A 144,179-nucleotide genomic window follows, 5' to 3' on the forward strand; every position below is an offset into this window, starting at 1 on the left:
ATTTTACTAATATCTAAGCATAACAGTGGATTTAGTTGAATGGATTGCAGGAGTCCTTTAAACCTGGATTCTTTCTAATGGTCAGTAGTGGTATACATCAGTCTTTACAAATTACAATTACATAGAAGTCAGTGGAAAACGACCCTTCGGCTCATGGTTCAGTTTTCCACTTCATTATTTTGTGCATCCTTCCATAAAGCTTTGTATTAGTTTGGCTTAGGTCATGAAAAATAATCTATAACAGTAAACTCTGTCCCCAAAAGATGTTGTACTCATTACACTCTGAATAATTTCACTAACGCTATCACCACCAGTGGGCATGCATTTCCTGGCTAAATAGCTCATTACACCACCTAGTGGTACAAACTGATATTTGACAAAAGTACAGCCCAGCCCTGCTTAAGCTTCAGCTGATATCACTTCAACAAAGTACTGCACACAGATGTTTTTGGAAATAAAAAACTGAAGTTTTTTTCTTGACATTTTCTTAAGAAATGTAAAGAAAGCTTTTTAAAATAGGAATTTGCAATAAGTAACTTTAACAATCGTGTATGAGTCAAGGATATCTATCTTAGGCAACAAACCAGTGCTCTCAGTTTAAGCCGCAGACCCAATCTTAGCTTTTCCATAAAGTGTCAACATTTTAAATTTTTAACTTTTACCCTGTGGCACTTCCGTGTTTTTTGTAGTGCCACTGATCACCAGTGTTTTTGCTGTCAAAGTGAAAGATTTAGCATGCGTTTGAGAATGCAAAAAAAAGGCATGCATCCATCCATAACTGCCTCTTTAAAAATGTACTACAGTTCTCCCAGCAGCGTCACATCACTTGTCCTCCATGCTGACAGCGAGGACGGCAGTAAAGCTTCTAATCTCTTGATCCCCCTGTCCTGTTCAACCTGATGGATTCATCCACAATCACTGCATGTCAAAATACAGCAGCCTTGAGACACACAACAATCACAACAGCATATGGCGGTGCTTCTGCTGTTGCAGAGGGATATTCACACAGGGGTCTATGCATGGTGGAAGGTTATCAGTCTGCTCCTCATTTTACACCAAATATCACATGAGTTTCTAGCTCAAGTCAAGTCATCATCATAATAATGATGAAGATGAAAAAATCCTTCACTGTCATTCCGTCTTAATTCATGAAAGCCTGCAGACCTTTGTGGTGACGTGCCATTATGAAGTCTCCCTGGTCTTCATTAGTTTTTATTCCAAACTTTTGTTACAGAGTAAGAACGAAAGAGAAAAGGGAATAAAGGAAGAGGAAATAGAGTTGGGAGCAAAGGAAGAGAGAGGTAGGGAGACGGCAGAGATATCAAAAAACATTTGCACTTTAAATGTATTTCTGCCATTCTCTTCAACTATCAGTTTAAGAGCAATGTATCCAGCTGGAATGCAGAAAAACTGGAGCCTTTGGGTAAATGCAGTGAAGCGTAATATCTAAATATGCATAAACCTGCAGTGTATAATTACAGATGCAGACTGAAGTGCTGATGACAGAGAAATGGTCTCAGGGTCACGGCTCCTCTAAAGATGTAAAGTGGAAGATGTTTGACATATTCTTCCAATAATAAAAAAGGTACTGCCATCTAAAAAAGAGAAAAAAAACAACCTTCTTTTCAATTTGTTCGACGTCAATAACACCGTGTGCTCCCAGAGAAATAAAACCGATCGAGTGAAATTGCACTGGAAACCGTATTGGCGATGATTCATGTTCGTGCGAGGGCTCGTTGTGTAAGCGGCCGCTTGTCTGGGTCCTTTAAAGGTGATCAGTGGGAAAAGGATCAGAGAAACAACTCACTATTGTTAACCTCGTGCATTTTTAATGCACATCCCTTCAATATTTGATGGGCCCAGAGACTTTGCAGATATTGTGGTGTCAACTGACACACGTCGGCTTTCGCAAATCTGGCTCCGAAGTTTAAATCTCAATTCTGTGAAAAAGAAAAGAGGCCACGCTTTCTGTGAGCTGTGCTTATTTTTTTCTTCTCCTGCATCAAGAAAGAAGGGAACATTAGCAGCATGTGTGAAATTAGGGCTCTGGTTTGGTTTTGTAAGCTGCTTTTCTTTTTTTTTATTGTGCTGACCTGATTTTCAAAGCCAACTGAGCATCAAGCTTGAACACTGACATGTTATTGTGACATATTATTATGACAGACCTGTTATTGTTACCTTTAAAAAAAGAAAAGTAAATCTATTAGAAAACAGTAGTTTCACTTATCCAGAACAAACAAATGCATGTGAGGATATACAGCACAACTAAAACCTGAATGACTACGACCCCAACCCTGCCCCTGGAAACCTAATCACTCAGTGGTTTGTTGTGCCAACAGCTCCGTGTTTGCCGTCCTCAGGTGATATTGACTGAATGATTACCTGCAATGAAACAAAGACTGTATTGCAGTCCCTTATCTCGCTATCAGATGACTTTTACATGTTGAGCACATATCATTTATGTCAAGGTGCGGTTTGTCTCCGTCATGAACGAAGGTTTACCCACGTGTCCCCTGTAGATCATTAACAACTTGGGTCCTTAAAATCAGTCATATCTAAATAAAATAAATGCTAAGAACAGTTACCACCTGAACCCTCAGACTCAACTTCTTTTTCTTATCCCCACCAAATTATATTTTTATATTTTGAAAACTGTGAACTACTGTGCAAACAGTAAGACAAGTGGAACTGATTGCATAATTATTACATAATAATAATAATAATGTGTTTGTGTGTTTAACAGGTGTTTGTTTGAGTTTGGGAAATAAAACTAGTTGGGACCCGGAAACGGCTAATGATATCAGACTTAAGAGGCGGATCCTGGTAATCTATGGCAAATAATGACCCAGTCTCTTTATTTTATGAATCATCTGGGTAACTAGTGGATGTTTTGTTTTTTGTTTGGAGTTTTTTGGTTTTTTTTAGCATAACACCAGACCAACAGTGCAGGTGTACATAAGTTGTAATTGCAACTTCAGCATCTAGCTAGCGCGACAAAGGATAAAGAGAGAACATAAAGAGAGTGACTTTTTAAGTGGCAGGTAATTTTAAATGCAGCGTTTCTATGAGCTCAACAAACATCAGCAAATACACAAACTGTGTGCAGTTTGTCTCACAGTGTGTTGCTAGCTAAAGGTCCAGCTAACTTCACTCAGAGATGGAAAAAGATAAGAAAGAGGGCAGGAGAGGAAGAAAAGAGGTTAGATGTAACGGTAATGACTGCTCAGTGGGATTTAAGAAATGGGAATGTAAAGCTTACATCTAAGTCTTTATGTTTTTAAAGCAGATATTGGGTCTGTACATTTAACATTATGGGTTTTTTTTATATTGTGAAACATGCTGTAGACTAACTGAGGTAGACTAACTGTGTTATTTAAAGACTGCATGAAAATCCTCTGCAGGATAAACAGCTCAGTTTGCTGTACTGTGATGGATTTAAAGTAAAGAACAGTGTGTGACTGGTGCACAGCAGCTGTGGTGCTCATGGTCAAGAGTTAGGTTACATCAAGTGTCGCAGAGATTAATCTGAATTTAAGCTGATGCTGAGTTTATTCACTGACTTCCACCTTTATACCAGCTGTACAGTGTCTAATATAAAGACAGAATAAACTGTGTACTGTCAGTGTAGAGGATGGAAATCAGCCAGGACAACTCATTAAACATCTGCTGACATCTGGTTAAATTCAGGTGTGTAAATCCACAAAAAACAGTGAACCTCAGAGCAGCTAAACTATTTCCTCACTTGTGACTTCACCGTATCCTACACCTAATTTGCTTGAGATACACCCATGAGTTAGGGCAACATCCAAAATTGAAAGCTTAAAAGTTTAAGCTTCCCGTAGAGAGCAGTGCTGTTGATTTGCTTGAGGCGTGTGAGTGTTTCCTGCCTCAGCTGCTCGTGTGTGTCTGACTTTTTACCTTTTTTATGGGCGTTTCAAGGACAGCTGGTATCAGAACATAATTTTGCAGTACTTTTTGTCACTGAGCCGGATGTCTTTCGGTTTTTGCTGGATTTTCCTCTCCATTCATGCCCATTTGATGTATCCCAGGAGTTTATGCATGAGATGTCTAATGTTTTCTTGTTGTCTTATAAAGTGGAAGGATGATAGATCCAGTGGAAGGATGGATCTATCAAAAATGCACGTGACTAAGGTCCGAGCTCTCATTACTTAGACTAATTTATAAAACAGGCCACAAGGCTTTAAAAATCCAGCAAATTCATCTACAGCGCATCAGAGGTTCAGAATAAAAGCCTCAGCATGAAACAAACTTTGATGCTCTTCACCAGTGGGTTTTCCACAGTCACCAGAGAGGAAGAAACAAACGGAAAACTCTATGAATGAGTGGGAGGTTAAGAGAAAGGACCCAGAAAAGAACACAATCGTGACACAGATGCAGGAAAATGGGTGATGATGATTGATCTGTGTTCATGTGATGACCTGCGTGCATGTATGCATGTGTGCTGACTTTTTCACACCGGCTACATGGAGTTTAGTTTTTAAGAGTAGTTCATTCAGTCTTCAGGCTGTTGACAGACTTGCAGGAAACAAGAACAAGAAAGATGAAGAGACATGCTGAATGAATAAATAAAAGTATTATATTGACAGCAGCACCTGTTTATGCATGGCTGACTTCAAGGGGGTTGATTTAACAAACAAGAGGAGTGGGGGGGAAATCACAAATTGGCTGGGTGAATTATTAAAAAACAGACAAATTGTTAAATTAAGCCAGTCTCTGGAGAGACTGAGCTTATCTGGAAGCAAGACATAGACCAAAAAACAAGTGAATAGATGAATATTTATACTGAAAATGTAAAGATGTTTTATGTTTTAGCAGGAAGCCTGTGTCTTTTCCTTTGCGTCCTGCTGTGAGTTCAAATGTGGGGACCTCAAAACTGCAGCTGCTTGGAAAAACTTTCTGTATTACTGTCCACAAGCCAGTGCATGAAATGCAATTGGGCAGTTTCACTCATTGTGGCCAACTTGTACATGAAAGGAGTGGAAAAGAGGGCTCTGTTATCCTACCCTGGAACACCAAGTCATCAGTTCAGGTATGTGGATGACACCTGGGTGAAAATCAAATCTCAGGATGTACCACAGTTCACTGATCACAGTAACTCGGTGGACCAACACATTCACCACGGACGACATAAAAAAGGACAGGTTAGACTTCTTAGACTGTGAGATTTCTATCAGTAATGGGGGACATCTAAAAGCTAAACAATCGCCTCGGGAAACCAAACAACTGTTGGGGAGGCGGATGGCACAACACAAAAGAGCTAACTCGTCAGGCCAGGACTCCGCAGTCTTTTTACACCTACAGGCCAGTGGACACTCTTTGAGGCATGAGGATGTACACATCCTGGACAGGGAGGAACGCTGGTTTGAGCGCAGAGTCAAGGAGGTCATTTACGTGAAAAGGGAAAGACAATCGAGGAGGGGGCTGATGTTTACCTTCAGGGGACCGTCATATGAATTTTTCGGTCACTTGGATTCTGACACCACATGAACAAACTTTTAAACACTTCAGTTTTGAGATTCTCATATGACATCATGCACACATTAGAGTTGTCCGCCATATTGAATGTGATGCAACCACCAGTTGCTAGGGAAACATTTGCTTTTGGAGGCGGTTCCTGGAGGCTGGTGGTGGACCAAAAAACCTTGTGGTCATTGCTTTGGTCGCTAGCAGAACAGTCGCCTGTAATTTTTCCTTTCAGGGCAAGCAGGGCTTACCTAGTCATATCTAAAAACAGTCACCAATTATCAATTAAAAAGTGAAAGTGATATTTCCCATCCTCTTATAAAGCTTCTTGCCTATTTGCTTCCATTCTTTGCATCGCTGCCATCTTGTGACCGCAGTTCGCTTGTGTCTCTGAAAGTTGTTCTCGCCTTGGATCCTGCTGAAAACTGTAGCATGTCTCCATTTCACAGGTGCGGTAACAATGCCTGGTGCTCTCCGAGCTAACAGTTTAGCAGTTTTTCTGTTTGTTTGCACATGCACATTATGGATAAGCCTGTGGTGTTTGACACAAACTAATGGGAGGCGCGCAATGAAAGCTGCCTCTGGCTCTACTTTTACTGCTCTGAGATCAGTTACAAGTTGCACTTTGGAAACAGAAAGCATTTCCTGGTAAACAACCTTCTATGATTTGTCATCATGACATGGGTTTCTTCTCGCCAACCACCTTGGCAAACATCTTTGATGTAGAAAAGATGGAGTGTGAAAAGGTTATTAGTAACTACTTTAGCATTTTAGCAAGGAAACTTCGACGATCAAGAGGAGACATCAAATTTGAAAAAAACAAAAACAAAACAGGCGTGCTGAATAGGTCAAACCTCAGCTAGCACTTTCAGCATCTCTGCGTAATCACTCAAGTTAAAACAACTGTTTTGCCAACACAGAGATATAGATTTAGAGATATGTGGTCCTCACAGGAGAGTCACACAAACATTATTTTATAGAATATGATGTACTATAGTAGATTATACAGTTTAGTTTGTGTGTTTCAGTAGTAGTATTAATCCATATAACACTGATTTGGAACATATTCCTGCAGAATCATGTTTTTATTCTTACATTTATGTACAACACAGATCTGTGTGTGGTGAGGTTTAACAGGATTTAGATATATTTTCATTCCTATGCTTCCTCTGTGACTTTACTGCTCATGAACACAAATGAAAGAAGCCTAATCTCTGGAAAGGAGGGGGTTACATCTGTGAAGGAAAGTCAGTCATCCAAAGTCAGTCTCCTTGTGCTAAGAGGGTACGTGGGATGGATGGACAGGTAATTTGCACCGGAGAATAACTGTGCCCAGAACAGCAGGGGTCAGTGGGCTCCAACATGACTCTATGTTGCACCGGTCACTTCATGTGGTTGTCAGTGCACTGCTTTCTATGAAGGCTTGCTCAAGTGTGTGTGTGTGTGTGTGTGTGTGTGTGTGTGTGTGTGTGTGTGTGTGTGTGTGTGTGTGTGTGTGTGTGTGTGTGTGTGTGTGTGTGTGTGTGTGTCTTATAAACAGCTGTGATGCACGATGACCACGTAGAGAAGTGGTCAGCCTAGGCAAACTTTGAGGTTACAAGGCTGCTGTGAGTCTGTATTGATTTATGTCCCGCCTCACATTACTCACATTGTGTCTGACAATGGTGCAATTGTGGAGTTGCCATGACTCCCTGACAGGATGGGAGAAAGATGAAGATGTCATGATGAAATCAACATGGGAAGAAATAAAGTTCATTGTATACGTCTATAACTTACCCTATGGCTCCAGCTGCTACAGCAGCACAGTGTCTTCCACACGGCTCTATCCCATCTTCTGAAAAGAGGGGTTACCAAAAAAAAACCCCAAACTACCAGGAAGGAAAATGAGCGAAAGCATGACTCAACATGTCACTTCAATCTTCCTCACTAGAAAAGGGGGCATGAACTTCTTAGGTTAGCATTCATTGAGTATTGTTGTCATCTGTGTAGAAGAGTTGGGTGAGCAAGTGTGCTCAGGATGTATGAGAGTGGGTTTGTGTGTGAGAGTGAAACTCATGGACTGTCCTGAAAATGGGTCTTTGCTTCCGTTAAGAAGGTTAGCTTGTATACATGAAATATTTCAGAGGTGATCCAGTGCCAGTGAGTACTGACACTGTATTTAAAAGATATGAAGTCTCAAGTTTGGCATTATGGCCATCTTTGTTTTTTGGAGGGGGGAGTGAGTACATTTGGAAGAAAAGATGTCAGTTATGAACTAAGACTAGCAAGCTCGATTGGGAGTCTGTAGCAAAACTTTCTTGAATGCCTTGTGGCAATATTAACCACACAGCGAGCCCTGTTATCACATATTTGAATTAAAAACACAAATAGTCTTGAGAGATCTTAAGAGTCTTAAGTGTGGGTGACAGCAGACTGTAAGCACTTTCCTCGTAATCCAGGCAGCTAGCAGCCTCTAACAATGCAATAATGCTAAGCCACAATACTAATAAGAGCTAGCTCAAGCAGGCTTGGAGACCAGTTGCAGACCTGCTGGCAATCTGATTGCAAAGGAAAAATGTATGTTCCCCAACTGTTTGGCAAGTAGTTACTGGGGGTCGTTGGGTGAAATTAGTTAGAATAAGGGCCAAAAACCTCCTTGGGATTGCTATGGTTGCTAGCTATTTGCCAGTGTCACCTTTACTTTGTATGGAAATTGCAGATTTGTTCGCAAACAATCATAAACTAACCACTGAATTGTAAATGGATTGGTTCTTATGTAGTGCTTTTCTACTCTACCCGAGCACTCAAAGCACTTCATACAGCATGCCTCATTTACCAATTCATACAAGCTATTTTATCTGTGCTTGCTTTCTAACATTCACACAGATGGACAAGGATATTTAGCATGCAGACTGGAGCAGGTAGGGATCAAACCGTCAATTTTCTGTAGTAGATGATCTGCTCTACCTCCTGACTTGCAGGCACCCCACTGGGATTGAAACTCTGTTTCCAAAACTGGAAAAGGTGAACATTCAGCATTGTGTAACCGAGGACTGGCAATCAACTTTAATGTCAGCAACCAATCACAAAGGGCTTAAAACTTTTTGGGTATTTCAAAAATTGAGTCTTTGGGGGACTTACTCACTTTTGGAGCCAGACTCAAGTGGTTACTCAGTGAATGACAGTTTTTGATGTTTTAGCTTCCTTTTTTAAACTGCTTGTTCCTTATAGATGAGGTGGATGAGGTAAAGTCTTGGCCTGACACAAACGGTCCCAGAAGCAACCACAGAGAACTAACAGTTGCTGCATCTGGACATAAGGATGACTTTAACACCTTATTTTTAGCTCCCTGCTGAGCAAAATCTGTCTGTGCATTTCTGTCCACAGCTCTGTTCAGCAGGCATGAAAAGAGCCAACAGAGAAAAATCCAACTGCACACATTACATGACACCGCGCACAGTAAAAGATGGAGCAGACATTAGCAACTTAAGACAACGCATGAGAGCTAAATGAAAAATAAAATGGGGGGAAATGCATAAAATGTTTTTATGTCAGTCCGGTCAGGAGAAGTTTTTTGATTTTTTTTGTTTTTCCCTGCCTTCACTGTGTGTGTCTTGTTATCTGTCTGAGTGGAAAGCCTCATTATCTCATGGGCAGGCTTGTTTTCTGGTTGTCTCTGTGATGAGGCGGAGCGTAAACATTTCTTGGCTGTGAGTTGGGGTCAATGTGCTTGAAAAGTCTTTGAAGACTGTGAAATACAAGACAAAATCGATGTGCATCTCTCTCTCTCTGTGGTTTCCTCTCCCTGCCACTCGTGCCACACATCTGCCCCCTCTTTACCGCCTTCCTGACACCACCTCAACTCAGAGGCTTCAATTGGATGTGAAGGCACATAAAGGGTGGGGGGGGAGGGTGGAAGGGATGGTCACATTCCTCTGGAGCCTCGAGGACGTCACGCCCGTCATCGCCTCAACGTCAAGACTGCGTCAGCTGCCAGCTCCGCTCCGTACGAATGGGGTCGGCCAAATCCGCCCACGCCTCGGAGTATCAGGTGAAAAATCAGGTCCCTCCAAGAAGAAAGAAAGAAACTTCTTAACTCATTCACAGCAAACGTAGCAGCGCATAGATGACTCAAAATGACTTTTTACCCAGTAAAGTGTATTGGAGTTATGATGCACTTTCTTCCCTTCTCCTTCCCTTTTGCCCCCACTTGAGATCATCATGACTGAGATTTGATCTGATTTGACACTGCAATATACATGCAATGTGTCTCTGAGGGTAGCCCTATGAAGCTATATAAACTTGCAGTATTGCACAGCACTACTGTGTAGTGCTGTAATGCTCACCCTCGCCCAGCCATGTGACAGAAACTGCTCATTTCAGAAAACAGAAACCAGGGTTTCCTAAAGTAGGTGTCAGAGGGGGAAAGGGTTAAAAAGAATCATTTTTAATGGGACCGTAATGGGAATGTGCTGTTGAACCCCACGTTAAACCTCCATTTTTAACTTGTTAGTGGTTTTAATGGAGCTAGCTAGCTATCTGAAAGGTCCTCATGCATTTTAATCATTACTTCAATTTCTTCATGATTTCTTGATTCGGTTATTTTTCATTTTTTCCCTCTTATTAACTACTAAAAACTGTGAAACTATCTTTCAGCTCTTTGGTGGCTAAAGGTGACTGAAGCTTTCGGCGGATTCTGGCAGAACAGTCGAGTTTGTGCCGCCACCAAGGCGAAGCAGTCTGGATCTCGGTGCTCTGCGGGGCCTTCTCAGTCTGCTGCAGCTAATTGGCTCCTCTGAGAGCCGTGTACAGTCACTCATAAACACAGTGGATGCAGAAATCCACACGAAAAACACTGACACACCAACTCAGGACCTCCCAGCCATCTGCTGGGGGCTCGCACATACAGGTGCTCCTGTTTTCCCAACTCTGAGCTCAGGAGACGCTCGGGGTCCCAGCAGCCTGCTGTTGTGTTTGATCAGTGACGCCGCGCCGCTCCTTGTCATTGTGATTCTGCAAACCTGCGGTTCACAACTCATGTCTGTCCAAACAGCTGTTTCTTTTGTAAGAATCCCCCTCTCTCTGCTCGAGGACCAGAAGAGGACTTTACACAACAAGAGAGCTCATCATCATCATCATCACTTTTATGGCCCACAGAAGACCTGCATTTCACACAGCTTGCAAACCTCATCTTGATCAGAGCGCAGTCACTGCATCAACACGGTATCATACCACAAATCCACTGTGTCATAATTAACCCACAGTGGAGCACTCAGGGAGTGAGGTGTAGCACTGCTGACATCAAGTTGTAGAGAAAGGGAACTGCATTCGACTGCATTGGATGCACTTTTTTCCATCCTCGAGGGGGAGAGAGTGGCAGTCAGAAAAACTTTAGAAGATAAGAGCCGCTCAATACAGACGTCAAAACACAATCAGATTTAGAAATGGAAAAACTTGAGAGGATTAAAATACCCTCCATTATACAGCTCACATTTAAAACAGCTGCCTTCAGGTTCAGTGGTTCCACCCTCCCAGTGCTGCACAGTGGACCTCCATGTCTATTTTTGATTGATCTACAATCAAATCAAATCAAATCACTTTTATTGTCACATCACATGTGCAGGCACACTGGCACAGCACATGCGAGTGAAATTCTTGTGTGCGAGCCCCACAAGCAACAGAGATGTGCAAACACAACAACACAAACGAGCAAAATACAAGAATGGCCAACCTGAAACTAATAAATATATGTACAATATATAATAGTATATGCATTTCTGGATGTGTATACTAAATATTTTCCTACGTGTGTGTGTGTGTGTGTGTGTGTGTGTGTGTGTGTATACACATTTTTACAAATTAAATAGTAAAAAAAAAAAAAAAAAAAAAAAAATAATAATAATAATAATAATAATAATAATAAAATATATAAAATATACAGAGTTGAATATGTGCAAAACAAGTGGCATTTATATACAGTGTGGAGTGCATAATGTTAAAGTTCCAGTAGTGAAGCTGAGGTGTCTATGACGTGTTCAGCAGTCTGATGGCCTGATGGAAAAAGCTGTCTCTCAGTCTGCTGGTACGGGACCGGATGCTGAAGAACCTCCTTCCTGATGGAAGTAGTCTGAACAGTTTATGGCTGGGGTGACTGGAGTCCTTGATGATCCTCCCCGCTTTCCTCAGGCACCGCTTCCTGTAGATGTCTTGGAGGGAGGGAAGCTCACCTCCAATTATCCGTTCAGAGCACCGCACTACTCGCTGGAGAGCTTTGCAGTTGTAGGCGGTGCTGTTGCCATACCAGGTGGTGATGCATCCAGTGAGGATGCTCTCAATGGCACAGTGATAGAAGGTCCTGAGGATGCGGGGGCTCATGCCGAATCTAATCTGCACCATCGTTGATCAATTTTGCTTTCAGAGAAACGGCCAAAAAAAGTTTAATGCTATTGTCAGACGAAGATTTTAGGCAGTTTTGTACTTAATTATACTAATAGGTTTGCTTTCCTTGCTTTTATCAGTAGTCGGGAAATTTTATCAGGTATAGTAATGTTAGGGTTTCGTTTTTTAAGGCCACAGAATAGGATCCCAGATCCAAGAAATGAAAACGAGCCTTGTCCAAAGGATGGCTGGGCTACTCTTAGTGATAAGAGGCAGGGGTGCCACCAGGAATCAGAAATATAACACTGTGCAGACATGGATCAATATTCTGCTTAGATAAATAATTTTTTTGATTAGATTGATGAGAGATGTGAAGCCATTTTTCTTCATTTTAATGTTGTTAATGAAATTATCAACATTATCAGGGTTTGTTTGTTTTGTTTTTAACATTGATTGGTTCCTTACACCAAAATAAACATTAACTTTTTGGAATGAAGTAAATAAAATAATAATTATAATAATAATTCAATAAAATTGTGTAAAATTGTTTAAAGATTTTAATTTATAATATTTAGTATTGGTAAATATAACCTAAATAATCTTGGAGAGAAAAGTTTCTGGACCCTTTTAGGTTTCTTGAAGACGTTTCACCTTTCATCCGAGAAGCTTTTTCAGTTTTAAGAGCAATTGGTGGAGAGTCCCAGATTTTGACTTTGGTGACCCACACCCGTTTTTACACCTTGGCTCATGTCGTGTGATTAGGTAGATCAATAGGGATTTGAAGGCCCTTCAGATATCAGTGGGCCTGGTTAAGGGTCAGGAGTGTGGGGAGATGGGAGTGGGACTGAGCCTGAGCCAGAGGGTTGATCGGTTTAGCCGGGCAGCAGGTCGGCAGATTAGTTATTTAACACTCAAATGTCCAAAGTGTCTGCGTGCTGGCTAAAATAACACAAACGTTATCTTCTGTTAGGAATGAAGCTAACTAATAAGCAGTTTCTTTCATGTGGACTTCTCTAGGAGTTTATTTTCCACCTGTCTCTCTTTTCTTTTTTGAAGCCCAACGAGCCGAGTGCGTGCACCTGGACCAAACCAAATCATGAAATAAGGAGGGGGTGTTAGCAGCTAACTGAATTTTATTATTTGTTGCCAAAAAAGAAAATAAAGCTAATGATAGCAAAAAAACAAACAAACACCTTTATAAGTTGAGACAGTTTTTAACGCCGTCAATTTAATGGTTCTCAAATGTAACTTGATATCTGAGTCTTCCTTGTCTAATGTCCGCCCTCCCCCTGTTTACTCAACTAAGAAATGAGTCACCAGCAACATACCTAGATAAACAAGCTTGCTAGCCGTTTGCTGTCAGCGCTCCACTGTCACCCAAATATGCTTTCCATTTCTTTCTAATGAAAAAACAAACAACAAACAACAACAAACAAAAATAGCGGCTGCCAAATTGGGCTATGTATGGGCAGTCTATGCATGCATCACCCAACCCTGGATTACCTTAGTACCTAAAGGTTTTCTTAATGACTCCTTTTCTCTAAAACAGTGATTGTTTTTTGTGTACAGTCCTTTCAAAGCCTTTTGATATATTTTACTTAAATTCACGAAACCCCATCTGCTGTTTTTGGAGATAGGAGTCCAGCAGAGAGGATGTGAAGGTGTGGACTATTACATTAAAGACTAATCTAAATCTGCTTTAAGGTCTTTAATTCAAATAGACTCTAAAATGTAGTCATCTTTAGGTTTCCCCTGAGAGCCCTTAAACACAAATATAGACCATCAGCACCCTGGAGAATATGCTTAACCAGCTTATACCAGCTTTCTAAATTATTAATTTCATTTTTCTTGCTATGTGATAAAGAAAACTAAATGAGACACCCACTTGATGCACATAGGAGCTCTGTAAGAAGTAATGATGTAGCGAGACGTTTCACTGAAAAGCAACATTAGAGAGAAGCTTTTTGCATTACTGATGTTTAATGTAAACTTCCAGTGGGGTGAATGAGGTTTTCGCTCTACATTATGCAATTTTGCATTAGTTTAAATGATGTATCTCAAGGAGATGGTGATTTTAGTACCATATCTTGTTGCTATTCTGACACTTCAGCTGTGAGGTCTTTTACAAAATAAAAATAATCATTGTGTGTAGATGGGGCTGCGGTCTCAGTAGATGCAGTTTTCAAAATTCCACACAACACCTTAAAAAGTTCATTATGAGTTTTCCCTAGACTCTTCTTCTTTTAGCCTATTGCACATGTTTTGTAGCTATAGCTGACTGATTTAAAAGTCAGAGGCGAGTGCTTTTTGCTGTATAAAATCCAGAAACATGTTGGGAGTGTTGGTCTGTGCACGACAAAATTACTAAGATGTGGTTACTAAGAAGGTTTAAATGTTTACAACCTACCCCAGCAGTAGGCCAGGTTGTAACAAAGGATATAGTCGAACAGGTTAAAAACTTTGCAGTGCACAAATAGTCTGTGAAGTGCTGACACGATCATCGCCGGTCTGGAGTTCAGTCCTGCATGTGAGCTTGTCTCGTGATCTTGTAACTTTGAACAAAGATTTTTACCCATCGTGTCCACTAGATGGCGATGACAGCCCAGAATGCGCTAATCAAGGACCATCAACATGAGTTCCATGAGACTTTTATAACTTAATGCACAATTTTAATCAAACAATACTGCTCCATTTCTTCACATATTTTTAAACTTCTCATTGTTTCCTTACAGTGGGGACTGTAAAGCTGTTAGCAAAGAAAGGATGATTGCCTAATAGGATGAAGTGCTTGCTTCCCTCCCCCAGTGAAACCAGTGTCTGTCCAATCCAGTTAAATAGTAAGCTTGGGTGGGGCCGGGGGGGGGGGGGGGGGGGGGAATCCAGCCTAGGGCAGGTTTACCCGTTTACTCAGTTATTCCTGGAATCTTTAACTGAAACTTAAGAAACTTAACACAGACCCTTACATTCAGTTATTTAGGCTCTAAATGTCTGCTTTAATACACAGTATTATGTTGTTTACCAGCTAAAGATTTTCCAGTTTCATGACCCAGCTCGGGACAGCGACCCCAAACAAATCAAGGTGCAACAGTGGTTCAAAGTCCAGACCTCAATCTGACTGATAAACCACAAATATCAACACTGTAAAGAAGAGAGGGCCAAAACTCATCCACAACAATGTGATGGACAGATAAAGTCATGCAGAAGATTAGTTGATGTTATTGCTGATAAAGTGGTGCTACAAGCTACTGAATTGTTGGGTGTGCTTAGTTTTTCCACTGGACTGCATACACTGTAAATACCAATATACTGTCTGGGGAAGTAAGCCAGGATTGGTCGACAAAAGGCTCAGTGGACGTCTGAGCCACACCGTTTGAGAACTGCACAGAACTGGGCATGAATATTGTGTTTTTTCATTAGGAAGCAGTTGTTAGCTGTAGTGTTATCAGAGTGAGGTCTCGGTTGCAGTACTAACAGTGGTTGTGTCAAGGTTTCACTGATTATTGAATGTGTAGTGTCAAGCTTTGAAAATGGGTGGCTCACTAAACAAAAACCAAAAATCTCAAAAGGAAAAAAAATTATTTTAAAAGAATTTCATCGGGCCGGCCCACATGTGATGAAACAGGGCTGTGTGAAGCAATCCTCAAGTGTTTTAGCGTGGCCTAAGAGCAAAAAAAACAAAACAAAAAACCACTCACAGGAGATTTAAGTCAAAGAAACACAACTTTATTTAAGTGTAAACAAAGAAAACCCCCCAAAAAAAACTGCATAGGAAATGTTTAAAGTCCACAGAGTGCAGAGAGAGCAGCACGTGGCCGTTATCTTATAGTCTCCGATGCCTTATTTAGACTGAAGACCTGACATTTGCACTTCCATCCATTACAACGTGCATGTGTGTGCACACATGTGTAAAAACACACACACTGAGATTGAACTGATAACAACACACACTGCAGCGTGGATGAGAAAGCACCAGCAGCACCCATCTAAACTCAGCTGGCCACGCTGGCTCACCCCAGCTCTTGGACTGCGAGGAGGATACATTCAGTGGATTTCTGCACAGACGACACAGATGCAGCGCAAACACGCAGACACACGCACATGGCGCCCACTTGACACGCAACAACCAGCTGCTGGAAGAACAGGATACAGCTGACAGGACGAGACGGCTCCCACCTCGGCCGGTGGTAACACAGATTTTCTGTGGTCTCTGCCGTGTCGTGTATCTGCCACCAGCAGATGGCGCCGGCGAGTGAGCAGCAAGATGCCATTTAAGCCTTTTCTTCACAAAATACATTCTAAAAGGGCCAATGAGCATCAAGTGGTGTGAATAGTTGTACTTTTTGTTAAAGATAAAAATAAACAAACCAAAACTTGAACCAGAGGGGAAAGAAAAATAAAATCAGGGTACAAATTGAAAGCATTATTTTCAAATTGAGAAATTATTTGTTTTATATATGCAAGTGGACACACAAAAAGAATCAGACTAGTACAGAGATCATAACAGTGGGGGGTGGGGAGAAAAAAGTCACTACATTATCACTACACGATTCAATGAGACACCTGCAGCACAGCGCTGCTGAGAACTACCTGAGTTTTGTCTTTTTCCTTTCTAAACACATCCCAACCCCTTTTTTTCCCCCTCGTTCTTTTCTTAAGCGTATACAATCATTTAAAAGCAGGTCTATGACCTCGCACACCTGGCTTTGCTTTGTTCTCTCCTGTTAAATTGTGGGAGGCCAGAAATAAAATGGTAGCACAAAGAAACAAAAAAACAAAACAAAAAGCAACGCAGAGCAGGGCCACAGTCGACTGATCATGTGCTCAGCGGCCATCCCTGCACGCTGTCGGGTTCGAATTCAAGAAGGGGAGGCGATTTTTTTTAGTTTGTGCTGTTCCTCACACCTACTAAAAGGATTTCTCATCTTAAATTTGAGCAGGGAAGGTTTTTACATCACTTCAGCATGAAAGGACAGCATTCCTATATGCCCGCTCATATAAAGCATTTTAGAGGGAGTTGAGGAAAATTCATTACTAACGGTCGAGGGTCACGCTAGTCAAAACTCTGCCGGTTGTTTCTGTGGATTCAAAGTATGGCTACCCAAACAGTGGGTGCTTTGCAGAGCCTCTAGAGAACAGGAAATACAATCACAAAAGTCAACGGTTAATTCCATCCAACGCAATCCTAACACACACTCGCGCGCTCAAACACACACGCATTTTTGGGTATCCATTTTGGAAACACCACCCCAATAATCAGCTACCCACTCCATCTCAGTTTATCATCTATCTAAAGAGACATCAGTATAATACATAGACTTTTTAAAGCATGCAACAAAATTAAAAAAAAAAAAAGGTTTAAAATACATTTTTTTCCTCTTTAAGAGTGAAGACCTAAGGATCTTAAAGATAGAATTCTGTAATCTTAATTAAAAAATAAAACCCGATGCAACATGAACAAACATGTCAAAGAGTAATACTGAGAAGAAGAGGAAAAAAAATGTTCTACTTTACTGGTTGAAACTGGGTGTTGTAGTCAAAGCAGCAGTGGTTAAATGTGCTAATAGCTACATCCACAATCCTGTCATGCATTTGTTTAAACCAGTGATTCCAACCTATTTCACGATGTTCCCGCCATTCATTCGCTACCTGTAGCTATTACTACTACTATTACTACTACTACATTTTAATTTTTTTGACATTCCATCTGGCTATTTTAACTATTCAATCCAAGCTATTAGCTAACAATTTATCTGCTACCTGTACTTTTAGTCAAATAACAGATGTTTTATAAAAATTGGAAAAATAATTTTAGCTAGCAGTTTAAGGTGTCCTTTACATCCTTTGTTTACCCATTCAGTTTTATTTGTTTATCCATACTGCCATTCAACTGTTTGGCTATGGTTTTGGCAAACAATTTAACAGTTCATCCATCATGTACTACAGCCTGGTCTCGCACCAAACCAGAAACTGTCAAAGAAAAATCCCAAAAAACATAGCGGCTAATTTTTGTCTTCTTGATCGATTGTGTTTTTTACATTTTTATTCATAGACATGAATTGTGACCGAGCGCAAATTTGTGAGTCATTTGTCAGAAGCAGAATTTTCACCACAGAGTATAATGAAACATGGACGTAGCTTTTGAATGGAAAAACGAAGCAGATACGTCAGTGCCTTAAACCTGCATTCTATCCAAAGGCCACTAGATGGCGATAGCTATAGTTCTAAAAAAGGCTTCTGGTCCTTCAGAAATATGTGAGGAAATGGCTGTCTTGTCTTTCCTCCTAAGTTTGTGCTCAGCCACCTGTCTCAAGTCATACTAAAGTCCATTTTATAAATCTTGTACATACCATGTTTTTAAATGGAGGCCTATCCGTGGTACGCTCATTGGCTAATGATTTATGATTAACTACTCGTTAGCCAAATAGTAAGATTCACAATCTGACCTGCCCCTCATCAAAAATGTGGTTTTTGCGAGATTCACATAACAGTGGATGCCATCATGTTAGCCAAGTCTGTCTTTTGTATACAGTCTACGATTTTATCCAGAGAAAGTGGGTACGTGTCACCATGGAAACCAAGAAAACAAAGATTTAAAAAGGAGGTGACAACTGTGATATTGTAACCCAAATTAAATGAAATCCCATCTTGAAATGATACAAATGATGTTGAAAATCTGAAATGCAAGACTGTCTCTGGTGACTCCACCATTGATTCCTCAGAATATCCTCAGATATTTTACCCCCCCCCCCATCACCACCACCACCACCACCACCTTTTAAAAAGTGGGGAAAAAAAAAAAAATCTATTTCATACAAAAATTAGTACAAGGGTAGTGAACAGTTTAAATGTGATTTTCAGGGACATCATATAACATTTAAATTATAAGTATTCATTTAAATTTGTGTAGAAACAACAGATTAAAGTTGTAACTACATTGCATGCCATTGGCCTACCATCAAGCTTTCCAACCATTTTCTCACTTTGATACTAGTTAATCATTTTGCAGCTTTTTCCGGATTTATTTTTTGTTAACTTTACACCTCACATTTCTTCATCTTCACTCGATCTTTATTGGGGAACAGGTTTTGCTCAGTTGGGAATCACTGCTTTAAACCACCAGTCTGAAAGGATACTCCCAGAGGCTACTTCTCTGGAAGAGCCAGCACCAAGCATCCTGAAAATCCACGCGGCAATATTGTGCTGAAATAAGAGGTAATTCATGTGCAGTCAAAAAAGGCGGACATGTGATGGTAACGCTTTAAAAGAGGACATTTCCTCTTGCCCTCACCCCCGGCTCACTAGAACAACTTACAAGTGGAATGGACATGTCCATTATCATCATGAGGTAAAGGTAAACGGGGCCCAGCCCTCTCAAGTGCATCCAGTCAGAGGAAGAGGATTTATCCTCAGGTGCTCTGATTTAACATTTGTATCTTTGATAATAGTCCAGTGACATTAGTCGCCTACAAAGGCATGGTCCAAAAAATTTTAACTCTGCTTGGCACAGAACTATCACAAATCATTTTGGCACAATGCTTTCGTCTGAATCATTTGGTTTCTTGGTGAGAAAAAGCATAAACATACCCCGACATTTACAGTAGATGCAACAAACCAAGGGCTGTTCAGGTTTACGAGCATGGAGCGATGACCATAAAGCGCATTTCATTCAAACTTTGAACAGTACCGTGGATCTTTGGTCCTAGAACTATGGGGCATGTACTGTATTGTGCGGTATGTGAATGAGGTATAAATATCCTAGGAGGTATGCATAAATAAAAGAGTAAACATGATCTATTCAGAATGAATAACAAAAGTAGAGGTATTTGAAGGTTTACATGCACAGTAGCAACGAGTGACAAACTTGAGGTATTTTTTAAGAGTTGAGGTATATGAAACAGTTCTGAGGTAAAGGAAATGTGAGATGAGAGGATGGAAATCCTGATCACGTGCAGACAGACCTCACCTCAGAGGTGAGAGCCAGTCAGCCAATATTTAATAGTTCAAGAACTTTGCAAGGCTAAGGAAGTGGTTAACAAAACTGCAATAGTCTGGTGTTTGTGGTGAGAGGTAGATTGAAGGACAAGGGGATTCCCATAGTGCTTTCACCACAAATGAGTCTCCATCACTTTATGGGAATCTGGATATGTGCGAGGATGACCAAAGACGCTACTTTGAGCCTATGGTAAAACTGTGGCACTGCTCGATGAGCTGGGGGTGATAAATGTGAGGGGGGAGGGAGAATTTCTCTTTGGTGCAAGTATCTCCTGTACTCTATGACAAGGATCTAATTTAAAAATGCACTCACACAGGCAGTGCCTGTGTCTTAGTGGGAAGTGGAAGTACTTGTGCACCCAAGCACGTGTTCTTCTTCAAAACCCACAACTCATTTCAATGAGTGTTATCAACTTTTAGACTTCTCAACAACAATGATTATTTGAGAAATGTTTTACAATTGAGATTCTGATTTGCTTTAAAATCGCCAAATCTTCCGTTGGCCATTGTGCAGGATTTCTAACTTTGGTTGACTCTAGTAGTTATTCTGTAGACCTCCATCTTTAGAGGAATTGATCTACTAGCGTTCAGTCTGGAGGCGTCTCAACTCCAAGCATCAATAAGTAGGGCCGGGCTTTGGAGGTCGTCCTCTCTCATTGGACAGGACTGAATACTTGGCCCCTGGAGCCAAAGAAAGTGGCTTTGAACCACAATGTGAATGCAGAGGATTGTAATGTTAGGCCTTTAATCTGATGTCATTAATGTCATCTGAATGGCCAAATGAGGTGTCCATTTCCGAGGCTTTCGTCACACAGCACGCCTCATCATAAGGGTGTCATTCGATTACTTAAATAACCATTTTAATTTATTTTCTTAATTAAACGTTCAGACAAATCTATTAGGTACAGATCTTGGAAGATTCAATTCTAAAATCCTTTATCTAGTCCTCCTATTGGGAGACCACACAAAGGATGCTGCTTTCCTTGCATATTACTCTCTCTTTAACTGACTGGGTAGTAATTACTAATCCAGTCAGTGGGTTAGAGGTGAGGCCGGGGTTTATGGGGTATTATTCAAAGAATTCATATCATTAGAGGGGCTATGTAAAATCTGACCTCCTGAACTTTATATTTCTACACATCAGTAAATTCATCATAAAAGCCTTAGCCAGTAAAGCTAGAGGGAGAGCCTGAGGTTACAGTTAATTAATGACCTGAGCTCATTTTAAGTCTATCAAGTTTGGCATTGCTTCACACAGACTTCTTAGGCTATCATGACACTAACACCACCACAGAGCCACACAAAGACAACGTTAAATGCGAGAGCAAAAAAAAAAAAAAAAGAAACAAAAACAAAACAAAAAAAAAAGCAAAACTACAAACATCAAAAGACGCTATTCTACGAGTTTCCTCTCAGCCAAGCCTTCTAATTAGGGCGAATCATGCAACCTCTACAGCGGTCTGAGTATTGTCTCAGCAACAACATTCAGGAGGTTTACTCAAATTTCCAAATGCACAGAAAGAATTCTATTAATCCTGTGCAAATATTAAATGTAGAGTCTATTGTTTTTTTGTCTCTCTTAAATAACAAAGTATAGAGGTAGACTTTTCTTCTTTGTAAAACTTCACGGACAAAAACCTCTGCTTGGAGACTGTGTACATTCATAAGGTAAATGAGGTAGGTACGGAGCAGAGAGTACAAGATTTGAACAAGTGAGAAATTCCCTGAGATGTTTCCTTAAGGAGAGCCGACAGAGAATTCGGAACAGCTGAGGCAGAGGAAGGGAAATATGGCTCTTTTTCTATTGATTATCAATTTTTAGAGGTCCCCCTTTGATGTATATATCACAGGTATCAGATTTTTTTTAAAGAATAGAAATGAAAATGACAAAAATAATCTATAGTTTCAATTTCCCTTCTTTTCAGCATGCTCCCAATCATCTTTGAGCTCTCCTCCTTTCTGCCGATCCATTCTCTCTCCACCGTTTCCTTCATCGGAAAAAAAAAAAAAAAAAAAAAAAGGCAAAGGTAGGGAGAGAATACAAAAAAAGGTCGTTTTTTTCCTTTTAGAACTTGAGGATGCGATTATTTCCAAAGTCAACGACCACAATGGCTCCATCGGGCGACACGGCCACACCGGAGGGGCGATCCATCTGTCCGAAGCTGCTCCCCTGCGATCCGAATTTGCATAAGAAGTTTCCGTTGGGCTCGAATATTTGGATTCGGTGGTTGCGGGAGTCGGCCACGATGATGCGGTTCTCTTGGTCCACGGCGACGCCCTGGGGACGCAGAAACTGTCCGTTCCCGGTGCCCTCGGAGCCCAGGAAGCGAGCAGACTGGCAATCTGGTCGAATAACCAAGAGGCGGTGGTTGTTGAAGTCGGTCACCACCAGGTGGTCTTCGTGGTTAAAGGCTACACCTCTGGGAGAGTCGAAGTGTTTCCACAGGGCCCCTTCAAACCCGTACTTGTTGAGGAAAGAACCGTCAGGGGCAAAGAGCTGCACACGATGGTTTCGGGTGTCTGAGACCAGGATCTTACCCTCAGAGTTGACAGCCACATCCCAGGGATAATTAAACTGCCCATTCTTGGTACCCTTTTCCCCAAACTTCAGCAGGAACTGGCCTTCGAAAGTAAACACCTGTCAGAGAGAGCAAACATTTTAGAGCCTCTTATGTTTACATGAGGAGTAGACAGAAAGTAAGCGTGAGGAGCTATGTTTTATCAAAAGCTGACTTTTTAAAGGGCTTTACCCTCCCACCTAATTTTTCTGTGAATAATGGAAAGTCAAAGGCAATTCCAGCTGTGTTGATCATCTCTAACGGGGCTTTCATACCTGCACACGGTGATTGTCCTTATCAGCCACAACAATTCGCCTCTGAGAGTCACATGCAACCCCAGCCGGACGATCAAACTGACCAGGTCGAGAACCCAGAGAGCCAAACTTATGGTGGAAGGCACCGCAAGGCTTGAATATCTGGAGAGAAAACACCGCTTTATTACTCTTTAAAAGTTTCACAGCGCTCCATACTGCAAGACTCATTCATGCACTCACGCTAATGTAAACACAGCTAATGCTTTCATGCTAAGCATCACTCAAACACCTCAAACCAAGCTGTTCCTTGTATTTTATATCTAAAATTCATGCTCACTCTTTAATTCAATAAAGTGCTATTTCTAAGTCTTTCCGTTAGTGATGACATCACAATAACAAACCTACCTGAATACGGTTGTTGCTGCGATCAGCCACCACCACGTATCCCTCCTTGTCCACACAGATGCCCCAGGGTCGACAAAGTTGACCGTCTCCCTCGCCCTCACAGCCAAAGGATGACACTTGGGTGCCGAGTGACCCATAGCTCCGCCCAGACTTCACAATCACCTTGAAGGGGCTGCCCTGGATGTGCTGGTTGCACACCAGCACGGACAGGAGATGCTCCCCCTCACATTTTGGCAGGTAGCCGACGGTGTACGAGCCGTTCTGGTGATCCGTTACATCAGCTGTGGACACGTTACCATCTGTAACCGACATGACTATTGCAGACAGCGCGTCCCCACCTGAAAGACGTGGCTCGCCATCGTGATCGTATCCAACCACAGTGAAGGAGGTAGGCTTACTGCGAAGGGCACTTTTCAGACCCTCACCGTGGGCTTTGGTCACGGGGGCAAAAGCCCCACTGCTAATCAGGCCCATGGACTGGATGGCAATGTAGAGAGCCTGCAGGGACCATTGATGCAGTTAATTGAGCTTCTGTGTTATAACATTTATTTGTAAATGTGAAAATACTGAACAGTGAAATGAGGTAAGCTAAGACTGGCTTGCGATCATTCTAATGCTGACCTGGTCTGGAGGAGTGAACATGAAGCGGTCGTCCTCTTGTGGCTGCAGCAAGCCTCTGAGGGCCTTGAGTTCATGGATCTGAGTGAGCATTCGCTCCCTCGCCAGCAACACATCCAGGTGGTGGCCCTCATCCAACACCTGGCTTACAGCAGCAATGGTGCTGTCCAGCTTGGTGAGACTCTGGTGGAGTTTCTCCACCTGCAGGTACAGAGACTTGGCCTTCACCTGGCGGATCTTCTCCACCTGCAAGGAGTTGGTACGGGTGATTAGGAAGACAGCTACAGTGAATGTTTACCCACATTCAAGAGCATCCTGTTCGACAAGATTCAACTCATTAGAAATGCACTTTGACTCACAATAGCAAAGTAGAGTCTTGCAAAAATAAATGCACCCATCAACACACACAGTTAGCAGACTTATTTTGTTTCATGGTGTCACCCCCTCTTGTTCAAAAGAACTTAAAGGCTGAAAATGAAAAAGATCATTAAGAGAAATTTTCATTTTCACCCAAAGTCCTGCCGCTCACTCGATATTTTCCCCTTTTTCAGACCGTTCCCTGTGAACTCCAGAGCTGTTTCTGTGGGAAATTCCCAGAACATCAGCAGCTTCTGAAATACTCCAAAGACCATCAACCATGCCACGTTAAGTCACTTAAATCACCTTCCTTCCCCATTCCTATGCCATTTGATCTGCAGCAGATCATCCTGACCATGTCTACTAAATAGCACTGCATAACTGCCATGTGATTGATTGATTAGATGTGTGTTTTAACAAGCAGTTAGCGAGCCTAATGATGTGCCTAATGAAGTGGCCGGTGAATAGTTTCTGCCATGTGGATCAGGTCACACACCAATAATGTCTATAAATACTAAACCACTAAGTTTAATGAAGGCTAGTAATGTTACTGTTATAAGTTACTTTCAATAATTTTATCAAACTGCTAAAACTACGACTAGAAGGAAACAGATTACGCACCTTCTTACTTTCTATCATATACATACGCAGTGAAAATATCAGGTCAGTGTACGTTTTACCCTGAACCAAAAAGCTCAGTCATCAAATGCTCTAAATGTGCCGTTTCAGACAGTTTTTTCTACTGTTAGCCCTGTATGTCAGATAGGATATATAACCGTCTCAGGTACGCATCATCAGCTGTGACCAAAGAACAGTCATCTGCCTTTTAAATTTTCCATTTGTGAAGGCCAGTCAATCCAAAGAAAGTTGGCCTTAAGTCAGAGCAGCTAAACAGCTCGTTTCAAGAGCATGAACTGAGCCCCAGCATAACATACAAGATGATTATTCTGAACTGTCAAGCAAAGAGAAAACAGTCTCCTCTTTTATGAACTGAAAAACATTTTCTTTATCCAAGTAATAAAATCATGATGTAGCACATATTCTTAATACCTTTTTAGAAGACCTTTGCAAGTGAAAAACACTGATAAAGATTTGTTTAAATGTTCTAAATAGTTGCTTATATATTTCTGTTATATTTTAAATACAACATTCACAAAACATCATCATCTATGCAAAAAGACGACTCTAGTCAAGATTTCCTAACCAATGTCCAGAGACCTTTTTCCTTTGTTGAACAACAGAACACAATAAAGTGCGTAACACTGTATCAAAGACACCAGGACTGGAGATGAAAAGCTGAGAGGGGAAGAACCAAAATGATTTATTAGTTTAAAAAAAATGGTGTGGTTTTTTCCACCTCTTTTTAAGTACTTTGACTCTCGTTTAACTGTAACACTGCTCCTGTTAGAAGTCATATTAGGTTCCATTAGAGTCAGAGAGTATAAAGCATTAAAGAGGGTGGTATAACCTGAGAAGCACCGACTGGGCTCTTACTTACTGCAACCCAACAAAAAAGAAAAAAAAAAAAAAAAGAAGTAAAACACAATAGCCCGACTGCCTCTGTGGTTAGAAGGACTTCTGATAGCGGGGAGGGACCCAAAAGAAACAAAGACTCCAGAAGAGAGGGATTCTTTGTTAACCCGTGGCATAGGTGAAACTGTAATTTGCATCTGTGAGACTAGAGTTACACTTAAGAGTCGCCGAGGACAAAGACTCAAGTTGGGCTTTCTGATGAACAGACAACTAGTTTTAGTCCCTCGGCTGAATGTGGTGAAGAGAGGAATGGCTGAGGTGGTGTGCATTTCAACGAGACAGAGCAAAGCAGGACCAGCTCCTGTCCTAGTTATTCAAGCGCACACCGACTCAGTCACGTATGCAGCATGTTTACCCTCAACTCAGAATCATGAAACTGTCCACTTTCAGATATACAGTGCTGGGTGACTGAAGAGCACCTGACTGGAGACTGTTTCCTTTATTCTAGCACCACTGGGCCGGGCCCACCAGTAACCCTCACAGTGGCCGGCAGAAGACAGCATCCCTGTCCTGTTTTACGTGTGGTACGACCGGTCTGTTGGCGAATCATCCTTATGCTCAAGTTGGTTGTCGGAGCATTTGGAGAGATGTGCAACTGGTATATTGGAAGACAGCACAGGAGCCCGTTTGCATTGGTTTAAAATGCAGTAAGTCAAACATGAGGAGCTGCTCAGTGCACCCAGCAAGTTCCCCATAGTATGAGAGCAAAGTCCGGAAACAGTCCTCATAGATAACACTGGTTACATTGTTACACTGCATTTAGGTTGATGCTCATCGTGTTTTACTCCAATTAGCCATTATAAAAACCTCTTTAAATTGTGTTTTTACTGAAAAATAGTTACAAATAACCCAAATACCATTTTGTTTAAATTAACAGACACATAATGGAACAAAACTAGCTTGCAAAACTCATAGCACATCAATATTATGCTAAGGACTTCCAAAGTGTTGTGAGGATGAAAGGCTGCTATTACTGTGGTGAGGATTCAAAAAGAGAAAAATGAAAAACCACAAGAATGACTAAAACAATAGAAGAGTTTGGAGGAGCACTGTGTCACGCTCCATCAGGTCAAAATATCAGACTTAGTCATATTTCCTAAACTCGCGACATACGGACTATTTTCATGTGATTCAAATAATGATACGCATGTTGGAGAATTGGAAGCAGAGTTATCCCAGGGTGATGGATCTTCCTGTAAACCTGGGTGGCCCTGCGTCTTCTGTAGGCTTTAGGCCAAACTGTCAGCGTAACAGCTGATTTTGTTTAATTAACCAATCTCGACATGTATGCTTTCAAGCACTGCGTATTCCCCTTAACTATGATTTACAGCCCCGTGTTTAATCCCCACGGAGACTCCGCCCCAATGGGTGCTATCATTTGCATTTTCACTCCTGCACTGGTGTGCGTGAACGCTAAAGCTGAGATGATTACATTGGATATGAACCACTTAAATAACAGTTATTTTACTGAAAGGTAAAAGGAAAGGAGAAAGAAAATGGATGGAGCAAACCAGATTTAAAAAAAAAAAAAAAAAAACCTCCATCCTGAAGTCCTTTAAAGACTGGATGTCTAAAGTGATTGTGAATATGTCCTGTGTTAAAATATTTCTGGACTATTTTTGAACCAAGCTCCATTTTTCACATGCAAATAAACAGGTCCAGCCAATCACATTACTGCATTTCCCAACAAATGCACTCACAGCTCAAGACATGCACAGATGCTGGATATATAATGATATAGAAATGGTAACAACCTGAAATATGTAAGCGGTCATGATACAGCTTCAACTTGAAAATGGATTAATCCAGAATCTCTGTTTCTGTTTAGAAACGTCAGGACCAGCTCATCGTCACTTGATGCTGACTTCAGTGCATTTTTGAGGAAATTTTTTTATACGTTTTGTTTATACATTACAACAAGTTTGAATCCAAAAAAATCCTGAAGTGTGGGGTGTTTTTCTTCTGTGTGTAATGTCCTTTATCCTTGTTGCTGTGGTGTTGTTGCTACAACATGACCTGTAGTTGCTTTTCCTATAGGAAGGTGTAACTCTGCGACACTGGAGGCAACATCTGAGTCTAGTTTGCTTTGTTTAAGTCCCACTTTCACAGGAAAAAAAAAACAAAAAAAAAAAAACATACACTCCACACAGAAAGACCCAAGCCGGTCAGTAGATTAAAACCCAGGATGTTCTTAATGTGAGGACAGTGCTAACTAGTGGTGCAACAGATCAAAAAATCTCACGGTTCGGATCGGATCACGGTTTTAAGTCACGGATGGGATCAATTTTCGGATCAGCAAAAAAAGACAAAAATTTAACATTTACTTCTTGAGGTATTTTTTGCCTGTTAAAAACATTTAACTCTAGACTCATTCCACGCAATTAAAAAAAACCCCAATATGGTACAATATAGTTCAGTACAGTCTTTGTATCTACCACTCAATTCAATTTTATTTATAAAGTGCCAAATCACAACAACAGTCGCCTCAAGGCGCTTTATATTGTAAGGTAGACCCTAGAATAATACATATCGCTCATTATATCGCACTCTGCTGTGATATAATGAGCTGTCACGGTCACGTAGCTTTACGTTGCCCTGGAGGTCCACCCATTTGTAGTAGTTAGGGCAACAGAAGATGCCTGGGACAGTTCAGCCACAACTTAAATCTTTTCCTGCTCATACAGTGGGGCAAAAAAGTATTTAGTCAGCCACCGATTGTGCAAGTTCCCCCACTTAAAATGATGACAGAGGTCAGTAATTTGCACCAGAGGTACACTTCAACTGTGAGAGACAGAATGTGAAAAAAAAATCCATGAATCCACATGGTAGGATTTGTAAAGAATTTATTCGTAAATCAGGGTGGAAAATAAGTATTTGGTCACCTCAAACAAGGAAAATCTCTGGCTCTCACAGACCTGTAACGTCTTCTGTAAGAAGCTTTTCTGTCCCCCACTCGTTACCTGTATGAATGGCACCTGTTTGAACTCATCATCTGTATAAAAGACACCTGTCCACAGCCTCAAACAGTCAGACTCCAAACTCCGCCATGGCCAAGACCAAAGAGAAGGACACCAGGAAAAGTATTGTAGACCTGCACCAGACTGGGAAGAGTGAATCTACAATAGGCAAGCAGCTTGGTGTGAAAAAATCAACTGTGGGAGCAATCATCAGAAAATGGAAGACATACAAGACCACTGATAATCTCCCTCGATCTGGGGCTCCACGCAAGATCTCATCCCGTGGGGTCAAAATGATCATGAGAACGGTGAGCAAAGATCCCAGAACCACACGGGGGGACCTGGTGAATGACCTGCAGAGAGCTGGGACCAAAGTAACAAAGGTCACCATCAGTAACACACTACAACGGCAGGGAATCAAATCCCGCAGTGCCAGACGTGTTCCGCTGCTGAAGCCAGTGCATGTCCAGGCCCGTCTGAAGTTTGCCAGAGAGCACATGGATGATACAGCAGAGGATTGGGAGAATGTCATGTGGTCAGATGAAACCAAAGTAGAACTTTTTGGTATAAACTCAACTCGTCGTGTTTGGAGGAAGAAGAATACCGAGTTGCATCCCAAGAACACCATACCTACTGTGAAGCATGGGGGTGGAAACATCATGCTATGGGGCTGTTTTTCTGCCAAGGGGACAGGACGACTGATCCGTGTTAAGGACAGAATGAATGGGGCCATGTATCGTGAGATTTTGAGCCAAAACCTCCTTCCATCAGTGAGAACTTTGAAGATGAAACGAGGCTGGGTCTTCCAACATGACAATGATCCAAAACACACCGCCCGGGCAACAAAGGAGTGGCTCCGTAAGAAGCATTTGAAAGTCCTGGAGTGGCCTAGCCAGTCTCCAGACCTCAACCCCATAGAAAATCTGTGGTGGGAGTTGAAAGTCCGTGTTGCTCGGCGACTGCCCCAAAACATCACTGCTCTCGAGAAGATCTGCATGGAGGAATGGGCCAAAATACCAGCTACTGTGTGTGCAAACCTAGTAAAGACCTATAGTAAACCTTTGACCTCTGTTATTGCCAACAAAGGTTATGTTACAAAGTATTGAGTTGTATTTTTGTTATTGACCAAATACTTATTTTCCACCCTGATTTATGAATAAATTCTTTACAAATCCTACCATGTGAATTCATGGATTTTTTTTTCACATTCTGTCTCTCACAGTTGAAGTGTACCTCTGGTGCAAATTACTGACCTCTGTCATCATTTTAGGTGGGGGAACTTGCACAATCGGTGGCTGACTAAATACTTTTTTGCCCCACTGTACATGCTTGGAACGATCTTGCCACTAAAGTGGACGCGAACGGGATATCATAGCGTGGCTCAAGCACGTTCATCATAGTTTAAACCCCTTGTTTTGCACAACAGAATACGGCCTCCCGTCTGCAGCTAAACACCCTAGCAGCTTTTGTAATAGCTTTAGTCCGGTCGGACTGGGCAGCAAAGGGCTGCTTAAATACTGTAAACTCCTCTGCTCCTCCACTTGGACCGCTAGCGCTGGCCATAACTATCGCTGGCCATAACTATCGCTGGCCATAACTATCGCTTGACAGACCCACCACACGCACCATACACACACTTTTTTTTTTCTCCCCTCGTTTTTAAATCTTCGGATCACGTGCCAAACCGTGGAGTGGGATCGGTTTGGATTACGGATCAACTGTGATCCGTTGCCCCACTAGTGCTAACCCACCACACCACCATGCTGACCATGAACAGTGACCAGTAGTATACCTTTTAGACATCCAATATTTAGTAAAGAAGTGTTATCAGTCAAACGTAGTGACATTTGGACTAATATTTCAGCTATAATAAGACAATGCACTACCGCCAATCCATTTAAAACTCAATGGCTAAAGAGGAATCAGATCTGTGAGCATTCATTTTGGACTGATTTGTTATCTTTGATGGTGTGTGTTTTTAAAGGACTTTAAAGGACTACAGATAAAAAGGTAGCCGTTTGGCTAACTCTGGCACATTGACACTAATATGTCCCTTTTGAATAAAATGAGTTCAAAGTCAGGTGTAAAAATGTTTCACTAAAGGCTGATAAATACACAAAGTAGCAGCTCACCTTCCATAGAAGCTCACACTCCCTCTCCTCCAGCGCTTTCTTGTGTCTCAGGACAAGAGCCTTCACTTCTGTTTGCACCACTTTAGCCTTGATCTCCACCTGCTCGGACATGGCCTGGACCTTGTCCATGCTTAGCTAGAGACACACAACACAAAATTGTAAGATGTGACATAGAAATGCTGTCAACTTTGGAGACAATCAGAACAGAAAAGAAAACCCAGGCTGCTATTTAAAAATTAAAAATTAAAAAATAAAATAAAAAAAATAAAAAAATACCACTAGCAATGGAAAGGCACAAAGAGAGGACTATAATGTGCAAATGTAGCTGTCACTCTGTAGTGTGACAAAGGGCGGGAACGTATAAAGACTGGCCTGTTTTATTAGCCATATGGGACCCAGAAACAGGACGCAGAGGATCAGGAAACATAAAAGGACACTGTATGTGACATCCAAATCAGTGCACGAGCACCTGCAGAGATTTTGTGATCTATTCTTTTGTCACATTTGGTGGTACTTTTAGAAGGGAAGAGGAAACATGAGCCAGGAATAGGAAGTCACTTCACACTGCCCAAAAATGATGCAACTTCCTACTAGAAGGGACAGACTTTGGGGAAGAAAAAAAAAAAAAAAAAAAAAAAATCACATGAAGATCATGTTTGACGTGGATTTCTCCATTTGTTGAGACACTGAGGATTTAAAGTCCACAGAATGGATACTGAAAAGTATTGGAAGATGCCATTGCATGGTTAGACTGGTTAGATTAGACTAAAGTATTTACAATGTGAATCTCTGTGAACTTAAAAGCAGTCTCATTTTACAGTCGGGCTCAACAGAAAGAGCACGTTTATAACCTGGACCAATACAAGCACTGAAAAGCAATAGCACCAAACAAAAGGTCTTAGCTTTTACAACACTGAGTTTCCCTTTGCCTCCCCCCGCCTCTCAGTTTTATCTGGCCTTTCCTCTGGCAGTTTCTGGGGGGTCAGAGGGTGATCAGGACCTCACAGGGACGAAGGGGAGGAGGGTTTAAGTCTTCCTTTGTGATATCGGCCGCAAGGATCAAAGGTCAGCTAAACCACCGCTCGCGCTCTGCAGCCCCGGTCTTAAGACACATAACACCCCCAATGCATCCCTGCAGCAATAAAGCCTGGCAGCAGGGCTCTTTTCTCTTTGGCCTGGCTATTTGAAACAGCCAGCTAAAGGGACAACTAAATCAGGCCCCCAGAGAAGAAACAGCAGGACGGGAATTCTGAAGGAATCAGAGGGGCCGACTGTTGTCAAAGTTAATAAGGAGCCACGTTGAAATTAAAATGCTACCACCTTTTTCTCACCATCTGTACATTTCTACAAGATTGATTTTTTGATACTGATAGGAAATCTATTTAACGATTTCTTTCACCCTCTCCTCTCTTAACCATCTCTGTTTCCCTCCCTGTGATTTTTTTTTTTGCATCTCCTGCTTCCACCCCTCCATCTCTCTCTCTCTCTCCCTCGCAGTCTCTGTGTCGCCATCATCTTCCGCATTTCTCTTCACATTCCCAGAGGAGCACAGCTTGCAGCACAAAGAGAGTCAAACTAACCAATCAAACCTTCTGAGGCATAGAGCTCCGGCCAACCAGGAGGTCACAAGTCCAGGGTTAGGGGTCAACGAAGATAATGGGTATAGAGTGGGCGGAAATTTCCTACCTCAGGGGACAGCAGAGTGTGTGCGTGTGTGTTGCCTATGCCTACGTTTCTGTTTGCACATTATCTGGCGTCAGTATTTACTCCCGCGGTGACCTGGACAAAAGTGGACAGACACACAAACACACACACAAAGCCCAAGGTGCTGCCAGACGACAGGTGGTGTATCTTATGACTCAGCTACTCGTACCCCAGTGCTTCTCATGAAACCAAGTGTGTGGTGTTTGTTGTTGTTGATGATAATGATGATCCCAGTGTGTGCTGTGGGACATGACTTTTATTTCTGGCCAGGAGTTTGGCAATCTATGTGGTGACATTTCTGAATTTGTTGACATAAGCGCTGCTCACGCACCAATAAATCAGCCAAGCAGCACAAAGATACAGAGAGTGTGACAAAGGCCAAGGGTTAAAACAAACAACAAAACGAACACACGAAAAAGCCACATTTGTTAACTTGCTATTTTAAACACTGGTATCGGCTGAGAATTTCACAATCAGTGCATCCCTACAACTACCCATCCATTAAGGTACAAAGCAAGGCGCGGTCACACAGAGGTTAAGCTGGGAAATGGATAGGCGAGGCACATGCTCTACTGAATAGATAGTACGTGCCAGCAAGTCGTGTGACCTCAGCGCAATGAGCTAGTGTTTCATGTTTTGGGTGAGTGTTTACCAAAGTCACAACCACCACCCCGCCTTTGAGGCAACTTAGATAACACTCGTGTGTCTGACGTATCCCTGTGAGCCAGTTACCATTTCAAACTAACAACTAATCCATTACCCGACTTTACGATTGGCTGAGTGTTTGACCACAAGGCATTCAAAAAGGAATTTATAAACTTTCTTTTTTTTTCTTTTTTTTTTAAACTGCTCATTGCAATTTATCCATTCTTCCCCCTACCTTAATCAAAATTTAGACTGACATGTGAATAACTGAAGATTCCACTATTACTCACAGAAAATCCTTCTGCTCATTGTTTGGAATTTTTAATGTGACAAAAAAACAAAACAAAACAAAAAAAACAAAGAACACAAAAACCCAAAACATGACCAGGCAGACTAAAGTGTTAATAAAACTCACATTTTTTCCTCCAACTTATTCATGTGTCACTGTATAAGCAGGAATTTCGGTTGGGGGTGGGGGGGCTTAGGAAGCTGCCACCCAATCTATAATTATGTAAATGAAGAGAGGTGTTGTGTGTTTGTGTGGGAGTGGGAGAAAGAGGTGGAGGGGGAGCGAGTGAATACAGGGGGGCAAAGTGCTGCACTTCTGTGAAAGAAGAGGGGAGTTTTCCTTTCTCTGAAATCCTTTAAATACCTCATCTACCCTCCCCCATACTCCTTTCCACTCCTCCTCCCCTTTGACCTTCAGCCTTATCCCCCCCACCCTCACCCCCACTCAAAAGAACTCATTCCATACAGCCCCACCCCCCCCTTCTTTTAGGGCCAGCTGGAGACCTCTAACCCCTAAGGCTTCCCAGCACCAGGGACTGGTCACTCTCAAACATATTGAAGCTGATTGTCTCCCATAGGTGGTCACTCTGTCCTGAAGGGGGAGGGGGGGGCACGCACAGCTGCTCTCTAGTTTCCACTCAGCCTCATTAGGCAGTGATAAAGGTTCATTTGGATATTTTAATCTTGGCAAGAACCTTGTTTTTGTCAGAAGTAGGACAACCTTACCTGTAAGTCCTTGAATTGTTTGGGTTTGTTGAGTTAGCACTCAAATCACGTTCTTCTGATTCTTCTCCAACACAGTGTGTTGAGTCACCTCACCAGCACCAACATACAAACAACAGAATTTATCATCAGTGAGGTTGCGGTCCTACCTGCACCGCCTGTCGTCCCTGCTGTGCATCTGCCAGCAGCTGGATGGTGATGGCCCGGCAGTCCTGAACGGCGTCTTGCAGGTAAACGAAAGTGTGGCCCATGTGACGGCCCATGCTGCACTCTCTGCAGATAGGCACCGTGCAGGTTTCACAGAAGAACAGAAACACCTGAGAAAACAGGTAGCACACGCATCGTTTCAGCTGTGCGTTCAGACATCAACATCAAGCTCAAAGGGGCCAAAGTCTGGGTGCTGACCACAGCAACTCCAGTCTCAGAGGCATGCATCAGAGTTTGAATGTGTGTGAATGTTAGATAGCTATATAGCACTTACATAAAAAAGGAAAAAAAAAAAAAGTGCTTATATGAATGGGTGAGTGAGGCATATTGTACAAAGCGCTTTGAGTACTTGGGTAGAGTAGAAAAGTGCTATATAAGAACAGTTTAACATAGGGCTTAATGCTACACACATGCTGACACATGAACCTCATCTCCAAATAATAAAATCAAGTCTTCTCTTTCGGATACTGCTAATATGGTTGTGTCTGGCAAAGAAAGCCCCACCCATCTGCTTCTCGAACCGTCGGTTTATGTGGAGCAACCAAACAGAAGAAAGCTGGCTTAAAGGGAGGGCGGGACCTAAAGCAGCTCGTTTTAGAGAGTGGATACAATGAGGGCGATGCACTGAGGTCCAGCGTAAGATAAACGAGTCTGGTTTGACTGGATGACTTCCATCTATGCTGTATTTTGTTTTTTTGCATTTTAAATCGCTACTAGCACGAGCAGCAAATGTTCAGGTTAGAGCTGGGCGATATATCGAGTTTTTAAAACATATCGATATATTTTTATACGAGATATAAGATGTGACAATATCCTTTATATCGATATAGTCTATGTTACGTTATAATTATAGTTGTGGAGCCGCAAGTTTGCCTCTCTTTCGTCCACTTTTGTCTCTACGCAACGTTACTCCGCCTCGCCTTCACTGAAGACAACTCCCCCTCCTCCCCCATCGCTTCACGTGCAGGCAGCGACAAGACGGACACGGCAAATCTCCGTTAACGAGTTACTGCGCATCGCCCCATGCATGGGGCTGGACGGCGTCAACCTGCTAACGAGCTAAACATGCTAACGAGCTAACAGCGCTAACCCTAAAATCCTTTCATTCTCTCAAAAGTTGATAGCGCGCCTTATGTATGAATTCTGGTTGTGCTTGATGGCCGCGAACCGATTTTATACAGCAATCTGTCAAAAATGTTTGAGTACGACTTTGGTAAGCTACGGAGCTGCACCGCTTGATAGATTGTCGGCGCATTACGGCTACCGAGGAGCTTCGCGGAGTGATACGTACTGTGCATCAACGTAATATTACCGTATTGTGTGTGTATAAGGACCATAAATGGCACCTGTAAGAGACGTGGTTATGAAGCGGATTTCAAACTCCAGGCTGTCAGTCACGCAGTAAAACTTGGGAACAGAGCAGCTGTGAAATCTGTCTGTCTTTGTTATTACGCTCAGCGTCTTTTAGTTTACATTTTGACTGCACAATTGTGAGCTCTTTGTTTAGCACAAAAACAACCTTGTTTTCTTTTATTTATGGAGCATTATTATTTAATGAATTCTCATAATTTAATTTTGAGTAATTTTTCATGTACATCTGTGCTGTATGTTAATAAAAGTGCCTGTGTGACATCTGGGACACAGCTTTGACTAAGAACTCTCTTTTTGTTCTTACTTTATGGCTTAAAAAAAAAAAAATCGAGATATATATCTTATATCGCCATCCAGCTAAAAAATATCGAGATATGAATTTTGGGTCATATCACCCAGCCCTAGTTCAGGTGATATGCGTTTTCACGCCTGTTACTGATGGATGTTATTTCTGAAACGGTGCCCGACTCCTCATCTCAACTATAATCTGGATGCAGCGTCGGCGTTGTGTTTTGCTGCTGTGAGTCAACAAAAGGTCGACGGTAAAATGAGACAAGCAGCATGAATAAATTAAGCACCACAATAAGAGTTAGTCACACACACACACACACACCTAATTTAAGAGAAAAGGCTTTGAATGATAAAGAAGTTATCCATATGCATGTCCTAGCAGGGAGGCTCAAACAGAGCTCAAAACCCCTGAGCGCACTTCTCTTCTTAAACATGGCGGCCAAGAGGCCACCAAAACTCAATCAATACTCAATCTGGAAAGAAGTCTTGGGCTTGTTGAGATTTTAACACAAATATTGCTAATATGCTCCCATGTTTATCAGGATGCACCACATACAGGAGATGAGGTAAAAGCTGCACTGATCATCGTGGACAAAAATGTCCCTCAGGACAGAAATGGAAGATGTCATTTAACCTTTGCTGCTAAACGCTGAGCTTTGCTTTAAACCCTCCTGCTTGAATACCGATCGCTTGTAATGGAGGGCTAATTAAATATGCACAGGGCGTCATATCCCAAAGAGACACCAGATCAGTGGCACCCAATAGCAGGAGACCTGAGTGGATGGGGAGGGGCCTGCAATCAATTCATCAATATTGGCTGTTCCCCTGGGGAGCAGGATAATCTAATAGGACGCACACCTCCCCCTTTATCAGACTTCCTCCTCTTTCTGCCTCTGGCTGTTGTATCCTTTTCTTCTTGTGCTTTTCTTACAATCTCTCCTTCTGTTAACGTCAGTGCTTCACTTCGATCTCGGCACCACTTTGTCACTCAGTGCCTTCCTCTTCCCGGCTTTCCTGTCCCATCCCTCCCCCGATGACTTCTCACAAATTCCAGGAGCACAGGACACACAACAGCGAGGAATGCAGCTGGTTTGGAGAGGAGGGGGTGAGGAGGATGAGGAAGGTGATGTGGGGTGGGGTGGGGTTGAGCGATTGACGAATAGCTGCAAATCAGCAGTACAGGGATCAAACGCAACTCCTCCAAGTGACTACTGCATGACCAGTTATTTAATGAAATCCATGTTTAAGGCGGGTGGGAAAATAATTTTAGATGAAGACTCTTCTTATAATCATTTAGGGTGACAAATAGAGGGAATCAATTCCACTGAACACCTCTATCATCACTAAAGTTTAATATGGGTCATTCAGAAACCAATACCTCAAAGCTGTGTTATTTCAGGCTGCCATTTGTGCATGCTGTAACATGGCCAAGAGAAAAACAACAGGAGTCTTCTTTCACGGTAGCAGATCTTCGCTGCAAGGCCCTTCACACATTTTTAATCCTATCTGCTCCACACATGTCATCAACGGTCCTTGAGGTGAATCATACTCTCTCATACACACAGTGTTGGAGATTACATAACAACACCAGGCCTCTAGGAGCAAGGATCGATATTATTGACTTGCACAGAATACAGTCTCTTTAAGGCAGTGCTCTCTCTCAGCCTGCCTCTGTCTTCAGTACCTCTTTCAGTCTGAGGCAGGTTCTTTCTAGGAGATCGGTTGAAGTGGATTTGCAAGTTTTAAACTGTATAAGGACTGTGTTTTTATTAGAAATAGGAGAATCATGCCTGAGAGTTGTGGCTTTAAGTTAGGACCACAGATTGTACATGAAAGAGAGACACTGCCATCCTGTTGTTGCCCAGAGGTTAAATGCTAACATTTAATGAAACAGTGATGTGTCAAGTTATTTGCAAAGGACGGGGGTATTACACAGTCACTGATTTTAAAATTTAAAGGGGGAAAAAAAAAATGTCAAAAATTGAATCTGCCCGAGTCCTTTTACTGCTTGTCTTCCCCCTGCTGTCTCACATTTTTCATGTCTTCTCTCTAATACCCTATATTAATAAAGGTTCAAAATTCGTCCCCTGGAGCTGTTATGGAGGAAACCAGTTTTTGTAAAAGACTATTTACTTTCTTTTTAAAAAGGAGTTTAGTTAAAAAAAAAAAAAAAATATTTACAGATGCAGCCCACAGGCTTTTGGACAGTGAGACACTCTGTAATTGTGTTTATGTACCACCACAACTTTGCATTACCTGTTTAGGACTTATGGTCATTTTTAAGTAAACAGTGCCCCAATTTCAGAGGCTCAAAAGTAACTGGCCAATTTATTGATGAGCAGTGTCATGGTCAGGTGAAGCCTGTTCCCTGGTCACCCCATTACAAATTACATAAATATTCTGAGATGACTACAGGTGTTGGACTTGTATTTGAAAGCGTCTGACTAGAACTTCAATTGCCAAATCAAAATAACATTTGCCTCGAGGCGCTTTATAACTGTAAGATAAAGGTTCTACAATAATACAGCAACCTCCAAATAGCAGACACCCCCCTATCAGCAAGCACTTGGCAACAGTGGGAAGGAAAAAACATGCTTTTAACGGGAAGAAACCTCTGGTAGAGCCAGGCTAAGAGAGAGGCCATCACTAGGATGGAAAACAAAAAACAAAGCTATCAAAGAGATAGCAAAGCTTTAACAGTCTGCAGACTTTGAAAGACCCAACTGTAACATTCACTTTTCAAACTTAACATGTGCACTGGTGTTGAAAATTGTTAATAGTTGACGCGTCGTTTGAAGCTTTGTAAGATCCCAAAACATGCAGGAATAAGTAGTAGGAATTAAGCGTGTAATAACGGACTGAAACAGAAGATGGCAGCACTGCATGTACAAGGATGCCAGCTGCCGTTAAACCCCGAAAAAGAAGAAGCAGTGTCCGGTATCGTAGCTGTGTCCAAATTCAGGAACCGCATCCTCCTGTGCCCACTTTTGTAGGCCGATTACGTTACAGCGACACGACGAAGACTGTCCAAATTTGAAGACTCCGACAAATGCGCCCTTCATTTTCCGGCTCACCAGAGCCGGTGAGAACACCGGACTCCCGGCAAATAATTTTCAAACCCACCTCCGTCTTTCGCTACTCAGGTTAAACATGATAAAAGTTACTTAGATAACTTAAAAATGTTATTGTTTGGCTTTTTTCAGTATTTTATTTGTTCCTGAGTAAAGCGGTTTGTCTGAGATTAAAGTTATAGTTTTTACACAGCTGAATAAACGTCAAGCAGGCAACTGATTATCAGAAGTGTGAGATGCTCGAGAATATACTCCGGTGTCCTGTTATATTTTAGATAGCAAGGAGCACACGGCTGAGTTTATTAAATTCCACCGAAACAATCTGCAAATGTCATTAAAATTTAATAAACTACCATCTTGTCTTTATTTTTAGTTAGCACATACCTTAAACACTTAAAGCTGTAAGCTAATGATAGTTATATAAGAGCAGATGCTGCTGGCGCAATAAGCTGTACGTTTTACGTCCAATGGATGCACGATCTGATTAGTCGACTAATCGCAAAAATAATCAATGACTAGTCGACTATCAAAATAATCGTTTGTGGCAGCCCTAGAGACAATTCTGACATGTCCAAAATATTGTAGATGTCACATCAGGCAGCACCATGTGCTTGCCATGAAGAAATGAGAACAACATGAAAAGATGTGAAATGTGGGTAATGCCATCAAAGTTGTAAATTCCACAGAGAACAGCCTGGAGGGGAGGCCTCGAGGCAGAGCAGACTCACCAACATTATTTATTACACACTAATGCGTGGCACGAGCAAAGGCTTCAGGCAGAGGGACATTCTGCTCGTCTACATCCAAAAGGCATGGTGACACAGAGGGTCAAGTACCAATCACGTCCAGACTGCTGGATCTTTGCACACTTTTATTGCTTGAATGTTATTTTGCTCCTATACCTTCTTGGTTCTTCTGCATTCGGCTCCACAGTTCACAAAAGCCTTGTGCTGTAATGAGAATGTTAAATGAAATGACGATTTCATGAAAATGGTAAACACCTTAGCTAACACATCATAAATACTATTATTGGGTAATTCATAATAGCAAAAGGACTAACATCAATACGCGTTAATATTAGCCATTTAATCATTAAACAACTTTAACTTTTTAACATTTATGATAACCTATGTTTACCACTTTAATGTTGTTCAAACAGGAGGTCTGACCCCTGAAATTTGCCCCAAAATCATTGTTCAGTGTTGTGAACTTCAATTTTAGCTGTTAGTATTGCTAACAGCAACAGAGGCAATCGTGGCTCAAAGAGTTGGCAGTTCGTCTTGTAACCGGAAGGTTGCCGGTTCGAGCTCGGACAGTCTCGGTCGTTGTGTCCTTGGGCAAGACACTTCACCTGCCGCCTACTGGTGTTGGCCAGAGGGGCCGATGGCGCAATATGGCAGCCTCGCCTCTGTCAGTCTGCCCCAGGGCAGCTGTGGCTACACCTGTAGCTTGCCTCCACCAGTGTGTGAATGTGAGAGTGAATGAATAGTGGCATTGTAAAGCGCTTTTCGAGACCCTCAAAGCGCTATATAAATGCAATCCATTATTATTATTATTATTATTATTATTATTATTATTACTACTGTATGAAATGTAGGCATCCTAAATCTTAAAATTATAAAACTAAAAACAAAGAGGAGAAGTTGGAGAGGAAGAGGAGTAAACAGAAACTGATTCAATGACAAAAATAAATACATAAAAAAAATTTAGTGTTGATCTTTGTAACCTCAAAATCATGAATTGATTAATACACTGATGAGTTAGGGTGTGCATTTTCACCCGAATCTGACGTTGTGTTGCATTTTTGTCTTTTTAAATAAATGCCAATAGTTTCACGCCGCAGCACCGTCACAAAGCAAAAAGGTTAACTCCTGAGGGAAATAACAGCGATGCACAATGGCTGCAAGTTCCCCGTATTTGTATTCACACAGCAGCAGGATCAATCCCGTTTCCCCTTTCCCACCATGCAATGCACTGGGAAGGGGGGGGGGGCACAAACTTCAATAGCCAATTTAAAAAAAAAAAAAAAAAAAAAAAAAAAAAAAAAATCACTGCATGCAGCATGCATGCGCTCCCTGCGTGCACAGCCGAGTGGGGGGAAGGGACGAGGGCCATGTAATGTCACACAGTGGTGCCACAGAAACAGGGCTGCTTGGGAAACTGAAAACAAGTTTGCTCAAAAAACAAAACAAAAAACTAATCGCGCACGCATTGCAGCAGTGAATTTCTACAGCTGCCCACTGGTACCAGACAATGAATAGACGTTAACCTGCTGGATTACTTTTACAAAGCATAGTAGTGTCAATAAAGCAGTTTACCATCACATCATTTGACCAGCCCGCAACACGCTTTATCCACAAACCAACACAAGAAAAAAAAAAAAAAAAACCTGAGTTTTTCCTGCTGCCAAGATTGCCGGGCAGAGACACTTGGATATCTGTAAACTTACGGCTTAATTCAGCTTGTTACCAGTTAAGAGACTCTTGTTAACACGACCTTTAAACTAGATTGAGATTTGAAAAGGAAAAAATTGTAAGAATTTATTAAATTGCACAAAAAACCAAGCAATTTTCAGACCTGGCAACCATATTTCTGTCAGCCCCTACAAAGCACTTATGTTTGACAGCTGAAATTTGTAGGTATTTGTCTACAAAGGGTGACTGTCTATGTAGACACTTTGTATATCAGAACCTCGTCTCCTCCAAAGCCGACTCAATGATCAACAGCAGCACAAGCAGAAGATTGTTGTCTCCAGTGTTGTTGACAGTAAGCAGCTCCAGCATCTAGAAGGCCGACTCACAGCCCTGCTAGCAACTGCATGTCCGCATGTGCAGCCTCCTCTAATTTGTACAAATACTATCATTTTAAACTCAACTGAAGTAAATTGAAGTAAGCTGAAGCCAGCAAGATTTAGCAAGTTTACACTTTAATTTCATAATTTTAAAAAACAGCTGTGATCCAAACGCGTTTCCTCCTGTATTTTATTTTTCCACCAACAGTGTGTAAGAGCTCTGTGAGAAAACTCATGAACATTTTAACCCAGAATGAATCTGTTTAAAGTTGAATTCATTTAAAACATCTTTTAAATGGAAATGGTTTCCAAAGTTCAAAAAGTGACGCATGAGTACAACAGGACTTGCTTGAATCATTTAAATAGAGACCTTCTGTTAATCTGTGTCATCGCCTCAGGTCTCTGTGCTCTTTTCTTTAACTGCCTGTCAACACAAAGACAGAAAAGGTCAGAGCGAAAAGGAAAATTCCTAGAAGCTGATGTCACATGTCAGTGTGAATTTGTGAAAGGCAGTTTTATTCACCAGTGGAAAAAATAAAGCTTCAAGTAACCAAGTGATTAAGTAACTCACTTTATGTAATTACTATACTCAGACTGCTCATCTCTTTTTTGAAGACAACAACAAAACTTCAAACACTGCTTTTAAAGATAGTTATACTGGACTTCACTTGAAAGATGTTTTTATGTAAAACAAAGTTCAGCAATAAATATATTTCACACAATCACAAAGAGGCAAAAAAAGCTAAATAAATACTGTTGTTATCATTTTTAGAAAGTGTGTCGGTTTTAAACTTCCAAACACTTGATTACCAGTCCAGAATTGCAGCACACCCCATTGCAACACTTCAGGCAGGAGCAGACGTCAGGACATAAGGTTAAGCATGTGCACGTACACACACGAAACCTTCCTTTACTAAGACATGACTTAGAGGCCACAATGTGAAGTGCAAAAAAAAAAGCTGTCTCAGCTACAGCAGAGGTCCTTTTTCTTCAAACAGGCTGTTACACCAGGCAGATTTTATGCATCAGTCATCCTTCAGTGAGCAAACTAACTTCAGCATGTGCTGGAGTTAAATTAGAAAACTAGAGGAAGATCAGCAGAGTTACTCCACTTATGAAAGCCTAACCAGCCAGCATCAGCACTAAGCCACTTTGGTATGTTCGGGCTGGATAATCTGAGGAATAACTGATCCTAACATTCCCAGCAATCCTTGGAAAGCCATCTGGCAGACAAAGGTCCTTCGATGCAAATCACAGACACCTACTCTTATCTTTTGAGAAAACGCTCTGCATATCTTGTTCACAAAGTTTCTCCCTCCCCTCTTTGTTCCCACCATTGCTCTCTCTCTCTCTCTCTCTCCTCATTCTCAACACCTCGCCCCCACCCCCACCGGCCGCTGCTCCGCCCTCTTGTGGCAACCCCCGTTGGCTCGCTGCCACGAACACAACATGCACACGGACACTCCTGCCGATGTTTTGAAACTTAGCCAGCTACAACACGCGGAGGGCGGTGGCTGTAATACAACGATCTGATTGGACAGCCCCGCTGAAGGAAAAACCCACAGTCAGCTGGCCTCCTTTGCATGGACAGCATGTGAGTGATTGTGATGCGCTCACTGGAGCAGTGAAGTTTAAAAATAAATAAATAAATAAACTGAAGTAATGACACAGAGACGGGGCAGATAAAAGGAATAATCGCAACAATACAATTATGAAACGCAAGCCGGCAGAAAAGAGGAATTAAATGAATAGGATGTAATGTGCAGCAGCGTTCTGCCTAATAAACAACCCACATGCTCCATGAGCCTCAGCTCGTCACAGCCACCTCTTCCCCTCTTTTTCTTAACATAAGGCTTCAACTGTTATCTTGAAAGCTCATTTGCTGGAAAATATTCACAACGTATTTAATAAACTCTGACACTGGTTACAAAAACACAATGTTCACAGTCAGCCCGCCATCCTAGCTGTTATTCAGCATTTACTTTCTGTACTTTTGTAGCCAGTTCTCTGCACATTACTTATGCTCTGATGTTGCCACCTTTCTTTGCAGTCACCCTTCTTTGGTCTCACGTCCATCATCTGATTTGTCACACACCACAACATCAGCCCTGAAAGCTGAGAGATTCATTGTGAGTGAGGCTGCAAATAATGTCACAAAGTGAAGTGGCAGTAAGACCTGAAGTGTGAGTTGCATCAAAAACTGGTGCACGTGTTCCTCAAGCACAGAGCCATCACTCAAAAACTGAAGAAGCCCTAGCAATCACCACAAATCAGGCAATTAGCTACTCTTACGTATGAAAGGCTAAGATACTAATACAGACTAGCCCAAAACTAATATTATGAAGGAAGGATTAAGACTTATTTTTCTATTTTCTTTTAAAGCTACAGCTTCCCTGCTACACATATTCTTAATATAAAACATTCAAATGACTGAAAGAAAGTCTTGGGTTATTCTGAATGTTTGTGGGGGTTTTTTTCTTAAGTTCTCTTAATTTTTACAACTAATGTGTATATCAGCTTTTTTCTAACTTATTGGAAAAAGAAAGCACGTTAGTCACTGGTCAAATCCAGTTGGTACAGTACAAAGATTACTTCTTCATGTTAGCGTTGCTTCTGTTTTGGAGGCATGGAGGAGGAGGACACTTAACATCTTAATGATTAATAAACGTTCTCTTTTGTTGGAAGAGGAAACCTTTAATGTTGGAATGTGAGCCAGAGTAAGTAGCAAATGTGATTGGTTTGCCTTTTGTGTTGAACAACTCAGCGTTATCACACAGTGTTTCACTTGCACAAATGTGCAATCTTTCAGAAAAAGCAGGTCATGGAAAACACATCCAAAAGTAACAACAAAGCATGCAAACTACCGCAACTGCATCAAACACCTGCTTAAAGCCTAAAGACTAAATAAAGTGAGGTGGACAAATTATGACTGGAAGCTGTGCAGTGTTACCCAAATAAAGTCAAATGTGTTAACAACACAATCCCACCGAGTGAGGTCAAATAATGGCCAATTAAAACCCCATTTGGACACAGCCACGGAGGAGGAAGTGGCAGGCTCCAGGTTTTGAATGGGTTTTAAATCCAGTTGTCAGAGAGAATGTGATAAATGCCTTCCTTTCTATCCATTAAATTTATATGGCCCAAAGTCCTCGAATGGACTTCAAAGTCAACACACACACACTTCCCTTTAGCCTACATGAAACACAGTCACAACACACAGGAAACAAGGAATGCTTTCTAATTACTAGGCACATGTTGCACATTAAAACTCTGGAAGTCCAACTTCATATAATCCAACTCTGGTGGCTGTGTGGAAACACACACAGAAACACTAAAATCCTCTTCAGAGGATAACTACCTACAGATGGGAGATGCTCTTGGATGAAAATGCTGCTGCCACACTCGTACAGATACTTTGAGTGATGAAAAGAAATCACTCGCTCCTCAACAGCAACAGCTGCTACATCACGCCGAGGAGACTTTCTGCATCTATAATGGTCATCGTCTCTGACTCAGAACAGAGTGCTGATGAGAAAGACAGGAGTCGACAGAGGAAATACCCGGTGTGTGTGTGAGTGAGAGAGAGGGGGGAGAAAGAGAACCCAGGAGGTATAAACTCAAGTTACAGGAATTCCTCTGGCCTTGTATCAGCGTCAGTGTTGGGTTAGGTTTCCTTACAAACATTCTGTGTTAGCGAGCTCTGGGAGAGGGGGGAGTAGCGCTCAGGATCACAGAGCCGAGCATGCATGTGTTTTAAGTGACCACATTCCTTGGCAGAACATGACAATGGTTCAGTAAAGTTTAACAAATAACAAGATGAACTGTGGAAAAGCCTGACAAACGCTCCTCACCAGTACTGACTTTAAATCCTGACCCAACTGGTCCCTGAGCAGATACGAGAGCACCGTCAAAGTAATTAGTTCAACTTCACCTCATCCTCATACCGCTGCACAATTTAGGTACTCACTGCCCAGCATCCACTTTGTGCCTGCTCTCAGGCTGCTCCACCAACCCCCGAGACTATTTGGGCGTGTGCTGCTGAAAAACCACGCACGTGCACAACCACCCACGTAGCTATGGCGACAACAATTTAATTTGAAGCACAGGGTGACATTCTGTGGGATTATCATACCATTATCCCTCTCTCAGACCAGGATCCATATGTATTTGGGTATTGGAGGGTGACACCACAGCAAGCAGAGGGCACTCCTTCGATGTAATCCAATTTTCCATTGCTGCTTCACACTAACACACAGACGCAGCGTGGGACACTCTCTGCACAGTCCAGATTAGGAGCAGGGGCATTTATGCTGCTAAAGTAGACCAACATATTCACTTGGCCGTCGTCTATAGTGCAGCAATACCAGCTCTCCAGCCAGAAGCATTAAGAGCAATTTAAAACTCAAGTTTTAAAGTTAGATTTCTTTTAGAGGAAGAGAATAAAGTCATAGAAAGCTTCAGCCATAAAAAAAGAACTCTGGATGACCACAGTTCATTAACCCAAGTTTCTCCACCATCTTCTTGACAAGAGGATAGCATACACAAAGTCACAAATTTAAATCTTTACATCCTCATTTCGCATTTTATTTTTTTTCCTCATAAATCAATCAATATCAGCATGCTGCAGCATTTGCGAGCAAAAAGTTGATGGACATTACTGATGCAGTAACAGTGAAAGAACAGAGCTGGTTAAAAAGCTTCACCCAAGATATGACCTCCCAGGCAGAAAATATTCATATATCAGTGCATTCCTGACTGATAACAAGATTGTGTTCTTTTAGCTGTGGAACAGCCATGTTGTACTTTTATTTGAGGTTTTCAGCCAGAACACTACAACTACAGGCGTAGTTGACAGTGCTGTGTCACTGGATATAATGCTGAGTCACTACTATTGCAATGTGATACTGCTGTTGGCACTGTTTGAGAAGATTCACACCTCAAATTAGACGGTGTGTCATCAGCACCTGAAGCTACCTGGAAAAGGAGGATGGAAAGTGCTCTTGATTTGCTCACACTCACAAGTGCTGCTGCCTGCAAACATGAATAAAATGATGTTCCCTTTTTTTTTTTTTTTACATTTTAAATGATAACTAAATTTAAATAAAATGTTAATATTACCACATGTTTTCTTGAAATGTGGAATATCTGCAGTGCAAACCAGTTAACATTAGCCATTTGACGATTGATCAGTATCGTCATTTATAACAGCCGGTAGAAGTCAAGAAGAGTCGAGAGAAACACCCTTCAGCAATGTTGTGACAGTTGACGTTGTACAGAAGGTGCTCTTCAACTTCCTTATTGGACACATGCTTTTGGAACGCCACAAAGCGCCTTTTAAATTACAACCTACTCAGATCGACTCTTTTTCCATAACAATCGAGTACCACATGCATAATGTGCGTGGTCGTCATCATAGTAATGCAGCCGAGCGTCCTGTGATGCAATTAATATGTAACGCGAACGCGACAACAAAGGTGGACATCAAGGCGATGATATATCTGCTGCTCAGTCTGTGGCTTTTTGTCACTGTGGTGTTGTTTTTGTAGCCATTTCCCTTGTTGCCAGATTTCAAAAAAAGCTGTTTTGATTTTTGTGAACAATTCTTAGCGAGTATGCATGGACCGGTCTATCACATCTTATACTGTGTGGCCAGTTTCCTTTACGACCTACAGAGCTTTGTCTCCCATCCACAACTCTTCACTGGCAATTCCACCAGTTGGAAATCAATCAAATCCAAGCTGTAGCCAAAATACCTTAAACGAGTCATCTGTAGATTAAACCAGTAGGGTAAATATGCAAACGGCAAGAAAACTCAAGCCAGAGCAAATTAAGATTCATTATACGGATTCTTTAAAGGGGGAGAGGGGTGGCTTTCTCCATTACAGCTAATGAGGTTAAACATGAGTGAGGGTTTCAGCACGTCTCTCCAACACCATCACATCTTTTCTTACAATGCTTGAAGAGGCTGAAAAACCTGATCATGCACAGAGTATCAACAGACAGGATTCCCACTGCACGTCAGCAGCTGCCAGTACAAACAGTCGAAATAAGAAGCATCAGCTGCTTACAATTAACACCAAACCTGGCCTGCAGACTGCACTGCATCATTTCTTTTAGTGTTTCTCCAAACCAAACCGCTGCCTGAACCAGTGTTCTTCAGAATGTTTTCTGGGGGAGTTTGGAAGTTCAGCACATATTATCAGAAGTCCTTCTGGAGTCAAGTTTTGCCTCTTAATGGCCATCTTGAATCTCAGAACAGCTCAAAACAGTACCTCAGTGGGCTTGCTTAACTCTTCAGATGGAACAGCTCCTAGAAAAACTCTTGAGGGCCCTCGCAGACCAAGCCAGCCTCGAAGAACTAGCCCAGGCAAAAGCCGCACATAACACCTCTCGACTTCTGCTAAGAGTTACACCTGAATACACACAGAGCCTACAGCTGATGGCCAGCTGAACGCCAGACAAACATGAATATCTGGATTTACATGAGAGGGAGCAACTAGTCAGAATATATTCTGCAGACGGTCAAGCAGAAAACCTTTATTGCTCTAGTACATGTCTATTTATAAAGGATAATTCAAATATAGAGCCCCGTGATCAGTAACTAGCTCCCATGATGCACACAATTACAGTACATAAACATCTGATTAAAACTTTGCTGTATAAGAGTATTGAGAGGCCTTTACATTCTCATACCCAGAACTGTACGAGACTATATGTGGTTTATGAAGAAGCTATACTGACTCACTGTGCACAAGTGAAGCCGTAAATGTCAGTAACTGGATGACAGAAAAAAAGATGTGAAATTTATCACTTCAGCGATTACATCAAATTATCTCCTATTGATACTTTGTTGCCAGATATTAAAATCATGTTGTCACTCTTAAAAGGTTTCCAACTCTTAATAGATCAGCAATGATAATATGGAGCAAAGAAACCAATCCCCTACCTCAGACAACCTAAGAAATTGTCTTTCAAATGGGTTTCGTGTAAACTATAAGGCAGACTAGTATACAGGATTTAGTATAACACAAGAAACTGATTTTGATGAAAAACGACCAACTATAAAAAAGCTAAAATTGTTTCTCCCGTCAGTCAGAAAGACTAGGCAGTTGATGAAAGTTTAAGATATGATAGACACAGTCCTGGATGCTGGACAATGTCTCAGCTTTCTCAGTGCTTGCAGGCAAAGAAAGACTCGCCTGCTCCTGTGTCATTCCCTCCCCCAGGGCTGAAGCTCTGAGTAAGTGAATGGGAAATAAGCCCTTACTGGAAAACTGAACCCACCTACTTACTGGCAATGGACAGGGGGTATGCGGGGGTAGGGGTTATTCTAATAAAAAAAAAAAAAAAAAAAAAAAAAAAAAACTTAAATTGGAAAATTAAATTGGAAATTTGAACTGGGCTTTAGTGATTAGTTGGGTTACGTTTTTAAACACTGCCCCATTTACTTAAATTTCACACATTTTAACGAACACCGGGTAACTGAACCCCACTCACGCCAGTAAACAGCTAAAAGTAAAGCAAGAGGAAGCTGAGCTAAACAGCGCTAATGGTGGGGAGGCAAAGTCATTAAACTGATACTTTACTTGGGAGACATTACCTGTGTTGTTACATTATTGTTGGCAAAATTAAATGGCAACATTTGACTTTCCTAACATCTGTTTCAAACAGAGAGGGTTAAGGCTGTTTGTTCTCTTTTTTACCCTTCACAAGCCTCCGCCTTGTGGGTGCTTTAAGGCTGAGCACTTAACACACCCTGAGAAGTTTTTGAGCACTAATGACAGGCTTTCCCCTTAGGTATCTGGGGGGCCTCAGGCACAGCACGTAGAGGGTGAGCATTTTCAGGCTGTTTTTTTCAATCATCTGTGACAGCCACCATTTCTCCCTGCTTGTCATGGATTTATTTCCTGTGACACACTAACACACAGCACAGGAGCCTTCATCACCTCCGGCAAATAAAACTGGGCTAACCACCCTAATGCTCCAAAGGCACCAACAGCACAAATACAGCTGATACGTGCAGGTCATTGGCTCAAATTAGGCAAGCCGAGAACTGGGAAAACAGCCACACCCCTAACTTTAAGCCTTGGCAAATTCTAAATATCCCCCTCCTACATTTGTTATTAAGGGTTAAACCACTCATAGAGACCAAACATGTGTTTTAAGCCAGACTATAAACAGGTTTATATTTGCTTTAAATGCATTTTAACATGAGACTCTATGAAGAGAGACTTATTTTTGGAGCTGGCCTCAAATGGCCAATCAAGGAACTGCAGTTGGGTTTTTCGTGTGTGAAATGATGGTAGATTTGTGTGTGTTTTGCTCATAAAAAGGTTCATCTTGGAAACAATGGAAACAACAGTCCCCAATGCATTTCTGTTCTTATATTTCTGTTCTTATACTCACAATTAGGGGCCAATAACTATAGAGATTGACAGACCACGTGACTTTCGCGCATTGCATGCCGGGAACTCGTGGCAAAACAATCCAAGTACCGCATCAAATGAGAGCATTTGCAGCACCGCAAAACGTTCATTCTCCGGTTCCAATACCTTCTTGCTTTTTCTTTGCTCCCCAAAAAAGTTATGTACAAAATGAAGAAGAGCAACAATGCCGGTCCGTACAAAGACAGACTTGATGAAAAGTCAAAGAAAGACACGAGGAAAAAAAAAAAGAAAAAAATCAAAGGAGTGAAAGGGTTAGACCCTTACGAGCACACAGAGTGGACAAAATACGTTAGCGTGCTGCCCAACTTTCACCACGCTAATTATACGGTTCTTGGAGTGAGTGCATACACTCATGAAGTTTAGTAACTTCAGGTCACTGCAATAAGCCCAGGTACAGTTTACCGACGGATGGGTACAGGACCTTGAAATGCACCGTGTAGAACGAAAGACCATTTTCATTTCATTTTCATTTATTTATTTAACACTTGGTACAACAAATCAAACAAACCAACCACACTTTCTATCAATAAAGCACTACAACCATGTGTGAAAAGGAGCAGGAAGAAGAAAATATTCTTATTAAACCCTGCCCCCTATCTACATTCCAACTTATATTACAAGTGGGCACCAAAAATCAGGGAACAAACTAATATTAACATTTATCTCCGGTCCTAACCCAAACCAAATGACCAATTTACAATCAGAATATACCACTCCACATAGTAACAAGGAGAAAATAAAATTAAAATAAATAAAACAAAAAATTATAATGGATCCATTTTCAATGAACTCCAATTTCATTCGCATTCTTCATATTGAGTTATCGTTTTAAGCATGTAACACTTTTTAAAACAATGTAAACTTATACAATTCTTTAAATTATAATGAAGAGAGTTCCACAGTCGTATACCCCTAACCGTTGGACTCATTAATCTTTGTGTAGTCCTAGCTAACTGTATAATTTTAATAATTTTGATTTTATAAATAATTTATTTGTATGTTCTCTATATTTAACATTATGAATCATTCATATCACTTTCTTCTGTAATAAGTTTAGAGGTTTTATAGTATTCTCATATGTTTTCCCCCAAACTGCAACACAGTAACTAAAATATGAGAAAAACAATGAAAAATATAAAATGCGCATTGTTTTATAATCTAATAAATCTCTTACATTTCCCAAAATATAAATGCTTTTAACCATCTTCTTTCTAATATAGTCAATATGTGATTTCCACGTCAAATTTTCATCTACTATTACACCCAAAAAACGAAATTCAGTAACTCTTTCAATCAATTCTCCATCAATGGACATAATGACTTCATCCTCCTTTAGACGATTGCCAAATATCATGAATTTTGTTTTTGTCAGATTCAAAGATAATTTATTTACATCAAACCATTTTTTAATCTTAACATCTCAGAAGTCATAATTTCAACCAAATCTTTCAAATTCTCTCCAGAGCAATAAAAATTTGTGTCATCTGCAAATAAAATAGAATTTAACCTTTTTGATACGTCACAGATATCATTAATATATAAATATATAAGTTTAGGTCCCAAAATTGAACCTTGAGGAACGCCACATACAATCTTCAATCTTTCAGAGGTATTGCTGAGATAATGTACATATTGCAACCTATTTTCTAAATAACTCCTTAACCAATTCAATGCCACTCCTCTCACACCATAGTTATACAATTTAGAAATCAAAATAGAATGTTGTAACGTATCAAAAGCTTTTTTTTTAAATCAACAAATACCCCCACTGTATATTTATTATTATTATGGGTTGCAGATGAAATATCGTCAATGAAAGTCAACAATGCTAATGCCGTTGATCTATTTTTACGAAATCAAAATTGATTTTCATTTATTAGTTGATATTTTTCAATAAAACTATCAAGTCTTTGCGCAAAGAGTTTTTCAAGCACTTTTGAAAACTGTGACAAAAGAGACACTGGCCTATAATTGTTAAAACTATGCTTATCTCCTGATTTATATAAGGGTATCACTTTTGCCACTTTCATTCGATCAGGAAATACTCCTGATTGTAGCGAAAGATTAAAAATATAGCAAAGAGGAATCCTTATACAATCTAAAGTCTTTTTAATTATAACCATGTCTATACCATCACAGTCAGTAGATTTTTTATTTTTAAAATTTTCTACAATTGCTACCATTTCTTTTATGGTAATATCAGCCAAGAATATGGAATTAACCATTCTATTATCTCCTTTCCAGGCTTCCTGATATTCTGGATCGTCATTTTTCCTAATTAAATTTGCTAAAGTAGGTCCAACATTTACAAAAAAGGAATTGAATTTGTTTACTACTTCAGTCTTGTCTTCGACAACTTGATTATTCTTAATAAAATAATTAGGCCGATCTAAGGGTGTGTTCTTGTTACCCAATACCTCCTTAAAAATATTCCAAATGCCCTTAATATTATTCTTGTTTTCCTGAAAAGGTTTTTTATAGTAGTCTTTCTTGGCTTTCCTCAATATTAATACCAACTTATTTTTATAAACTTTATATTTCATTTCCGCATTCTTTGTTCTATGTGTTATATAATCCCTATATAAATTATTTTTCTTTTTACACGCATTTGCAAGACCCTTAGTTATCCAAGGTTTCATATTCTTATTCTTTTTCTTATGCTTAAATGCTACCAATGGACAATCATCGTACGTATCATAAGTTTACCAGTCTCACAAATCGTCTTCATAAATACACATTCGTTAACAGTTTATTAATGGGAACTTTGAGCTAAACAGTAATTAATTAATAGTGGAAATACCTTCTGGTACGCGTTACAGATATGTAGCAGTGACAATAATATTGTATGCTGTAATTGTACTGGGCAATTAGTGATACAAAAAAACCTGTTTTATCCTGTGAATAAAAGTATATGTTTTTGTCAATGTACCATAATAACAGAAGCGAAACCCAATATTGTGTCAAGACAATTTACTATTTATGCACAATAAACACAGGAGCATAGCGCGACAATTTCTGTTCAGCGCCAGACTTGCTTGTAACCTATATCACCAATTATGTTAAGAAAAATGACGTATTAACTGCTAAAAAACACTGACCTTTGTGGGAATGCTTGGAGCAGACTAACCTGTGAGCTGGAGTGTTATGGGACGTTATATTTGGTCGTTGAATGGCTGCAATCCAGGCCATCCCTCGGCTCTTTGTTACTTCGGAAACATGGCTCGAACAATTTCTCTTCAACGACGTAATCCGATAACAATTGATCTCTTTACCCGTCGGCTTCCCGTGGCTGACATGCGACCGCTAGTTAATAATACAACAGCTTCTTGCCATTTTTTGTTTCTTTTTATCGCTGTGTAACCAATTTCAATTGAAAGCCTGCGTGCGCTAGTACCTCTTGCCATGAGTTCCCAGAATCCTTTGCGGTTTTACCCCTGAATGACGTCACATTTTCAATCTCTATTGGCCGATACTGGCCTTATAGACCGATATTGACAAATAACCTTTACTGATGTTAGCTGCATCACATCAATCCCATATTAGTTAAAACTTGTCTCATGGCAAGTTCAAACCATAAAACAAGTCAATTACTTTTGTTATTTAACAAAAATCAGCAACAAATGACGACAAAAACAAAGATAAAAAGACATCACCATCACCTTCTGGCTGATGGTGATGACAATTTGCTTCAGTTTAGAACAAAGCAAATAGCCGTCTGGTCATGAAAGGGCACATTTTCATAAAGTCAAACCCTTTATTTCTCAGCGTTGTATTCTCAGTGTGCACAGCGAGCCTTAAGTCATTGCAAGGTTCTGTTAACAATGAATGGCATCCTGCGGCGTCTACAGCGTTTAACTGCTGGGACAAGGCTACACATGCTGCTGCAACTTAAAAGATTGATGTGCAACCCACGTCTGTTATTGGTTATGTGAAAAAGTTAGCTCTGCTTTAACATTTGCAGTCTATTATTCTGTTTGATTAAGTGACTTACTAGAATGCAGGTAAATGTACCGGGTGATATTCTGCACTGGTCTGCATCTGCTGACCACTCTCAATCAACCGGTTTGCTGACCTGCTCGGGCAAAACTGCGTTTTGTTTCTAGAAGATGCGGTGAGAACTATTTGGAAGCAACTCAACAGAAACCAGAAGTGGGTCAAAAATGACATTCCAAGACCTCCTGCTGGTGCTATTTGTTATTCTTCCTGACCATATGACTCTACCAAGAAAAAGCTGTTTTCCTGTTTGACGGGCCTTTGTAGTTCTGCCCAGATCACACAGCGCACAAGGAGAGAATTCCAACTTGTCTTTCCCATTACCAGAGCAAAAGTAGATCTCCACAGCATGTCCAAAGCCAAGAACTTCTAACAGTCAGAGAAACATGTGTGCACTTACTACAGGGGCCTCTGTCTGCCCTGAATGGATGGTGTGGTACAGATTAACCAGACTCTGTGTACACACAGAGCAAGAGAGTGTGTGTGTGTGTGTGTGTGTGTGTGTGAGAGAGAGAGAAAATCCAGCTTAACACACGTGCCTGTTCATCTCCAGGGTACTAGGTGAAGAGCCAGTTAGCTCCCTTTGAATCCAAGGCCATATGGCCCCCCAGTATGACTCCATACTACATACTGAGACTAAAAACTAGCCAGTATCTATAACATACTGGTACTATGAATGAGTGTTTGTCCTCCCCAGTGCTGGACTTACCTCGCTGTCGTGGTGCTGGCAGTAGCTCATGCGATCCTGGAACAGGGACAGCAGCGCGAAATTGTTCTGCAGGGACTGGGCGAGGGACACTGACATCCCTGGCTGGCTGGCGTTGCTGTTAGCGTTGACCCTGCTCAGATGGAGGTTCTCTCCCAGGCGCTCGATGAAGTGGTCTTTGGTGAGTCGCACCCGCTGGTGTGCTCGCACGCAGTTATCACACAGGTACTCCTGGCAGTCAAGGCAGTGGGATGTGGCCAGGTTCTCCTCGTCGCAGGAGCTGCACTGAGGCTCTCCCAGGTGGTGCGAGTGCAACAGGCTTCCACGTGACGGATGACTGAAGCCAGAGGAGCCTCCACCCAGACCTCCCCGGGAGTGGTGGTGGTGGTGGTGGCCATTCTTGTTCTGGATCTGCTCCTCTGAGCTCACCACCACATCCAGCAGGTTGCTGAAGAGGAAATTGGAGGAAGGCAGGGAGTCCACTCCGGCCTCTGAGATGGACACCTTCTGGTCGCAGGTGGGGCACCGCAGCTTCAGCGGGTCCCCGGGACTGCGCTGTCCCTCCAGGCACTGCCTGCAGAAGGCGTGCAGGCACGGCAGAACGTGGAGCCTCTTGGTGGTTTGGCTGGAGGAAGACGAGGTGTGAGATGAAGACGATGAGGTAGAAGAGCTGGAGGAAATGGGAGCAGAAGAGCCGCACAGCTCCTTGCAGAGCGGGCACGTCTGCAGGTCCGAGTCGGGAAACGAAGCCATCTGCAGCGTCACCAAAACTGGGCTCAGTTTACAACATGCACGACGACGAGGCTGAGGTATTCATTTGGAGACACATCAGCCCGTTTGGGGTGTGTAGAAGATAATTATCTCTCCGCGTTAATGTGGTGTTTGAGGTAGATTCAACGATTTAAAAAATGAAAAAGGAAGAAAGATTTGCCACAAAAAACAAAACAAGGAGGTAGCCACTTATTCATAAAGTTATTCAAAAACAGTTGTGAGATCAGATGAAAAATCAGAATACTTAAATCAGTTGTGTGAGGCGTTTTTTTCTCTCTTTAGCAGAACCGACAGTCCTCCTTTTAAATACAGCATTCAGCAACAGACGACGCTGGTGCTTCCGTGGAGAAAAATAGTGCGATGCTGTTCGGGATAGCTCATAACATAAACCCGAAAATGGAAAGATACTGGGTCGGCTGGGGGGCTCGGTCTCTCCTCCCCCACCAGATCGGCAACATGACTACAGGACAGAGCTACAAAGCAGCACCCGGACGAGTAGCTACCTCAAATTTTTTCCCTTTAGTTCTCCGTTATCGCTAAGCCTCCAAATTCAGACCGGTGTGGCTGACCGTCGGGATCCGTTCAGGCGGCCAACGGTCGTATGGTTGTCGCAGCGCGAGCCTTGGACCGCGAGAGCTTGAATTATTCATCAAAGCAAGGGTATCATAGCGTGCCTCTGGTCACCGAGGGTTCACCAACAACCACAGCGAGCCTCCAACAAAGCCAGACCACAAGACAGCGCGTCTATCCCCAGTGTGGGAGAATTCACCGGCCCACCTTGTGAGGAGGCCCCCTTCCAGCTCACCTTTCCCCGCTGCTGGTCGCTCCCTCCGGGTTCTGCGTGGAGGAATGCGCAGGGTTTTCTCCCCGGCTCGGTGTATGGGGGTGGGGGTGGGAACGGTGGCTTACAACCAGGTGAAACTCGGTACAGCGACAGTTTGGACCTTTAATGTGCTGCTGCTGGTTTTTCTTTTATTCTCGGATGAATTTTTTTTTTAAAAAAAGTCAAATTAAAAACAAGCTGTGCGCTCTCATGCGCGTGCTGCTGGGCTTGCAGCTCCTCGAGCTGCTCTTATCGGACTGAGGAGGAGAAATGGAGCCAGCTACTTCCGCCCTAGGGGAGGAGAGAAGGGTGTGAGCCAAACGCACGCTCCCGATAGCTGGGGGTATGTGGTCACGTGCGCGTGAGTGCGAATTTAAAGGGATTCGCTGTCATCAATTTACCTTCCCTTCATAATATACTGCGCGTATATTTTATTATAAAAGAGTATAGTTGTTGTTTTTAGTTTAGACTAGCTAATGGCTGCCGAAGTCGAGAATCTGGGCCTGAAAATGTCAATTTTACTAAGTAACCTCAATGGTGTTCTTGTACATGCACGAAATATCACGATCCGCGTGTACTGACGACAACTGTAAGGTCTGGGGTTCGAACCCTGCCTGATCCAAAATGTAACTCAAAATGTCCTCTGGTGAGATATTATCGCTGTGCAATAGTCCACATTTTGATATTGATCTGTTACCAAGTGAATACAGTCAGTATTGGTGAAAACAATACCGATACTTTTAATTTACAAACCATCTTATGTAGGGAACAGGAGTTTGTCATATTTTAAAGACCTGTAAATCACTGTGATTTTTTAAGTACTGAACATACTGAACTTGGAGGACAGCATTAATCATATCATGCTAGTGTTGAACCGACATCAATACCATCGATATTTTGATCAGTCTCTACAAGATACTGAACCCCGAGTTTCCCCTGACGCATCTCTGTATGTGGATGATGGATGGATGTTTTACAGATGTAGTTACAGACTCACTCTCTTTTTTTAAAAAAAGTTTAATCCATTGTATCAAGCAAAGAATTTTCTGTTTTCTCTAAAATAACAGTAGATGCTCTGCTAAGCTAATGCCACAGGGTTCACCAACACAGGGGTGTGGCTAAAGTGGGCTAAACGGTGGCATCCTCCCTCAGTTTTGTCATATCAACGCAATCATGGGTGGAAATGATCAAAGTGAGAGAACATTGCACTCAACTGTCCACGAAGCACGATGTGTTACACTGTTCCTCGAATAAGCTACTGCAGGCACAGCGGATGATTGCTCGTGGCACTGACTGCAGAATTAGTGTATTCTTTAAAGCTGAAGAAGAAGAATTCCCTGTTTGTCAGATGACACGGGCCAAAGTGCAAAGGGTTGTTTTGAGAGACTGAAGAAGGCGCTCATTAAGACCACTGCTCTGAGTGAAAATGAGTCAGACAAACGGCCCTCTGTTAGGATGCCATCCTGGAATGACACATGCACAGGCGCCCGTTTTCCTGCTCGCTGTATCATCTGACTTCGTGATCTCTTGACAGAGTTCACATAAAGTGTCGTCTCTACAGATATTCATAGTCCACAGACACGTGAGGGCATATTTTGACTCTCATTGTTAAAGACATATCTCCTTATTACTTGAGCGTCTCTCAAAATGAAGCTCTAAAAGGCAGTGAAGCTTGTGAGTTCAAAAGTGATTTCACCATCACATACTGACATATTGTAAGAAACCGAGGGGTCAGTAAAGGGACCATTAAAGCCTGTATTGTACTCCACTTGCCTTTTTAAATGGCAGCATTTGTCTCATTGCTGACCCTACCTTAACACAATACTTCCCCCTGGTGGGTATGAAGCTCTGCCACACCTTCACAGTGCTGTTTAATCAGTGCAGAGTAGACACACATGCATGTAAAGAATGACCCATCTGGACAGTCTTGATGTATGCTCAACCATCCAGGTAAGGAAATCCCAGAAAGTTGATTCTGTTCATCTGGATGAAGAGTTTTCAGTGGGAGAAACCTTTCCCAGTCTCAGCTGACTGCAGGTTTTACCCACCTTATAAACAGTACAGTGGGGCAAAAAAGTATTTAGTCAGCCACCAATTGTGCAAGTTCCCCCACCTAAAATGATGACAGAGGTCAGTAATTTGCACCAGAGGTACACTTCAACTGTGAGAGACAGAATGTGAAAAAAAAAAAAATCCATGAATCCACATGGTAGGATTTGTAAAGAATTTATTCGTAAATTAGGGTGGAAAATAAGTATTTGGTCAATAACAAAAATACAACTCAATACTTTGTAACATAACCTTTGTTGGCAATAACAGAGGTCAAACGTTTACTATAGGTCTTTACCAGGTTTGCACACACAGTAGCTGGTATTTTGGCCCATTCCTCCATGTAGATCTTCTCGAGAGCAGTGATGTTTTGGGGCTGTCGCCGAGCAACACGGACTTTCAACTCCCGCCACAGATTTTCTATGGGGTTGAGGTCTGGAGACTGGCTAGGCCACTCCAGGACTTTCAAATGCTTCTTACGGAGCCACTCCTTTGTTGCCCGGGCGGTGTGTTTTGGATCATTGTCATGTTGGAAGACCCAGCCTCGTTTCATCTTCAAAGTTCTCACTGATGGAAGGAGGTTTTGGCTCAAAATCTCACGATACATGGCCCCATTCATTCTGTCCTTAACACGGATCAGTCGTCCTGTCCCCTTGGCAGAAAAACAGCCCCATAGCATGATGTTTCCACCCCCATGCTTCACAGTAGGTATGGTGTTCTTGGGATGCAACTCAGTATTCTTCTTCCTCCAAACACGACGAGTTGAGTTTATACCAAAAAGTTCTACTTTGGTTTCATCTGACCACATGACATTCTCCCAATCCTCTGCTGTATCATCCATGTGCTCTCTGGCAAACTTCAGACGGGCCTGGACATGCACTGGCTTCAGCAGCGGAACACGTCTGGCACTGCGGGATTTGATTCCCTGCCGTTGTAGTGTGTTACTGATGGTGACCTTTGTTACTTTGGTCCCAGCTCTCTGCAGGTCATTCACCAGGTCCCCCCGTGTGGTTCTGGGATCTTTGCTCACCGTTCTCATGATCATTTTGACCCCACGGGATGAGATCTTGCGTGGAGCCCCAGATCGAGGGAGATTATCAGTGGTCTTGTATGTCTTCCATTTTCTGATGATTGCTCCCACAGTTGATTTTTTCACACCAAGCTGCTTGCCTATTGTAGATTCACTCTTCCCAGTCCGGTGCAGGTCTACAATACTTTTCCTGGTGTCCTTCGAAAGCTCTTTGGTCTTGGCCATGGCGGAGTTTGGAGTCTGACTGTTTGAGGCTGTGGACAGGTGTCTTTTATACAGATGATGAGTTCAAACAGGTGCCATTCATACAGGTAACGAGTGGGGGACAGAAAAGCTTCTTACAGAAGACGTTACAGGTCTGTGAGAGCCAGAGATTTTCCATGTTTGAGGTGACCAAATACTTATTTTCCACCCTGATTTACGAATAAATTCTTTACAAATCCTACCATGTGGATTCATGGATTTTTTTTTCACATTCTGTCTCTCACAGTTGAAGTGTACCTCTGGTGCAAACTACTGACCTCTGTCATCATTTTAAGTGGGGGAACTTGCACAATCGGTGGCTGACTAAATACTTTTTTTGCCCCACTGTACATTTGCATAATAACTGAAATAAGCACCACTGAATGAACAATGAGCTGTGAGGTCAGTTTCTTGATCATTTATAGGCAAATTGTCTTGTACAGTGAAGAAGTGGAAAAAAGGGCTCTGTTATCCTGCCCTGAAACACCAAGTCATTGGTTCAGGTATGTGATGACACCTGGGTGAAAATCAAATTTCAAGACGTACCACAGTTCACTGATCACAGTAACTCGGTGGACCACCGCATTAAGATCATGGGGAAGGATATGAAAAATGTCACGGGTAGCCTTCTTAGACTGTGAGACTCCCATCAGTAATGGGGGACATTTAAAATCATCTACTTGAGCTCAAACCGAGTGTCATCAGGATGCTACAACACAGAGCAAACACCATCCCCACAGAAACGGCGGCCAAATGTATATTATACATTTGTTTTGTATAATATTAAAAGAGGAGGACAACTGCTCCCTGAGCGAAAACCTTCAGTGATCCTTTATGTGTCAGGAGTATCAGAACAGCTGAGAAACATCTTCTCTAAACACCGGTCTCTGTGGCTTTCAAACCATGTGTCAGCAAATGTGTTTATTTTATGGTCTGCTCATGTCAAAGTTCGCCATCTAGTGGCTGAATAGCAGAAACACCACGTAAGGGCCACAGCAGGGCTTTTATTCCAAGCACTGAAGGGAAAGTCAAGTCAGTGAGTTCTGGATAGAAGCAACTAAATTACATTAAATTATTTAGCTGTTCTGCCACAAAGTAAAAAAATCAAATAAAAACCTCACCAAATAGTATGCAAAAACTTTTATTGTCAATCAGCACTTTGATATTTTTGTGACAGACATTTCAACCTATGCTGCAAAGACTCTGCAACAATATTAAATCCACCTTTCTGTCACGCACGATCAGACATGTCAGTCAGCCAGGGTTGTGCTTTTTAACCAAGACACCGCGTCAAATGCTTCACGCCTCAACTGATGTTCCAGTAATCAAGCTCCTCAAACATGTCGCAGTCACAGATAACTGATTTTTTTCTTTCATGAGGAACCCGTCTTCTACTACAGGGACCATAAAATGAGACCCGTACAGTGAGCGATGCTGGCTGCGAAAAGAAGAGGAAAACATGCCTGAAAGAATTTTGAATAGGAAAGTTCTCTGGAACAGAAATTATAAGTAATGTTGTGTATTGTAAAGTGGCCAGAATCTGAGATTCCAGTAACGCTGCATTTACCCGCTACATCATTGCTGGAGGAGAAATGTTAAAGACTGCAGGGAAGCAACTGTGGTCAAATCCAAAAATCACTTTTTAGAGAAATGTCCTTTCTCATTTGAAAGAAGAAGAAGAAGAAAAAAAAAAAAAGAGCCTTTTTTTTTTTTTAAGTAGAACCTTTTTTTTATGGATACATAAAAACTTCATACAAAGAAAAGGTAAATCACAGCTCCTTAACTGGCAACAATTGAGGTTTTGACATTAATATAACAACATAATACTGTCAAAGACTAAACACCATTATAAATATATACCTATTTACACTCAGATGTTATTTACAATGAAGTAAACACAATCGTGCAACAAACATGCTGGACTCTGTTCCTAAACAGAGTTTTTGCTTTCAAAGAGTCAATCTCACAAACAGATTGACAAATCAGCTAAAAGAACTCAGGAAACAACCTCTTAACCTATTTTAAAACTACTCTGAACCAAAAAAAAATAAAGATAGAAAGAAAGAAAGAAAAGAATAGTAGTTTTTGGTCTTTGTGTTTTTCTGCTCCTCAGTTCAAGTCAATTGAAACATGACCAAGAAATATGCAATCTTTCATATTCCTGATTTCATTGGTTGTTTTCCTGAGAGTCAGCGGCTGTTGAGCACAAGCAGTTTCTAAAGGAAAGAGAAGGAGTTCTGTAGACAGCAAAGAAATAAACAGCTGGTGGTTTAGTGTGTCCACACCTCATGGGCCCACAGATGATTGTGGCGGAGCCAGCGGCGGGCAGAGGGAACGTCCAGCATGAACACTTGTTCTTGTTCTGAGTTGACTGCTGTGTAATGGACTATTAGTTTGGGCTGAGGGATACAAGCTGCAGAGAGGAGGCGGCTGCCAGCAGAGAGGTACTCGCTCTCACAGCTTTGAGTCCTGGAAGAGGAGAAAGCACGAACATCACGTACCACTGCAGTCGAATCTTTACACACACTAACCATGGACAATCTTTTTTTTATAATTTTGAATGCAAAGAGTTCTTTATTTCTGGGTGAAATTATCACATATCAAAGTTAATTGACATCAATCCAGCCCCCCCCCCCAATGCCAATATTTCACTGATTCCATCTGAACAGACTCCTTATACACAAAAACACAATTTACCTTTTGAGAGTAATGGTGAGAGAAGTAATGGGCTCTGATAGGTGGTGAATGACTGTTGCGTTGACAGTGATGAACATCTCGAAGGTGAGAGCCAGCTCCACCTCCCCCAGTCGACAGGGGACAATCAGTGTCATGAAACCAGGGGGAGCTGAGACTCCAGGGTAGTAGCCCACATTCAGAGAATCTAATGAACATGAACGCAGCGAGCACACCTCAGAGTCTAATCTAATCCAAATCTTTGACCATTTGTAAACATTAGCTGAGACTGATCAGACTCAACATCTGGTGCCGTAATAGAATCTGCAGCTGTTTCCTGCCTTCGACAACTCACATTTATGATGCAATGATGTAAGTGTAGCAGTAAAAACCAGAGTGTGGTACTTACGTTTGAAGACTTCCCGAGCCCGGAGCCAGAGGTTTTGCTTGCCCAGTTTCTGTAAAAGTATCCGAAGCACTGTGTGGTCAACAGCCAGGTTTTTAGAGAGCATAAAGTCCACCGTGTCTGAAGCCACAGGAAGTATCTGCCTGTCCACACACACTTGAAGGTGAGAGTTAAACAAGGGGCTGTACCTGGAGATATCCATCGAGTCTGGAGAAAAAAGAAAAACCTCTTTATCAACTAAATTTTTCTCACAGCTGAGCATCTATTAGCGCTAGCAAACACTGTACAAAATTAAACCAGCACTTTCTAATCAGAGTGTAGCGAGTCAGTTAAACTTGTGGGATACTGATCTGGCCAGTTTAGTAGCAAAGCTGACTAACCTGCTGTATCATTGTTTGTTTGTTTTTTTAACTTTAATTTCAGCTCTCTGTAGGTTACTCACCACTTGACTCTTTAACTCCAGGAAGATTACAGAGAAGCTCCAGCGTGTCTCTGTGAGAGGTTTTTTCAGCCAGACGTATCAGCACACGAGTCCTACTCTCCAGATCGGCAGGCTCACACGGCCATGAGGACGAACTCAGGAACCACTTGTTTTCTGGATTAACAGATGTATAAACAAAATTTAAACAATTCAGCAAATAACTGGTTTCACAGTTCTACAACATTACCTACAAGACTATGAAAGCTAGCATTTCTCAGGGCAGCGAGACGACTATCACTTTTAAGGTTTCCACATAAAGTCTGAGGACATAAAACCAAATTTGCTTTTACTGATTTACAGGGAAAGAACTTTAAGTTTGTGAGTGTTAAGAAAAGACATTAATGGAAACCTATTATTGAGGATTGTGCAAAGTCTTGAGTCATTTTTTACACTTTCCTCGCAAGAAGCCAGACTTGTTTTTGTTACACAACTGATCCTGAGCAGCAGCTCTCAGCACTTTCTGATGGTCATTCAAATCTGTCTTTTAGACATTGGTTGCTTTTCCCCTCATCTTCAGCGCAGTCCTTGCACCTGACCACTTTCTTGTTTGCAAAGCTACTTAACACTGACATAGAACTCATCCAGGCATAAAATGATTCATAATGGCCCATACATATCAGACAATTTCTGACATTGATTCTTCAGGCACTTTGTTTTTAGCAGCCAGTCACAAAAACAAAAGAAATCATGTTTTCATCTTAAGAGCTCAGAAAAAGAAGAAAACTTCAGTTCTGATCCGAAAAAGCCTCTTGGATCAAATGTCTTGACAAACGTAATGAAGTCTCCTTTTTTCCAAGCTCTTAAGACTACCATGAATGAGAAACTACACAGACATAATTTGTTCCCATTTCTTTATGCCAAAGATGACACAGTTTAGACAGGCGCAAAATAAAATCTTTGGGATTCAGCTTGTTGACACAAACAGCTATTAGCCGTAAAGTTGACATATCTCAGCACCAGTTAAAAGTTGGCCCTTTAGTTGACTTTGCTTTGCCAATGCAGCATAAATCCCATTTTTATTCGAGCTGTGAAACTCTGCACTTATAAACCATGAAAATAAAACGCTGGTTACATTTTAAGCATGACGACATTAGCTAAATAAACATCAATCAGCTTCACGAGTCACTACCTCGGAGTGTGTTCAGAGCTCCCTCCACGCTGCCACTCAGGAGGAAGACCTCTGCAGCCACAGTGATCAGGCAGCATCGTGACGCTCCGTCCTCGTTCCCAAACAGACCTTTCAGAGTTGAGAAGCCGACTTTTAAAACAGACAGCGTCTCGACCACCCTGCGACCCTGCATCAGTAAACATGACACAGACAAACAATGACATCCTAAATTCGAAGATGCTGCTCAGATGTGACGAGGAGAGTGTGATGCGAGCTGCACGGCCTGATTACCTTGGCCCACTGATGCGTTTTGTGGTACCGTAACATCAGAGAGACTCCAATTCTGCCTACGAAACTCCTCACCATGCTGTCCTCACTTTCATTCTGACACACTAAAGAACATTTGAATGAATAAATAAATGAACAGCTACTTTTTTCCCCTCCAGATTGGAATCTGGAAGGCGCTAGTACACAGAACCACACTGGGAGAAGAAAACTGATGTGTATCTCTACTTAGAGCTTTTACCTGTCTCAGCAAATACAGAAAAGGGCAGTGACAGCTTGTCTTTGCCCTCAGACAGGAGCGCGACAGCAATGCGACCACTGATGCGCTCCACTTGGCTGGGGTGCTGGTTGGACTGGCAGATCCCTCTAAAAACCTCACCTATCCTCCTCCAGTCCTCTTGTTTCATACAAAGCTGACACAGACAACAAATACAACAAATACACACATGAGCACAACGCACCACCATCTTTACAGACAAAGCTGTCAAAAGATGTGAAGCTCTTACCTCCATTTCCACAATGGAATGGGCTAAATTCAGGTACTCTGGAAACGGTGCACCAGAGGAAACCCTTTAAGAGTGAAAATAAGAATTATAAGAGTTATGATTAACAAATGAAAACAATTGTGAACTTTGTGGCTCACTCACTTGTTGTTGCCGGACACCGAAGGCGAGTTTGGATGAATCATTTGCTGGAAAAGAGGAGTGTTCCTTACACAGTCGAGGCAGTCCAAACTCAGCTCTAGTCCAGCGTTGGCCATCTGTAAACATACAGACAGGTAGTCTAAATTCTTCCAGAGGCACATAAAGCAAATGAGCTAAACTCAGAGCATAATGAAAGGCAAACAACTGATACCTTGAAAGTGAGCTGCATGAGTTCAGGCACAAAGCCCATCACACCCTTTTCTCTCACGCAGTTAAAAAGGGAGAGGAGGAACTCGTGGCTGGGCTAAAAAGAAAACAAGATCAACGTCTAATCTCGTGTCAGCATCAATCAGTTGTTTAGTTTTCTCCGTGGTTAATGTCAGGACTGCTACACTGACCACTATGTTGTGAGCCAAGCCAACACTGAGGACGGAAAAGACCTCGGACAACATGCCAGCTTTCAGCAGAGCCCAGAGGAGGGAGAAAAATATCGGCAAAGAGAAATACACTCCTGGCGGGTTTTTCTGGTAATATCCTGTAAACACAGCTCCTGAGGAGAACAGGGGTAAAGCAGGAGAGGAGAAAGGAGACCGATGACGCAGCAAAGATGGGCAATCAGTTTAGCATGCAGCGTGCACAAAGGCTGTGGGAGAAAAAGAGAAGTGGGAAGGAAAGGAAGGAAACTCACCTGCTTTCTGAAGGCACGTTGGATTTTTGATGAATCTTGTCACGTTTTCAATACAAAACTAGCAAATGAAAAAGAAAGTGTGCAATTACAGCGATGTCACAACAGAGGGTGATGTTGGCCCTGCAATCTCCAACAATTCAATTTGATTTTTTAAATTCAAGATTAAAAACATAAAATGTACACAATACACAAACAATTTACTGTCTTTGGTGAAATCAAGAAAAAATAAATAAATAAATAAATAAATAAAGTAAAAACCACAGAGTGTACCTTTTCATCCCCCTCCATAGGCAGATGTTGGAAGCGACACATTTTGAACCCACAGGTCAGTGATTCACTGAAGTACAGCCTGCAGTACTGGGCATTTAGACAGCATCACACAGTCAAGTTATAGCAATGCAATTCACCCACAGTGCAAAACATATTTATTGTACAGAAGAACGAACTGTACATCTACAGTAACCACGGCGACATTAGTTTAATTCTTTTGGGAAACCTCAAGCTGAAACCGAATGATTGTCAGAGCAGACCGTGAAACTGAGGCCATTTCTGTTCATGGTTTAGAAAATGGAAATCGTGCTGTATTCAGCAAGGATTCATTAGTTTTAGAGACCACAAACTCATCAGTGAGTTGTTTACTGAGGTCAGAGATTTAAAGGTATTTAAGATTCATTTTCAAAAAGGCCACATCCATCTTTATACACAGACTATGGAAAGGACCCTCATATCTCCAGATACTGTATATATGACAGTAATTTCTTTATAAGTTTAAAATTAGTTGTCCTACTAGAACTTCCAAAACCAGTTCTGACTTTTCCAGATTTATTTCAGTTATATTCTATTAAATAACTGGAAAGTCCAATCTATGCTAACGCCACCGAACATGTATTTAAACTGAGCATTTTTTCAGTAGCAACATGGTAATATACAAAGGAACACTTACAGAACTTGATTTCAGGCGCCTAAAATCCATCATGTTTGCGGAGTTTGTGATCCATGCCCCTGCTTGGAGACCAGAAGAGCCAAAGAATAAAGTAACGCTGAGCACTCACATTGGCAATTAAGTTATAAAATGAGGAGTTATTAGTGAGAACAAGATAAACGCAACAGCAATTAAAGTTCATTGTCTGAGCCCTTTTCATTCTCCCTCACCGGTTCCCATGGACATGAGTGGGGGGATGTTTTGAAAGGAGTTCACCGTCTTGATGGGCTGGCTCCTGTTACAGAACATAAACAATATGATGATCGCGAGACTGAAAGATTAATGTGACAAATCAAAGATCAGGTCATGTGCACTAAGCAAACTGGTACCTTTCTGGGCCACTATTTACATGACTGCTGTTGGTATCAGATTGAACCTATTGGAGAAAAAAAAAAACAACAACACATGACAGATACACTATTGTGCATTTATTATACTTTAGAAGCAGGATAACGTATGAAACACCCATTCCTTTGAAAATAAAATTATTTAAATTCAGTATTTGATGTGTCAGATCTTTAAACATTGTCCCTGTAATACATCAGACTCAGTGCTCTGTAAAATGCACAGAGAGCATTTATGCAGAAGAAGCCCTATTAAAAGCCCTGCCATGTTTTTCTACAAAACCTCAGGGAAGTTAAAACCACTGACGTGCACGCTGCTCCTTTCTCTATCTATCTGATTGTGCAGAGGACCCATTACTTTACCACATGTTTGCTTTGCTTCTCAGTGGAGGTAGGGCATGTGTCGCTCTGTGCTCCAGTATGGGTGCTGCTAGAATGAGGTCTCCATGGCCTGCTGTTACTCTCCTCTATAGGATTTGAAGAAGAAAAAAAAACAATCACAAGTTAATCTCTGGTCTACTGAAGTCTGTTCCAATCATAGAGGGGAATTTTTTTTAAAGTATGTCAAAGTTTTGGGTCATTTCAGGCCATTGTCTCCATTATAATGGCCATTATCAAAGTTAGTTGAGTTAGGCATCTTAAAATTTCCACCTACTAACTAAAACGTCTGAGACAATAACTTGAAATTTTGAACAAACATCTGTACTGGACAAAATATAATCACATTTACCACATTTCATCTCTCACAAAAGGACCACAAGCTTTGAAACTCGTGTAAGAAAATCAACTTACTGCACAATATTAACCAGAAAATCAATCCTTTAAAGCTTAATGGCGATAAACAACTTAGACATGTTGGTATTTTCATGTGGGACATCATAAGCAGTCAGTTAAATATAAAATGCAAAAAAATTTAATTTCCTTTTAAAAGCAGTGAGTTTCTCATTTAGGAGCTGTTGGGATTTTCAGTAAGCTCCGTAAAACCAGTTTACATGTCTCTCTAATCTTTGAATTAAAAACAGTTTGAGATATTAGGAGCAATGCAAGAACTAAGTAACTTAGTAATGTACTGCTGCAGAGGTGCCAAAGTGGATTTTAGCCACATAAAAGAATCAACCAGGACATTTTTATTGCTTTAACTGCAGTCGGACTGCTCTTTCCAGCAAGTAAGTGAATCCATAAAACTCCAGACTCCAGCTGTTTATCTATATCTGTAAAAAACAAAAAAAACAAGCAGCTTTCTCCATTTCTTTCACAGCAACTAGGGCTGTGTGATATGACCAAAATCTCATTTCCCGATATAAGACATTTATCATCCCAACAATGATAAATATCACAAAAATTTTACATTTTCTGTGAATTTCGGGCAACTTGACTTGCGTGAAGTGGCTTCAGCTGGGCACCGATGCATTAAACTACATTTTAAGGCACAAGTTGAAACAGCCACAGTTTTATTTGTGAGCATTTATTACACGGCGCGCTGCAGGCAAAATCCTGTTCTAAGGTTTATTTTTTAGCACCTGACGGCTCTTTTTAGCTTCTTGTCCGTAAACACTCTGCATACTATTTCATGTGATTCGGTTTATTTTGAAAAATCTTAACAGGATCTTCAGCTTTATTGTGAAAGGTTTATTTGGAAAATAAGCGGACGGCGGAGCCACGCGATAGTTTTACTGTCATTGTTGCTAATGACAACACATAAAAGCAGTCGCTTGTCCGTCCGTAGTGTGGTTATATTAAATATAAGAGAAAGAGAGAACTTAATTAAAATTAATTCTACAGTGACCATCAAAACCATGAAAAAAATATTACCGTAAACAATTTATTTTGTGACACCACGAAACAAATGATAGCGTAAAATGAAACAATAGATGTTTTCATATGGTCATCTGATATATATCATTATATCGAACAGCCCTAACAGCAACCCTGTTACTTTAGATCATAACAGGTAAAAATCACAGACTCTGCGTCCCATCCATGTGGCAGAACTTTAGGTTGAGTCACAAACACTGACATGCCTTTACTTTTACCGAGCGTTCTACTGTTTTTACTTATTTTCCTTTTTTAAAAATGTTTAGCTTCTTTTGTCTTATTTTCACTTTATACATATCGAAGGAAACAATAAAATATAGAAGACACTGTCATCATGGCTCAGTTTCTCTGCGCACTGATCGTACCTGTGTTATTGGGACTGTCACAAGGCAAATCCACAGTAACTGGAGCCAATCTAGAACAAAAGTAACTTTTATTTATAAAGCATTCAACAATTAATCTGTCACTTGCAGGACTTAATGTTAAATATAAGACCTTACCTCTCTTGCAGCTCCTGTGACGCTCCATCTCTTCTTGGAGTATTCACCACAGCAGCAGGTTTGGTTCCCGGAGCCTCGGCAGCTCGGGTAGGACCCAGCTTCAGCAAACTTTGATCAGGCAGGTTGTCAAACAGTTCTGGGTCGTCCTGGATCACGTCAACAAGCAGGATGTCCTGTTCGTAGGCTGTTAACTCGTCCAAAATGCCAGGCTGAGAATCACCAGCTGCTTCTCCTTGGGTTTTATCCTCTTCGCTGTTTGCTATTTTAGACGGGCTTGATCCCTCTTCTGTGTCTGAGTGTGATTCTCCATCACTCAAGGCCGCACCGTTCTTTTCGTCGCTGCAGGAAGAAGAGCAGGGCTCTGTCAGAACACCTGAGCTAAGGCTCGGCTTTATTTTACGATGTAAGGAAACTTGTTCTGAAATTCGGTTACCCTGCTCCACATCATCCTCGTCATCACTTTCTTCTTCACTGCTGGGAGAAGACTGAGGTTCCCTTGGTGTCTCAGGAGTTGTAAAGTCTGACAAGTCTCTTTCCAACTCTTCAATATGGTGCTCAAGACAATCCTTGCAATTATCATTTTGTGGCAAGTTGCTCACATCTTTGTTCATTTCTTCCTCATCTGTACTGCTTGAGCTGCAGCACGAGAAGCTTCTCTGGCACAACTGCCGTTGTGGTGAATGGACAGGGGAGAGCAAAGGTGGAAGCATGAATTCATTCAAGTCTGACTCTACGCAGTGTTCCTGGGAGATGCTGCACAATAGTGAACCCACTGAAGCATTGCCCCTAAACGAACTTGCACAATAATATGGGTCCAGTCTGGGGGAGCTCCTGCATGGGAATGGTTCCTTGTCATTTTCATATTCATCTTGAGGAAGGACAAAGGATTCACATGTATGAAAGGAGTCAGGGCTGTGCAGAGGAACATTGGGAGAGGAAGAAGCTGTTTGGGCTTCTTCACAGGAGGACAATATTTTGTCAGCAACATTGACTCTCTTGGGAATAAGCGATGAAGGTGGGAGAGAAGATGTTGTGGCTGAGAGGCTGCTCATGCTGCCCTGTGTGAATGGAGATGACATAAGAGACAGAGTGGTGGCAGTGTCCCAGTCACTCAGGCCGAGGACTGAGGGGGAAGGGGTCGATATGGAGGTGACAGTTTCTGGTCCATTAACTAGCAAAGCCGAGGCTGAGACTCCATCAGTGCCACGCTCCCTTCCACACTGAGCTGGAGGGGGGAATGATGCCGTATCTGAATTAGGCCTGGTTTCTAACTCTTCAGGCTGGTTAAACAGCGGTGAGGTCTCCATGTCTTTTCTGTGCCTTTTCTCATTTCCCTGAGCAAAAGCGCTTTCTCCATCCTCTTCCCATTTCTCTGTAGGTGCCTTCGGGGGAATGTCCTTGAACAGGTTACTGGATGAACCTGGCATACTTTGATTAGCTGTTGCAGAGTCAATCCCATCCTTTGCTGATGGATCAATAGTCCCTGCTGTGGTAGAAGCATTTGCTGTGCAAGTCTTTGAGAAAGGCCAGGCCATGTAAGTGCGTGCACATGAAAAATGTATTTTTCTCAAATACGCCCTTACTCTCTGGCAAGTGTACGACTCTGGTGCATCTGTATCCTCGTCACTAACATGATCGATGAGATCTGACAACACGTGTGATCCATCAGCATTTGTGGGATCGCCTTTCTGACCACCTGAAGCGCTACACTTATCGGTGGGCGCGAAGTCCAAAGTGCTGCTGCACTCAATGCTATCCCCTACCTTTCCTTTTTCTCTACAAGTCTCTGGGCTTACTGGATCTGATCCTGGACCAAGGTCCACTTCAGCATCTCTGTCACGCATGCCACCTCTGCAGTTGCCTGTCTTTGTATGCTCATCTAGTAAAAAAGAAGCAGAACAAGTTGCAGAGTCTTCGCCTGTCTGACTCCGGTGGAAAGGACTCACGGTATGATGGGATAATGGCTGTGAATGCATGCCTTCATCCAGGTGGTTCTGGCGGATCAGACTTTGAGACTGACAGACGGTCTTCTCATCCTGAGCACTTGGACAACACTTGCTACTTTTAAACAGAGCCTTTTTCTCAGTTTCTGATTCATTATGCCTTAAACAAGTAGGCCAAAACCGTATTGAAGCTCTCATCTCCTGCTGGAAGCAACGCACAACCTTGTTCTCGAGAGCATCCGGTAACACATACCCACAATCGTGACCGCAAGCTTCACATTTTTTGGCAACGTCACAAAGGATCACTTTGGGATACTGGTTTATCCACACGATAATCTTCTTAGAGCTCTGAGTGATTGTGTTTTCTTTTTCGATTTCTGACTGAGTAGCAGGTGGCTCTGACCCTGGGCTAGCTCTTTTTAGCTTACCCGGCGCCTTGCGCTGAGGGGAAGTGTATTTACATTCCCCACAGACACCACAGTGGGAGGCTCCGACGGCTCTTCTTAGTAACACTTCTGAACCAGTAAGACCGGAGAGGTTTGGCTCTTTATGTCTACCAACATCTGCAAGTGGAAACAAAACACTTGTCAGAGAGTGCAAAACGAAATAACAATGATTTACCTAAGCATCAGAAAGAAACATCACCGTAGCTTTCTTTCCTTTTTTCTTTTTCTTTTTAATAACTGCTTTTCAAACAGCATCGATTCCAATCAATATCGGCACCATTTGGGATCATCTCATTCACCATCTTGAACAAAGGCTTAGAGCAATGACTGATTTCATTAGAGGCAGGAAAGTCAAACAGACCAGTTAATCACAGAGGCATCAAACGAAAAAAACCTGAACAGAAATCAAGAAAATCAATCAAAATTTTAAAACTGTGTATATACTGTATATTCTGTGTATTTATTATCTCACTCCTGTTGCCTGTTTATGCCCCGCCCTTATCTTCAGCGTCATGCTGCTCTGGTGTACCTTAATTGCACCTTGGGGATAAATAAAGTCTTTCTGATTCTGATTTTGAAAAGCCAAACCAGGAGATATACGAACCAATCGTGTTGCTGCACTGAGGAACGTGGATGACGTCCTCACATATATCGCGGTGGATATATTTACTCATGGATCAATTAAATCAACAGTGTCTATTCAAATGAACTAGAATGGCATTTGCTCAGTGTTCTGTCAGGATGAGCAGGGACCTTTTTTTCCCCCCCGCATATAATTTTAAATTCTGATGACAACTCAAAGTTAAGGTGCTCTCTTTGTTCATTTAGGTATAGGCTTCAAAATCAGCTGAGATGGCTTCTGAGTCGCGGAGACTTGCTTCTTGAAGAACTTTGTTAGGATTTGTCCTTCTTAACGTCTCACCCTTGAGAAAATAAATAAAATAAAAATCGATTTTCATATCAGTTTAATTTACCGAATCTACCCAGGCACAACCTTTTTTTGAAGGCTAACCCATAACTGATTATAATTGTGACTGGTACAACAAAAAGGCAGAGAGGTTTTGAATTATGTCAGAAAATAAGCTCCATAGGAAATAAATGAAGACACTAAATTATAACACTTTTGTTAGGCCATAAATGTTCTGTGTTCAGTGCAATGACACTGTACACATAATTTACCAGACAACACCTTCTCTGGGACAATGGACATCATTAAAAAATGTAAAAAAAAAAAAAAAAAAAAGATTCACAATTGGGGCACTATTTACTGAAGTATTTCATATTGCAGGAAAAAAATGTCTAGAGCTTGTGTTAACCAGAGATCTTATTTCAGACATCTAACCAAAATATCACTCAAAAGATTGACTTTAGGGAACTTGAAATACAAAAATGTAAATGTGTGTTAAGGTTTAGAGAAAGAAAAAAAAAGCTCTTACTTTATAACTGGTTATGATTTAGTAACAACGACTGACTGAGCCTGGAAAACATACATTTGGTTAACGTTCCCACTTCTAATAAAGAACTGTAAAGAGTAGGTTCACTAAGCTTGAGTGGCAGCTATGTGGAACAGCTTCCCAGGCTGTGAATGAGACAATCCCCAAATTACCCAACTGAGGTTTTGTCGATATGTGAAGCACTAACCAGGTGATATTAAACTGCCTGCCATTTGGACGTTTGACTATCACGAGCAAGTGAATAAGGCCTCAGTCACACAGGCCCGCAACCATCAGTAATGAGGGAAAATTGAGTACTCCAGCCAGTTTTGACTGGATGCTAGAGGTTAATGGCATTCACTAAAGGATTGCTGATAAACCGGTGCGAGACCCCCTGGCAACCACCTGCTACTAGGGAAAAAGGTGTATTCCCCAAACATTTGGATGAAACATACTTTTGACTGCTTTGGTCACTGGCATAGTACCGGGATTTTGGTTTAAATGATAGCGAATGACTTGCATAGGCTGAACTTTTACTTTCAAGACCATCTTCAGGTTTTACTTCAGCTGGGAGAGCAGTATTTGCAGACAAACATGAAAAACTACAGGCAAGTGCACCATCTTTTTGAGCAACGTTCAAGAACATAAGAACCACTCCCAAAAAGTGTGGGAATAGGCATGTTTCCCTAGCAACCGGTGGTACTATCACGTCCAATATGGGGACAAATCTGTAACAACATTGTTTTTATACACTTTATAAAATAAATAGATTATATTAAAAAACCTTAATAGGAATATACAGCCGGGGATTTATTTAGTCAATCTAGCTCATGTTCAGCAAGTAAGACGAGTGCCAGCTATATGAACAGGAAATGTATCTGCTATTAGCAGGCTGCTAGTTAGTGTATAATTAAACTCCATCAGCTCCAATCCGGGCAAGTAATAGCTAAGAAGATCCTTCATGTCAGGTTCAACCATGAACTGCATGATATCCACTAAAACTGGATCGTGTTCAGTAGGACTTTACCACATTGTTAGCTTAGCATCTGACACAATTTGGCACAAATTAGCAAAGAGTTAGCTAAAAGCATAAACCTATCACAAAACGCCCAATTGTAAAATCAATTTAAAGGCAGTGCAATTTAACCAACCTTAAAACCTTTAACCTTAAAAACTCTAACTTATAATCCAGCTAAAGTGCACCTTACTTGGGATTCCCTTCGCACTCCTCCCGATTTTGCAGAAGCAGCAGCGGGCTGAGGATCACACCCGGCGGACGTGGCCTTCACTGAACTCCGTCCCTCTCTAACACCGACCCTCACGCTTTTAGCCCGGCGTGCCACACCACTTTTACCATTAACGTCGCACTGTCTGAAAGGACATCTACCCGACGTTAAATCGGTCTGTCTCCTCCTCCTGGCCAGAGTCGCCTGGCTTGTCAGCTTCATTTGATATTTGGACCTTTCACTCCTTGGATTCGTCCTACCGTGGAGCCGTTTGAAAACACACCAAATAAACCGCGGTCTGAGGCACGTGTTTCTGACCCCCCCTGCTCTGTTGATACTTGCCTCTAGTGTTCGGCCCGTCTTGTTTATCAGCGCCTCGTGACTCAGAGTCTACTTTACTCTTTGTTTTCTGCGTACCTGAGCCATTCTCCTCCGGCTCCTCCTCGTCGTGAGTGCTCGGCGGCTGTGTCTTCTTTTCGGAACCCATTGTGTGCGTCAAGTTTTGGTCGGGTTCATTGCTGCCCGGAGGTGACACCATATCTTTCTCTGAAATTAGCTGCACGGAATCAAAGTTTTTCTCTTGTTTTTTGCTTTCAGCCTTAATTCTATTCAGTAACTTTGGGTCTCGTCTCCGCCGCGGGGTCAGCTTTAACCCAACAACGTCTTTTAGCGCAACTCTGTTGAGTTTCACCCTGCTAGAAGATGGAAACATGCTAACAGTTAAAACTGTGCCTTCCAAAACTTATTAAATAATTTACCAGGCTGCTATAAAAGTATTTTTCAGAGTAACGCTGGAACTTGTTCTTCTTAAACCATCATTACGTTACTATTCGGGGCCCTCGCACTCGTGTTGCTGCCGCTCACTGTTAATTTGAGATTGACATGGGGAGCTAAGGTGTGCCCGAATCATTGCGCATGCGCAGATCATTTTGCGTTTCTTAGCCGTCCTACGCACATTGCCAAATAGCTTCTATAACTATACTAACTTTTAACCAGAGGTGGCCCAACTATAGATATTCTGTACTCAATTAGAAGTGCACATACTTGTATTAAAATACTCTTGTAATACTCTTGTTAATGATTTAACCTATTCACTCAAGTAAAAGCAACAAAGTACAGGCTCTGGAATGTACTCAAGGGAAAAGTAACAATTGAGTATGCTTCTACCAGGAATTTTGGTCTAAAGCCAACAGAATCTCGCACTATGTTAATATAATAAAATCATATTAATTGCTGTGAACACAAACTTATTTCAAAGAGAATTTTAATTCTAATGATTGTGCATTAGTTCTCCAGGCTTTGGTCTTTCAAAGTCTTCTCTGGACATTGGCTGCTTTTTCACTCATTTTCATTCTTGTCCCTGTATTGGACTATTTTCAGAGGAATATTTTCATGTGCTAAATGACTAAAACTTGACCCATGAATCATTGAAGAGTTAAGAAAAATGGTACCAAAAAGCCTGCCAAAAACTCTCCACAGCAGACGAACAGCAACTGAAAGTCATGTATGTAAGAAACAGGAAAAAAACCCAGCAATGACCTGACACAGGACGTGAGACATGCATCTGGCCCTTCAGATGATCCATCTACTGTTCACTAAAGCCTCGTCAGAAATGTTGCAAGTGAAAGGTTGGCTGTAAAGAAGCCGTACCTAATAAAGGGAACTGGGAAGAAAAGGCTTATGTATGCCAAATTACAAAAGAAGTGGACTGAACAACATTTCTGATCACGTAAGGAACCCAAAATTCTTTGGTTCACATCACTGTATGTACAGACTAATGTACAGGTTGCTGTTCAGGTTATACCCTGCTTTTCACCCTATCCCTAGCACATCTGCAACCCTGAATGGAATGGATGGTCATCAGTAAGTACATAGGAGGACAGAAGAGAAACACAACAGTGAGTTTCTACAGTCATCAGTAAAAGATGGTGGAAACTTTGTCTTGGTTTGGGGTTACATGAGCTAGTTACGATGAGGATCTTGTTGAAAATATAATATGTGTTTATAATTTCAATCAGTGATTGAAATTATAAACAGAGAAAAGTACCATCAGACATTGATCTCTGTGCAATACCATCTGCAATGTATGGTTTGGCAGCAGATTTATTTTTCAGTATGACAGTGATCCCAAACAGACTGTCAATGAAGCATACCTGGATATAAAAACACACAATGGAGCACTATAAGTCATGGACTGGCCTCCCCAGAGCCTGAATCTCAGCATTAGTGTGGGATCATCTTGATCATCTTAATAGAGAATGGAAGAAAAGGCAGCCAACATCCAAAGAGCTTTGATTGTCTAAGAAGCCTCGAACTATTCCTTGACTCTTTAAATAAATTATGAGCAAGCTTGCCTAAGAGAGTTCAGGTAGTGTTGAAGGTGGTCATACCAAATATTGACTTTCAAGCTTGTTAGATTTGTACAATCTCCGATTTTGCCTTGTATACTGTATTTCCTTTTATATTTGCACATATCAATAAATCACCTCACATATTTCCACATTTCCAAGAAATATATAAAGAAATAAATGGTGGCTTGAGACTTTTGCACAGTACTGTAAATAATAAATAAATTAGCCGGCATTTTGCTGGTTGTCTGATATGCACCACTACCTGAATGAGTGATGAAATACATGTCACTGGAGTAGAGTTCCACCGGGAGGAGGCCCCGGGGCAGACCCAGGACACGCTGGAGAGATTATATCTCTCGGCTGGCCTGGGAACGCCTTGGTATTCCCCCGGACAAGCTGGAGGAGGTGGCTGGGGAGAGGGAGGTCTGGGCCTCTTTGCTTAGGCTGCTGCCCCCGCGACCCGACCCCGGACAAAGCAGATGACGATGGATGGATGGATGGAGTAGAGTTCAGTAGCAGTGCAGTGTTAGAACAGTCATAAACCTTGAGATTCCCCTGCATAACCCTTCCCATTTTCATTTTTAAGGGTTCTTTAATTCTCTTAAGGATATTACTGACTGGAGTGAGATAGTCCAAGGATCACATTCCAGCCCTCAGGCCATATTTAGATGATATAGCTGCATATTCTCATGTGAGTGTAATAAATACATTAATGGGATGAAATAGAAAACTGTTTTTATCCAAGGTCTAAAACTAAGACATGAACTAGAGTGGTGCAGCAAATACTGTGTGTAGATGTGCGAGTGAACCGAAACTGTAATTGTTTGATATTAGTGTGTGGTGGAGGTGTGGTCCCGGGCTCGGCTGCAGGGGTGGAGTGGTGCAGTGGGCTCAACGGGGCGGTGCTGGGGAGGCAGGTGAGAACACAGCTGGTGGCGTTTGGACTGATAACAGTCTTCTTTCCGTTTTTTTAGTGAGGCGGGAGAGGTGTGCTTAAAAAAAGCTGAGACCGGCACTGCATCAAACTGTGTGTGTGTGGAGTGCATTCTACGTAGTTCTTTTCTGAATTGACTGAAAATGCCCAATTATGGCTATAGCATCCTGAAAGCGGGGCTTAATTTTAGAGGTGTTTTATATACTTCTTTCCATCAACCACACTTGTGCCAGCTATTCATGCAGATGTCTGAAAAAAGTATGCTATGTATTTTGTGCATAGTTTTCAAGTAGATCATGCATCTCTTGAAACGGGGAAACGAGATGAATGCAGCATAATGATGGATGCAGATTAATAAGAAGGAGGTAAAACTGATGTGCCATATATTCATCACATTTTATAATGTTAAGTTTCACATGTGTTGGGGCTTATGTGATTCAGTCAGTGTGCACTAAAGTTCAAGAGCGCTGGCACCACAGTAAGCCCTTTCCTTGGGCTTATCACACAAAACCATAAATGTCCAGATGTCCAGTCATAAATTAAGTTTATTTACATCACTGAAACTTTCAGATCGTGAGGTCAAAAAGTCAAATATAAAGGCCCCAAAATAGAGCCCTGTGGGATCCCATTACTGTTTGATTCCTATTTAATATGGATGGAACTAGTGAGGAGTATTGGCAACTCTGACATTTTATTACAAATTATAATTGGGACAACAACAAAAAAACTGACAAATGTTCTCAGAAATATTTTGACGACTTTATTTAATTACCCTACTAAAACGACAGATAATTTATAGTCTCATTTTTTCCATATTTTTTGGAAGATTTACTCTCACAATGGCACTTCAACTGGGTTTTTTGCTGTATTTTTTCAGGTATTATAGTGTGTAATTTACAACACAGGCAATTTTACTTTCAGTCAAGTGAGAAGTAGTTTTTACAAAAAACAAACAAGTAACAACATGAACGAATGTAAGAGACTACAACAACAACCAAACTAGAACATTAGCTGACAAATACACGCAGAATGAGATGTGAGGGGTGATGGTGAGACCCTGGTGTTGGGAAGTAGCCGGTCCCTGGACTGTGGCGGCCTGATTCACAACACCAGCTGTCCCGCCCCACCGTGTCCGTGTCAGCAGATGGCGCTCTGATGGGTAAAGTTTTTTTTTCCAGTGGGAAACTGAGAGGCAGTTCCACCTCATTGCATCCTCCCTGGGTGCACAGAGTCAGCTATGCCTCTTCTTCTCTCTCCTAATCTTCGCTACATCTGTGGCAGCTGTGAAAAAAGAAAAAAAGGAAGAAGAAGATGCAAATTAGAATCCGAGGAAACCATCTGAGGCGAGCAGAGAGAGAGACGCCGAGACACGAGGGAACTTTCTCTGGGTTCCTCTTGTTGGGTTATCGTAAATCCAGACGTGAGCGAGATTCTGGGAGTCTCTGTCCCACCTCTCTACACCTGCCAGACATTAGACCACCCACAACCCCCGCTTTAGCTCTCCACAGCTCCGAAAACATCCTCTATGCAAATTTTATAATCACGCCACAGCGATGAAGTGCGTGTGTGTACGTACAGTGAAGAGGGGATATAAGCTTTTACTTAGCATATGAAATGAGTTGGGATTAGAGTGAGATAAAGAGCAGAGTGAAGAGCGGAGCGAGTATTACGAGCGGAGGGAGTGTTACGAGAGAGGTCACTCATAATTTTGCTTCTATGAAGCACTTTAAATCTTCCTGACTGCTCTCACAGGCTTTGGAACAGCACGCTGGGCTCGACTCAGTGATAAAGAACACCAGTGGTTTTATCCGTTATTGTGCACTTCAAATTAAAATGGTGGTGAATATCAGCATGATAAAAGAACATTAATGAGAGAGGAAGAATCACCTATCCACCCAGTCATCCCAAACCAGCGAGTCTGATTCCTCCAAAGTGTTAAACGTTTTCACTTTTCTAGCTGATGCTAATTTGTTCTGGAACAGACCCATTAAAGTAAGTCTGCAACTAGCTGTCATGTTTAATATAAATTAACCTTCCCATTATTTTCTTAATTAAACCATTAACAGTTTAGGAAACTGTGTAAACGTCACACAAATACCTACAATTAAGGTCAAAAATGAAGTGCTGTCTGGACTCCTCCCCCTTGATTAATAAACATCACTGTTTCACTCCTGGATCGCCCAGGCTGCTGCAGCTTATTTGATCTCTGCCTTAATTTGCTGACTTGGGAAAACTAACTTTTATATCCTGAATACTGTGCTCATAACAGCTTCCTGTGGGGGCTTATTTGGTGTAAAGCTGAGATGGAGAAGTAAAAGAAAAATAAAGCACTGCCTCTCATTCATCAGTTAAATGTTGCGACACATGGGAGGCTAAGCTAAAATCCAATTTCCTCAAGAGGGCAATAGGAAATATATGTACGCTTTCCTTCAAGTCTGCATCTTCAAATGACTATACTGACAGAGAAAGCGGTGTACGAGGAGTGTGTTCCCTTTGTGCGCGCTCTCTGCTTTCCTCTGTGTGTGTGTGTGTGTGTGTGTGTGTGTGTGTGTGTGTGTGTGTGTGTGTGTGTGTGTGTGTGTGTGTGTGTGTGTGCACAGCAGTTGTTCTTCGTCTCGCACTTGTTTCCTCGTGTGCTGCTGCTGTCCACTGAGAAATACCTCTCTGGAGGAAAAGTATGGGTTTATTTGTCATGAATAATTTGAGACATTACACAGTACAGTGGCCCCTTCTGCAGATAATTCAAGCATATACACATCAATGTAAAATAAAGAAAATGCCACAAACATCAAGCTTTAACTACATTTTATATTTTAACAGAAAACAGGAAGTGCATTCGTTTTTTTGCAGTTAGAAGCTGGATGCGAGATTTGCCGGGAAGGCTGCGATTAAAGCTGATTTATTAAAAACACTTCAAATGGTGCTTGGAGAATACATCCTGAGGAGTTGTAGACAACAACAAAAAACCAAACAAAACAGAATATTTCAGTATTGTACGTATTGTAAGTTGTTTAAGGGGAGTACGTCTACATTTAGACGTTCCCTTTGTCACATTTTCTCCATTTTGTCACCGAGCCATTAGATCGGAGGGCTCGGAAAGACGGGGATCTATTTCTTTGTCTTTCGCTGGACCGGTTTGAAGCTGACGGGAACGCGAGCAGCAGCTGAATTCCTTTAAATAGCCCTGCCTGCTTCATCATATGGTTGCTATGGCAGCCAGCCCCTCGTTTCAAGATAACGTCCACAAGCTAGGAGAGAGAGACCCCCCCTCCACTACCCCTCCTCCTCACTTCCCCACCTCCACCTGAGCACTATGGATCTACACAGCTGCTCGGCAGACAAAAAAAAAAAAAAAAGCCATTTAACAGCATATACGAATAACGCTTTGTGTGCTCGCCGAGTGAGAAATAATCAATATTGGCGCTATACATGTGAGCGAGTTCTCAGAGGGCGATTCAGGAGAAGTGCTTATTGAAGAAAAGTGAGTGTTTAAGGCTTATAAGAGAGGGAGGAAAAAAAATTGTTAAGGAGGCAGAGAGAAAGAGTGTGATGCAAAAATGAGCAGATCAAAAGTGAAACAGATGAGTGAACAGCTGGTACAAGAAATGGGGTGATGCTGAGAGAAATGGAGGGTGAAAAAAGAGGCTGAATGATCTGTGACATTTGTGCGAGAACGCAGGAACCGAAAGATAAGGCGGCGTAATGGCAGATCTATTCAAACGTGTCTCTTTCTTCTCTTTCAACCGCCGCTTTCTCCATCTCTTCCTCTGATTTCTGCCGCTGCCGGCCCTCCTCCTTTGTCTGCTCCTGCCTCTTCAGTTTTTTGCTTTTTTTTTTATTACCTTGAGCTCGCAATTAGTCATATGTTTAGCTAAGGGTCAAACAGGATGTTGCACGTTGCAGGATTGTAGGCATTGCAACTGGAACTACGTGGATAGAGTGGACTTTGTCCTGAGTGTCTCCACTAAGCACACTCACAAAACTACTGCGAAGCTTAAACGTGTGAAATCAATTACAGAGACAGAGAGAATCTGCTGGTTTCACGAAGCCAGGTTTAAAGAGTGCTTCTTTATTTATATCAGGATCTGAGATCAACAGAAACAAAACTGTCAAACTAGCTTATTTTTGGTAATTAAGTAAGTATGTGGTGGGCTGCATTTAACATTTAGCCCTGCATTTAATTTTAGATGGGCCCTTTGTAAAAAAAAAAGAAGCTTAGAAATAACATTAACTGAAATAAAACTGTGAGATTGATTGAAAAACCTCTTTTCAGGAGACGTGAGGCCTTAAATCTTAGGACTTAAAGGGCTTTGTTGTTCTTCGGCACCTAAAAATAATCAAAAATTTGCAAAATGTGCTCAGATGAATGAACATTAACCAAGCAGCTAAAGACAGACCTGATTTTTTGAAATCTAAAGAGCAGTGATATTTTGAACCTACCACAGCATAAATGATGACTACATCTAAAGCTTTGACAGAATGGTTTCAGCACACACGTGCTCAGATTTTCATGTAAAAGGAAGTCGAATTAGGAAAGGTTGGCTGTGAATAAAGTCTGCATGCAGAAAAAGAAAAACAGCGAGTCTCCAGAAGACGAGAGGAGAAGTCAAAAAGGAGTCGATAAAGAAGGCACCCTCAATTTCCTCTTAAAACACACAGGCGGGCTGATTGCATTTGAGAGAGTTGGGCGCGTCTCAGCATCTCCTAATGCGTCTGTAAATTGAGTTGGAAAATGACGATGTCTGTTGTCTTGGGAAGGAAGCCAGGGAGGCAAAAAGCTTTGCTGTGGAGAACATCCTCCCCTCTCTGCATTTTAGACCCACATTATTAACCGCAATACCCACTTCTGTCAAACTCTCCTCCTCTTTATTTATTTATTTTTTTTAGCAAATCATCACACGCTGGGGAAAACGAAGAAAAAAATGGTCACAATGATGATTTCTTTAGTTTCCCGTTTCCTTCCTCTTCCTCTTTAAATCAGATGATAACTGTCTGCGTTAATGGAGCCGAGCGGTCCGCTGTATGGCGGCACATCTTATATATTATCTCTAGAAAGGTACTGACAGGCTGCGAGGTGTTATTGCGAGTATAAATAGACGTGACTCTGTGTTTTGTGTGTCTGTTATTAAGGAGCTGTGGTGGTCAGCTCTGAGAGCAGCAGCGATAAAGATGCTGGCTGAGCATTTGCCAAGCATCCATTTCCTTTTTACTCAGGTCTGAAAGGCCGTCTGCCAAACACAGGTACACACACACACACACTCATGTCCTCATATTACCTTTTAGTCCAAAGTGAGCATCCATATAATTCCATTCAAACAGTTTAAGAAAACAAGATTATGTCTTTACTTCGGCCTCTTTAACTTTACCTCTTGTATGGCCCGATTTTTAAATTGTCCTTAGGTTAGCACCGAAAACCAGAAGCTCTTTTAAGTGAGTCTCTACTTGTACTGCTCTGTAACAGCACGTATAATTATCAGATATTATGACGGATAAAATATCGCAGGATGTGCGTTTGTCTCATTTAGAAAACAACACGGTGCGTTTACGGTTATCTGGTCCCCATTAAGAGTAGAAGGTAATTTCAGAGATCATATTCGACGTTTTCTTAAATTCTTCTATTTTTTTTTTTTTTAAAGCCAAGCTGCCTTTTTTTTCTCCCCTGGAGCCTCTATTGTATTTATAGGCATTAAGCTAATGGCTCCTTTGTATTGATATTACAGTAGTTGGCAGCGAGAGCGTAGGGGAGACAATTATACACTCAATCAATAGCAGATAGCAGAGGTATCTCACGTTCACACGCATACTCTCTTTATGTCACACACACCTATACATACACATCCACAGACACACCCCATCAGCAGGCCCGTCTCGTGTGAACGTACGGCGGCGCGTTACTCGTCTCCGTCTTTCCTCGCCGCTATTCGACAGGACGTTGTGTCCATGCCATCGCTTGACAAATGCACTGGAAGCGGCGGCAGAGATCTATATGTGTACGCCCGACCTTTGGCGTGCGCACGCGCACACACGCCGTCGCTCTCTCTTACACATGAGCACACAAGCCGCACACCCACACAGTCGCGATAAGGCCCGAGCGCTGGTAGTCATTTAGTTCAGCTTTGTCTTTTTAGAGCGTCTCCCTGATGAACTGCAGAAAAGGCGAGCACTTGCAGTATTTGAATTATTAGCAAAACGGCACAGCTTTAGCTTAATCCAGTGATGCTTATAATCTGTGTGTGTGTGTGTGTGTGTGTGTGTAGGCTAATAAGAGCAGAAAAAAGTGGGTATGTAAATGAAAGAATGCTGCTTATCTCTGTACAAAAGCGTGTGCGACTACATGTGTGCGTGTGTACTTAAGCAGGCAGCCACCTCTGGAAGCTGCTCTTTCTTAGATAATGTATCGAGCTGCTGTCAGAAGAGAACTGATGAGGAAAATGAACTCTGTGCTCTTTGTGTAAACGCATGAAGAGATCCGAGGATGTCAACAAACAAAATGGCCGTCAGTAAACCCCCACCCCCCTTAAGATGACAAGGATACGCCGCTTTTCGTCGCTCGGATTGTGACTGCGAGAAGCAGCCTTGTTTTATTAGCGGCTCTTTGTTCATTCACCCGCTTCGGCTTTTCCTCCATATTATCTGATTGTCTGGCCTTTGGGTTTAAGTGCAGATCTATAGGTTTACGATATGATTTTGGCACGGAGGCGTGCCAATGGAGCACTAACCCTGATGACTCCTGCGAGTTGCCAGTTCTGCGCAGGGCTGGGCTGGCTGTTTGGGCGGATGGATGGGTGGGTGGGTAGCTGGACGTGGTGCTGGCCGTGCATTTGGGTCCTGGACTGGCCAAGGCAGAGAGCTGTAAAGAAACAACAAAGTCAGCTTTTCGGCAGAACACATTCAGCACCTTAATGGCGATCTTGTGATAACGCAGACGTTTTGAAGATGGCCGCCGTGAAGCCGAAAGCCAAAAAAATAAAAATAAAAAAACGGAGATGTTGAGTCTTCTTCTCAAAGCTAAACGTCTGCGCTTTTTTACCGAAGCCAGGAAACATAATCATCAACTGTTACAGTAAGATGGTTTGACATAATGGCTCTTACAGTCTAGGTATACTGAGGTGGGTAATTATGGATTAGCAGAGCTCTCCGGCGAGCGGAGACTTCCCCTGACACAAAGCAAACGAAAAAAAAAAAAAAAAAGCAAACGCAGGATTACTCTCATATAGACTTATCGCACACACACACACATTTATATACAATCAGGCATACAGACAGACAAATACACACACGCAGCTATACACGCCTCAAACCTACACACTCTTGTCGGCCATCACAGACGACATGCCGGCTCGGCAGCCATTTTGCAGGACTGTTCTGGAATCTTCAATTAGGGTAATTGTTGCTTACGCCGTCATTTTGCAGCGTTCGAGCCGTCACACGAACAAACCGCGCTGTGCCACTTACCTCATATTATCCAAAATATATAAGAGGACGCCTTAATTGTGGGTCTTCGACGTCTTTTTTGAAGTGTGTCTCTGCGTGGGGGGCCTCTCAGTGGAAACCCACGACACGTATGACGGCCGGCGTGTCAGCTGAGTGTGCAGCCGTGTGTGAACTCCACATGGCGTGGATGTATGTACGCTGCATGGCTCGCTGTAAACGTACATTACGGTGTTGGGTGTGTGTGTGTGTGTGTGTGGGGAGGGGGCACGCCCTACAGCTTGTCAGTGCTCACATATGGAGGATGAGGAGGAGGAGGAGGGGGAATGAGTGTGTGCATATGAGCTCGGAGAAAAGAGGAAATGGAAGAGTGAGAAATGGAATAAATTGAAAGGAGGGAGAGAGAAGAAAAGGACACTGAAAGAGAAACGTACAGCTCGTTCTTGTCACCACCATTTTCCCTCGCAGACTGTGCAGTTTGGACACCGAAAGCTTCATTTTTTGGGGAGGATATGGATGACTCAGATCTTACGATGTATAGAATAGCACTGAGTGACAGCCCACACCTGTCATGCAATTAATAAACCTCCATCTGTTTGACTTCGATGCATCGTTCCTTGTGTTCAGAATATGGGTCCCGTGCACTTGTGTGTCACGGGTCTGAGCCCGGTTCTTCCACCCTCGTAGACCCTTAACTTTCTTGTCTCACCCACACTGCGCGATCCACCACAAACCTGATGTGGGAAAAAGATGGAATAGTCTCTTCTTACGTAAGAGATATTTTTGTCCAAAGTAAACGGGTCCTTCTGAATGCAAAAACCTTCATTAATTCAAGCATCCAACTGTCTGATACAGCATTCCCCCCCTTTTTAAAATAAAAGCCCATAAAATGCTAATCAAGAGGACTATAAACTTCCCCAGACTGCACTCCCTCTACAAAGATCTGCAGTCACATGGGCAGAATTTAACAAAGGCCACCTAAGGATATGAGAACATCTATTACAGTAGCTGACACAAAGAGAGGATTGATAATTTAGTGTCATATGGACGGGGTTGAACCAGTTCACAGCCTTGTTAGAGGGAGGCTCTGCTGCTGGTGCCGCTGCTGCTGCAAGACGGCGGAGGGTTAGGGTGGGATGACGACCGGCTGTCAAATGGGACGGGTTGAACGAGGGTGTCAGAGAGGACCACGCACACAGCGGCGCAATGCAACTCACACGTGTGATCTTCGGGAGACGAACAACACCATACTCATACGTGGCGCTCACGCGTTACAGTTTGCAGGCGTTTATGGAGCGTATACCATTCAATGTACGGACCCAACCCCCATCACCCCCACCCACACATCCACCCACGACACGAGACTGCACATATGATCCAACGCCCCTTTGTCTGGGATCATCGGTCAGTAACGGATTGGCACATTTATGTTCCTCATCTCTCTCTCTGTTCTATTTTTTCCCTGCCTGCTCGAACTCTGTCACATGCATGCATGTAGTCATGTGAACGGCTGATAACCCACTGCCCCCCCCCCCCCCCCCCCCCAGCCCGGACACACAGATTTTAACCCCGTTCTGTACGTCTATTACACATTACAGTAGTGTCATGACCGCCAACCACCCTCCCTCCCCCTTCCTCTCAGCCTCCGTGTCCTCAGAGCGCACCCCCACCCCCACCGACCGGCTGATCATCTGCTGTGACCGTGTCCTCCTATCACCGTGAGTCAGGAGTGTTCGACGAGGATGGGGTGGGAGGTGGTGGTGGTGGGCATCCTATTTGACTTCTTCTTTTTTGGGGCTTTTTCTGATCACATATGATTGCTGACAGGGAGAACTTTCCCACCCATTGGCGGAGGTGTGAGCAGTGGTGCTACAGCGCCAGACAGAGGGGACCCTTTGTCTCCCACCACCACAGGGAGGGATGGCGTATGTACGCACACACACATATACGCATATACTGTACATTCTGGCATGGCTACAAACACACACAAATCCACACACTCCACTCAGCTCCACTATTGTGTTAACAGCATCCCAAAAAGTGACACATGCCAGAGCACATCAGCAGCTGAACACCTGTGCATGTAACTCTGCCAATTCAACACGTTCCTGCATGTGCAGTCACTTCATGTGTACAGCATGTGTATCAAAGTGTGTGTGTGTGTGTGTCCTCAGACTCACCTGGAGGCACCCCCGGAGTTGGTTGTCGTGGTAATGCAGCTTCAACTGGGGTTGCAGATCTGTGACACCTGATGTCCCTCCTCCTCCTCCCTTTCACTCTCTCTCTCTCGCTGCTGTACCATGGGATCAGCAGCTACACCCTAGCACTGACAGAAGAGGGGGAGACAGAGAGGAGGGGGTTCTTATCGAGCCACTGGTGGATCGTACCACCAGCCGCACCGAGCCAAGGGGACGTAAGGGGCCAGAGCTGACAGGGAGGGCCCGGCCGACTGCCTCCAAACCTCCCTGCTGTCTGCTCCGAGATGGTCTCTCCCCGCTCTGATTGGACGACGTGCTTCCTCCTTCATCAAAATGTAAAATTCCAAGACAGAGAGAGTAGTGCATCGTTTGTGTGTGTGTCTGTGTGTGTGTGAGAAAGAGAAAAAGAGAGAGTGTGCATGTGAGAGAGAGACAGACAATGCAAGAGAAAAGAAGATGTGCATTTGAGAAATACTTGTCATGCAGACTAGTATGACTGTGGGCATGAATTTAAGTGTGTGAGTGTGTGTGTTGATTCGAATGTGTGTGTGCGAGTGTTTGCGCCTTTGCGTCAGGGAGACAATATACAGGATGCCATTGTCTGTGTGGGCGTGTGATAGAGGAAGAGGTAGTCGAGGGAGAGAAACACAAGACAAAGAGAGTGAGGGATAGGAAGACATCGTGAGTGTGAGTGTTTCAGTGTGTGTGTGTGTGTGTGTGAGAGATGGAGGGGGAGAAAAAGAAAGCAGTGTGTACGGCCTGAGAGATGTCATCATTAGTCTCTCTGCAGTGGTTGGTGTTGAGCTGCAAAGAGCTTGTCAGTCAGTTTCTGTCACAACATGTCACTGAGTGGACGCGTGTACACACACACACTTTCCCAGAGGGAGATCATGTCAAGATGGGGGCCAGGCTGCTCTGACAAGCACATCCAAAACCTCCCCGGTAACCTTTCACCCCCCCACTCCTCTGCCACACGCAGGATCAATCCCCAGATTCATATTCATATGAAGTGCAAACATCTGATTTTTGCAGGGGGGAGGGGGGCAGGTAGAGGCAGTAAAAAGGGCGAGAGAGTGGCAAGAGGCAGATGGCAGCCGGCGCTCACATACAGCCGAGTCTCATGAGAACTAACCGCTGAAATAGTGCTGACTCACTGCGCTCTGAAGGCCCTGAAACACACGCAGTCCAACCGGCATATCTCGTGTGTGTGCGTGCACGCAAATCTACCCCGAAAATGACAAAATCGACAGAGCGAGTTTGAGGAAAATGAGGCCACACAACGAATGGCGTTTTGCTGGCGTTCAATCGATCCTCGCGATCCCCTGCAGAGGGGAGTTTTACCCTCGCACATAAAGCAGACCTTTCCTTTTTCCCTGGCTTTTCTCTGCCTCTTTCTCCTGCTGCCGATTTAATTACCTTCTATATTTATCGGAGCTCAAGATGCTATTTTGGTTTCGAGACTCTTGTCACTGATATCGGGAGGCTACATTATTCAGAGTGAGAGCACTGGGGGCCATCAGACAGAGCAAGAGCACTGCTGTTAACCCTATGGAGAAGGATGTGTCGCACGATGTGTGTGTTTGCGTGTTTGTTCCCTTTTGCTCATAACATAAGGTGTGGTCTGTGTTTCTCCTGTCTCCATTTTGTGACTACTTCATCTCAGATCTCTGCTTCAACCAGAGCATCGAGAGAAAGAAGACGACTGTTTCGCACGGGACGCACTAACACTGTCACCGACGAGTTACCACAGACAAAAACAAAGAGCCGCGTCCATCCTTGTGCACACGCGTGCACACAGGCAGGCACGCAGCGACAAACTCAGTAGGTATAGATCGCTGTCCTCCATATTTGGTTGTGATTTATGATTGCTCTTCAGCAGAGGCCACAGTCATCTGGGAGATGATGGCCATATTGATCTGATAAACAGTTTCATTTACTGCCAAAGCCTGCCATTTATACTCACACACACACACACCGAGCAAAGACACATAGGTTCACAGCAGGAATAACCCAGCTTTCTGCTTCATCAATTCCTCACCTCCTCCTCCACGTCTGCTTTTCTGTTTCTCTGCTCTTCTTCTTCTTCTCCTCCCCCCCCAGGCCACCTCGCCCTCTCCTCTGCTCTCAGCACGCTTTAACCCGTTCCACTTCGGCCCTCGCTCTTTCTATCAGCACCGACTGTCGTTCACCTGGCAGCAGATGCCACGCTCCATGGCCTCTTTGTTTCTCCTATAAATTCCACAAGGCTTCACGTTAAGCTTACGTTATGGTTTGCCGATGTTTATCAGCAAACACAAGAAGACCAGACGGTTAAGGTTGGGTTAAGTTTACCATTACACGAAACAATGCACAGAATATGATCACAAATCAAGGAATAGATTTTAAGTCTATTCTACTGCAAAAAAGAGGCAGTGTAACTGTAACCCTTTGCACAGGTCACACAAACACCATAAACCTGAAGATTTTCAAGATACTATATCCAATGCAGATGCATGTAAAGGCACCAATGTCCTTTAATTTGCCACTTTTCCGGTACAGCGTCTGCTGATGATGTCTGATTGCTCCAATTTTTGCAGCGCTGATACTAGTACAGTGTACTGACAGCTAATGAGCAGCCGTCCTGTCTCCTGCACACTCTACCCAGGCAATACCCTCACCTAAACCAAACTAAGTATTCTCGGCATTTCTCTGCATCCACAAAAGCACAACTTCACACAATGTGCTAATCTGACTTTCTGACTCTTTGGTTTGTGTGTCAAAACAATTCTAGTCGCACAGACCAGCAGTGCTATTTAATACAACATGAAATTTATCCTCTAAGTTATGGTCACCATCAGTGTCCAGATCCAGAACATCTGGAACTCAAAATACTCAAAAGCCAACACACCAAGATCAGAATCTTGAACACCAATTGTGAAATCTGTGTTGCTCTATGATGCTGAATTAATAAGATACCGATGTTGATCAACAGCTGGCTGAGGAAAGTTTTAAAGGTCTACTGGCTCAACAAGATCTGCAATTACGACCTGTGGGGAAAAAAGTGAAGCAAGTACCTGTAGAGGGAGAGATGGGAAGAAGATGATGAAGATGGACAGGAAGAAACCAACCAACAACATCACCACCAGACAAGCCCTGATGTGGAAGCTCCAAGGGAGGAGAAAAAGAGGAAGGCCAAAGAATGCAATGCATCGCAACAAGACCTTCGAAAGAATACAAGAAATTGATACACACCTGACATCAGATTAAGACTAGAACTCAAAACTGAACACCTTGGAGGATCCCTTGTTGATGGCCTACATCCCAGGAGGAATGCTGGGCATAAGTAAACTGATTGGTTTACTTATGTCAAAGTGCCGAGTACGGTACGACAAAAGTACAACTTTAGTGTGTAACATTACTCTAAAAAAATAACAAGGCACTTTGTGAAGTCTCCAAGTGGCATCCTAACTAGTTAACCTTTATACAGTAAGAAGCTCTGAGAAGAAAGCACACCACGGCCTCCCATCATTACCCACTGAAGCGAAGCGGAGACTCTGCTATGCCTCGGCGTTTTGTAGTCTCTGTTGTTGTGCTAGCTGTTACATTTGGTGCAGAATCACCTGCGTCAGATTTACCTGATTTACATGCCCACGCCTCACCAGCAGCACAGAACCAAGACTCCTTTTTATGTAGGCCTGCCACAACATCCCCAGTTATAACTCCCCGGTGTTTGAGCTGCTGTTTTATGATATTCACTTCATCTTAACCAACTTGACTCGTCTTCATGAATGCATTTCATTTTATAGTACTTTTGCATTAACATAACAGGTTTTGCTGTCTCTGTGACGACTTGCTCTTCTACCTGCTTTCTGAGTGGTGTTTGGAACTGCTATTCACACTTTTTATGCACATTAAAGTCTAAAAAGTTGGGGTTTTTTTTTAAATTGCATTTGCATTTGTATGCAGCTGTTATCAGCAACTGATGTTAAAAACTGCACATGTTCAGTCTGCGTCGCTTTGAACTGAGGCCCGCTGTGAAATGAAATAGGGACTGATCTATCTAATTTAATTTTTTTAAAACTGATGTCAGGAATTAATCCAACATTAGAAGGACTAATGTTTTCCTGAGATTCACCACCATTTAATTGGTGTGAGGGGTCAGGCTGCCTTAATTAGACCTTCTGTTATGGCTAAAATTAGTAGGAGAGTTTAAGTGTCTGATGACAGCCAAAACATTTGTGCTGAGGCTTTGACGCTCTGAAAAGAATAAAACTGTGGCATGAAACTCTGCATATATGTAAACATTATACATCATCACTGAACAGCCTTCATTAAAACTGGTAAAACTCCTTCATTTTTTTTATAAATAATGCCAAAACGAGTGGAACTGAAGAAAAAACACCACTGAGTGTACAATATATTCCCCCCACAAGCACATATACACAAGCACTAACCCATACACACACTAGAAGGCTTTCAGTTTCTAAATCAATCCCACATCCGTAGCTAATGCAGTGCTGGGCCCTCTTCAGGAAGCATTAGGCCTATTAGTCAAAGTGTGTACGCATTCCTGTGTGTGTGTGTGTGTGTGTGTGTGTGTGTGTGTGTGTGTGTGTGTGTGTGTGTGTGTGTGTGTATATACAAGCCGCACATTCAGCAGTAGCAGATCTCGGTGGATCCTGTGGGGTCAGCAGGTGCAACAGGGAATGAGGGACCATCTTGTTGTGTGTGCGTGTGCGCGTTCCCTCCCCTCGATATCCTCCGGGCTCTTTATCGCTCTAAAATTATCCTCCATTTACTGGAAGACAGTGGACGGACGGAGAGAGAGAGAGAAAGAGAGATGTGGACACTCTAGTTTGAATGTCTTCCTGCATCACTTATGGGCGCAGAATGAAGAGAATAACAGGCTAGCTGCTTTATCGAATAAACTTATTTCATAAGTGCAGATGAGTTAAGAAGCCAGACTGGAAGGGTGGTAATGCCACAGCTAACCGGGTGAGACATTTCAGCTTTACAGAATAACTCATTTGTCAGATCAGACACAGCAGGGAAGCATGAACCTACTGTAGCTACACTGAAACGTCGTAGCTGCTACAGCTAAGCATACTCCCCACGGAACAACTCTGGCTCTCTTTTCACCAACACGTTGCTAACCCCAGTGGGATTGTTACGATTGAATTGTTTTAAATACCTAAAAATGAGAGTGACAGTACACTCTGCAAAGTGACTTGTGTCGTTGTTCTTCCACTGTAACGCCACAGTGAACAGAAGGAGTGAAGTGAAAAGACTGTCAGTAACAGAGATACCACCTTGACCTGCGTAACAAAGCGTGTATATTTGCACAGAATGATGACCGTGGATTTTGTTCCCTGGTCTGTTATTGCTTTAGGGAGGGATCTCCTCACAGTCAGTATGGACAGGAGGAATGATTACAGTGACCTGAAACTGTCACTGTGTATAGGCGTGTGAGCACTGTTAGACAGGCTTGAAAAATGTGAAACCATCCTTTAAGGAAGTGAAACTAAAACTAAGAAGACTTCTAAGTAACAAATTTAAAGGACATTTATTTGATGCTCTGCAAATAATAATCCTATAAACTAATCCTTAATAGTCTCACAAGCAAAAACCACCTATGACTTTTGCTAGTAAGACTAGTAAAAACTGTCTGTAGTAAATTGATCTTTATCTTATTTCTATTTGTTGTATCACTGTATATAACAACAGAATGATCAGAATTATACACACATACACACAAAACCTAAACTGTAAACCTCAGGTCGCACATAACCTGTAGTTTTAGGAGACATGTAATAAACTATATCTATATATCTTGTTTGTAAGTCTAAATTTACACAGACTGATCGTTTAACCTCAAACTGCTGCCGTTATACCAGTGTTAACTTTGTTGCCCAATAATTTTCATCATTTATTTTTCATCGTTTTTCTTCTTACAAATACAAGATGGAAGCTAAATAAAAACTATGATTAGGTGTATCGGTGCTTTCGTCATTAAATAAAAATGAGATGAAAAAATTCCTGAGAGATGAGATCCAGTCAGAACTGATTAAGTTGTGTAGAAAGGTGGATGATCCAATCAGAAGTAATCTTTTTGTGCAGTAAGGTTAGACACGCACGTTTAATTTGCCCCCCTGGCTTTTTTTGGTTTTTTGGTTGTTGGTTTTATTTTCTGAGGCGGTACGACGAGCTCCGTGTTTCTCATGAAAATGCAACGAATTGTGAAAGCTTGGGAGGAAGGGAAGAGCAGACGTACGGACACATTTCACACTTGATGTCAAAGAAAATAAGATGCACTGCAAACTGCGTGAAGCAACTCTCACCGGTAAAAACACGACGAGCCTTTACACTTTGTATTTTAACTGAACCCACTCCAGATTTCGTCTGTTATAAAAAACATATTAAACATTACATTTAAAAACAGTTTTACATTAAATTTTGCAAAACATGCCGTAGGGTTCATGAAACAAACACAAATGGAGCATAGAACATAATGCAGCATTCATGGGAGAGTGGGATGAAATTAAGATGATAAAACAAAAAATCAAAAGAATTGGGATTTTGTTTTTAAAAGAAAATATATAGATGCTAATAATCAACGTATGTGTGACGATGTTAGTGCAAAGTCTCGTTCAGATCAGCCCACCCATGAAGGAGGAGCTAGGGCACAGACAGACATATATACTGACGTATGCTGTGGTCGTTACAGTAAGATACTGGGCCTCGTCTCAAGCCCTCAGGTCATCCTGTCTGAAACCAGCTGCTTTAGCTGCGATCCACTCTACTTTAATCACCTCCATCTCTGTGCACACACACACACACACACACACACACATATGGCAAAAATAAAGAAAACAGTATAACAGGTGCCTTATAAACAAGCCATGGCCTGCAGTTGAGATGCCGTGCAATCTGTTGAAATAAAGGACCGACAGCCGCAGTATCTCAAAATAAAACTCATCTAAAGCGAGCTCCAGTTACGCTCGTGTGCAGCTAAATGTTGATTTATATAAGAAATAAAGCAGAAGAATAAACACATACTTACTGCGAGGGTCTTAATTAAAGTGTAACATAATCTGGTTATGTAGAAAACGTGTGTCTAGCCTGGGTGCTCTTTAGGGTTCACAGGAACTACAGCTACCTGCAGCAGGCCTCCCATTAACCCCAGTTCAGATGGTTTGGATGCTCTCGAAGGCTTCATGTTGAATTAATAGAAATTCTGAAAAAAAATAAAAAATAAAATAAAATAGTGGTCTCTCTCGTAGGGATGCACGGATATATGCGCCTATAGCCCAGCACTGAGCTGAGTACAATTTTGATTGCGGTGCCCCGACCTTTTGAAAAATTCAAGGACAACATGTCTCTGCTGGACTGTTCCTAATGGAATGGGAAGCCGTTTCTGGAGAACCACACTGTTGTTGACTTTTTTAATTTTTTTCTTTTCGCTGTGAAGTTTTTGTAATTTGATTGAGGTGCTGTGAGAAATCTGAAAACTTCAGCAGATGAGACGTGCATGAAAATCAAACAGAAATCAGTGTCATCTGCCCCTGATTTAAAAATAAACATCAAAGTCTGTCTGTAAAAACCTGTGTCACTCCACTTGGAGGAGTCACTAAGCAAAGAGTAATCATGTTAGTCTGTGTTTTAGTGGAAACTTGCAGAGCCTGGTGATATGGCTGAATGCTGCTCTGAGGCAAATCCCAAACCAAATGCCTTTTTTTCCTGAGAAATACGATTTTTTAACAACAAAAATATCTTTCAAGAGCGCTAATTAGACTCAACGTCACAATCGAACACTCAAGATCCATCCTTATGTGCTTTCATCTTACATGCAGACCTCCATTTCCCCTTGTGACCCTCCATCAAGTGTCCTTGTACACCCTCTTCCTCTCTGTATTTGTCCCTGAGGGTTCTACCATCCTGAGCTGGATCAAGTCTCAGTAAAATCAATAGTATCCATGCATGCAGCTTTTGCATGACCACTTGAACATGCACAGACACTGGCGTTGCTTCACCTTCATATATATATATAATTAGAAAAGTCTCTACATGATTATTGTCATTATCCCCAGACAAATTAAAGTTTCTTTACATTATCTCATGATGGACACAGGTGTTAATATCAGGAACATCCATAGTAACCCCTGTGGTGGCTGACGGGGCCAGCACAGAGTTTTTTGATAGTCTGAGGATAGAAATGAGGATGGAAGACGGAGAGTGTCAGTGGAAAAGTGAGCGAGAGGAGAGGAAGAAGGAAACAAGTGCAGAAAGCGAGACAGTCAGACTGGCCATTATAAATCATATCCGCTGTTGGCGCCGGCCACGTATCCTAGCAACCAGACAGACCCTCCGCCTCTCCTCCATCCCCATCTCTTTCTTCTGCTAACAGCCTGGTCACTGTTATTACCCATACTGCACTGGGCTATGGCCCATAAACTCATGGCAGAGTTTGGTTTGTGCTTACAGTTTGCAGACTGATGTAAGGAGGGCTTGTACTGAGCAAAGCTGCACACAGTGCTCTCTCACTCTAACGCACACACAACATGTGACTGAAAATATTACGGTACCTTCAATCACTGTATGCTGTATGGTTTTATTCATTCATTGATTTGCAATATAATCCACAAAAGAGCACAAAACTATGGACAGGTTTAAGAAATAGATGAGAAATGACTCGTAACAAATTACATTAAGAAAAGCATACAATGTCACACACAAGCCTGTGTGGACAATAGCTATGCTGAACGTCAACTCTTTGGCTACATTTATATAAATACAATGTTGCTAACTCTGCCGTCTGTAAAACATGGAGGAGGCTCTGTCGTGGTTTTGGGGGCTACATTTGAACCAGTGGTGAAAATCAAAATTTATGGAATTATGAACACAGGAAAGTACAATCAGATCACTGATCCACCATGCAATGCAATGTGGTCGCATCTGATCAGCAACAGCTTCGTGTTTCTGCATAACAATAACCCCAAACACAAAGCCACTGCAGTAAAAGCATACCTGGAAAAACACACAACAGTCATGGATTTTTTCATACCTCAACATTTTTGAAGCGGTGTGGGATCATCCTGACATAGAACGGAGCAAAACGCACCCAACATCCAAACAAGAGCTTTGAATGTCCTTCAAGAAGCCTGGAGAACTATTCCTGAAGACGACTTAAAGAAATACGAGTAAGCTTGCTTAAAAGAGTTCAGGCTGTGTTAAAGAATAAAGGCGATCCATAACAAATACTTCAAGCTCATCAGAATTGTGCCTTAGATGTTGTATTTCCATGTATGTTTACATATATTTATATGAACTACTGAAATTTCTAAGCACTATATAAAGAAATGGTGGGTGGCTTGAGAGTTTTGCAAAGGTCTGTAATTAATAAATCAACATTTAAATTATCCTGCAATAAAAAAAAGCTGTAAAAGAGCAGAATAGTGCTCCTTTTGTATGTAACCTGGTAGTGTATCTTACTGGGACATAATTTAGCCTTTGTGCTCTTTTGTGTGAAAATTCAATAGCCTTTCTAACAGGAAACGATGCCACACATGTAAAGATGGACTTTAACCTGACACGTCATTAAGTCAACTGCAACTGAACAAAAATAATAATCAGAATTGTTCCTTTTATGTTGCTTTTAAAGATTTTTTCACACGTGTCTCAGCACTAAATATTTTACAGTAGTTAGCAACGCTTTGGTGTTTCTCCTGTTTTTGTACATTCTATTTTGGGACAATAGCGCACCTCTACAGCACAGGCTTCTTTATGCTTTAAGTACTCTGTTTTGGGGAAGTACACTTAATTGTATGCCCTTTCCAGTATAAACACATAACATACTCAAAACCTGCTTAGCATTACAATGTCGTATTGATTGGGGACTCAGCTTCAGCTTACCTGACTCCTGTGGTTACTTGACATCTAAATGCAGTGTTTTGGGATTTTTTAGCAGTATTTTTGTCAGGTAATTTAGATAATGGGTGGAAACTGGAGGAATTTTTTTGCTAAACCTTAACATACAGAATAAAACTTGACTTAAAGACGCATCTAAATATCAGTGTAAAGATCTCTGGGAAACTGTCTAAATCTGATGCATCCACTCTGATGTCACAATAAAGCCGCACACCTGCAGCGATTTTACACTGAATTGTAAAGGTTTTGCCATATTTTCTGAAATTTCCTCTTGATTGTCCCAGGACTGGTGAGACTGAACAGACTCTTTGTTTAAGTCAGTCTGGTGCCAGACCACGGGTTACTGATTTTGATCCTCAGATAAAACAAAAGGCTCGAGCTAGCATGACTAGCACTTGGCTGTGATGCTCGACGAGCAGGCCGGCTCTCTGCTGCAGCTTTATGCAGTCTCCTCACTAAAAGCTTCACCCAGTTACTGGTCTCCAGACAGTTACGGGCTTACCTCTTCTCTTTGGGCTTGGCTACTGCCTCATTGTCTACTGGCTTATGAAATTCTGAGTACTCAGCAGAGTGAACGGACAGTAACACACAGGGAGAATGAGTGTGCGCATCTATGGGAGCAAAGGAAATGAAGCACTCAGGAACCACTCAGTCAACCCATAGTCTGAGAGCAATCACAAGTGGGTGGTATGAGAGGAAAATTGTGTTTGAGGAATGAAGGACAAAGTTGCCAGAGAGTGTGTGTCTAACTGTGCATGTGTGTGTGCTCGGACGTATGTGTGTGTAAAGGAAGTACGCCACCTTGTGGACCAGGATTGACAGGAACCTCCTGCTATTGTCCATCTGTGAGAGAGAAAATCAAAGCACAGGTAGTCAAATGTTGGTTCTTCCTTATATAATGTACTGTATTTAACATGGGCAATTTGCTGGTGGGGGATCAGGGGTGGGTTTCCATTCTTTGGTCTACATATCTTTGCCTCAGGCTGCTTAAACAACAGCTAAACCTAAACTAAAATTACTTTAGCACTGCAATGCTATACTGCAAACAAGGCTAAAATAAGAATTCAGCTTGCACCGAAAATAAAGACAATACTGTCTGGGGACCAAATACACTTCGATCCATGAGAGAAAAGAAATGAAAACAATCCAGAGCAGAGGACAGCAGTCGACCAGCAAACCAAACTGTTTTCTTACTCTGACACGTAGGAAAATACTGTAACGACCAACTTATTTATTCATTTTACTGGTGATGGCATGTTGCACTGTTGCATTTTAAGATGTATGTTAAATGTTGAAGTGGTATGCGTGGACAAATGGCGCTACAGTAAATAAAGATTTGACATGTTAAAATAGCATTTAGCCCTTTTCATTGTGCTTGACTGTGTGTACGAAAGGCCAGTCACACAGGCATAGAGACCACTCCATGACCGTGTGGCAACTGCTGCCTGTGAGGGAAAAATCTCCATTTTTCAACTGGTTGGTGACTGGTTCCTGGAGGTTGCTGGCTGTTGTTAAAACTGCACTCACAGGCCTAGAGACCAGTCAGTGACCCTCCTGGCAGCCATTGTCGGTAGATGAAATCAGACACAAAGAAGGTGCTGCACCAAAAAAACCTTTTGGAATTGCTTTGGTCACTAGCAGATTGATGGAGTTACCTGTAGGTTGCATGTTTGTATGTGAACACTCACAAACTACTCTTGGAGCTGTAGTGAAACTATGAAAACGGGAAACAGAGATCGTTTGCTTTCAAAGTAAAAGTTGGGCCTTTTGAAAAGTGTTGGGTGCTGAGCTGAGGCACAACTTTTACTTGAAAGGTAAACCTTTTCAGTCTCGTTTGCACTTTTCACAGCTTGACTAAAGCTCGGAAAGTAGTTTGCAAGTTTTTGCAGAGAAATTGGCGTCTTCCATGTAAACTACAGGTAACTGTGGTAACCTTACAGTGACCAAAGCATTTACAAGGAGGTTTTAGGTGCAGCACCCTTTTTGCAAGTGATTTCACACAGTGACACCCACCTACCTCCAGGAACCATTCACCAATGTTTTAGGGAATCTACAGTTTTTCTCTAGTGACCAGTGGCTATGTAACATCTGATATAGTGGATAACTCTTGAGCGACGTCGACATGACATTCTGCGTGAAAACTGAGATACCTGAACTATTTTCATTTTTAAAAACTGGTTTTGTATCATTCAGTATTAATGGTGCCCTCGCACATGTGCAAGTTACCCATGCCATGTGCACCAATGCTGCTTCCAAACCATCATGTTGATATCTGTTTGATCATTTTTTTAATCTCTTTTTTTTAAGGTATTCTAGTCTTAACCTTCATTTATGACTGTATTCACAAATTGTGCTTTAGAGGTGTTCCTGAGCCTTTGCAGTGATTTCACATGTAGAATAATGGTGCTACCTGAGGGGCTGAAGATAACGGTCATTCAGTATGCATTTTATGGCTTATCTTTTGCTTGCATGGACCACTCCTGAATCCTTGAATGATATAATGTACTGTAAATAATTAAATCCTTTGTCATTTTACATCCAGAAACTTTGCACTTTAAATACATGCCCACACATGCTTTCACAGAGTGTTGTCCCTCAGTTATCTTTACACGTGAAAGAGTCAGCCTGCCTAGGACACTCTTTTTAAAACCAATTATGTTACTGACTTGCTTCTAATCAAGCTAATTAGTTGAGATGGTATCACACATATATTTCAGTCTTTTTGTTGTCCCTTTAGAACTTTTTACTTACATTTTACTCAACATCGGATAACATTTTGCTGAATTCATTAGCAGACTGTTACTCGATGAGGCTTTGCAAAACACACAAATAACCTTTAAATGTGCAGCTAGAACACACTAACTGCGGGATAATTTCTTGAAGGACACTCATGAGCTTTTCAAGGCTAGCACGCCTATAAATCTATAACGCCCTCCCTTTAAGAATTAATGAGAATCACAGTAAGAGTAGAAAAGATAGTGAAGGGACTATTCCTGCAAAAACATAATCATACTTTACAGTCACATCCTTGAAGATAATGAACTTTTCATGTAATCTGCCTTATCTTAAATTATACTAAGAAAAAAGGATTAGAAAAAAGTTCGATAGGGATCCAACGTGACTGATTTTCTCTGTCCATTTTAGCCTGCATGTAAGCTTGAAAGGGGAAAGAATATCCTTGGGTTTGTCACTACAATACCTAAAAAACAGATGTATTTAAATTTTATATACAGACAAAAAAAGGCCTCTGGCTAAAAGGGGGCCTGCTGTTTGATGTAATTTAAATAAACTACTTTTTACAGGATTACTTTTGTCATAGTAGCGATAATGCAGATAATAGTTTAATATTTAAAACAGGCTTTAAACAGTTGTTTCTAGAATTTTTTTACAACCTAATATAATATTATATAATATTATAATATTATGCAAGTGGCATTAGTATAAACTTTTAAGGGAACAATACATATTTTTGGAAATGTATGTAATTAAGGTAAACAGTTCAAACACTCTCGTGCAGGCATCTCATTATTTGCAACTTATGCTAATTAGCACGCTAATTAGCATGCCAAAGCTAGCTCTAACAAAATCCGAGTGTCGCTGGCAATTCTTTAAAAACGTTTCTTCCTTGGATTAAGCGTTTTATAGCCTTCATTAGTTCGGTTGTATTAAACTATATGAGATGCTGTGCGAAAGAAGCACATTAACAATATAAGTTACACAAAGCCAAGAAGGTGACGTAGCCAACCTGAGTACAGAGGTTAAAATCATGATGTTACCTTCAATACAGTTGGAAAAAACAAATACGAAGCGCTGAAAATGCCAACTCCAAAGAATTAAATAACCCCAAGAATTAAATGAGCGGAGGGATAGCTGAACTCTAACTTATTATGAAATGTACAGCATTCTAATTAAGCAGCATGTCGTTATTATGTTAGGCAGCTATTTTTATTTTCCGTCCGAATGTACTTGAACGCAGCACCACAGACCGTAGTTTTTCAACAGGTTCGTAAGCTCGGGAGGAGACCCTCACTGCAGGCTACACAATGCGAAGGATGGCGGAGGAGCTACAACCTGCCAAGGAGCAGAGGTGAGTTGTTTTCGTTTCTTTCTTTCTTCCTTTCTTCTTCACGTTGGACATGCTAGTTGTTTTTGTCGTTTTGTTTCTTCTCAGCGTGAATGCTGTTCATTTGTGTGACAACAAACACAACTTTGTTCTCTTCGTGTGAACCCGCATTAGTGTATTCACAGGTAGATTAAAAAAAATAGATCCACCCACACTAAACCTATAGGAAAACGGTGTCGTGTAAATATACAGGCCACCCGCTTGCTGGCAAACGTCCAAAGTGAAAAGTTTTCGAGCCCGAATCTTCCTGTTAATTCTGGCTGCTGTGTGAGTGACTTCCTATACAAAACTTTATTGTAGAAAAAATACTTTAAATCTTAGGGTGACCAAACGTTTTGCACTTGTTGAGTTGTAAAACCCTATATGACTTATTTTTTTATTTTTTTATTTCACCATTCATTAACCGCACAGAGAAGGCATCGTTAAATATGTCAAAGTTTTCTTTAAGCAAACAGTATTATTAAAGTTCTTCATGACTCGGCCAAGTGTCCTCTGTTTTTGAAATCAAAATATGGTCACCCTATCTTATCGGCGTCTGCCTTTGTCCTCCAAATGTTAAAATCGTGCTGATTTACAATGCATTTGACCATAAGTGACCCAAAATACACAGAACAAAGACATGTTTGGGCTTCTTTCTGGACATTGATTGCATGTTGTTGTCAAGTTCTGCATACCAGCAGCACTGATTACAAAAATATCATATAGCCAAAGGTCAGTTTATTGTTGGGTTTGCACGTGCTTTATGTGTCTTTCATGCATGTTTTTGTGTATCCTTTCTGTCTGAGTCACAGTTCCTGGATATCAAGTTGGCTTCCCTCCTGGTGTCCCACCTCTCCTTCTCAACTAAAAGATGCCGAGGAAAAAATCCTCAAGAGTGAGTGTGTCTGATGTAGCTGTTTCCGATCTGTAGTTTATGTGTTTCATAAAGTCAGAGTTAAAACAGTTTCTCTATCCCTGCCCTATAATCTTTTCTGTCTGCCGCAGCTGTGAAGCGGCCTTTCTCCAGGCAGCATGTTCGGATATCGAGTGGCAACTACCTGTGGACCTTAGCTTTCTCCACGCAGCAGCAGCAGTCAGCAGCCCCGTGTGTCCCACAGCCCCCAACCCCGCCCACCACTCCTTTGGTTCTGCTGCACGGCTTCGGAGGTGGTGTCGCCCTCTGGGCTCTTAACCTGGATTCTCTCTCCAGCAGTGGACCGGTCTACGCTCTAGACCTGCTGGGCTTTGGCAGGAGCAGCCGTCCCCAGTTCAGCACCGACCCCAGGGAGGCCGAGGATCAGTTTGTGGCAGCCCTGGAGGAGTGGAGGGAGAAGGTGGGGCTTCAGGAGATGGTGCTGCTGGGACACAACCTCGGAGGATACCTGTCTGCAGCCTACACGCTGAAATACCCACACAGGTGCTTTGTGTCTGTGTGAGAGTGTGTGTGAGAGGACACAGTTCTAGGTGGTTTTCTAGTTTAGCCATCTCTTTTTTTTTTCTTTTTTTTTTTTTGCACCACTTGCCAAATAAACTACAAGCCCATATATAAAAAAAGAAGTAAATGTGTGGAGTTTTAATTGAATTTCTACATTTTAGTTTGTACATTTGATCAGGTAACTGCATGTGTGTGTATGCAGGGTAAAGCATCTGCTGCTGGTGGAGCCGTGGGGATTCCCAGCACGCCCAGAGAACCCCAACCACAACTCCATCCCAATGTGGATCAGAGCAATTGGTGCCGTCATGAGCCCCTTCAACCCTCTGGCCGGTCTCAGACTGGCTGGACCTCTAGGTTAGCACACACAAACACACATTGAACACACACTGAACAAACACATATTTGTTTCTCTTACGCATCTGTGTATTTTGAATGTTTTCAACTTCTAAGTGACAAATTATTATCAGCAGCGATGGGGGTTGGCTTAAAATGTCCCAGTTATCTAAACCATGCCATACCACTGTTCTTGCATCATTTCAAAATTAATCCCCCAGGAAAGAAAATAATTCCTATAAAAACGATACGCTTTTAAAAAAATACAGTAAGTATTTTAAATACTTCCATCCACCATGCACTTCCATCTTTATGCTTACATAAGCTCAGGTCTATTGGTAGAAGGCTACGGAGGTATTGCCAGATGTTCATTTTGCTAGCAGTGTTTTCCAATTCTCGCAGGGAATTCTGAGACGGTTCCAGGCCAGATGAGATGTATAGTCTTAACTTTCGAGTTCTGGGTCTATCCCAGTGTCTTCTGGCTGGGAACGACCCGAAAAAAAGGAATTTGCACAGGAGGCATCGTAATTTAAATACACATATACCTTCTTTTACAAGAAGCCCCACCCACCTGCTGTTATATATTGGTAAATATTCTGTCTGTGTGGGGCAGCCAATCAGAAGATAGCTGGGCTAAAGAGAGAGGATGGATGAACTCTGATCAAAATGACATAAATATAGATTACTTTGAACTGTGAATAATGCAGTAATTACTCTGGAAAAGTCAAAGAGCAAAAAGTATGAGGATAAAATTGGCAGTAACGCCACCTTAAATGCCTTTAATTAATTCTATGGCAACACCCCACCCCAGCTTCTTCTGAGTCGGGGGAGCACCAAACATCAAACGTCTGCTTGAGGTGCCATTGTTCTATTCAAAGGTCTGAACTGTAACTAAATCTCCTTCTTTTCTTGTGCGTCTCTTAGGCCCGATGCTCGTCCAGACCATCAGGTCAGACTTCAAGCAGAAATACTCCTCTGTGTTCAGTGACTACACTGTGTGTGACTACATCTATCATCTGAATGCCCAGACTCCGAGGTGACGAACATTTTAAACCATCCGTGCACAAATATGTCCATTCTCAGAAGATCTTAGGAGCTTGTGCATTTTTCTTTTCTATTTTTTCATTTCAGTGGCGAGACAGCCTTTAAGAACATGACCGTTCCCTACGGCTGGGCTAAGAGGCCCATGCTAGACAGGATCGGCCAGATCCAGGTTGAAATTCCTATTTCTTTCATTTATGGATCCCGGTCCAGTATTGACAGCCACTCTGGATATGCATTCAAGAAAACCAGGCCAGATGTGGAAATCCGAGTAGGTTCTCTATTTTACATTTTGCACCTTTAACTTTGTCAGTACAAGGTTCAAAATACATTTTAAGCAAGATTTTAAGCATTTTTTTGTGCCTAAATCTGCCTGAATGTATGTCAAGTTACTTTTATTTGCCTTGTGGAACGGTGGCACCTTTATCTCAAAACTATTTCGCATCCACTGTGTGTGCGCTTGTCAGGTGATCAGAGGAGCGGGCCATTATGTTTTCGCAGACCAGCCTGAGGACTTCAACCAGACGGTGCTTCAGATTCTCGCCAGGACGGAGGAGAAAGGGGAAGGAACAGAGCAGTGAGAAAACACACAGGAGAGCCAGAGAAGTGTTATACTGTAAGACTCTTCATCAGTGCTGGATTGAGGATTCCTCATTATCTGTCTAATACTCCATGAGGCCCGGCGTCTGAAGTCAGATGGTGCCACAGGTTTATTTATCCTGCCTCAAGCACATACAACAATTTTGTAAATAATTGTGAAATGCAGCCAGTATTGCATTTGTTGCTAAATGTTTTTGAGATTGTGGGAAGAGGAGCTGGGTCTAACATTTTTCCTAGAACTTGTTGGGAAACTCTTATCAAAAAAATGAAGAAATGTCATCTCAAGGGAATTAGTTGTTTTCTGTATGGATCTAGACAAAGTAAACAGACTGTTCCTTTTCTGACCCCTCACCCGCTCTGTGAGAGATATGAGGGAGAAGTAAGTGGGGCAAAGGGCTGGATGGGATTTTTAGGAAACCTTTTCACTTCTAAGAAGAGCCGCTGTGACTGTGTGGGAAGTGACCAGCAGGTGGCAGCACAGTAACAGCGTGCGTGCATCAGCGCCTCTCTGTTTTGCACACTCGTGCCAGCGAATCCCACACAAAGTAACCTCACATGCATATTGAGTTGAGCGACCTACTCAGGAGACCTGGACAGTGATGCTCTAAGAGCAGTACGTCGCTCGGCTTGCTGCTAAGTCACAACTGCAGTGACAGAATAGGGTCAGAGATGAGTGCTGGACTAAAAATAGGACTTCTGTTCAAAGACCCATCAGCATGAAGGAAACATGTTACTGTGAGACATTAAATTTGTGAATGTGTGAGTGTGCAAAAATACTATTATCTGTCCTTTTGTTTGCTCTTTTTCCGGTCGTATTGTACACTCCATTTAAATCCATTTTTAACCCTGTTTATTGTATAACTCAGTAAATTGGAGAAATTCAAGCTTCATCTTCTTTTGTAATTTTCTGCATCAAAATACACACTACACAATTCAAAACACACACATCAGCCGCAACATTAAAACCACTGACAGGCGCAGTGAACAGCACTGATTATTTCAGTTTGCCTGGAAACCTTAGGTCCTGGCATATATTTGGATGTTACATGCACAACCTGCCAAAACACGGCTACAGACCCAGCTATGGCAAAGAGATATTCTCCCCAGCAGGAAAATACACCCTGCTGCACCTTAAGAAGTATTCAGGAAATGCACTGAGAAACAGCACAAAGTAAAATAAAATTGCACTGAGCTAAATTGAGGGATTTTATTTATCAACTTGCTTTATATTGAAACATACAGATCCTACAGTGTAAGGAAGGGAAGAAGATTTCCATTTTAAGATGGGAGAGTGAAAGAAGAGAAGAAAAAAAGAGCACAGCGATCAGAAAAAAATACAAATTATGAGAGAGAAAAGTCATCATTTTGATAGGCAGACGATGGGATACCATATAAATGCACCGAGAGTGGAGTTCAAGTGCTTAGTGCATCATGGGAAGTCCCCAGGAAGCCTGAGTCTACAGGGAGTGCAGAATTATTAGGCAAATGAGTATTTTGTCCACATCATCCTCTTCATGCATGTTGTCCTACTCCAAGCTGTATAGGCTCGAAAGCCTACTACCAATTAAGCATATTAGGTGATGTGCATCTCTGTAATGAGAAGGGGTGTGGTCTAATGACATCAACACCCTATATCAGGTGTGCATAATTATTAGGCAACGTCCTTTCCTTTGGCAAAATGGGTCAAAAGAAGAACTTGACAGGCTCAGAAAAGTCAAAAATAGTGAGATATCTTGCAGAGGGATGCAGCAGTCTCAAAATTGCAAAGCTTCTGAAGCGTGATCATCGAACAATCAAGCGTTTCATTCAAAATAGTCAACAGGGTCGCAAGAAGCGTGTGGAAAAACCAAGGCGCAAAATAACTGCCCATGAACTGAGAAAAGTCAAGCGTGCAGCTGCCAAGATGCCACTTGCCACCAGTTTGGCCATATTTCAGAGCTGCAACATCACTGGAGTGCCCAAAAGCACAAGGTGTGCAATACTCAGAGACATGGCCAAGGTAAGAAAGGCTGAAAGATGACCACCACTGAACAAGACACACAAGCTGAAACGTCAAGACTGGGCCAAGAAATATCTCAAGACTGGTTTTTCTAAGGTTTTATGGACTGATGAAATGAGAGTGAGTCTTGATGGGCCAGATGGATGGGCCCGTGGCTGGATTGGTAAAGGGCAGAGAGCTCAATCCGACTCAGACGTCAGCAAGGTGGAGGTGGAGTACTGGTTTGGGCTGGTATCATCAAAGATGAGCTTGTGGGGCCTTTTCGGGTTGAGGATGGAGTCAAGCTCAACTCCCAGTCCTACTGCCAGTTTCTGGAAGACACCTTCTTCAAGCAGTGGTACAGGAAGAAGTCTGCATCCTTCAAGAAAAACATGATTTTCATGCAGGACAATGCTCCATCACACGCGTCCAAGTACTCCACAGCGTGGCTGGCAAGAAAGGGTATAAAAGAAGAAAAACTAATGACATGGCCTCCTTGTTCACCTGATCTGAACCCCATTGAGAACCTGTGGTCCATCATCAAATGTGAGATTTACAAGGAGGGAAAACAGTACACCTCTCTGAACAGTGTCTGGGAGGCTGTGGTTGCTGCTGCACGCAATGTTGATGGTGAACAGATCAAAACACTGACAGAATCCATGGATGGCAGGCTTTTGAGTGTCCTTGCAAAGAAAGGTGGCTATATTGGTCGCTGATTTGTTTTTGTTTTGTTTTTGAATGTCAGAAATGTATATTTGTGAATGTGGAGATGTTATATTGGTTTCACTGGTAAAAATAAATAATTGAAATGGGTATATATTTGTTTTTTGTTAAGTTGCCTAATAATTATGCACAGTAATAGTCACCTGCACACACAGATATCCCCCTAAAATAGCTAAAACTAAAAACAAACTAAAAACTACTTCCAAAAACATTCAGCTTTGATATTAATGAGTTTTTTGGGTTCATTGAGAACATGGTTGTTGTTCAATAATAAAATTATTCCTCAAAAATACAACTTGCCTAATAATTCTGCACTCCCTGTATACAAGCATGATTAATCATTCAGTTTTATTTATATAGCTATAAGTCACAACAGCAGTCACCTCAGGCTGCTTTATATTGTAAGGTAAAGACCCTACAATAATACAGAGAAAGCCCTATGAGTAAGCACTTGGCAACAGTGGAAAGGAAAAACTCCCTTTTAACAGGAAGAAACCAGCAGCAGAACCAGGCTCAAGGAGGAGCAGCCACCTGCCACCACCAGTTATTTTCAATTAATATGGTTCTGTGAGATCTTTAAGATATAATGATGTCTGGTTATTCAAGACTTTTTATAGAAGGAGAAAGTCCTTGTTAGGACTCATCACTCTTCAGGGAGCTTTTTGGACGACCTGATAACAAGGAAGTACACATCGAATTTAGAAGTAAGAAATGCATTGACTAGTTTTCCGCATCACTAATTTGGGTGATATTTTATCAGATGGAAAAGGCGGCTTCATAAAGGCTTGTTTAACACTGAAATTAAAGGACAAAGAATCAAGATGTCCCCCAAACTCCACAGATCTTATTAAGCATAAGCAACGTTGTGCAAAGATGATTCACGGAGGCGCCATCTACCACCCCACAGAGGTCTGGTGTCCGTGCCCTGATGAGTCAGGGTTGTTTTGGTGACCCCGTATCTTTGATTAGAAGCTAAATATAAAGTATAGCCTGAGTTTTGTTTACAAGAAAACTTTAATGCTGTAGCGGCATGCTGAAGGTGAAAGTTTGCACTTTCACCTTCAGCATGGGAAAGGGAAGAAGATTTCCCTGCTCAGTAACTTCACTAGACTGAGCAGGAGATTATTTGAATGTTATTTCTGAGCTTTGAGCACCGTGGCCTTTACCGATGTAACCCCTCTGTTAGCTCTGCCCGTCTCCATCATTACTAAGACATCAACCCGGCCCACCCGAACTGTCTCCTGGCAACAGGGTAGCCACAGAGACGGAGTCGTTTAGATTGTGGACCTGCAGGAAGCGATGCTGTGGTTGGACGGGGTGATTATGGGTTGTTTGTTTTTCTTGAAGACGTCGGATGGCTCATCATCAAAGAAGCGAGGACCGTTCAGCAGGGGCTCCACGTGCACTGCTTTTTTTTTGAGGACACACACACACACACACACACACACACACACACACACACACACACACACACACACACACACCATGAGCACAGACCACTGTCCTCACTTGCTTAATAGACCTGGAGGCTTACTCATCGTGTCTCTGTCTCTCTCTGTCACCCACTCAGTCACATGGACATGAAATCATTTCATTACAAAAAAGGGAAACAAGTGAGAGAAGTGACAGGAGCTTTCATACTGGGTTTGGATATAATTGAAAGCCTGAGGGCCTGAAATAACTGCACATAAAAGGTGTGCGCCTACAGAAGTGCACACTGTGCCACTGCTGCCGCCAGCCATCGGCTCTCGGTGTCGCTTTAATCAGCAGAAACACACACAGGCTGGAGCTGCCAAAGCATCAGGAAAATTGGTGTTTCATTTATTTACAAGACTGCAGTAATGTTGCATATTATTCTGACTATTTCCGGGTCGCACAGCTGTAAGTTTGCTCAATGCTCGAACACTTTTCTGCATACATTTCTTTTTTTTTTATGTGCAGTTAATCCATCAGACAGTTTTCCAGGAGTCCAAAACATCTGCTTAGCTAAATGCATCAATCACCACTTTGACAGACAATTAAGTTAATTTTTCATGTGGCAATCAAACAATGTAATTAGATGCATGCATCATTCACAGGCAGCTCCACTCCCCTCCGAACAATCCGAACAATAATAGTTAGCTCATCGGTGACTGATGATATTTACAGTCCGGGCGTTTATTTTTAGCCACAGAAGTAGCAGCCAGACAGACATTTGCACAACAGAAAAGATTGTGCGGAGTGAAATCAGTGTAGAATAAAAAAAGGTAATATCTTCCTTCCTTTCTTTCTATCTGGCTGTCTAGGGAGTTGAAATATCAAAGATCTGAAGAGTGCTCTGATTTTTTCCCCAGAACTCCATAATGTTCTCAGCCTTTATGCAGCGAGAGCACTTCACAGCACATCGCGGCTCTCACGTTACATGGAAAGCGCCAGAGCTTAATGATCTCAGCACTTAAATTCTGACTGAGCGCTTCAGGGAAGACTAACAGAGCCAGAGCCCCGAGTTTGCCATCTGGATGGTTGTTCTCTGCACGCGTGTGGCACAAAAGCTGGTGATGTGATGACTTCTCTTCATCTCGCAGAAGGACTGAATAGAATCCAAAGAGGCATTAAAACTTTTTATATTAAGGATCATCAGCAGTGACATCACTGGGACTGCTGCTGAAGTAGCAGTGCTACTGATTCATAAAATCCTGTAGAGGTGGTAATTTATCTCTCTTCACCGAAACTATTGATCCTGCAGAACTAAATTTGGACTCAGAGCTACTTCCTGTCACCAAGCAGATTTCCACACCCGTCCCAGCTGCTGGTTTACTTTGATTTTAAAGCACAGCTAAGCTTTCTTTACCCACCCTGATAAATAACAGCAAATCACATACTTCAGAGGGCTATACACTGGTCACCGTTTGCTTTCTTGGGTACATCTTGCTACAGTTAACAGGTTGGACTCTCTTTTTAGCTCAAGAACAGATTCAACAAGGTGCTGGAAACATTTCTTAAATATTTAGGTCCATGTTGAAATGGTAGCATCAAGTCAAAGGTAATGTGTCTAAGGATTGAGATCTGGTGACTGTGGAGGCCTTTAAGTACAGTGAAGTCACTGTCATGTTCAGTAAACCAGTGTGAGATGATCTGAGCTTTCAGACATGGTGTGTTATCCTGCTGGAAACAGCCATTAGAACATGGTCAGCCACAATACTTGGGTAGGCTGTGGTTTATAAACGATGCTTAGCTGATACTAAAGGGCCCACAGTGTGCCAATAAAATATCCCCCACACCATTACACCACCATTAACAGCCTGAACCTTTGATGTGGGGTGGGATGGCTTCATGATTTCAAGTGATTTACTTCAAATGCTGACCCTACTTTTTAAATGTGGCCGCAGAACTCGAGACTCGTCAGACCAGTCAGTGCTTTTCCAATCTTCTGTTGTCCAATTTTGGTGAACCAGTGCGAAATGTGGCCTCAGATTCCTGTTCTTAGCTGACAGGAGAGGAAGGCTGCACACCTTGAAGTTATTTGAGTTACTGCTGCTTTCCAATCAGCTTGAAGCAGTCTGTCCATTCTCCTCACCTCTGACATCCACAAGGTATTTTCACTGCTGCTCACTGGATATTTTCTGCAGTAGATCAGCAGTTATTGAAATACTCAGACTGACCCATCAGCCATCAACAACAAAACTATGTTCAAAGTCTTCTTTCTTTCCCTTTCTGATGTTCAGTTTGATGTTTAGCAATGACAATGTCAGTTTTATTTATATACATTTCATCAAACTCAATGTGTTTAACACAGAAGATAAAAACCTATGCAGGTGTACAGTGTCCTTAGGCAGTGAAAAGGGCAAAATAAAACTTTGAAAAGTAGTAAAATAGAAGTTAACATAAACACTCATAATATTGAGTGTAAGCCTGTGAAATCAAAACTGGTTTTTGGAGTCATCTTGACCATGTCTACATGTCTAAATTGCTGGCATGCTGACATTGGCTTTAGATATTAGATAACAGGTATGGCTAACACAGTGGGAAGTAAACGTATATACACTTTAAAATGCCCTTGACTTGCATAAGGGGACTGATCATGCCCAATTCCAGTTCCATATTTTTATACTTTGACTCTAGTGGAGTATTTTTTCCCGATACCTGGTTCAAACAAGCTTTCTTCTGATTGGCAGCAGGTGGGTGGGGCCTCTGGGCTCAGGTTTAATCCATGTTTATTATGAACATCGACCATTGCAACCGCAAAGCCATTTAACCTTTACATACTGTTTGGGTCAAATGTGTCCATTTATGACATTGGATTGCTGTAACAATAACAAATCTTTTTGCTGTTCCAGCTCTTCCAGGTCAAATTTCATCCATGTCAGTGTGTGATTCATTTGTCCTGGATTTTATTCACAATTACAGGTCAAAACGAGAAAAACTGTGATTTTAGTAAAACTTGAAACTGTGAAACTGCATGTGTCATGTCTGTGATATGCTCTATTGGACAGTAGTGACACAGTTCAGGGGAACTTTTGACACTGTCGTGTGAACTGCCTGTGTTCCCGCCCCATGTGCCCAGGTTCCCATGGAGACAGGCACTTGATGGTCTTTGAAGGATCATGGAGAAATCTCAAAACACAGGAAGAGTAAAACAGCACACTAGCGATCATGTATGGTGAACATGAGGAAAAGCAGTTCTGTGGAGGTCAGAAGATGCCACGGTCGAGAGGCAGATGAACTGTTTAAACCTTGACTTGTAAAAAGCTATTTGAGAGGCCACTAAGACTAAAAAACACTATATGAATGCAAATATATTTAAAAACGTAATCTATTTACGCTGAGCCAACTGAGATTAAAACACATATTTAAAGAGGAGTCGGGAAAGTCATGAGATTATAATGAGGGTGGAAAACACATGTGAAAATCCCACACATGCTAGGGTTCCTACCACTGCTCAGAAAGCAGACTATTTAAACATTGTAAATCAACCTATAGTTCAAACTTTGGCATAGATTTTGACCGGAGCTACACTGTGAAGGCATGAATAGTATAGTATGTAAGGGTTTATAGTGCACTTGTCAACTGATGCAAGAAAAGTTTCAATCTCTTTAATGCAATTTTACTTTAAATTAATGCTTTGATGAAGAAACAGTTTTGAACTCTTCTATATTTTTTTAGTTTTAGCGATCATTTCACCATCTTTCAGTCACACTGCTCTCGTTTGTCTCTTCACTGTCCACAGACACTCTGTCTTCAATAAAGATCTAAAAGCAAGTCAACAACTACAACAAATGGCAGGGTTATCATTTATCATTTAGGGCATGCCTTGGAGTTGGTAATTTTTCAATTACCAGTTGCATGCAGCGTCCTCCGGTGTTTCTCAATCAGATCAGCCTTTAAATGGCACATCCACTTGCAAAGCAGCAATGGTCAAAATGCAGAACTTGAGGCCTCAAATGAGTCCACAACAAACAGGTAACCCTGAGTGGCTACAGCCGTCACAGTCTATGAATTTGCCTCCAAACATCATACCTAAAAATAAAGTTTTATATTTTTAAAAATAGCTTGATTCTTAGCACGAGCTGCACTCTCTGGTGCACATGAGACTTTATATATCTGTTTTATGCACAGCTTAGTTCTCACCATGACTAATAAATTGGCCTGGGTTTGTAAAATGAGTGGAGTTCTACTTTAAAACTGAACAATGAGTGTTTATCATTCCCCTGCAGGTTCTTTATACCATGTGTGAAAACAGACCACAGGCTACTATTGTTAATTATGTTCAGACACAAAGGGCTTTCTTGCCAGAATTTCTGCCTTCGGGTTGAGAATTCTCTGTGGGTTTGGGTAACATCCAACAGGCCTTTGTCATAGTTAAGATCAATTAAAACAGCTTTCATAACCAACAGGATGTGGCTCTAGTGGAGGTCTGCCATCCCCACTGATGTCCTTGCAAACAGTAACATCTGCATCGTCAACCCAACTCTAAGCATCTTTGGACTGCTCTTCCAACACTTAGAGCCTTATCTCTGCTTCCAATGTAGCTTCCCCCACATAAATTTCCTGGATCCTGTTAGCGCCTCTGTTTCTTGCTCATAAAATTTGAGTTTCACAGGTTTATTTGTTGTTAAATTGCGAGAATGCCTGTGGCACCTTCTGTGTAATATCTGTGATAGGTTTTCTTTCTCAGTAGCGATTTCCTCCTGTTTCCCCTTTTCCATGCTGTCACGGCTAATGAAATTTGCCTTTAATTGATTCAGATTGAATTTTCCCCTCTCGCTCTCCCTCCTGCCTGTCCTGCCTGGCAGTCCTTGAATTTGCATGGTTGACATGAGCAAACAAAACTGCTAAACTATGAATACACTTATCAAATGAACACACACAAACATGATTGCGTGGTTAGTTTTGTGACGACATTAACTGTATAAGACTGTAAAATTATGTCATGTAAGACATTCTCTAGCCCAAACCTTTGGCTTAACTCTAACCTAAATCCCACTGCTCAGTGCTGTAGAAAACTGAAACTGGTCCCCACAAAGATAGCTGAGCAAGTATACACACACACATATACACAGACACAAACACATCACTCTCAATGTCAGATAAAAAAAGATGGCAAAACAGCGTGTGTGTACTCAGAGATTAACTGCTATGTGTGTGTGTGTGTGTGTGTGTGTGTGTGTGTGTGTGTGTGTGTGTGTGTGTGTGTGTGTGTGTGTGTGCTGCTGGTTGGAAATAGTCACAAAGAAATTAAGTTTCAAAATAACAGAGGAGTGCAGTGTCTCAGCAGGCTGCACTTAGCCTAAGAGGTGTCCGTCTGGCTCACAGAAATTGTGTGCTGCGTTGTGCGTCTGTGCATGTGTGTGTACTGAGGGACTTTGTTTCTTGCAGCAGTTTTATCAGCCGCTCCGCTGACAGCTCGGTGGCAGGAGTTCAGCCTCACCATTCAGCTCCTCTGACAGTCAGATTAAATGTTGCGCTGACAGATACAGCTTTCAGTCTGCAGCTTAAGCCGCACAGAGACCGTACATCGTAAAAACACACGGCCACACCCATACCGAACGACTCGTTTAGTAATCAATTGACTGCTGTGTTTTGTTGTTGCTTTGAAACAAGACTTTACACACTTAGCTCCATAATTGTTTTGTTCAAAATCACATTCAACAAAGGGCAGACTTTCAGCTTAAATTCAATGTGTTTAACAAAACATTTACATTATGATGGACATACTGTTTAGCCATTTTCATACACAGTCCTCCAGAGACACAAAATAATTTGATAAGCTAACATACGTAAGGATTTTTAAAATAATATTTAGATGAAAACCCTTTGCTGGCAATGACTCCCTGAAGTGTAGATCTAACAGACGTCACCAAATGTCTGGGTTTTACTCTTTGAGATGCTCTTCCAGGCCTTTATTCGACCCCTCTTTATTTGCTGCTTGTTTGGGGGTCTCTCTGCTTTCGGGTTTGTATTTAATAACTGAAAAGGATGTGCTGTTGGATTGAGATTGACTTGGCCATTGAAGAACATCCCAATTCTTTGCCTTGAGAATCTCTTTAGTTGTTTTTGCAGTGCAGGCTTCTTGCTGGAAGCGCCTCGATGTATTGCACCCCAGATGTGGAGGCAGTTATAACACCCCAGCAGTTATAGACCCACATCTGATGGTTATAAATTCAATAATTACTCCCTTTTAGCTCTGTATTGTTGAGAAATATCTGTCTCTTTAGTAGCTGCATGCTCCACTAAGTTAACACTGTTCACAAGCTGGTGGCTAACTGAGTTTGACTGCTGTTTAGTGCTGGGCAGGTAAAGTACAGTTGGCGCTTAGAGTGCTTGCTGCAGCCAAGAAATGACACTGTGAGCTGTGAAAGAAATGTGCTACAAAAAAGGGGGGGGGGGGGGGGGTGTATTCTGGCAATGCTGTTCATCATTAGGAGCAGACCCTTTCAGTCTTTTTTCCATTCTAAATGTTTAGCATTTCAGCTTCAAGGATGGGGAATACTCTCATTACAAAGAGTCACAGGTTATCACCAGATAATCTATCTGCTGCTGTTAGTGTAGATAGTTCCTCTCAGCAAGTCAGCCTGGCTGATCCCCGATATACTCTTGAAAAACTCATTCAAGTTTGGCCTCTACATCATGATTATCATATTCTAGATGTTTAGTGATTTCAGTATATTAAAACAAACTAGTGAAGGAACTAATAGAGTTTGAATATACAGAAAGATATTGAGAGAAATCAGATGGCAGTGACGTCTCTCACTGCTGAGAACGATGTGGGTGGATGATAGGAATGAATCCGGCACGTGCCTCGGTGCACACGTGACATCCTCACTCTGGCACACTCTCCTCGTCGATCCATTCACTCTTTTAAAAAAAAAACCCGTATGACATTTTTGTCACCTGCTCATTTGCGTGTACGTTGTCCTACATGGCTGCTGTGGCAGCTTGTTCGTGTGTCACTGTTGCTGTGCTTGGCATCACTGCGTGAGTGTATGAGTGTCTGTGTGTCTGAGCCTGTGGGTCGCACGGGTTCACGCATCGACCCGAAAGCTCATCTGGTCTGATCTGATTTCCTCACAGCTGGCTGATGTGGAACAGTAGCCCAGATGTTGCAGAGATTACAACTCCCTGCTGTGTTTGTGGAGGGGTTGTGGCCGTTCAGGAAAATAAACACAATGGGACAATTTTTAGCGCACACAGGCCTACTCTGATGAATCAAGCCTCTTCCACAGAGACAGAACTCCCTGTTCTTTCTGTTTCTAGACATCAGATAACAAGCACAAAACATGTCGCATCAATTGTGCACGTCCTATGGTGTGGCACTTTAGGCTATATCACCTACCTTGGAGAAATTATGTGTGAAAAGTGGAACACGTGCTAAAACTGAACGATTAAACCACAGTCGACTTGGTTTGGCAGCTTTGGAGGCAAAAGTCATAAAAATAAGTACTACGTGAAGCACAGCGCTGGCCAAACAGTGCATTCACCATTGATTTTTATCGCATCTTTTGACCTTAATTAGCAAACAACATGGCTGCATAGTAGTTATTTAATACTTACTGTATTGTAAAAGATGAGCACAAAGCCGAAATGGAAGTGTCTAAAATCTCCAAAAGTTGATTCTGTTCATCTGGACGTAGCGCTTTGTGGGAGAAACGTTTCGTCACTCATCCAAGTGACTTCTTCAGTCTCAGCTCAGGGAGGTCAGCTCCTTAATCGTAATTATTCAAATTCTCATGACCATTGATCAACAACCACTGACCAAAACCCACTGATCAAAGACCACTGATCAACGGCCACGAGTACCATTCACAGAGAGTTGGGGAATGGCTGCAATCACAGCATTGTAAGATGGCGAAAGATGTACCCTTAGGCCCCCTCCTCGATTCAGAGATGGTCTTTCCCTTTTCACGTAAATGGCCTCCTTGACTCCGCGCTCAAACCAGCGTTCCTCCCTGTCCAGGATGTGTACATCCTCATCCTTGAAAGAGTGTCCACTGGCCTGTAGGTGTAAATAGACTGCAGAGTCCTGGCCTGACGAGGTAGCTCTTCTGTGTTGTGCCATCCGCTTCACCAGAGGTTGTTTGGTTTCCCCGATGTATAAATCCTGGCAATCCTCCTGGCACTTAACAGCGTACACTATGTTACTCTGTTTGTGTCGGGGACCCGATCCTTGGGGTGGACCAATTTTTGGCGCAGCGTGTTTTGGGGTTTAAAAGCCGCAGAGACCCGGTGTTTAGAAAAAATGCGTCTCAACTGCTCCGATACTCCTGACACATACGGGATCACTACAGGTTTTCGCTTAGGCAGCAGTTGTCCTTCTCTGCTGGATCGGCTGGAGCTTTCTTTAGGTGCCTTTCCCGCTTTGACAAAAGTCCAGCTGGGAAACCACATTTACTCAGGGCTTTCTTGACGTGATGTTCTTCTGCTTCTATGTCTGTGGGGATGGTGTTCGCTCTGTGTTGTAGCATCCTGATGACACCCAGTTTGTGCTCCAGTGGATGATGAGAGTCAAACCTTAGATACTGATGTGTATGTGTAGGTTTACGGTACATGTCAGCTTTTAGATGTCCCCCATTCCTGATGGAAATCTCACAGTCTAAGAAGGCCAACTTGCCATTTTTCATATCCTCCCTGGTGAACGTGATGTGTTGGTCCACCGAGTTAATGTGATCCGTGAAATGTGGAACGTCCTGAGACCTGATTTTCACCCAGGTGACATCCACATATCTGAACCAATGGCTTGGTGGTGTTCCAGGGTAGGATAGCAAAGCCCTCTTTTCTACTTCTTCCATGTACAAATTGGCCACAATGGGTGAAACTGGGGAGCCCATGGCACACCCATGTTTCTGCCTGTAGAACTGACCCTTGTATGTGAAGTAGGTGGAATGAAGACAATGTTATAGGTGACAGAGTTGATCAACTCTGTCACCTATAACATCTCCAAGTTTCTGGCTTCAATCCTCAACCCGCTGGTAGGCAGCTCTGAACACCACGTCCAGAACACCCTGGATTTTGTTGAGAAGGTGAGAGATGTCATTATGGAGGCAGATGTAACCATGGTCTCGTACGACGTTACATCTCTCTTCACTTGCATCCCAGTCACGGAAGCGTTGGAGGTAGTCCATAAGAGATTACAGGATGACACCAACCTCAGCAACAGGACCACTCTCAGCATCGACCAAGTGTGTTTGCTTTTGGAACTGTGTCTTCATTCCACCTACTTCATATAGGGAGTGTTCGCCCAGGGCGGCAAACAGGCTAGGACCGCCTCTGCTCCCAGCCCATTGTTCCTTCAGTGGGCTGGTTTCAGTCATTATGCAAATGTACTGTTTATAAGATTGGGGAAACCTGCAGTCAGCTGAGACTGAAGAAGTCACTTGGATGAGTGATGAAACGTTTCTCCCACAAAACGCTACGTCCAGATGAACAGAATCAACTTTTGGAGATTTACTTTCCTGGATGATTGAGAATGCATCAAGAAGTGTCTAAAATATTCATTCTTCTGATGACCAGCAGAGGTCGCCAATTCTTATAATAAAAAAAAGAAGCAACGCTGTACAGAAGCATGAACTGTATCTAAAAGATGGAGATCAGTCATTGGCTTTTTCAGTCTGCATTTTTGAAGCATCAGTCTTATCATTCTGGCTGGGGGCATGTTTATTTCTGGGACCCAGAAATGACCATATTTGGACAAAGGGTGGCCGAGATAAGTTATCACCTAGGGCTAGTGAGCTTTCCTAAAAAACAAAATATTCATAAAAAATATGCAATAATTTGACTGACTGAAACCCAGACTTCCTGGACGGGCTATACCACCTATACCACAAAGCTAGCCATGTAATTTGTCAGATAATTTTGTTTAAAATGCCCCATGGCAGAGAGATCCAAGTGAGTGACTGAAATAAAACAAATAAATAAAATGTCATATTTAATCCATGTAACTTTATGGCTCATCAGTAGCCAAGCCTTTATACCAGGCAGTAAACACAAGCTTTCAAGCTTTATTTGGTCATTTTTAACACAGGTTGTCTCCCTTTTGGAGTGAGACTCAAGTGGTCATTAGAAGAACTGCAGTTTTGCCACAACCTTGTTGGCTTCATTGTTCAGCATTGGAGGCTGATGCTTGTACAGAGGCCAAGTGGAAAATTTCCCTATTGTTCGCATGATTTATTGCACGTATACACACTTTGCTCAAGACTTTGTCAAATTTTTGTTTCAAGTCCTGCTTCACACAAGTGTTTATTTTTACTGGCCCACTGGGAGTACATTTGATAGGGATTATGCTTGAGAAAATGCAGGAGGCTATATATACAATGGATGAGTAGTATTCTTTTAATATTTAAAATTAAAGCCAGATAGTCAGCCTGAAAGAGTCTGCAGTCATTTGGAGGGCACAAGAAATCTCCACAGAGAGCCCTGTGTTCACTGTGAGGAGAAAATGTCTGCCACATGGACCCAAGTGGATCCTCACATATATTATATGAAAAGAAACAATGTTTCACAGGACTTTATGCAGTCTGCTGAAAAACTAAGTCCGTCCTTACTAGCCAGGTGCTGCTAATCAAATTTACTTGACTAACAGATCATCGGCAAGTGTGAGCATAATCATAAAAGAGGTTTTAGCAGTTTGCATGTCTGGAGCATTCAGGTGTGTTAACACAATGTCACAGTCTTCCCACGAGTGGATGTCCCAGCAAATTCAGCCCAAGATCACACAGTGCAATGCTCAGAGTCTGCAGGCTTCAGTTAGCATGTTAAATGTTAAAGTCGATGACAATAAAATTAGAAAAAGACTGAAAATCATGGCTTGTTTGGCTGTGCATAGACAACTTATTTTAAAAACTTTACTTCAGAAACTACATTCAACCACACTTGCTGAATCAGGTTTATAGTAACTGCCATTAGGCAATAAAGACAATATCTTTTAGACCTCATTAACCAACGGGTGACATCACCATGGCTATTATATATAGAACCTGTGCTTTAAACCTCTGATACACTGATGGCAAAAGAGAAAACATTTACAACATTCGAGAAACAGACATGAGACTCCATTCACATCATTTTATTTTAATAGATCTCTATCATATACATACAGTACAATATGCTCAAGACAGATCTTATGGCACATATATTATTGTTGTACATTTTGCAGTCGCTGGTATTGCTGTGAGGTTACAGTAAAGTGACCATTTGAATCTGTTACTTAGGTAGATACAATAGGTGGCTTGACCTCAGTGGGTTAAGAGTAAGGTTGCTACAGCAAAAACACATGCACTGTCAAGTTATATATTCCGCTAGGGGTGGGTCACACATCCAGTTACACAGGCTGACACTTTAAGGGGCGGTGTTGTTGTTTTCCATTTAAACCCCTCGATTGTTGTTGTTGTTGTCTTGGAATACGCTACAACAGTGGCTACTGTGATCCTGGACAGCTACGGGATGAACATGGTTTGGGTTTGCCCCAGTTTTAAATTTTTCTTCCTTCCACTGGACATAGAAACAGGGCCACTTCACTTTAAAAAGCTGCCATTGCACATTTAATAATTTGATTATGTGGCGGTGGAGATTTCTGATCTCTTTAAACAGCTTTAGAGCTCTGGGTTCAACCAAAACCTTGGATATCCAGTAGGAATGACGAACAATGGTGCGTTAGGATCTAGTATTCAGGTTTCTACCGCAATACAACATTACCGTTAATACTACAGGTACAGAGTACTGCTAGGTATATTCACATATGTACAAACTCTGCCGTTCACCTGCAGAGACTTGACGAGCGAGTGTGCATTTCCTTTTCTATAGAGCATGTTCGAGATAGAAAAATAAAACAGTGATAAGACTACAAAATATTGTGTGCCACCGTCATCATTTTCACCCTGTATTGGTCCTTGTTTCAGTGAAAACACTTAACTCTTTCAGTCAAAGCATTAAAATAAAAAAAAGATAAAATGTCCAAAATATAATTTAAAAATTATATTAAAAAACAGCATCAAAACACAACAAAAAGATGATATGTAACATGATACTTTAAAAAAAATCTACAGCTTTCCCTTCGGCTTACCAGAGTGCTGACGGTGTGAATGTTGTGCGCATACGGTATTTAAGAGTGTGAAAGTGTGAGCACCTTCGGTATCATCATTTAAACACACCTGCCGGTTAGGACCTCCCCCCCTTCCGTGTTTTGTTGAATCTGCTGAAAGTGCTTCACATACTTGGCATTGCACCCAGTGTCCTCCGTGGAGACTTATTGTCTCTAAATGTGCAATTTTTGGCATTTGGACCTCCCAGTTATTCACCAATGCGTGTCAAAACAAAAGGGAAGAAATAGAAATGCAAAAACAATGCGCATTCATGTGGTGACATCACTGAAATGAAAGCAGAATAATAATGGTCGCAGGAATATGAGCGGAGGAACATGGGAGGTGTGCTCTAGATGACCTGGCAGCAGCTGTGTGGGGTTGGCGTGCAGAGCAGACCCTCCTTGGGGCTCCGGTGAATGTTGACGGACAGAGTCTTGTCGCTCAGAGGCATCTGCAGCACACGGTTCTTCATGTTTCTGTGGTTTTCCCGGGCCAGGTCCAGCTCTCCCAGCCTCAATCGGCCTGAGCAGGGTCCCTCCAGCAGTGGATCTGCCAGTGCGTCTCCCAGCGGGGGCTGGTGGTACAGGTTGCCCCTGGGCGAGGGGCCACCCAGGAGCGAGACCTTATCTAAACTACCAGTGGATCCGCCCATGCACATTCTCCACATGGGACGGTCCTGGGCATCTCCACCAGCACTGCCGGCACTGCCAGCAGCAACACCTCCGCCACCTCCCCCTCCTCCCCCCGTTAAGTTGTGGAACTGAGAGCTTAGGCACAGGCTCATCAGCTTTAGGCTTTCCACCAGACCGCTGGCAGCCTTGGCTGTGCCTTTACCTTGGCCTGACCCTGATCCAGGACTGGCACAGTTGGAAGGACTGTCCTGTCCTGCCCCCGTTTTCTCTCCATCCTCTTTCCTCCCTCCTCTCTCAACCCCATGTTCATCTAGACTTGCTGTGTCAGGTTTATAGTGACTTTCTGTATCATCATCGCTAGTCTCTGAGCTAGGAGTGAACGTGGCAACTGGTGCCAGTGCACCAACAGTTTTAGGTGAGGACATGAGTGTTGAAGGTGAAGGTATCCTAGAGTTCAGATTGAGGCTGAGGCTGGGTTTGGGCGGGCCAAGTCCCTGCAACTCCCTGCTCTCTTCCTCTTCCTCCTCGTCCTCCTTATCCTCCTCGTGGATCTGGTTGAGAATTGGAGCACTCATACGAGATGTCAGCCGATTACCGGACAAAGACGACGATGAGGAGGAAGCTTTGCAACGAAGCACCACTTGAGAAGGCAGTGTACAGGGGGGCAAACATTTGTCTTCTGCCCCATCTTCTTCCTCATCCTCTTCCACGCTGAAAAGGCTGGGACTCCGAGGTTTTCCAGGACCCACTGAAGAAAGAGAGCCCAACCTAAGGGGGTTGGAGTGGGGCTTTGCCAGAGGTCTGAGCCCTCTCTCTTGGTTTTGTTGTGGCGCCTGCTGCTGCTGGCTGGATGCTAGAGTGTGATTTTCCTGCCGCTGGCTGACATCTAGAAGAGCTGTTTTAGGCCTGGGGCCTTTGTGGAGGCTCTCAGCACTACGGGCAGGGGACTGCGGCCCTCCAGGGTGGGAGATAGCTGGACCCCCTAAACCATCGCTGACATCCTGGTGAACATCCACTCTGGTGGGCCAAGACTGCCTGCAAAGGAACAAATACAATGTTGAGAATTAATAAATTACATATGATTCTTAAGTTATTTCAATGGTGGCAAAAAAATGACATTTACTTTTTTTTTTTCAAGAGACAAAAAAACTGATAAATAAATAGAGTAAATACCTAGCTGTAATCAGCTAGAAAGGTTAGCATAAAAACTTATAGCAGCTAGCCTGGTTCTGTATAACATAACTAAAAATATAAAGCTAAATAAAACACTGAAGATTCCTAATAAACCCCCTTATAGCATATATAAGATATATGAAGTACACAAATATACCGTAAGCTACCAATTTATCAAAAGTTAGCAATTTTCTATATTTATAATCTCAAACCAAAGCTATCTGCTAACTGGCTCCAGGCTCTGTGCATTAATTAAAACCTGTGCATGCATTAAAACCATATAAATGTAAAAAAGTGATACCATGTATAAAATGTTGATCTTCAGGTGTTTGTTAATGACTCTCTTCCACCTCGTGTTACTCACTATTTTACGTATTTTAACAGTTTACACCAAGCTAAGCTAACAAGCCGCTAGCTATGCTTCACTGATTTGTTCTGAGACTCAAAGAAAATTTCTCAAAATGCTGAATTATTTACTTCTCTAATGGTAACAGCCACATTATTTTCTCCATTTATCCTACATTAGAATAAGAGTGGTAAATGGCCATGCTGTTAATATTTAATTCTGTTGGAGTGGTTGAATTTAAGTTCAGTGCTATATTGCTAGGAATTTATGAGAGATGGTTGAAGGCACTTTGGGAAATATGATGCTCCTCTCCAACTCTGACTGGCCTTAAAATTGTGATGCAAGACAATAGAGCTAAATATGTCGAATCCACAAAACAAGCAGTGAGATTATTCTTTAATCTATATTACTTTTTTCTTCTAATCTCATTTAATTAATATTTTCATAGAATTATATAAAATTATCTTTATTTTAGAGGTTTAGTGTAACTTCATAGTTAAATCTTCAATGTTAGATTCAGTCTCTCAGAAGAGAAAATAAAAAGACGCTGCTTTTGTTCTGTTGCAGGATATTTCTGGTAGCACATCCCTCACAGTGTTGCTGATCTGCAGCCTCTCTTCTATTCTCAGTGTGTCCTTCAATCCCTGCTGAAAAAAAAAGGGCTCCGTCTGTCCATCCTCTGTCAGACTTGTTTTGCGTAAACTGACAGTACGCAGCACTGCAGAGGCAGCATTCTGTCTGTCTCAGGAAATGTTTGTGTATGTGCGCTGGGGTGTGTGTGTACCTGAATTGGGCCTTGCTGGGGCTGGGTGATCGTGTCTGGCTGTGTTGCTCCTTCTCTTGTCTCTCCCTCAGCATCCTCTCGGCCAGCAGGAAGTAGGTAGCTGTGATGTGATTGTACTGGTTAGACTCCAGAGCCCTGTGACGGAGGAGACAGAAATCAAATTGAGGTCCAAAATGCACAAAAGTATGCACGCGCACACACATATATGGAACACAGATCAATGCCTCACCCCACCCGTGAGTGGAAAAGGGAAGTGACGGGAGTGGAGATTTAATTTGACAGCTCAGGATTGACTGCCAGCTGCTTGTTAATGCCAATTAAACTGCTGAAGACACTCAATTACACTTCAGTGGGACGAGTGAACCATGACGAATTTTCGGAGATTACACAAGATAGAACAGCTTTGCATTGATTTTTACTTATGTGTGATTGTACGAGAGAGGGACACATACTCAGTTATGGCGTCTCTGTCTGCGATGCCCCCGAGCACCATGCGTTGGATGATGGAGCCATGCTCCTCCTCCGACAAGCTGCGATGGGACACCAGAGGAGTAGACAGCTTTGTGGCTGGGGAGGGGTCGACACCTTGAAGCCACTGATGGCTCTCAATCTGCTCTAGGGTCGCTCTCTTCTTGGGGTCTCTCTGCAGCATGTGGCCTATAAGACTGGAGGGAATCACAGTGGAGGTAAGTACTCCTGACACACCAGAGAAACAGCTGGTCGTTGATGTAGGAATGTTTAAAAGGCAGAAACTGGTGTTACGAATGAAATAAGAATGGATGGTAATAGAAAATTTTAATTTATTACAGTTGCAGGGTTTTGTCCAAACCTGGCCATGTTACCGAACAGACTTACAGATGGGACAGAACTAAGGTATCTCATTTGTCTGGTTCTTTATTCTTTTTCTAAGTACTTATTGTTTTTATATGTGTAAAATAGCTCATAGCAACAGTAGGCTATTAATCTTTATCAGCTAACCTAACAGCTAACCTCCTGGCACGAGTTCAAGCCTCCAGGCCTGTAATACAAGTAGGTGTACAGCATGCAGAGCTTCCAACAAACTGTGCATGCTGTACACCTACACACGAGTGGAACAGGGTGTTGCCTATTCAGCTGCTAGCCGCACAGCTAACAAACGAGCCAGGATTATGAAGCGATGCGTTTTCTCTTGCAAATTATCAATGCACCTAATCTAGACTGATTAGAAGTTAGCGCTTATGATATCTGACTGCACGTGTTTCTCCTCCAAACAGTAGCAGTACTGAAAGAACCCTGTTTGGGTCTGCATACAAGCTATTTATTTTTTGCACTCTGGCTTAGCAAGATATACTAAATCCACTGGCTAAATCCCCCAAACAAATAGGTAGAAGTGCTGTTTTATCAGGCCCACGTTGGCAATAGATTTGGATGAGGGTTCAAATAAACATCACAAAAACTGGGCTACGTGCCAATATTTGGGGTGCTTTGTGAAAGTCAACCTGACCCAATGAAGCCATGTTCACTAACAGTATGTGTCTGCAAAGCTTCAGCCGTTCAAAATGTATTCTGCAACTATTTCGCCCAGCTCTGCTTTGACTCATCGTTAAACCCTCACAATGTTAAAAATAGAAGTCCAATTTTAAAGGGTGCATTAGATACACTTAACGCAGCACTGCATCTCTGGTGGAGCAGCTGACTGCAGCACTGAGTGAAAGCAGGACAACGAAGGGAGACCGCACCTCTCTCTTTGCTCTCTTTTCTTCACACATCTACAAACATGAAATATGCAGCACCTGCAGAGTACTCTGTCCATCTTTGCAGCTATGTGCGTGCGCTTGTTACTTACTCTCTGCATGCATGGGAGATGTGCGACGGCACCGTGTATTTGCAGTCCATGATCATAGTGAGCGTTTCGCTGTCATTAGCCTCCTGAAAGGGGGGCTGACCACAGACCAGCATGAAGAGGATCACGCCCAGACTCCAGATATCTGCAGAGACACAGAGAGAGAATGTGGTCAGTTTATAATGAACAAGTCATTACGGTCAGAAAAAAGCTGTTGTTTTTGTAAGAAGACCAGAAAATAAAGATGACTGATCAACTAAGTGAAGCCCGCATGTTCTGTCTGCTTAGCGACCTAGATAAAGAAGAACCCCCCCCCCCCAAAAAAAAACAAAAAACAAGAGCTGTCTCTTCCCCAAGTTCAAATGAAGCATGAATCATATTCGATCAGAGCCATTTCCATGAATGTGTGCCAGCTTAGGACACATCTGTCTAACCGAGGATGAAGCTCAGTGCTGCTGCCTGCCGCCAGCGTCATGCTCACACTTACACTGGTGCACGCGCTTCCACACAAACGCGCCGTCCAGGGAAAGTGGGTTAACGTGTTCATCCCTCAAAGCTTCATACAAATGCTAATTTTATGGAACGCTTCTCTTGGTCTGATTCAAAAGAGCAACTTTATTGCTCAGGGCTTCCACTGCTGCTCGGGTCAGCAGGATGGTCCACTGACACACATTCTGCTGTCATATACAGACTGCGAGCAGAGGCTGTGACATAAAAGCAAGCAGACTCGGTCTTAGTCACGGTTTTGACCCATTTTCAGCAAATTTCATAGTAAGCTTTGTCTGCTCTTAAGATTGACTTAAGTAAAAAACACAAAATCCATGTTTAATTTAGCACCTGTATCATTTCTTAACCATAAAATGATTTAATCACACATCTATAAAATGCATTTGACCATTAAACTAGTTGTGTGCGACACTTCAAATTTTGACATTAATCCGATACCCACAAAATACAGGGCCAGTATTGCCAACACCAAAACTGATACTGATATTTTTAACTTATAAAGTCAGCTTATGTAGGTGAGACCATTGTGTCATGATTAGATGAATCATCATCAATTTGCAATTTTACTGAGGTTTTTACTTTTTACAATAATTCGTTTAAACAACAAAATACACATTTCTGCTTTTCATGCATTTTGAAACTGTGTTTTTTTGGACCTGAAATGTAAATGTGCTGTCTTTAAAGCACTTCGGGTCGACATGTGTTGTTTAAATGTGCAATCAATAGGTTGTAAGTAAAATAGATGTGACAGTCAACACAAAAAGGCATCTTCTCATTTCCAGAAAAAACAAATTTATTTGGTAAACCAAATACTGAACTTGGAGGATAGGATATCAATATGATATCAGTACAATATCGACAGTATTGATACTGTGGATATTTGGATCGATCTGCCCACATCTACATTAAACCCCACAAACATGTTCCATTTTACTTTGAAATAAGTCACATTATGAAAGCTAAAGAGATGCTAGTTAGCATCTGGTTTTCAAACTGAAATAAATTATTTTATGTCACTAGCAACTGTGGAACAAGCTGCAAGCTGTTCGCTCCTTTTAGATTACTTTTTAGACTTTCCTGAGATAAATTTGGGCCCTTGTCAGCTATGAGATACTCTTTATTCATTAGCTAGTTCATTGTGTTTGTTAGCTAGCTAGGTGCTAATTTTCACTATTAGTGTTTAGGCATTACATCAGTGTTTAGAAGAGTGGTGACCTAAGGAACTTGGAAAGAAAGCAGCTAGGCTTCTTTAAGTTTTGAAGACATTTCACTGCTCAGCCAAGAGACCTCTTCGGTTCTAAAACCAAAAGGTGGAGAGTCTCAGGTATTTAAATCCTAGCAGAGGTCGAAGATGCTATGCAATGTTTCCATTTTTGACCGAGAAGACAAATGGTTTGAAAGAGGAGTAAAGGAGGCTATTTATGACCACTGTGAACAACCATCATTCATCAGTGGGCATGGCTTACAACACCAACTGTCTCCCACCTACAATGGAGTCTTAAAATTCCTTCTCAGGTGCCTCAACCCCCACTCACATCTTGCATTAGCTGATCTAGCTGATCTGTGGTAAAGACCCACAGCTTTTTTCACACCTTGGTTAATGTGATGGCACACATGACTAATAGCGGGACAACCACCACCTAAGGGACAGCCCCCACTAGGGTTTTAATACCTGGGACTCTCCACCATTTGGTTTTAGAACTGAAGAAGCTTCTTGGACAAAACTTAAAGAAGTCCAGTCGTTTTCTTCCCAAGTTCCTTAGACTATCATGACCTGCATGACTGAGAACTTAGACAAGAGTGGTGATGATAAATGTAATAAAACCAGCTTTTGCAGTGCAGTCATTTTGTGAGTTCCTGTGTGACTATATAGCAGGTAGCTAGGTCCTAAACGAGCTTGCTAGCACTCAATCCTCGCGCCCAAATATGCCAATTTCTAGCTAAAAAAAAAAAGACAAAAAAGCAAACCGTAAAAAGATAATAATTTAAAAAAATTAAAATGGGAGTGCAAAAGCAATGGGTGATGTCGCTGTAGCTATGTCCACCTTTTATATACAGTCCATGGTTTTCTCAAAGGAACAGCACATGGTACAGCATGCTACAATTACTATCTGAACAAAACCTGTGCTCTTCTAACTCGGAAGTTTGAGAAGACCCAAAAAAAGGAGGTAAACAGATTGGAAGTGGGTTTACAGTGCTCGGGACCCCTGGTGATACGTCTTCATATCACTCCAGTTTGCCAGGATACGCAGGAGAGTTCAATCTGGTGGAGTAAATGTGGCAGTTTACTGTGGGTGGTGAGGATTTATTGCTTTGAGGCAGTGAAAGAGTGCTCCATACTGCTGATGGAGGGAGCAAATGCTGCTGCAGCCCCCACTGCCACCTTACCCCCAACCAACGTATCCTAGCAACCGCGACCCTGCTCCCTCATTACTTGCGTCAGCGGTCGGCCAAACTTCCTTCCTCGATAACTTTATTTATAAACCAGATGGCTCACACATCTCTGGATAACACTGTTCGCGTCAGCGCACATCAGCATCTCTCTCGCTAACAACGCCGACTCTTTATTGGTGACAGCTGGCAGTGTAAACATCCTTTCTGCTGCCCTGAACACCGTTTTAACAATGATAACCAACAGGATAACCAGTCCTGTCTTCACCGGGTTAACCCTGAACACTGAGTGGGCCAACTCAAGCATCCTGTCCTACTCATCTTTATACAACATCTTCTTCTAAATCAATCAATCAATCAATCAATCAATCAATCAATCAATCAATCAATCAATAAACATTTCCATTTATGTATGGTCATTAAGCATAGATATGCTTTGAAGTATGCATGTACCCAGAATAATCACTATTAGGTAAGTTATTTCTTTTTTAGGTGTAGGTTGTGCTTCATGAAGAGGAAGAGGAAATCTATATTTAACTTTCCATTTACTGAAGACAAAAAGGAGGGAGCCCACACACCGAAGAATATTTACAGAGAGGACTCATTTGTCCAACAAAATCATTTTAAGTTTTTCATAGAAGAATACAGTTTCGCGCACATATCTGGGTCTCAATTTTCCTTTTAATTTCACTTCTAGTCTGCCATGACCCATTCATTTTTCAACTTAAGGCTGAAATCGCTACACTGAGTGACAAAAACAAGTATTTTAAATACAGAGTGATTGTTAGTTACATTTATACAGCAGTAAGGTTTGATGGGCATTTTCACTATGTTCTGATATTTCATTAAGTGACAAGCAACAATAAACAGCATACTAACCTCTAATGAAAAACTGTGAGAGCTAAGAGATGAAGAAGTTAAATTTGAAGCAATGTGACACCATTTATAAATAATTATAGTTTTTGTGTGGTTTGCTTGAAGCTTGGAGTGTTTGCCTCCTGCAAATTGGCTCCTTCTGCACAATCTGCAGGACTGACTCATGTTTAATCTCAAAATATTTTCAGCACTTCCTGAAAAAAAACAAAAACCAATGCCAAGCAGGCCCGAAGTGAGAAAGCCAGGCGAGGACAGCTTCTTATCTCTGCAACAAACTGGGGCGACCGCCACATGGCAAGTCACCGGAAAAGCTCAGTTGCCCTACAGACTGTCAGCAGGTAGCCTGGCAGCAGTGTAATCCCAGCCCAGGTTTCCTCAAAGACCTGAACGTCAGGACTGCTGGCCTCCATTTAGCCTGTTCGCCCATCAGACAGCACTGCTGATACAATCACACAATATTACATCCCGGCTGGGTGGATAATCCCTGCAATCAAAACATCATCATCTCAGCTGAATGAGCAATAGTGCACAGGCAGTATGCACGGTCCAGAGAACAAACACACACACGCCGCAAAATGTCCACTAACAAGTGCTCAGACAGGCCCCACACATTCAGCAACTCACACATCATCCATACGAAAACACACACGCGCAGTCAAATAAGACTATTATTGCTTTCAAAATATGGACACCGCTTGGCACAAAAGAGAGTGAGAGGCAGTGAAGGCAGAGAGAAGAAAATAGCCACTGCAAATCCACTCAGTCAGAAAAACAGAAAATGCTTTTCTCCTGCTCCTGACAGAGAGGCATCTGTAGACAGAGGGACTCCTGATGCCTTTTTCTCGCTCTGTCAGTTTCCCTCTTACTTCCCTTTCTTTCTCTTGCCCTCTTTTCCCTCACTCTGCACAATTATGTTTGATTTGTTTTCCGTTACAATATAATTCAATATCTTAACTGCACCTCAGCAGCAAGAACTGGAAGCACCATTGATGGGAGAGACGATGTTGGGGTGGGGTGTTGGGGGGTGGTGGTGGTGACACTGAGGTGAGTGCGCGCTCCAATTACAGAAGAAGAGAGTGCTGAGAAACCAATTTCAGCCCGATCTGATATCAGATTTTGTTATTCACAGAGAGGCAAATGAAAGCAAACTGCAGACAGAAATAAACTGCAGGTGCAGGACTGCAGGGCTGTGGATCATCTCATTTCCAGGCTTCAAGGTATGCTATCATGCTCTGAACTTTGAACAGCTCCTCTCCTTCTATCAGCTGCCTGATAATACCGGCAGTGTGCCAAGCAGGTCTACAGGTTCCTTACAAACCATTGCAGGCCATATAGCTTGGTCAGAGCTATCACAGCTGAGACAGTGATTGAATGTGAATGTGAGCTGCTGCTTGATACAACACTGCACTAACAACTCAGATGGTGTCCTGTTTTAGTAAAGCTAAAGCTGTAGGAACTAAAATAAATCACCACAGATGTACCCCAGCAGCTACTCTCTGTCACTTCTTCAGACTTACCCACAGCAGGAGCGTCGTATTCATCCCCCAGCAGTATTTCAGGCGCTGAGTAGGCCAGTGAGCCGCAGGAGGTGTTTAGTTTTTTCCCAGGTTGAAACCGGTTGCTGAACCCGAAGTCAGTGAGCTTGACGACACCCTGCTTCTCGAAGAACACCACGTTTTCAGGCTTCAGGTCCCTGTGCACCACATGTAGCCGGTGGCAGTAGGAGATGGCATGGACGATTTGGGCAAAGTAACACTTGGCCACCTTAAAGAGGAGAGACAAATGTAAAAAAATACAATAAAAATGCTCCAAAACCCAGAAAACAAACAGCAAACTAAAAAGAAGTTAGCAAGAGTTAGCTTGAGAAAAGTTTGGAATAGATAAAGAGTCAGGATCTGCAGAATTAGAGTGGGAAAATTTGACTCGAACTTGAATATTTAACTCCAACAGAATGCTAATGTTAGTGTGGTGTTTGCAACTTGTTCCTGTTTTTCTGAAGTGGCCAGAAAGTACATGTAGCTAGCTAGCTTAGCAAGAAGACCGGAATAGCTAATCAACGATCGCAGAAACATGGCAAATACTTTGTTTTTCCACTTTTGTTTTCTGATAAAACAGACAACATAACTATTATGCAGTTAGTGAGTTTTAGAGGTGCTTGTATGAAGAATTTTTATTTCCTTTAGGCACGACCCCATCTCTTCTTAAACACGTAAGAAAATATGAAGGGAACTTTGAACAACCAGTGTCAAACATACAGTGATTATTAACAACTATATGTTTTTATAAAAGATTTATTACAAATGTGATTATCATCTTTCTTTCACATGTCACATTGAACATATGTTGCCTGTATGCAATGTTGTGATAAACAAAATTTGCATCTGCAAAGGAATTTTGTTCAACTCGCCGCTAAATATGGAATAAAGACCCCTTTTGCCCTCCTTTAGTTACAGTGTTATTGCTTTCAGCATCACTGTTGCTTACTTATGTCTAGAATTTATTAACTTCCAAGTATCTGCATATATAATGCTTCTGGCTACCATTGAACTGTTCTTCACTATATTTCCTCACATTTTTATACTAGCTAGAAATAAACCAAACCAATGCAACCAAATTCTGTTCTTTTAAAAAATGCTTCCCTTCCCATCTCCAGATAAACTAAATTAATGTGTTAAGGTTCTTTCTTCAAGTACCCAAGATCAAGTACAGAAACAAAGAAGTAACTCAAGGTTTGGTAGACTGCATGAAGGACACCTCTGCATGTTCATTAGCCCCACTAACCTCCTCGCTGAGGCCTCCTTCATGTTTCATGATGCAGTCATACATGTCTCCTCCATCGCCCAGCTCCAAGATGAGGTAGAGCTTTGTGGCTGTATCGATGACCTCGTAGAGGCGTACCACGTTGGGGTGTTGCACCATCTTCATGCATCGCACCTCCTGAAAAAGGTGACCCCGTGCAACCGGGTCCAGCTTCGTCTTATCGATCACCTTCACCGCAACCTGAAAGACAGAAGTTAGAACTGATCAGAACAATAGCAGCGCTGGTAACGTCAGCAGCTGTTGAAGCACTTGCACAGAAACAGTGAGACTGTATTATCTTCACTTAGAGGTGCTTAGTAGAGCTAGTACAGATGTTCTGATGTCCACCAAGAACAGAATCACACTATCAGAAATATTTAGTCTCATCAGTGCTCCCAGTCACCCTTCTTTGGTATGCCTGTTTCTAAGAACAAGGGTGACGTCTTTAAAAGTATTTTTAAACTTTTTTTTCAAAGTGAAGAAATCTAGTAACTGCCAACAAATGATTGAACTTGCATATACGGACTTGGATGAGCATACCTTTTCTCCAGTGAATACATGGCGGGCCAGTTTGACCACAGCAAAGTGTCCACGACCCAACGTCTTGTCCAGGTCGTACAGCCCTGCAATCTTCCCATCATGATGGCGCTTCAGCCCCGCCATGGCGGTTGGCGGATGGGGAGGTCGGAGCTGCCTTCTGTCACCTGCCGGTCTTCGGCTGTCAGTCCTTCATCTTCTCCTGATTAGGCTGAACGTACGTGAGGTTGGTGGTGGTGGTGTTTGAGCTAATTCTGGGCTAACTGTTGATCTCCTTGTGGTAGATTTGATAGCAAGATACTCAACTGGTTGTGGCAAATATTTCGGGTTTTGAGTGCTCCACTCAGTTCAGTCCCACTTCGCTATGATCTGAGGGTGAGAACGGGGAAAACAGTAAGAGATACAAGAAACCAAAACACAGCCACTCATGATAATAGTCACTTACTCTGCTAAACAATGGATCATGAACCTGTCTGATGAACTAATATTTGCTCACCATTACTGCTCATTACTTTGGCATTAGCTGGACCAAGGCACAGTATCATAATAATAATAGCTCGAATTGCAGAGAGTGAGCCAAGAGTCTAAAGTCCAGTTGTTATGTAAGGTTATCTTTAACAGTGCTTGGAGAAAACTTGAAGAGTCGTGGTTTGTCATGCTCAGCATCTCATTGTGCAAAAAAAACAAAACAAAGCATAACTAAAACCAATATCATTAGCTTTGTAGGTATTTGTTCATAAACTAGTGTTGGATAAATTATAACTCTGAACTAAGAGTAACATCAGGGAACAGCAAGCAGAGACCATGAGTGTTCAACAGCCCATCCTATCCAAAACTCTATATTCTATTATAGACTATGGGATTGCTGTCTGCCAGAGTCAGAAAAAAAACTAACAGACTGACATATTTTAAGGTATAACTAAACAGCAAAATCAACTACATTTATAATATCAATTTTTTTTAAAGTGTCTTTATTTGCTATGAAATTTTTAAAAATGAAAACAGAAAATAGCAATAAAATATGGAGAATCCAACACAGTACATTAGGAAATATAGTGACAAGTTTATATTCAGAGAGGATATTTGGAGATTGACTTTTGATCATGTTTTGACTCACATTTGTATGTTACATTCATACATGTAGTTTTTGGCCAACAGACAAACACTACACCTACTCTGAGTTGCATTTACTGTCTCAGTGCTGTGCAGGATAAAAGGCTAGGACATATGCACTGTTATTTTAAGGGCTCAAAAAACTTGTATTATTTTTTATAATTAGGTTATTTCTTTGTTTTGTTTTTCCTTTTACATATTGTAAGAAATTGTGCCTAAAAAGCCAACAAGGAAGTGCCTTAAAGTGGCATTTAATAACCACCAGGGGGAAAACCCAGTGGTTGCAAAAAGACTTCTGGTCCTACAGCAGTCAATGGGGGAAAACTCCCTGAGCCCTGACTTGTGGAAACACTTTTCCTGATTAGTTTAGAGTCTCATTCAAATCCAAATGATCATTAAAATGATCTCATTTTGGTTTTTATCGAGCAACTCCAATGAGAGACTGGACTACAGTAAGTTCATTTTGGAAATCATGATCACAACGGAGGATTGCACATATGTTCTGGGCTGGGTTTCCCAGTCAGATCTTCCAATCCCTAAATTAAAAAACCCAACATGGTTATAGCAAAAATGCTTATTTTGAGACTTTCATTATTTTTCAAACAATATGTTAATTGAGTTTTATATTACAGAACAAGCAAAGAAGAGACTTTAAATTTTAATGGGTTACCTCACGGTAGCGGTGTCCATCTGTTATACTAACCACCAAATTTTTTTTTTTTACAATTTTACAAACTTCATTAAAGATTAAAGCATCTGCCACATCATTTTCCATCACTCTAGCAAGCCACTCAATTATTTCTCCTGATTCACATTAGCTCAGGAATGATACTGTACAGGCTACATTTTGATTTTCTATCTGTCACCTTTTGCCTGCCCAAGATGACAAACTAAACTAGTTCATCTCAAATTCTGATACGCTTATGTCAGACGCCCCTGCTCCGATTGCCACAAGCTTCTCTCGTCATGCAGTGTGTTGCTTCACGGCCCTGGGTTACGAAACAATGCCTGCAGGGGAGGCATGCCATTCCGCTTCCAAGAACCTGCATACCAGGAGCATGGCGACGACACAAAACACACAATTTGCAGGCCAAGAACATTCCTGTGTACTGATCCTTGCCTAGGTGTGTCCAACTCACCTGAATTTAAAAGACAACACATTTCCAAACAGTTGTTGTCAGGGGACACACCTATCAACTAAATACAGTAAGAAAAGCTAAATAAAAGCCGCTCTAACCTAGTAGCAGTCTGCGGTTGCTTAAATCAGACTATGAAAGCCTAAAACGCTCTTTGGGCTTTTTGGGAGAAATGTACCTGTGAGAAAAGAGTGAGTCATGTTTCTTATAATAGGAGGCTGACATCTTCATCTTTCTGATTTTTCTTTCACTCACACACACAGACGCAAAGTAATATCAACAGAGCTGAACTCTTTGCCTCTTTGACAACGACAACATGTAGGTGTTAATGCTTCAAGACACTGAAGAAAAGAAAGGAGACACACAGACACACACACAGTCCTCTCAAGAGCGCACACACTGATGCACTCGTCTGATGATAGGGCAAGTTAGGTGAGGTCAATGTGCGTTGCTGTGTGCTGATAAGCAAACCTGGGCGTTGACATTAGCCCATCTAAATCTAGACCTCATGTTTATCTCAGCAGACTGAGACCAGTCTAACGCCTGGTGATGGAAACAACAACAAGGTACAAAAATGCACTTTTGGTGAAGTTTGCTCTCTTTTTTTTATTTTGTTTGTTTTTTAACAACAAAGCCAGCCATCCCTCTAGTCTCTGCGACATGTGAACATACTGTACAACTGTATACCAGTCATGCATGCAAAGACATTGGTTGTGTAACCGGTCCAAGGTGATGGTGGAGTATTGATTTACAAGGTTTGCGTGCGCATGTGTACTTGCGTGCACAAAAGTACACATACGCAGATTATGAGGCCAAGGACCTGTTATAATTGCTGCTCCAGACTCCCAGCCTGTGAGACTTGAGATAAACTGGAAGAGGGTGTGGGGTCATCAAATCTATGGTTAATAGTAAAATCAGTTTCCTGGTACATTTGATTAAAGTATAGACTATATAGGCTAAATATAAGCACCATTGTTCACATGCAAACTCTTTGATAGTAAAGAGTTCCTGCTTCAGGGTCAAAGACACGCAATTTAACCTCCAACGCGGCTCAGATAAATCCCTGACCCTGATGCTCTACTTTATCTCCATTAATTTTCGTTTTTATGTTCCTGCTGTGCCAGTAAATGACAGTGGTTTTATAACAAACTAATACAGAAATAACAGGAACATTAGAGTGCCAGCAATCCCTCATGCATATAAGAAGTACACTACAACACCATGAGCCTCCTTCAGCTCTGTAACCCGCACTTCCATGTCTCCTCTGTATGTTATTGAAGGTGTATAATAAAGTTCCATCCCTGTAAACTAGCTTCCCTATACCACGGGAAACACTTCATGCGCCCCTCACACCGGATTCATCAATCTCAGCGGTTTTCTGTGTTAAAGCTGTTAGATGACCACCCTGCCTTTTATCTCTCACATTTTTATTTTTTTCCTACACCCGCATAGGTGCTACTGCCCATATGGGACCAGCCAACTGTCAACATGCCTGCTGGCTGCATCCACAACAACATGACAGTGCGGAGAAGAGCAGCCTGCGCAAACGGCGCACATACGAGAGGCGAGCGGACACGGGCAGCATGCTAAAATGATACCCGAAAGATGCGCAGTGAGGGGAAAGTGCCCCCCAGCTCAAACCCAAAGGAGGCCCAGCTGACTTAACACACCTTTACTACACAAGACCCCCCCCCCCCCTCCTCAAAACACCACCAGCATGCATGCACGCAACTACAGCAGTCCTACTCACCACAGAGGAATCTGAAGCAGCGTCCATTCTGGCACATTTACACCTGCGGGAGCGCGCGGGGCTCCGGACGGTGAGCCGCAAGGTTTTAACGAGACCGCAGTTCAGTGAAAATCCCGGTACCGAAGACAGCACACCGGCCACGGATCATTCCAGCGAGTCCCCGTGTTAATGTGTCACACTGTGAACTCAGGATCTCTCTCCCTCCCCGAGCTTTCAGCTGCGTGAAGTAAACACAGAGGGCAGGCCGATCGAGGGCGTGTGGCTTTCAAAATAAAAGCGTAAAGGAACTAGTGTGGGAAATGTGCGAAAATAGATAAACAAATAATACAGAATTTAAAAAACATATTCAAAAACTGCGGGAAAATAATAATCACTCGGATACATGTATTTAAAATACATTTAATAGTTTCATTAGTTCATTCTCTGACTCTCCCCAGAGATTAATGTGTTTTTTTTAATCCCGTCTCATCTTCCCTGAGTCTGGTTCTGCCTGAGGTTTCTTCCTGTTAAACACTGTCCCTTCCCAAGTCCCCTCTGCAAGGGGGTCGTTTGATTTTAGGGGTTTCTCACTATTATTGTACCTTACAGTATAAAATACCTCGAGGTGTGTGTTGTTGTGGTTTGGCGCCATATAAGTCAATCTGATTTGAATTGAACTTTCTGGATTTGGCACAGTTTGGGGCTCGAGTGTTTGCAGGTTTTTCTCGCTATTTTTTTTTTTAATTTAAATTTTTTCAAAATCTTACAAAGTTTGATAATATTTTGAGGAAGAAATCTGTATCAGGGCAACTAAACTAGTATATTCACACGGACAAGTCAGCAAACGTGCTTAATCCTTTTGCATTATAGATATGTGACGTACTAAAATGCATGACAACAAAAAATATGTTTTTTTCTTTAAAATTTCACAAAGTATTAAAGAAAAAAAAATACCATTAACAGAAATCTTTCTTTTTTATTGTCTCCCTTCAGATGTTGAACATTGCCTCCGATTTTTGTTGTTCTAATGGAAATAAAGAGGAAACCTGACGTAAAATGGAGCTTTACTTTGGTTTTATTTTGAAAGACATTAGAGAGCGTTTCCGGTCTTGTTACGGGTAAATGACGGCTCCATGATCACTGCGCATTGGTACCATTCATCTCTGACGTCAGAGCTACGCTCAGAGAAAAGCGTGTTTATCGGGCCCACGATAACAACACTAAATATACTTTATCTCATTTCTTATTAACTGACCTGTGCTCCTGCTCTACAGCCCGGCATTAGTCATTTAACGCTTTCAGGGTGAAATATATCCCGGGATGTTTAATGCGGCTCGGCCCCAAAACAGAACAAAGGCTCGTTATCATCGTTATTTGTGTTTTAATGATACTGTAAAAACCAGAGCAGCTGTGAATCGGACCTCCGATTGCAGGCCTCCTCCAGTCCTCGGGCGCATTATCTCCGTGTCCCTGCTCTGTGCACCCAACCAGCTGGGAGACGTTCAAGCGCGCTGTTATGTAATATTTACAAGCTCCTCTCTGAGGTTTGAAGAGGAACCTGTTTGGCTGATGACAGCATCTCCCAAAATGGTGGCTTATTTCAGCCAGGACTGGGGAGCGCTATAAAAAAGCTCTTTAAAAATAAAAGTAGGGAATCTGTTTCAAAGAATTGGTGCAAAGCTGCTCTGTGCTTTACCACATAATTACCATACTAAACATCTCACAGCTAACAGTTATTTAAACAAATGATTTACTGAGCAAAATGACGCACGTCAGCTTTGCATTTAGTGGCTCAGATTTAAACATCTGAAAAACTATCACTTGTTTTTAAGTAAATATGAAGAGACAAAGAGGCTATGCTCCACTACATCAGCCAAGATTAACCAAGACTGCCATCTAGTGGCCAAGTGACAAAATGGTTCTTGGCGCTCGGTTTTTATGTTTGTTTGGTTTTTTTTGCCTTACACTCCAACGATCACTTTAGCGACACGTTGAGGCTAAATTAGGAAGCACAGAGTAATTAAAAACGGAAGTATTTACGTTAAATGATTAGTTGACTGTCAGCTGTCATATTAAGTGTGGTTGGATAGGTTAACCTTGATCCCAGGTATAATAGATAGCCTATAAGTAAGACATATACAGATTAAAGTACACTGGGCAGAAATGACCTTTTGTACATTTATTACTCTTATAGTGATTACACCAGTGTCGCTGGAATGTTTATAGTTTGTAATACATTGACAGGGATTGTGATGGGCTCCTTATGAGTTATTACACAAACACTTCATTTCCTGCTTTCTGCTTCATTTTTATGCACCACTGTGTATTACAAGTATGTTCCTGCATCAGCTTAATGTAAAACAAACTTAGGCATTGCTCACAGGTCCATATATATTTGACTGTAACAGTTATAGTCCTGCACATCCTGCATTTTGCTCATGTTAACAGTGTTATGACTCCAGCTTGGTTACAGACACAAGCCTGGATATTATGGATCTTTGATCTTTAAAAAAAACATTTTATTTTGAATTCTTAAGTTTAAAGTTTGGTTGTTCATTTCAATACTTTAAGCATTACTGTAAAGGAGGCCATATGCCCAGATGAAATATTTAATTTAAGGTGGTCAGCACAGATATTAGAATGACAAAAAAAATAACTTTATGAAAGCAGCCAACTCTGTGTTGTAGACATCCCGTCTCAAAGCTTCAAATAAGCTGTGATTACAAATTTTACCCAATACTTTAAGAACATTTACTCTATTACTTTGCTCTATGTTTTTACATCAGTTACTTTTCTGAGTTCACAGAAGCTTTGGAAACTTTAGGGATAATGTCCTCATATCAAAATTTGGGTTTTGGTATTTCTATGTACCAGCAGCTCAGGTTTAAAGGTCTAAAGCAGTTTCAATCTGATGATAAAAGAAGAGAAGACAACAGGAGAACAATTGAACAGGACATTTATTTTGTAGAAACTGTTCACTTCTTTGCAGCCTCCTTCTGCAGCTTCTTCACCTCATGCTTGATGATCTTGTTCCTCTGCAAAGGAAAAAACAAAACAGAATGCATTAAAAAATATTCAGTGACTGCTGGAGGATAAACACTACTGACCTGCACCCTGCTTACTGGCACAATCACTAACTAAATCACTATCCACTAACCTCAGAAGCTCTAACCATGTGTGTATATAGTGACAGTGCAGCCTCAAAGAGCATGTTTAACAGGCAGGAAATATCAGAGCTGAGGGTTCCAGTGTTTGAACCTCAGGAATAATCTGAAGCCACTCTGCTTGCTTACTTGGCTCACATATTTGAGGCATTTTGTGTTTTTGCCACACTTACCATTCTCTTGGCCTTCATCACCTTGTAGCGGTCGAAGTCAGACATCTTGGCCTTCTGCAAAGAAATCCAAGAGGCAAGGGTCAGAGAGCGCCTGGGGGTGGTTTGCTTTTTTGTGTGACTGACTAGAATCCATTCAGCTGTGGCAGACGGCCAAACAGGTGAAAGTAAAACACAAGTACCAACACTGAATCTCCATCACAACAACTTCCACCAGGCTCGAAACCTTTCCCATCACAGGCTCCGGGGTCTAAGAAAGTAAGGGCAGATACTTTCCACAACCCTTCTCAGGCTCACCGAGACATCCTTGTTCTGGATCTGAGACTTCATGAACTTTGGTTAAGGTGTGAATACTCTGCTCGCCACATTTGATTCATCGTACTGTCGATTATTTTAAGCATTTGAAGTAATTCCAATCTGCACTGAAGATATTTGTCCTAGTAATGAACCCATTTTATATATGTCGCCATATATATAATCTTCTGCATTGCTGTGACCAACTAGACTAGAACAATCTGTTACACAGTCACGCAAAAATGAAGTGTACACAGCAATTTTGTTTAACTTTTGTTTAGTAATGACAGATCCGACCTTAACCTCTAAGGTGCACACTAAGTGAGCTACAAGGTAGGGCTGGGCTATATCATACCGTTCACGGTAATACCAGTGTAATTTTGGGCAACGATAGGAAAATGAAATATCGCGATAGAACATGGGTAAAACGCGCATGCGCAGTTCCTATGTTTACATGGCGGCGACGGAGAATAAGAAGGGCGAAAGCGGATCGTTGAATGAAACCGATGAACCAGAATTTGTTTGTAAAAATTCTGCAGCTTCAGTGGTGTGGAACTGGTTTAGCTTTCGTCCGTCAGATACACAACAAAGCACTATTTTTGGTACAGCATGCTAGCGGGCCGTCGTTATTACCGTGTTGTTTGGAAAATACGGCACACTTAAAATCAATCCTTTGATTTTTCTGAAAATCGACAGTGCCCCTTATAATCCCGTGTGCCTTATGTATGAACTCTGGTTGTGTTTACTGACCTCGAAACGATTTCATGTCGTACACACGGCGCTCGAAAATCTGTCAAATGTTTCAGTACGACTTTGCTAAGCTACGAACCCGCACCGCTTGATGGAATGTCGGAGCATTACAGCTATATTAGGCAGGCGCCTCGCGGAGTGATACGTACTGTGCTTCAACATAATATTACCGTATTGTGTGTGTATAACCTCTTTTTAAGTTTTGTGGATATTATACATGGTTATGCTGAGGATATGTCGGCCAGTTTCCACTCGAAATGCATTTTGGTTAAACTGTCAGCAAGGAATTTGCACTGTTACGTTTTTATATAACTTTAATGCACATAAAAAACAGCTGCTTGTTTAAGTGAAAATACATTGATGGGGTTTTTTGCACTAATAAAGTTGTGGAGTTGTAAAGTATTTTGTCTGGTGTCAATTATATCGTCAGTTATATCGTTATCGCAAATTTTCAAATGTATATCGTGATAAATATTTTTGGTCATATCGCCCTGCTCTACTACAAGGTATCACAACATTGCTGTTAAACCCTCAGAGGCATTTGTGTAATCTTATGTCTTCAGACGTGAACCTTTTGGAAACAGTTCTGTAAGTACCACCCAAAATACTGTGATAGTTTTTCTTTGTGTATTGTATGTGGTATAGCTTCATTTGACTGAAAAAAAGTTTTGTATGAAACTGGTGCTGGCAGACTGGTCTATGTGAACTATGTGGTAACCAGTTCAGTATTTTCTACAGCTATTGATAAGGTGGTGAGCTTCCACCACCAACTGAAGTCATTACCACTGCAAACATCAGAACAGACAAGTACAACAAACAACTGGAATCATATTGCAAGAAAGCAGCATCTTAGACCACACTGGTCACACGTTTAATGAGATTATGTCTTCACCATCAATAAATCACAAATAATGAAATCACATCTATCAACCCAGCAGACAGACGTGAGATGTTTAATGATGGGTTTTCACATCCGCGTCCTCCTTTCCCCCCCCTCCAAAACTATTTTGGATTTGCCATTAAAACAATATTAAAGACTATTTAATTCAGTGTTTAAGTGTCCCCCTTTCTCCCATAACACTAATTTAAAAACTTTAGAAAGTGAAACACGGCCTTACCTTCTGTCTTGCTTCGATCTTCTTGGCCCAGCTGCTCTCCGTCCACTTCTCGTTGACTTGGGCCTTCTCCCAGGCTTTCCTCACAAACTTCTGGCGAGCACTGTGGACCACCACAAATGTTAAGTACTGATAACATGGGTGATCATTACTGTTTCACATTATATACACCTAAAGCAGCACCAAAACACAACCAGATTCTTGCTCCCATCGGCGCTCTACAGCCCTGTTCATAGCTGGAATATCCATTACTAAATATGATCACTATCCACACTCACCTGTGGGGAATTTTGATGACATAGTCTGTGAGGTGCATGCACTTGAAGGGCATGGACTGCCTCCTCACCCCTGTGCAGGGACCATCAACAAGAGCCTAGAAACCACAAAAGACAGTTCACATCAATAAGTCAAATGTAGGGGCCCACACTGACCTACCAGCTATAATCCAGAGCACTCACTCTGTTTTGGTCAATGACATCCACGATGGCCACCAGCTTGCCAGCATGGGGTCCGAACGAGACGTAGGCCACACGGCCGATCTCAACGAAGCGCTTGAACACCTGGAGCAGAAAAAGAGAGCAGAGCACTGCTCACCAGAGTGCCGAGAGGCTGAGGAGGAAGCTGGGCACCTTTTGTTTGGTTAGATAGGTGCTTTACAAGCTTTGTTAAATAAATTTAACGTTAAAAACAGAACATACGAAAACCTTATATATATATATATATATATATATATATATATATATATAAATAAGGGGCATTTAAGGAGACTGTGTGACTACCCGGCGATGCATTGTACCAATTAGCTAACGTCAGCTAGCCACTGTTTCTGCTAACTACGATAGGCACCGAACACAAGGGTGCGTTTAACAGTTTTTTTATAAGTTACCTAAAAATCACACTACGCCCAACCAGCGAGATTTATGTTACGCGATTTAAGTCTACGAACTGAGCGTGCTTCCCCTCTCAGCTCTCAGGCCCACTCAGCCTGATAGACCACGTTGTGTTGCGGGGAACTGCCGACATCTTACAAATACCTCATTAAAAACGCAAAACTGACACAGTACTGTACAAAAACCTCATAGATGTGTGTATTAGTGCCTTAAAAGTACACACGGCCCCATTTTTCCCCACAGCAATTACATATTTACATTAAAAAAAAGATATTAAATCTCTGACACTTTCATGGCGAACTCACCATGATGGCAGTCCGGGAGCAGAAAGGACGTTAGAGCTTCCGCCTGGCGCACATACGGCTTCCGGTTCATTCTGGCACATGCGCAGTGACGGAGTCACTTGGAAGTGACAGAGAAACTTTCATGCGTTTTCCGAAATGCAGACATAGACTACAATGTTATAAAAAGCGTAACAGAAGAGCATCAGATTAAGGAGCTTCATCCCTTTGAAGATTTTCGGAATTGTTACGGTGTTTGCTTTACCCGCGTATCATTCTCCTACTTAGAAAAGAATAGAACAGAATAGAATATA

The 144,179-nt window shown here is 42.0% G+C and overlaps 5 protein-coding genes and 2 long non-coding RNA genes across 8 annotated transcripts; 1 reads left to right on the plus strand and 6 right to left on the minus strand.

The window, feature by feature from the left end:
• Positions 1-21,859: 21,859 nt before the first annotated feature.
• trim71 (tripartite motif containing 71, E3 ubiquitin protein ligase) lies at positions 21,860-56,999 on the minus strand. The gene is made up of 7 exons (XM_026156227.1): positions 54,888-56,999; positions 34,157-34,324; positions 30,648-30,782; positions 23,672-23,914; positions 23,051-23,548; positions 22,667-22,807; positions 21,860-22,471 (listed from the first exon to the last, which is right to left on the minus strand). Exons 1-7 carry the CDS (start codon positions 55,635-55,637, stop codon positions 21,899-21,901), a joined length of 2,508 nt encoding a protein of 835 aa, XP_026012012.1. The 5' UTR covers positions 55,638-56,999; the 3' UTR covers positions 21,860-21,898.
• Positions 57,000-61,498: 4,499 nt separating this feature from the next.
• Positions 61,499-75,688, minus strand: topaz1 (testis and ovary specific TOPAZ 1). 2 transcript variants are annotated; one of them, XM_026156211.1, is made up of 20 exons: positions 75,192-75,688; positions 69,727-72,232; positions 69,592-69,641; positions 67,775-67,878; positions 67,397-67,443; positions 67,238-67,302; positions 67,029-67,087; positions 66,356-66,442; positions 66,086-66,143; positions 65,796-65,947; positions 65,609-65,701; positions 65,401-65,513; positions 65,260-65,323; positions 64,995-65,166; positions 64,760-64,860; positions 64,490-64,655; positions 63,322-63,474; positions 62,883-63,086; positions 62,498-62,681; positions 61,499-62,269 (listed from the first exon to the last, which is right to left on the minus strand). In XM_026156211.1, exons 1-20 carry the CDS (start codon positions 75,484-75,486, stop codon positions 62,071-62,073), a joined length of 4,872 nt encoding a protein of 1,623 aa, XP_026011996.1. In that variant the 5' UTR covers positions 75,487-75,688; the 3' UTR covers positions 61,499-62,070. The 2 variants fall into 2 exon arrangements, with proteins under 2 accessions (XP_026011996.1, XP_026011995.1); XM_026156210.1 differs by having other exon boundaries at positions 67,029-67,090.
• Positions 75,689-78,796: 3,108 nt separating this feature from the next.
• On the minus strand, positions 78,797-87,811 carry LOC113014598 (uncharacterized). Its single transcript, XR_003270980.1, has 3 exons — positions 87,671-87,811; positions 84,779-84,909; positions 78,797-79,340 (listed from the first exon to the last, which is right to left on the minus strand). It is a non-coding gene; the product is annotated as an uncharacterized LOC113014598 (long non-coding RNA).
• A 6,501-nt stretch (positions 87,812-94,312) lies between these two features.
• On the minus strand, positions 94,313-98,436 carry LOC113014600 (uncharacterized). The gene is made up of 3 exons (XR_003270982.1): positions 98,393-98,436; positions 94,824-94,901; positions 94,313-94,484 (listed from the first exon to the last, which is right to left on the minus strand). It is a non-coding gene; the product is annotated as an uncharacterized LOC113014600 (long non-coding RNA).
• A 2,848-nt stretch (positions 98,437-101,284) lies between these two features.
• On the plus strand, positions 101,285-105,992 carry abhd5b (abhydrolase domain containing 5, lysophosphatidic acid acyltransferase b). The gene is made up of 7 exons (XM_026156246.1): positions 101,285-101,678; positions 102,506-102,588; positions 102,699-103,110; positions 103,331-103,482; positions 104,386-104,497; positions 104,593-104,773; positions 104,970-105,992. Exons 1-7 carry the CDS (start codon positions 101,635-101,637, stop codon positions 105,081-105,083), a joined length of 1,098 nt encoding a protein of 365 aa, XP_026012031.1. The 5' UTR covers positions 101,285-101,634; the 3' UTR covers positions 105,084-105,992.
• Positions 105,993-121,269: 15,277 nt separating this feature from the next.
• LOC113014585 (SNF-related serine/threonine-protein kinase-like) lies at positions 121,270-137,466 on the minus strand. The gene is made up of 8 exons (XM_026156228.1): positions 137,223-137,466; positions 133,227-133,592; positions 132,669-132,887; positions 131,405-131,651; positions 126,117-126,258; positions 124,744-124,956; positions 124,292-124,426; positions 121,270-123,023 (listed from the first exon to the last, which is right to left on the minus strand). The coding sequence occupies exons 2-8, from the start codon at positions 133,347-133,349 to the stop codon at positions 121,706-121,708; spliced, it is 2,397 nt and encodes a 798-aa protein (XP_026012013.1). The 5' UTR covers positions 133,350-133,592; positions 137,223-137,466; the 3' UTR covers positions 121,270-121,705.
• Positions 137,467-140,140: 2,674 nt separating this feature from the next.
• Positions 140,141-143,968, minus strand: rpl14 (ribosomal protein L14). The gene is made up of 6 exons (XM_026156253.1): positions 143,890-143,968; positions 143,153-143,254; positions 142,973-143,067; positions 142,698-142,797; positions 140,539-140,592; positions 140,141-140,236 (listed from the first exon to the last, which is right to left on the minus strand). The coding sequence occupies exons 1-6, from the start codon at positions 143,890-143,892 to the stop codon at positions 140,177-140,179; spliced, it is 414 nt and encodes a 137-aa protein (XP_026012038.1). The 5' UTR covers positions 143,893-143,968; the 3' UTR covers positions 140,141-140,176.
• Positions 143,969-144,179: the final 211 nt, after the last annotated feature.

Source organism: Astatotilapia calliptera, chromosome 22 (assembly GCF_900246225.1).
Source record: "Astatotilapia calliptera chromosome 22, fAstCal1.2, whole genome shotgun sequence".
NCBI lineage: Eukaryota > Metazoa > Chordata > Actinopteri > Cichliformes > Cichlidae > Astatotilapia > Astatotilapia calliptera.

What these genes read in the sequence shown, in the direction of transcription:
- topaz1 (XM_026156210.1), bottom strand. Translation starts at nt 75,486, where the DNA reads ATGTTTCCATCTTCTAGCAGGGTGAAACTCAACAGAGTTGCGCTAAAA. An exon ending in ATTCCATTGTGGAAATGGAG is followed by an intron (nt 65,167 to 65,259) that starts GTAAGAGCTTCA and finishes TGTCTGTGTCAG; the next exon opens with CTTTGTATGAAACAAGAGGA. An exon ending in AGCTCTGAACACACTCCGAG is followed by an intron (nt 63,475 to 64,489) that starts GTAGTGACTCGT and finishes CTGTTAATCCAG; the next exon opens with AAAACAAGTGGTTCCTGAGT.
- abhd5b (XM_026156246.1), top strand. Translation starts at nt 101,635, where the DNA reads ATGCGAAGGATGGCGGAGGAGCTACAACCTGCCAAGGAGCAGAG. An exon ending in CTGAATGCCCAGACTCCGAG is followed by an intron (nt 104,498 to 104,592) that starts GTGACGAACATT and finishes TTTTCATTTCAG; the next exon opens with TGGCGAGACAGCCTTTAAGA. An exon ending in GGCCAGATGTGGAAATCCGA is followed by an intron (nt 104,774 to 104,969) that starts GTAGGTTCTCTA and finishes TGCGCTTGTCAG; the next exon opens with GTGATCAGAGGAGCGGGCCA.
- trim71 (XM_026156227.1), bottom strand. Translation starts at nt 55,637, where the DNA reads ATGGCTTCGTTTCCCGACTCGGACCTGCAGACGTGCCCGCTCTGCAAG. An exon ending in TGTTCACTCCTCCAGACCAG is followed by an intron (nt 23,549 to 23,671) that starts GTCAGCATTAGA and finishes TGGTCCCTGCAG; the next exon opens with GCTCTCTACATTGCCATCCA. An exon ending in AGGACAATCACCGTGTGCAG is followed by an intron (nt 22,472 to 22,666) that starts GTATGAAAGCCC and finishes TCTCTCTGACAG; the next exon opens with GTGTTTACTTTCGAAGGCCA.
- rpl14 (XM_026156253.1), bottom strand. An exon ending in ATGTCATTGACCAAAACAGA is followed by an intron (nt 143,068 to 143,152) that starts GTGAGTGCTCTG and finishes TGTGGTTTCTAG; the next exon opens with GCTCTTGTTGATGGTCCCTG. An exon ending in AGATCGAAGCAAGACAGAAG is followed by an intron (nt 140,593 to 142,697) that starts GTAAGGCCGTGT and finishes ATTTCTTTGCAG; the next exon opens with AAGGCCAAGATGTCTGACTT.
- LOC113014585 (XM_026156228.1), bottom strand. Translation starts at nt 133,349, where the DNA reads ATGGCGGGGCTGAAGCGCCATCATGATGGGAAGATTGCAGGGCTGTAC. An exon ending in AAGGAGGCCTCAGCGAGGAG is followed by an intron (nt 131,652 to 132,668) that starts GTTAGTGGGGCT and finishes CTCCTCTTTAAG; the next exon opens with GTGGCCAAGTGTTACTTTGC. An exon ending in ATACGACGCTCCTGCTGTGG is followed by an intron (nt 126,259 to 131,404) that starts GTAAGTCTGAAG and finishes GTGTCTCTGCAG; the next exon opens with ATATCTGGAGTCTGGGCGTG.